The sequence below is a fragment of the Hirundo rustica genome, chromosome 4, assembly GCF_015227805.2.
Source record: "Hirundo rustica isolate bHirRus1 chromosome 4, bHirRus1.pri.v3, whole genome shotgun sequence".
NCBI lineage: Eukaryota > Metazoa > Chordata > Aves > Passeriformes > Hirundinidae > Hirundo > Hirundo rustica.
Window position 1 is genome coordinate 24,860,627 of NC_053453.1, and position 144,179 is coordinate 25,004,805.

Genomic DNA, 144,179 nt, shown 5'->3' on the forward strand with positions numbered 1-144,179 from the left:
GCACCCTAAAGTTTTTGGCAATAACATTTTTCACATCCTAAAGGAGGATATTCAGCTCCTTTGTGCCAGAGAGGGTCTCAATGTGTGCTTGATAATTAGAACCTGGCAAATGTTAATGCATGGTGCTTGTAGAAATGCACAGAGCCTCAGAGGCCGAGTAAGGATGACTTCCCTGTTAAATTTTAATGAATGTAAGAAAACGTTTGGCAGATAGTGATGAACCTCCAAGCAGCACCGGGCTGCATCAAAGTACTTACTGAAACAGAAAAGCACACGGAAACCAGAGGGTCTCCCTGGGCTGAATATGGCACTGAATATTACTTTCTGCTGAGGGTTTCTCCCCAGGCATTGTGTGTAGGGAGGAGGCTGCTGGCCCTTGAAAGGAAAGCACCAAAATTAATAATAACAGCAGCCAGGGAAGCAGATTTTCTTACAAAACAGAAATCTTTTCTCTTCTGTCCCCCAGGAGGTCATGGAGTGGCTACAAGTGCTTAACCTTAATCAGAAAGACTCTTTTGGTATTCTCACGGGAAGTAAATGCACCTGTAGTGTTAGTGGGTGGATGGGGGTCGCAAAAGGAAAATTCAGGTTTAGTGTCAGAGCACAGTTCTGAGGTGAGAGACTGGTTTCCATTGGGTCTGGCAGTTGTTCTGAGATCTCCCTGCTCTCTGTGAGATCACAATTTCTTGTAAATGTTTTTACTAATCGGTTTGGCACAATCCTAAGATTTCATCTGTCTTTCTTTCATGCTCGGAATACTCAGTTCATGACCTGTTTGTTAAAAAGAATGGAAATTGGAATTTTCAGGAATAGATGTTTTGCTTAGTGAGTAAAAAACCTATTATGATTTCTATTTCATTTATCTGCTCTGACCTTTTCCTCTGATATAGTATTATGGCTGAATCCCAGAAATGAAATTTCTGAAGGGAGAGTTTCATCTTTAGGTATAAAATTGAGGCCCTTTTTCAGTTTCTCACCTGTGCTGTTTTTGCTACCACAGCCTCATAATTTATTTACATAAAGCATGTAGGTCTCTTCTCCATGACTGATTTTAACACCAGAGACAGAAAATTAGGAATATGCCAAGCCTTAGCAACCCAGTGGTACTGTGTACCATTTTCCTTTGTTTTGGAAACCTTTAATATTGTTGGATGGAGTAAAAATCTTCTTTAATAGAAACAAGTGACTCTCAATGGATTAAAAACATTCCTAAATAGAGGCAAATGACTCTCAATGGTTTAGTTAATAGTGCACTCAAAAAGTTGGTGTGAAATCAACAGGAAAATTTCTATGGGGTGAGGATATCCCTCTCTATTTTTCAATGTCTTGATTGAAACAAGGCATTCAAGGCACACCCTTTTGTGTAGGGTATCTGTTATGCAATGTTTTGACTATGAGCCCCATCCACTGTTAATATTCCTGCAGTGGGAAGCCTGCCAGTGTAAGTCAGCTGCAGATCTGCAGTGTGTACCTGGTATAATCAAAACTACTAGGATGAAAAACTGAGCATGGGAAGCTTGTGAATCTGTTGACCCTTTCAAAAATGCAATATATAGCATCCCTGAGAAATCATGAGAAGTAATCAGAGGAATGTGTTACAAATCTGGTATTTAAGTTCAGATCATCATTTGACTGTGTGTTATGCTGGTTTAGATTGAAGACCCTGGTATTAATAGCAGATTGTGTTAAAACCTTGGATATTTTTTACTGACTTTACAGAGAAATCCTGAAAATTTATTGGAAAGTAAATTAAATATAAATAACTAGAATTAAAAAAAAAAAAAAAACAGTCTTGTGACCTAGCAGAATATTTTCATTCTTAGCTACTATTTTCAATGCCTTTTTCACAGAATAAAAGAATATTTAGGGTCGGAAGGGACCTCTGGAGATCATCAAGTCTGAACTTCTTCCTGAAATATACTTTGAGGTGAAACTGAGCATATATATTTTTTGTTAAGAAGTAAATGTGTCTGGAGAAAATGTGCTTTGATGTTGGGTTTTCCTGATATTTTGAAATGGCAAGAGCATATAAATGCAGATTTTAATCAGTTGAGATTGCAGAATTAACTAGGTTGGAGATAACTTTGAGTTCATCAAGTCTAACCCATGACCTATCACCACTTTGTCAACCAGACCATGGCACTGCGTGCCATATCCAGTCTTTTCTTAAACACCTCCTGGGACAGCAACTCCACCACCTTCCTGGGCAGCCCATTCCAATGCTCAGTCACCCTTTCTGTGAAGAACTTCTTCCCAATGCCCAGCCTAAACCTCCCTTGGTGCATCTTGAGACTGTGTCCTCTGGTCCTGTCTCTGGCTGCGCTGGAGAAGAGGCGGATCCCCACCTGGCCACAGCCTCCTTTCAGGTGGTTGTAGAGAGCAATAAGGTCTCCCCTGAGCCTTCTCTTCTCCAGGCTAAACAACCCCAGCTCCCTCAGCTGCTCCGCACAGGATTTGTGTTCCAGACCCTTCACCAGCCTTATTGCCCTTCTCTGGACACACTTCAACGTCTCAACATCCTCCCTAAATTGGGGTGTCCAGAATTGGACACAGCACTCAAGGTGTGGCCTCACCAGTGCTGAGTGCAGGAAAGGAATGACTTTCCTGCTGGCCACACTACTTCTGATCCGACCCAGGATGCCATTGGCCTTGGCCACCGGGGCGTGCATTGGCTCATGTTCAGTCTGCTGTCAAACGAGATGATGTGCATTGAAATATTTTTGAGTGGTAAGTATAAAATGAAATAAAGACACTAGAGAAAAAAACTTGTAGATTGGCACGGGACAGTGTGTACTGCAGTGTTTGTGGGGTACACACTTAAAATACTCTTCACAAAAGGAAACCTGTGAATTCAGTGGGAGACATCTCATGTAACTGGGAGGAAATGTGTGGAAGAAGGGTGGGGCTGACTCCTTTTGCTCCAGAAGAACCAAGAGCCCTGTGGATTTTTCTCTTCAGGTGTCACAGATACAAAATACCTTGCAAACATTAAATGCCAGATGGATGACCCTGAGGGATACAGATTCAGGTACTTCAAATTTCTTGTGGGTTGTGACTGAGTAGGGACTTGGATACCAAACACAAGTGCTGGCATTCTTGTTGGGCCATGCAGGTACTCCTTAGGATAATGAAATTCCAAGCTTCAAATGCCACCCCAGCTCTAAGTGCATCAAGAATTGTAAGGCTCTGTATGGGTACAGCCTGTGATTAGGCGAGGGGCTTCCTGTTCAAACAAACTATGCCACAGTTGTTGATGACAAATATTCGGCATGTTTCTCTGATGTATTAACGGGTAGGAGGTTGAAGAACTGTGTATTTGATTTATTGGTGCACTCTGTATTTTTAGGTTTCTGAGTTTTTTCCCCTCTATCCCACAGTTCTGCAGGTTGCTCTTCCTGTGTTACTCAGGAAAAGCATACGGACAGACTTGTCAGTTAAACAGTCAACGTGAACAGTAATAATAGCAATAGGAGCTTAAAGTATTGCAATAATTCACTTTAATAACAGGTTTATTCAGTCATAAGAACAACTATAAACATAAGTACCATTCAGTTCTTTGCAGATATATGAACTTACTAACATCAAATCTTTACCAGAATCACATATTCTTACAGGTGTCCCAGACACAACATTAACTTTATTAAGCAAAAGTTCATAAATAGTAAAAAATGTCCTCTGTTTCACATTGCAGCGTTCCTCAAGCATGTACGTACAAGTTTGGAGTAACTTCTCCAAATCTATGTGTCATAAACTTCCTTAGCTGTTTTAACAACCATAGAGATGATTTTTTTTTGCCTGCAGCAAAGCCTTTTGTCCTTGAGCAATCTAAAATTAGTATCACTCTCAGCAGACATGAAAGTTCATTTCTGAAATGAAAGTGGTGATGAAACACAATACAATATTATCTGCTCATAGCTTACCTACACACTCTGCCCTCGTTATAAATCTTTCAGTTATAACACAGTCTCCCATGAACATTATATCTCCATTATATCAGTTCTTTATCTGCATTACCTGTCTTTGAAGATCTTAAAATGGTTTGCCTGCAGCAATGGAGATATTATACTTACAGTGGAGTGTGTTTACAGTCAGTTCTTTTCCTTTTTAATATTTACACAGTATTTCTTAAGGTTGCTACAGTTTATGAATCATGTACATTGACATACATTTTCTGAAATGTTCACAGTGCTGTATTTTGTGGCCTAACCAAACTTTGTAAATGTCATTAAAAATAAACTTTTTTTTTTTAATATAAAAATAGAATACTTTATGTGTTTACACCAGCAAACCCAGTTCTATCCTATTCTAAACAAACTATACAGTAGTATGCACAGAATTCCACAGGAACAGAAATGACATGTGATGTTTGCCCTAAAGTTATAGTACTCTTCCTTAATGAATAGAAGTTTTATTTACTATCTCTTTTCAAAATTGTTTCTCTGGTCATAACTTAGCATTAAAAGTAGATAATTCACTGGGTTGTGTGATCCAAGAAGAGAGTAAAGAGGGCCTAAAGCCATTTCTTCTTTTGATCAGTCTTCTCTGCTCTTCAGGGCTGGTATGAAGAAGTTACTGATATGCCTGCTACAGTGGTGTGTTTTTAGGTCAGGGCTGCCTGCAACACCTCCGCTCCTTACTCAAGTCAGTAGCTCCACCCAAGGGTAGGTGGCAGAGCTTCAGCTGCTCACCAAGTGACTCACTAGACAGCAGCCTTCAAGTTTTAATTCTCAGAGTGATTAATTGCTTACTGAAAGAAATGGAGGCTTTTCATTTTTCAGCAAGAGATTTGTTGCTACAGACTGTTTGACTCAAAGAGATGGTTGCATGTTGGAATAATGTTGACAGTAGGAATGCTTTAAGCTAGATGTTTTTCCCTTTGCTTTTTGTACCGTCTGACTATACCAGAGAACTAGTAAGACATAGAATCATAGAATGGCCCAGGTTGGAATGGGCCTTGAAGATCATATTGTTCCAGTCCCTCTGCTGTGGGTACATTAAAGAATGTTGAAAATTCCAGGGATGGGGCATCCCTGGAATTCTCTGGACAACCTGTTCCAGTGTCACCACTCTCACACTAAAGAATTTTTCCCTAATATCTAATTTAAACCTCCTGTTTCAGTTTAAACTCATCCCCCCTTGTTCTGTCACTACATGCCTTTGTAAATAGTCTTGTTCCATCTTTCCTGCAAGTTTCCTTCAGGTACTGGAAGGCTGCAATTAGGTCACCTCAAAGCCTTCTCTCTTCCAGGCTGAACAATCCCAATTCTCCCAGCCTTTCCCCGCTGGAGAGGTGCTCCAACTCTCTAATCATCGTGGTTGATGATTGATGTCCTTCCTGGGATGGGGCCCCAGAGCTGGATGCAGCACTCCAGGTGGGGTCTCACCAGAGTGGACCAGTGGGGCAGAATCCCCTCCCTTGAGCAGCTGGCCCTGCTGCTCTTGACACAGCCCAGGATACAACTGGCTGTCTCATCTGGGAGGGCACTTTGCCTGCTCATGTCCAGCCTCTCATGCACCCCAGGTCCTTCTTGGCAGGGCTGCTCTGGATCTGTTCCTTTCCCAGCCTTTGGTTGGTGCAGGGGTTGCCCTGACCCAGCTGCAGCACCTTGCACTTGGACCTGTTAAAACCCATGGCATTCCCACCAGCCCACTCCTTGAGCTTGTCTGGGTTCCTCTGGATGGCATCCCATCCTTCAGGTGTGTCAACTGCACCACTCGGCTTGGTGTCATCTGCAAATTTGCTGAGGGTGCACCTGCACCCTTTGTCTATGTCATTAATGAAGATGTTAAATAACACTGGTCCCAGTGCTGACCCCTGAGGGGCACCACTTGTCACTGATGGCCATTGGGACTCTGAGCCATTGACCACTATCCTCTGGATGTAACTGTCCAAAAAACTTCTTATCCATCTAATGCTCCACCCATCAAATCCATCTCTCTCCAGTTTAGAGAGGACGTTGTGGGGGGCCATGGCAAAAGCTTTACAGAAGCCCAGATAAATTACATCTGCACACTTCCCCCTTTCCACTGGTGAAGTCACTACATCATAGAAGGCCACTAGGCTGGTCAGGAAGGACTTGCCCTTGGAGGAGCTCTGCTGGTGTCTTGAATTCTGGTGAAGGACTGCCCTGTCCTTCATGTGCCTTCTAGGAGGATCTGTTCCATGACCTTCCCAGGCACAGAGCTGAGGCTGACAGGTTGGTGGTTCCCAGGGTTGTTCTTTGTTCTCTTCTTAAAGATAGGTACACTGTTCCCCTTCTTCCAGTCACCTGGGACTTTTCCTGACTGCCATGACTTTTTGAATATCATGGAGAGCATCTTGGCAGCTGCATCAGCCAATTCCTTTAGAACTCTGGGATACATTTCATCAGGTCCCATAGACTTGTGTACATTCAGGTTCCCTGGGTGGTCATGAACCTGGTCTTCGCTTACAGTGGGAGAGGCTTTGCTCTCCCAGTCCTCATCCTGTTGTCCGTCCTTTCAAGAGGAGTGGGAAGAAATGTTGCCATTGAAGACCGAGGAAAGAATGTTAAGTACCTCAGACCTCTCCTCATCCATCAGCATTGTTCAACAGAGGTGGAACACCTTCTTTGGCCTTACTTTTCCAATTAACATACCTGTAGAAGCCCTTTCTGTTATTCTTTGCATCCCTTGCCAGGTTCAGTTCCAGTTTTGTCTTGGCCTTCCTCACCCACTCCTTACTCAATCATACTTTTGTATACTTATTTTACTGCACGCTGTTTCTTGATTTTGATTTCTGTTAAGACACCATGAGGCTGCTATCTTGCCTGCCTAGGTTCTTAGAAACCTTGTTGATGTAGTTCAAAAATCCAAAGTTTTCCCCATGTGGAGTGAAAATGCATTTTAAACTCCTGTAATTTTCATTGCATTTCTTGACCTTTTGTGTGAAAACTGTTTCTGCACTGCTTGCTATCCTAAAGTACATGCACAGTATCAGTCCTTCCAGCCATACTGAGTGATATTCTACTTTCATGGCATTAATGATGAATCTTCATTCTTGGGTCTGAGCACACATTAATGACAGTTTATGGGAACTAGCTCTGGATGGTAGCACACCATATTTCCATTTGGTAAATTGATGGCATTCTCCAAATACTTGGAAATTACTGTGATGGTTTATGGAATCCTGTATCCTTAAACAATATGATATTGTGTCCTTTTACTAGTGCAACTTGGGCAACAACATAAATATGTGCAACAGTGTTCTCACAAAGACCGGGCAGTAAAAATTAGTGGACAAAATGTGTTGCTTTTTGTTCATACAACTTAGAATGGATTTTCCTTAATTTCAGACATACCCATCATGTGTCAACATCCACGTCTGTGTTGTCTTGTGATGATAGAAGAGAAGGATAGGGAGCAATGCACTTCACATTGACATAAGTAGCATTGACATGAACATAGTGTTCCCCAATAAAAGTGGAGAAGATTGTTGATATTTTTGAAACAAGTTCAGAAAATGCTGGACGCATCTCAGGTTTTGGATGCCAGCACTTCAGCATGACTTCGTACCTGCCATTCAAATAAAAGAAGTGTCCAGTTATGAAATCACATAGAAAGAAAAAAAAAAACCCCGCAACTTTCTCTTTCCTCTCACAATTGCTATAGTGCCAGAATCATCAGCATTTTTAGAAGCCTTTGCAAACTATTTACTTACAGTGGATCAGGGCAGTATTCAGGTTGCAGCAGCCTTCTTCCTTGTAGTAAGTAAACAGTTATATCAAAAGAATTTACATCAGGATAAGGTGGTGCTCCTCGTGTCATAAGTTCCCATAACAATACACCAAAGGACCACTAAGAAAACAAATAAATAAATAAAAAGTTAAAGGGTTGGAGGGCTTTACATTCCTGTCTTAGAAGATGGTTTGAGAGATGTAAGCATTCAACTGCATGGATTTTCCCTTTGAAAAGTTGTTTTACTGCATTCAGCTTTCTTTTAAGTGGGCTAATAAATGCTGTAGGGACTTGAGGAGTCACTTAAATAAGAGCCAGAGAATCCCGTCTAAGTAAATGAAAGAAAATAAAAGCCTATAGGCCTGCTACTTTGCTGGTATAAATTGGCAGACCTCTTTTGAGGTTAATGGAGCTTTGCCAGTTTATACGAACTGATGATCTAACTCTGTGTAAATACGTGCTGAAGACAATATACATGGTGAAAATTCTATCCATCACAGGTCTGTCTGAATCTGGATTGAATGGAGAGCTAAAATACAAAGCAATCCAGCCAACTGACTTCATCGTTACTATTTTTTCTTCATAAATTGCCAGGTAATACTTGAGATTGCTGTAGGCAGCCAGTAAGTATTTATAAAGCAAATAAAGTCTTTTAGAGAACTTTTACAAGTCTCCAAGTTAACCTGTTCTGTCAAGCTTTCCAGAGCCCCTCCCATAGCAGCAGGGTTCAGCTCCAACCTGGCTTCTTGGAATGTCCTTAGTTTCCCTTGGAACAGGGTTAAACTCCTAATTCTTTCCTGAGAAGTAAGATATAATCAGGTCAACAACTTCTTGCTTTGTGATTGGAACTTTCTGGATGTAGAAAGACTCTTTTATTCTCATGTGAACAAAAGCTAGATTCAAATATAAGTTTTGATTTGGAGTTTTTCCATTAATTACATACTAGAAAGATGCCTCAGGCAATATAAAAGAAATAAATAGGTGATACAAAAAATATGTTTGTACATTACCACATCTGACTTTGTTGTGAACTTCTGAGTTTGTAAACTTTCTAAAGCCATCCATTTCACTGGCAGTTTAGCTCCTGTTTTATTGTGCACACTGTAGTATTCTTTATCATAGACATCTCTGGCAAGACCAAAATCAGCAACCTTGACAGTGAATTTTTCATCCAACCTAGAGAAATGAGAAAAGGTATTATTTGCAACTGAGCCGGCAAGATTTACCGTGTTGGTGAATTATAATGACTGACTTGCATTTTTGAGACAGTGACTTTGGATAGCAGTACTTTATTTGGGATCTATGAAGTAATGTAACACTGAAACAAGAGTGCAGCAAAGTGTATTTGACACCCATTTAACACAGTGAATGAACTCAGGAAATGACTGATGTTGTTTTGATAATACAATTTGAATTACAGTTATTTTAAAACAATTGCTATGTATAAAAAGATTTTTGCTAATTGCCTGTATATCCTGTTTGAGTTCTACATCATTCCTTCCACAGCTGTTTTCTCTTCTGTATCCTTAAAACCTGCTCATTTTTATTTTCAATTCAATGCATCACCTTTCCTTCTTACTCTCGGTTTTGGTAAGGAAGGATTAGCTGTTCCTTCCTCACCTGAGGAAGAGACAGTAGGCCAAAGGGAATGTCCTGCTGCCACTATTTGGACTTTGATTAGATGAACGAGGTCTTTCATTCAGTAACCATTTCATTCAGTAAGCATTTCTTATTAGAAAATCTAAAAATCTGCTTGTGGCTTTTTTCATCCCATAAAAAAGCCAACACCTCTAAGAAAATGTTCTTTTTCAGAGGCTGTTCAGCTGCACAGGTGTGCGCCCTTGAAAAAAGAATAAGACATCTGATGTCATGGGTTAATGACCTTTTTGCAGCCAGAGTTCCAGTTTCTGATGTGCTAAAAATAAACTTTAATGTTTAAGGCTGTGCCTCATTAATTCACAACATCAGTGATAAATCAGCATAATCATACTGGTAACTCCTGTATCAGTTCATCTTTGTGGGAACTGAACTGTCTGGTTTCCCAGACACTAGTAAGATTCTTTGAATGTTAATTTGTGTGCCTAGTTGAGCCAAAGTAAGCTCATACTCATGTAATGAAAGACTACTGTCAGGAGGTCTCACTGGTGTTTCTTTGTGTTCCTGTTTTTCTCACAAAGTTCCCCTGTGTTCTCCTCCCTCCTGGTTAGGTGTGGCAGCAGAGACATGCTGCTTCTGAAGAGGCTAGGTGGAAGCACAGCAAGTTGAGGCAACAGCAGTTTAACTTCCCTTAGGAGATGCCTTTTAAACTCTAACCAATGATTTTGAGAGGCTACACTTTCACCTCAGCTTTCTTATTTCTCACACTCAAAAAGGCTTATGTGTAAGAAATGAGCCCTTAGCAAGATGAGTAGCTCATCAGTATGCAAGACAAACATCAGTATAATTGCAGAGCAATGAAAAAACCACCATCTTTTGACTAAAAAATAGCAGAATCCGGGACACTTCAGTTTATCTCATCTCACTGTTATACACAGAAGAGTGTGGTAATGTGGCTCAAAGTAGATGTTTGTACTTACATACAGTTTCTTGCTGCCAAATCTCTATGGACAAACTTTTTACTTGCAAGGTATTTCATTCCTTTTGCGACCTGAAGGCCAAATCCAATTAAATCTTTTACTGTTGGATTCTGTAAAATACAAACATTTATGATAAAATGAATGCAGAAGCTTTCATAAAGCAAGCATCAGACTGCTTTATGCTGTAAGTTTTTAGGTTTTACACACCTCTCCTGCCACTAAAATGATCAAGAAAGGTTGGTGCTTCCTGTGAAACTGGTTTAAGTTAAGGTCAACTTCTTGCCCCCAGTGAGAAAACACACTATAAGAAAACAGAAGAGTTGACATTCCCCAGAAGAGTAGAGTTTGCAGCATAAGCAGCATAACCTGGCCTGGGAAGTGGAACAGTATGCTGAAACCTTGGCAATCACCCATGATATACAAAATTCACTTATGTGGACTTAAGAGTAGTAGCATGTAACTCAGGAGAAGATACTAACTATGAACTTAGAGATCAGCAGCTGGAGGTGACCAAGAAAAGAGAAAGGCCTATTTGAGACAAAATAGGTGCATCGGTATGATGTCATGAAAAAGGCATATGAGGCCTTAGCAGTTACCAGAGGAAGAGTTTTGGCAATGATTGATAACTCATTTTACTTGTCTGCATGGTGAGATGATACTCAAAATATTAAAAAACAAAGTAAGTATAAACATATACATGTAAATTTTCATGGGCAATCATAGGACTTGTTATAATCATGTGACTTGTAATAGTAAGGATCCTACAGATTTCTGTGGTTTTGATATTGCTCCTTATAATTTTCTTCTGTGGAACAATCTGATTCAACTGTGGTCATTATTCTATTTATTTCAGAAAGGACCACGGTACTATTTACAGACAAGGGCCCTGGTGCTTGTAGAATGAAAGAAGCTCAAATGGGAGCAGGTCCCAGCCTCAGAAAGCTTAACTCGTCCAAAATTTTGTCGAAATGCTTTTTTTTTCTTTTTAATTGAACTGGCTATTGCTGATTGCCATAAAAGCAAGGACAAAATCCTATTGTTTCTAACACTGTGAAGCAGGTGAAACTACAGTGTAAACTGGGCTTACATTGCCTACAGTAGGATCTGTGGTCTCCTACTTGAGAGAAACAGTGAGGCACACTGAAGAATCTACAGTCTTTCAATGGAAATGGGGAAGAGAGTATTCATAGGTTGCATAACAGTTCCTGATTTTCTTTCTTAAGAAGAAAAAATATTGATAATAAATGGACTGTGACACTAGCTGGACATGGAGTTCCCCTACCTAGGAGTTGTAAGAGCAGATGTTGATGACTGGCACAGCTGTGCTGAAGTCAACAGATATGTACCAGTTGAACCAGCCCACCAGACTGGGCCCCTGGACATAGATCTCATAAACACATTTGTTTATAAAGAGGCTTATGGATGGGAAATAAGAAATACTTATTGCTGATAATTTCTGGGAAACATTCTAGAGAGGAATTTGAGGGGGAGGGGAAGGAGTGGCAGTGCTTTGGCTGGGCTCGATGCCAGACTAAGCAAGTGCTAAAGGTTAAGGTGTAGTAACAGCAGTAAGTTGCAGACGTAATGTAATTATGAGAGCTGGTAACATGTGGTGGTGGAGCAGGGCGTGGCCAGATTTGCATTACTGTTTATACCTCACCAGGTACTTACGTGAGTCTCATTCCTAATGAAATTTCGAAGATCTCCATGTTTCATGTATGGAAGAACGACTAAAGGGGATCCTTCGTTGGGCAAACAGATTCCCAGGAGCGACAGAACATTGGGATGAGTGAAATCTTTCATGATTATTCCTTCTTTCAGAAACTGAGATACTTCTTCCAGGTCTGTAATCCCTGAGAAATCCAGTAATAAAAGGAGTTAATTAAAAGAAACAGAAACAAACTAGGGTTCATTACTCTGTACCATGTCATTGCACAACAAAGTGATAATGAGAGACTACAAACATGCTCTCCACCTTCCACATTACAACCAGGTTATGTACATTGGTTTTCCACCAATAACCAAATACACGCTGTTGGTGATTTTAATTCTGTTTGATTTTAATTCTGTTTCTCTATTTCTTATTTTGAATGATTTAAAATTCAGTAACAACACTTGAGTAAAGTCCTTAATAAATGTTGTTATAGTATCTTACTGTTTTTCCAGCAGCTTTGCCCGCTCTTCAGCAATTTAACTTCCAAACCCAAATCTTCAGTACTCAGTAGAATTAAAAAATGACGCTACCTTTCCCTTATTTTCCAGCAGTCTTTTCTTTGTAGAGGAAATATATGGACATTTCATTTGATGTAAAAATATATGCCAATGAGCTGTGGTAATCTGAAGTAACTGAAATTGCTCAAAAGATAAATCCGATTCAGCTGCAACTAAGAATCTTTGTTTGTGAATGTATACTTCCCTGAAATTTATTGATTCACCCCAGTTATCTTTTGAATTAATAGTAATGTCTCACTATTAAACACGTGACTCACTATTCAGTGACTTCACTGCACAATGAATTTTCCTGCTATCATTATCCAGCAATGTCCCATGGTACACACAGCCAAAATGTCCTGTGTAAAGAAATGAGGAATATTAGCTTGAAGAAGTAAAATTAGCTTTCTGGTATTTTCCATAATTGGGTAGCAATTATACTGTAAGAAAGTGATCACACTCCATTTCTGTCCAATTCCCAACACTTGTAATATATACTTCCTAACTAACATATTAAAATAAATGGAATAGAACCATTACATAAAACCACCATTCATAAAAATCACCATTATATAAAACCACCATTACATAAAATGAAAACTCTATTTGCAGCATAATTGGTATTTCTTGGCCTAAATGGAGAGTATAAATAATGACAAGGCTGGCGCCACAGATATTTCATGTTTTTGTAATGACTGTGCACACAAAACCCATGTCAGCCCATTCCCATCATCTTTTCCTGTGACACAGGCGTCAAAGGAGGACACCTGGAAGGCACAGGGAGCAGTTAGGAGCCAACACGACCACTGGATTGGTGGTTGCCAGTGATCTGCAAGCCCATGCTAAGTGGTCCACTGGACTGAATAAACTTGATGCATCTGGTGTGTCTTATGGAAAGGACAGCCACTCTGGGATTACAGTCACTCAGGTCTTGCTATTCCATGGAAAATGTTGAATGTTAAAAGTGATGTGTCGGCCATGGATGGTTTGGGAGTTGCTCTACTGATCACAGACTGATGACACTACTTGGCAGTTTTTTCTATGGCCTAGTTCCAAGTATAAAATATCACTAAAAGTTGATGAACAAAATTTGCCTTCTTTCTCATGGTCTAAGCAGTGAAATGAACTGCCAGGGACACAAAAATACTATGCTTTCCTGCCAAGCAAATGATGTTGTCTTACTTACCAAAACTTACTATGAGAAGTCAGGTTTACCAGTTTGGGAAACAGTGAAGTTTGAGCACCAGGCTCACGCAATAATTTCTCCAAATCAAATTATGTATGTACAATTTTGGCTTTCTTTCACAGATGAACTATTTACTGGACACTTTAAAAATACTAATATTTGCAGTTAGAAAGCAAATTTTTTTCCTTAAATCTGAGTTCTACAGAGAACAAGACAATCTGATTAATTTTACTGTGTTCCAGTCATAAGCTCTGGTTAGAGCTCAGTTGGCTTTGCTTTTGGCTTGATGTAAAATTAATCCAAAGTTTGTTTTATAAAAGCAACAAAAATCCCATCAGACCACAGATTGCTTGGAGCTGGGCACAAATCCTAAATCTTGGATTGGGTGTGTCTAAAATATTTTGGGGTTTGGCCCATTTCTGGTTAGAAAGGAGAAAATTTTAAACAGTTAATTATCTTGGTGTCATTCCAGATTTTTTTCAACAGTTAAGAAATGGGAAATTACTTGGAGTTTTCCAAAACAAAAAAGAGAAGAAAAAGTCCCACCCTTGCTTTAGGGATGATGAAGTGTAATACAGAGAAGTGAAACACACTGACTGTTTGTTTGATTTGTGGCTCTTGTCCTGCAGAAGAGGCATTCAGAGTATAATTTATAGCAATTTTTTTATTTGAGTATTCTGATACTCAACAAGAGACCTCTCATGAATGATCTGTAGAAATACTGAAAATCCAGTTTGTACTTTGGTTACTAATAGGTACTCAATCATACAGAGTCTAAAAATGTCCCTTACAGAAATACTGGCTTGGACTATGAAAGGTGAAAGGAACTTGCTTAAGAAGATGTAGAGGAATAGGTGTGATGAGAGAAATTTAGAAAAATAGGAGACTTGCTAAATTAGGGACAAAAGTAAGGGGAAGTGAATCAGGAGCTACATATTTCTGCAGCTGGCATGAGAGGAATGAGGTGATATGAAGAGCATTTGCTGGGAGGAAACAGGCGGCAAATTCCTCAGAGCTGGTGGAAACTCGAGAAGGGAAAAGGGGTGTGGGCATTTCACCTAGGCCATGGGGACTTTTACTGTGTACACTAATGGCTGCAGAAGTCTGCTATGTCATGTAGCAATCCTGAGAGATAATAGGCTCTAAGTTTAAGGTCACTTGTGTTCCTGCCTCGGCATCCCCTGCCATTTAGGTGAGTGCCTTAGGTTTCACATAATATCCTGTGACAGATTCACTCTCATACCACAGCCTCATGGATCAGAAGTCCTGGCTGAGCTTTCTGTAGCAGGGAAAAGGGTGAGAGTGGGGCAGTTGGAGGGGGACCAGCAAGTCCATGAATTCAAAAGAGCCTTGTTAGTTGGCAGACCCCTTCCCCCTGATGGCGTCTTCTCCAACTGGTCAAACGCACTGACTTCAAAGGAAAGCCCCTTAATTTCCCCCTTGATTCAATGCATGGCATGCAATGCTATAAAAGCTAAAAAGCTTGAAAAAAATAATCTCTGTATAGACACCTTATTCAGAATGGTTTATAATGAGTGGATGTGCAAAAAGAGGAGCAGTTTACAACATAAGAGTTGCAGCACCTACCTCTTCCTATTACTTCACTGAAGTGCACAATCAGACTGTCGGCACCAATAACCACATGCTGCACTTCTTTGACGAGGTCAGGATTTAAGGCACTGATGTCAATGTGGACATTAGTTTGGAGGAGTGGACTGGCTAAATCTGAGTCTCCACTAGACAGAATCGGGGAGAGGTCAGAGTGAGGATACTGGGCAGGTCTGCACGATCCATTCTGAGACATGCTTGGAAACTGATCTGCAAAATGAACAGAAATTGTTATAATCCTTTCAAACTTCTCCTTGAAAAATGAATAGTTTTATTGCATTGGTAACCAAGGTTTGATTTTATCAGTTTGGAAGTGGCTTGGCTTTACAGAAGTTTTGGTCACAAAGGGAAAATGAAAATATGCATTGGTAATCTGCCAACCTTCAGAAAAACCATATCACTAGAAACTTATGCTTGTCTCAGCTCTACTTTTATGAAGTAAATGGCAAAAATTCCACTTTTCTGAGGGGATGGAATGAAGCCCTGTCACTTCTTGCCAAATAGAGGTTATAGCATTTCTAGCAGGGAGTAACAAGAGTAAAACAGAAAAATTACAGCAGTATTGAGGAGGAGGTAGTGAACAATTAAAAACATGAAGCTTTTCATTATTGTCATGTTCTAATTTGGTAGGAAACTTCAAACTTCATTAAGGTTTCCAAAGTGCTGGTGACTAGGTATATTTATCCAATGGTAAATATTCAACCAGGGAAATGTCTAGAGGTGATTCATATCCTGTAACTGCTGAAGATAATACAGTTGGTGCTACTCATGAAAATAACATGAGCCATCTGATATAGCAGCAACTAAAACATTTCAGTAAATCCAGGAGTATCTGAGATTCTTTTTTTTTTACCAACAGCATGTTGTTCAGGTATTTCAAATTGGTTTTTTTTTAAAACCTTTTTCCTAGCATTTTGTGTGACTGAATGAAAGAACTATGTTCAGTTTGTACCAATTTCAGTCTGGAATTATTTCAGTGGAGTCTATGAGCTGAATTTGGTCCAGGGTCAAAACCAAAAAAAGGGCAGTAAATTTACCGACAGAAATTATCAGGTATTTTATTACAAAAAGTAAAATAAATTGTACAGACATGCTTTATTTATTTCTGCATAAAACTTTTGAAATTTTTATAAAGTGCTTTTATTACTCTGGGTGCTGAGAAATACTCTTATTTTATCTAGGAGCAAAAATACCAACTCCTACAACTTACAAATGAGATTATTTGTAACTAAGGGCAAAAATCTGTTTAATAAACACAATAAAATAATCTAGCCATGGCTGCAAAATAATTTTTGCATCTGCTAAATGTAAACCTGCATTTTTCTAATGTTTATTTTATTTTATTCTTTGATAATATTGACATTGACATTGCTACAGGAGCATTAGATGAACACATGCCTTTCTTGGATGTACTCTCCACTGTGGTTTGCCAGTACACAGTGGTTGAAGGACCACTGTGGATTGACCTTCCAGCAAGGATTTTTGCATAGTATTGTCTCATGAACCACTTTCCCTCTTAACCAGTGACGGGCTTTCCTTTCCCTTTAGAAATTTTTCAATCAAGAAACTTCCTGTACGAGCTGGTGGCAGCAATTAAAGAATAATAGGGGAAGCTGGGAAGATAGCTCTGTGATTGGGCCTTGCAAAGGTGGAGTAAAGCTTTGGAGTTCTTTCTAGTGTATTGTATACAGCAGCACCTGAAATAGTACAAGACTATGTCTATACCAAGACTAACAGGTATCTGTGATATCCCACTGCCCATAATGTAGTAACTCCTAATAGATAAAGGCTCATCACAGAACACAGTCTCTGCATATGTTAAAGAAGCCTATCATGGTGTAAGTGTAGCAGACTGCTCTTCTGAAAAGTACCCACTTTAAAATCATATTATACAGCACAAAAATATATTTGGCATAGGATTATTCTTCCCTGAGACTGGCATAACAGTGCACATGGACCTCCATTCAATTTGTCACAGTCTTAATATCTTTTTATCCTAATGTTTTAAAATTAACATTTCTGCACTATGCAATTTTCCATTTTACAGGAGGGGCATTAACAGACAAAAGAATATCAGTTTACAAAACTCCATGTCCCATGTTGGGCCAACAGAACTGCTTTATTATAACTGTAGGAAGTCACTGAGGCACACTAAAACTATGGCCACTCGATGTTAATCATTAAAATCAGTATTTTCAGAGGTGGTTTGCACATGGTGTGATGGATCTTATGACAACACAGAGTCACTATATACACTAGCTCCTAATAACTTGTGGAGTATACTTACAGAGAGTTTTTTACAAATCATATTTTATTTATTCCTTCAGCCTGAGTAAAAATCCTTTGCACCTTAATCTTGGGAAGCACCTGAGAAGCTCAGTTAAAATAGCAAGCCTCTGAACACATGAGAGTCCCAAAAATGCACACACAGACAAATCAGTTGAGAAACTGAAATTAGGATACTGATCAAAATAGCTATCATCTGAAGACATATGAAAGTCAAGATATGAAAATATCCTCCATATTGATTCCTAATAGAGGCATACCTTCTAGAAAAGTTGATCTGTAGTCTACAGATTCGCTTGAAACCATTTCTGTTGTTGGACTTACACTCCTTGCACTCACCAGCCTGTCCAGGTGAGGAGTGTGCACTCTGCCATCATAACGAACCAGGTCGCTTCCCAGATCTGAAGGGGGATGAGAAAGCAATATTAGAAAACCCTCATGGTTTTAGCATGCCAATATTGATTTAAGTATTTATTTAAATTTAGATATTCTGCTCTGCTGGGTAGAGGGTCAGGTTGTTGCTCTGGCATATGTGCAGGACTCGAAATTGAGCTATTTTTACAGTGCAAGATTTGCTGAAAAAAATCTTGTGTTGAAGACCCACTCTTAGCTCTACTGGAAGATCAAAGACATCTCTGAAGACTCTAGGGCCAGCTTCATGATCTGACTGTGATAGTGCATCCGGACAAAGCTTGGTTATACACTAGCTCCCCCCCTCCTCCCACCTTACATAGTGTGGCAGCTCCCACTGGAAGGAAACCCAGCCACAGGGGCCAGAGAAGAACCAGAGTCTGACCAAGTTCCTGATTTGGGGTAAAAAGAGACCAGGAGACTGCAGCGCTCTGTGTCTTGCACAACTCAGGCACAGCCTGGAGGAATGCAAGGCAAATGGATGAAGTTGAAGTACTCGTGATTCCACACATTTCATTTACTTATCCCCTCTTCCAAAGCTGATTAGGGAAAAGAAATTAGTGAGTTTTCCTAATAGCTCAGAGTTCCTCAGAAATCCTTCTGCTTAAGGCATAATATGGCCCTTCACCCAGCTCAGGCTCTTGCCAAGCAGTGAAATGCAGCTAAACATTCGGACTTGATTGTGAAACCTCTGCTGACAGGTTACAACAGAGCAATGCATGGCAGTTAAGTAAAGCATAAAATTATGTCAGTTTTAAAAATCTAAGGTAATAATGGAATTATTTGATGGGATTGACTATGACCAACCTTTAATTTGTTTCTTCTTTCTTCTCCAGAAGAAAACCACCAAAAAGATAAAAATTAAGATTGATGTTGAAAGAATTCCAGCAATTAGTCCCGTGAAGTTCTGATCTTGCCGGATCAGCACTTTTCCGATAACTGTTGACAAAACTTCTTGCTTCCACTGAAATAACAAAGAAAAGAAACAGTGTAATAATTTCCAAAGACAAGTAAAAACTAGATTATTAGTACTAAAGTATGAGCTGATATGTCCCATATGTATTAAATCTTCATTTTTTTGATGATGTACTGCAGTAAGACACTGTGAGTGGATAAATTGTTATATTGCTGTACATGAAAACAGATCTACATGTTTATGGCTCATTTCTCACCTTCAAGAGCTCTGTGGTGACACAGCTTTGTATCTGATACACCGCACACACAGCATGTACTCAGATGCACTCTGGATAACAGAGTTCCACTGTTACCAGGTGCTAATTCAAAATGTTGAATTCATACTTTTAACTCATATGGTGCACAGAATGGGCCTATGGCTATATAGGCTGAGATATACATAAAAAAAAAATAGCCCAACTGTCTTTAATGTGTGTTCTTCTGGCATAAATATGCTGTAACATCAAACTCACTCTCTTGTTGACAGTGTGCTTGCATTTTAGTTCCCAAGGTCACGTGAGCCTGTCCCTTGCCAGCTTCTAGCTTGCTGACAGTTTAAAGAAACAAAACAAAACAAAAAAACCAACCCCCTAAACCAACAACCAACCAAACACCAAGTCAAATAACAAGGAAAAACTGTTTTAGACCACACAGCACTAGCTCAGTCAGTTGGAATGCATTTGGCCATCTTTTCCTCTTGTGGAATTCATCCCTCTGGGTACTATAATGATTGATTTGCCCGTCAAAAGAGCAAATTTTCTTCTTCACTGGGCACACTACAATTTCTGACTCTCCTTGCCAGTAAACAAGTAGAAACCTTATTTAACCCCTTCATATTTTGTTCTTTTCTGTGCATGAAACATGTCCCACACATCTGTTTCTTAGAGGTTAAGAAAATATTGCATAGTAGAACTAACTGAATGTGATGTTAGTCCTGGTTGCATATGTAAAAATACATCATATTAACTGAAGGCAACCTGTGCACAAATAGTATATGAAACTAGGCACTTAGCAGTCTGGGAGACTTAGACCAAAAGGAGAGCTGCATCTAATTTTATAGTTTGCCTGATGTATCCAAAAAAATGAATAATTACTTTAAAGAATAAATTAATATTAAAATAAATTACTAGTTACCATATTAATAAATCAAATTAGTTATTACATTACTATTTACTTAGATTGCAGTAGCACATAGGAATATCATTCACAGCCCAGGATCCTGTGAGATGAATGCCATAAAGACATAGAAAGAATAGATGTCCCTGCTTCAGAGAGCTTACATAGACTTAGATCCTAACCACACTTACATGACCAGCAAAGTCTCCACTGTTTTCAGTGAATCAGAGTGCAGTTTCATAGTTTAAAGGTAATCCCATTCCAATGTCCTCTTTTTATATATTTTAAAAATACAAATGTATTGAAAGATTTATGTCTTATTCTATAAATCAGTATGTCTACAACTTAAATTTGCAGTAGCATATTGAATAACTCTAATGAGACCACCTTTAAAGCAATGACTCAATCATTTGTCCTAAGTGTCTTCTTCTTACAAAAATAATTGAAATGAAATAATAAAATGCAGACAAAAAAAAAAAAAAAATCTTTCAGGAAAGATTTGATCCTCTTGATTGCACCAGAATGTTTTGTTGAAAAAAGGGGTTGAGTTCCAAACTAAAACTACTCAATTATAGCTTCTCAGTTTTCCCCACATTTCCTTTGTGTTTCCATTAATAACTATAATTTTATTTATGTGCTTAGTTCAGGTCCTACTTTGTGCTTAAGGCTCCAGAAAGTCTCTGTTCAAACAGGTAGTAACAACAATGACAATCATATTTATTTTTAAATAGCAGATATTATTTGAATTTTCATCCCAAACAAACAGGGACAAAGATATCTCTGTAAGCACAGGCTTAGACTTAAATTTTATTTAGGCTTAAAGTTTATTGGCTCAATAGTGACACTGTGAATAATAATAAAAATGGTATTAAAATCTCATGTGTGGTGCAGTTGCCTCACCTCTATATTTAGCTCACTGTTGGATTTCAGGAGATCGCTGGGAACCGTACACAGAATTGATTCTGACTGCAGGAGAAGGTTTTCGCAGCTTTTATTTCCAACTTTTAGCACCTCGCCTTTAACAGCTTCTGAATCAATATAATTTCCCTTGGGAAAAAAAAAAAATCAATTTCATATTACATAACCATCTCATAAAAGTTAAGTAGTTACAAGCTTGGAAAATATTTTTAATGAAAAATAAATTGCAAAATAAAAGACTAATGAGAATTTACACTGTCCTGTCAATATGCATGTATAGGTTTATTTCATATAAATGCGACATTGACAGACAAGGCAGTGTAGGATGTAAAGTGTACAGATAAAATCTGCTGTCACTAACACTCATACAGCTCATACAGACTTTTGAAATTGTAAATGTCTGAGGGATTATTCCTGTTGGTCCTGTTTAGATTTTTGCATGATTTGTGCAAGAAAGGACACATTATGTAACACTTGTTTACACAAAACTGGCATTATATTATCCACAAGCTAAAGGCATCTCAAACATTTTGTTTTGCAAGTGGTTATGGTAGCAGAAGTGAAGCTTTCAAAAAGAAGTAATTAATTATAAAAATACACAACTCTGTAAAAATCATGCTCCACAGACCAAAAAGGAAAAAACCTTGGGAAAGATGAGGCATGAAAAGTACACTTCTTACCCAGAAAACCTGCTCTCACATCCCAGAACTGGATGAAAAAATATTCCTTCTGATATTGTGACAGTAGAATACAAAGGCCAAGTTTAGGATCTTTTGTGCTCAGGAGTGCATCTCTATTTAAGAAGCTACCCTAGCCCATGTACTGCCTAGCTCAAGATGAAAGAAGAGGCATATTAAGTGGGATTAGAAGGGAAGAAGGGAGTATGGGACTGATACAGGCTATTTATATGGTTTGGATCTGGGAGTTTTCCATGAGAAGGGAGGAAAGCATCACAGCTGACACCACTGTGAAGCTTTGTATATTGGAAAGGAAAAAAGAATCCCATTCTGAGGGGCAAAAAATCATCTTATTTTGGCATATGTTTTAGATCTACTTCAGAATGAGAATGAACCCTGGAAAATTTGTAATAAACGTACAGGAGAGCCAGTTTAATGTCCTGTTATAAAGGCAAAGCCACATCCCAGGTAAATGCTTTTTAATTGCTGACCATGAAGGTCCATTTTGCACTCTATCTTCTGTCTAATCAAAGTCATTCTGTTTGGTGTTAAGTAAGAAAATATTCTTATGGGAGCATATGAATGCTTATTGATTATTAGTATGGAGGCTTGTGGCAGATTGTGAGCCATTCATGTTCAAATCTTTCCTCTGAATGATGTACCTCAAAAGACTTGAATTTAATTCTTCCATCTTCAAGATAAATATATTATCCTGGAGAGTGTGGTTGAGTGATCTCTTCTTCTACACCAAAGCCTAGAATTTTTTTCTCCACAAAAGCTGATAGGAAAAAAAGTCATACTGATATTTCCTAAGGTAGTCTTTAGCCAGTTATAAAGATGGTAGCTTTTATTTACTACTATGACCATTATGTTTCCATTAATATATTATAGTTTCAAATATATTCACTATGATATCTAAGTACATTAAGAGTTTCAAAACGCTTTCAGCAGTGGTTTTGCTTTTCTTGGGACAACAGAATTTACCTACAATTTTAAGAAAAGGAGGAAAATGGTTCCTGTGAGAACTGTGAAAAAAATTTCCTCTTTTCAAATGTGTATTACTCCCTTTATGGTGAGCAATGCCCTTGAATGCAAGCTGGAGAAATTAATCTTCAGACTGTAATGTGTAGCTGTTGCAGCCCAGTCTGATAGCACAACCACCTCACAGCTTTAGAGAGATGGGAATAACTTGGTTAAAAGTCGAAAAGCAGTAGAAGAACAGTAAACTAGCAAAGGTGTGAAAATTCTAAGACTGGTGTCAGAAGCATTTTTGAGGCTCCTAAGCAGAGTGAGCAGGGTGACTTGAGGAATTACTGCAGCTGCAGAGGTTTCTCTTCAGCTTGCTCAAAAATACCACCGTTTCCATATTGCTCTCTTTTGGACCAGGTTTTGAGAGTAACAATTTCCTGTGCAATGTGAAAGAAGATTGACAATAGAGTGACCTATAAATAGGCAAGAAGATTTCCTTAATATAGTCTCATAAAGAATGTGTTGCACTGGCTTAAGAATAGAGTAGGAAATTTAGTAAATCATGTCCTACTCTGAGTTTTAAGACAGAAGTGCCAGAGCACAGGCAAGATCTCAGATATGCTGTATAGTATGCCAGTTGTTACACACTGAATTACATCTGTGTTATGTATTTCTCTAGTGGAATATTTATATTTAAACTTTATAATATACTTTAGTTTCTGGTGGCCCATGCCTAGGCCTCCTCTGGAATAACGCACAGAGTCTCTGCACCAGCTTAGTGCACAATCACAACCCCAGAACAGACTAGGCCTCAGGTGTTGGGTTTTTTGGTGTTTTTTTGTTTGTTTGTTTGTTTGTGGTTATTTTATTTTATTTTATTTTATTTTATTTTATTTTATTTTATTTTATTTTATTTTATTTTATTTTATTTCTCCTGCCCTGACAGCTTTCCATGTCGGCAGGAGATGGGAACTGAACTGACACTTCTGACACTTCTGAAGTCTTCTTCTGAACCACTACTTCTGAAGCAGTGTCTTCATGGTGTTGAAGCAGAGAGTTGTCTGGTACCCCTCTATCATGACCTCTCTGACTGGGGCATTGTGGGCACCAAGAGGCTTGAAAGAGCCACGTACTTTTCAGAGGAAGACATTGATGATGTGGGATGTTGAGAGGCTGACACTGAAGACCAGGAGGACTGGCATTTGTGGCACATAGTGCCCTGACTGTGTTTTAAATAGAAAACCTAATGTTTTCTTGTGTATAACATTTTCTTACAAAAACATCTTGTGGTCATCAGGGGAAACCAAACAGAACATTTCAATCGGTACCCACTGTCATCTGATGAAAGCCAAATATGTCACACTAGATTAGTTAGATTGAAAAACTTGTGATAAAAGCTCCCTCTGCCCCTCTGAAACTAATTAAGAAAGAGATAAAAGAACTTTGGTTTGGTAGAACAGACTGTTCACTGAAGCAAGCTGCCATTTAATTTCATGCTGAGCTTGCTTAATTACTGCACAAAATACGATCATGAGGCATGTAAACTTGTGTGTGTTTATTTTTGAATGTGGGTATGGGGCAAGGGAAAAGTGTTGCCAATATGACTTGTAATGTTTTTTTGGCTCCTGCCTATAATTTATGAAAGTTGTCTCACTGTTTTGATAGAAGTACCCCACTATAACTAATACCATTTAGAGGAATATGTTAAAGTGGTGCCTGTTCATGCTTCATTCTAGGAGACCAGTTTTCACTAATGCTGTTCTCCAGCTGGTTGTCAGGAAATAACCAGGACATTAGGCTTAGGGACATCTGCCTTTGTGCCATCACTACAGGTCAATACCACAAAGTTGTGACTTTGGTCACTTGCCACTATGACAATCCTCAGTCAGCCTTTCTCATCTAAATGTTTTTTTTTTTTCCCAGCAATAAACAGTGCCAGAGATTCCTTCAGGGAGAATAAAAGGGTAAACAAAGTAGACAGGTAAAAAACCCAACTAATTTCTGACCCTCAGTGTCTCTGAAGGTTATAGACCAAGTCCTCATGGATGCACCTCCAGGCAGAGGAAGGACAAGAACACGATTGGGAACAGCCAGCACAGGTTTCCCAAGAGAAAGGTTGGCCTGACCAACCTTCTATGGAGACAGGACCGGCTCTCTAGATAAAAGGAGTGCAATGGACAAGTGTACCTTGGTTTTTGCAAGTTTTGCAATACAATCTCTCCTTGCAATTGAGAAGAACTTAGGATGGTATGGAATGGATGGATGGTATATAAAATGAGCAAAAAACAGATTGGAAAGAGATCAAATCCTCATTTGTAAATGGCTGATACTGGGACCAATACAGCTTAAAATCTTTTTCGACAACTTGGACAAAGGGATAGGATGCACTGTCTTTGAGCTTTCAGATATCAGACTCAGGAAAATGACTGATATACTGGATCATAATGTGAAATTAGGCAGCAATATGCCACTTTAGTGATGGAGGCTCAGCACACATTTTAGCAGCAGCAAAGCCAGTAGATTGAAGGTGATTGTTCTGCTCTGGTCAGCACCAGTGGAGCCACACCTTGAGAATTGTGTCAAGTTTTGAACCCTACAGAAAAAGAGAGGTACTGACAAACTGGATGAAGTACAGGAGAGGGTCAATGAGCTAGGAGGAGAGCTCAAGCATAAGACACATAATGCAAAGCTAGTGAGGCTGAATGTTTTAAAGCTAGAATCTCCATTCCTGGAAATTTTCAAAACTCATTTACATAAAGTCATAGGCAGTCTGACCTAATTTTTAATTTAGCCCCTTTTTGAGCAATGAGGTTAGACTGTGAAGACCTCCAGAGGTTCCTTCCAAACTACATTATTCTGATTTTTTTCTGAAATTAGTCCTCTTTCCAACTGGTTGATATGCATGACCTGGAAAATACTGGAAAACACTGCTGTCATTGCACAGAGGCACTGAGCCATGCAGCAGCTATATATTCCCAGATCTCTGCTGACCCGCACAGCAGAACTCTTTCCAGCGTTTCTCCATAACCGAACAAGAGATTTGCTCTGCATTGAGGAAGAAGCGATTGTATGGCTAAGAGCTCCAAGTAGAAAAAACAATGTAAAAAGTAAAAATCAGACCAGTTATTCTTTGGTATTTGCCCAAAACACTTTGCAGAGATGGATTAATATTCAGAGTTTGACTGGAACTCAGCATGGCTGACAGGGACTCTGAAATAACCCTTCTGATGTCTTGCAGCCCAGCAGTTTGGCCACTGGACCATCTTGGAGTCAAGGACCTTAGGGCGTCAAGATTTCTTCATTGTGGTGAGGAAGACGTTTTGGTTTACAGAGCTATGTAGGAGTGACAAAGAGATGACCTAAGCATTAAGACTGATTGTCTTCCATAAAACATTTTTATCAATTATATTTTATATAAAGTATAGATATCTATGTAAATAACATACAAATACCAATAAATTTTCATAAACATTAAAGTAGAAATACCCATGTTTATATCTTTTCTATTTAATACTCAGAAAAAACTAGACTTCAAGAAACTGGACTCTCGCAAAATGGATTAACTTTCTCTGCAGCACTGTAGTAGAGAGCGACCTGTGCTATTGAGGGCCCCAAAGAGATGCTTCTCAGTGCTATGTAGGCTATTCTCAGTGCACTTTGAAGAGGCATTCAGCATCAGCCTTGCATTTTTCATGGATCCATAAATATTTAGGCTACAGCAGTGACTGATCCTCATGAGTGACTTTCAGCCCTGGCCAGAGTTTCCCTCAGCTCAAGAGAACTAAAGAAGCCAGACCATGTTTTGTGAGGAAGGGCACATAACCATGTGACATAAGAGCCAGGGCTTGTGGTGTTGACCACATACTTCAGGTTCTGGGCTGCTGGCCATGTTTAATCCTGAACTGGTGGCACAGCTTACTGTAATCAGAAGCTGATGCAGCATGGTCCTCCCACAAGGACAAGGAAAGCTCCTCTCCCACTTCACCTGGTGGCAACAACCACCTTGGTACATTTATCTTTGTTTTCAGCTCTGTGTATCTTAAATTGTGACAATTGGGCTTGGGTGAATGCAATACTGAACACAGTGCTCCCTCTGCCCTTGCTTCCTTGGGGCTTCCTTTATTTCATCAAAACGTCTGTTCCACGTTGTGCTGCTGATGTGCACTTGCGAATAATTGAAAAACTTATTTCAGCATTTCTTACCTTAATTTCCAGAACATTTTGGTTGCCTCTTGAGATGAACACTGTCTTTTCAAAATGCTTAAATACAGGATTATTTACATAATCAAAATCAAAGTACAGGGAGCTGACACCATCAAAAATAAAGAACACTTTGGTTACAAAGGGTGGTTGGAGATTGAAAGCTTTCAGTGAAGGTGTTGTGCAGCAGATTATCTCTGAGCTAGAGCGGTGGCTACATGCCTACAAGAAAAAAAAAAAAGAGGTAATTGCAATATGTACACGTATAGGAAGTCACCGATTAATGCAGCTTTCTTTAACAATACACATATATTGAAAAAATAAACACCAAGGGTCTTGTTCTTCTTCAACCAAAGCAAAATCCCAATCAGTGCTACACAGCGTTTATGTGGAGCTAGGAGAAAGAGTATAAAAACTTCATGTCAATGGTGTTTGTAGTCTCGTTGAGGAAATGTTCAAGTAAACAAGCTTCCTGGCCTGATTGTTCACAGCACTTTTAAAGTAAATATTTTGCAGATAATTAATGGAAAATGATTTCCAAAGCCAAGGACCATCAGGAGGCTAGCCTGATGTACTGAGCAGCCATAATTCAGTTTACCCAGCCTATCACAGTGACTGCAATATGGATTTCTGTTTCTTTTTCACTACCAAAGCATAGTAAGGTAAAAGCCAACAATGCTAACTGAAACAGTGGGAAACAGAAGTAAAGCGCTGTTTACCCACAGTGTAGCTAAGTTGCTGTGTTTCCAGAAAGGCACTGTGCACCCTATGAGAAAGGGCTTTAGAGCCAAAGCCACTGTGGAATCTGGGCCACAAAAGCTCAGTAGAGTGTATCTTCTTTCAAAAAAGATATATTTAATGCCCAGATGTATGGCATTTAATGCCTAGGTACACAGTCATGCAAGCTCCTGCTGAGTGTTGACTGTGGGACACACTGCATCTCGGACCAGCAGGGATGAGATGTTTGCCCCTCACTGCAGTGCAAGAGTTGCCTGACAATAGGCACGAAACCACATTTGCTCCTCACTCAGCCACTGTTCCTCATGACGGCCTGCACTGGGGGAAGTTGCTGGTGCACCCCATGATTACAAGACCTTCCAGAAGATGCTCTGTGCTAGGGTGATGTGATCCAGAACAAAATGCAGGCCTCGTCTGAACTGCCTTTGCTGCTGACAGAGGGACAACCTCTCATCTAGAGTGGGTTTCACCTAATCCACTTTAGACAACAATCTAATCTTTAATTAGAGAAATGGTGCTCAGGAAGAGTCAACTTTGTCTGGACTGTGAAGGTTTCTACAGGACTACGTTACTTATAATGTCAACAGCACATCTACAAATGCCATTGGGAGGCACACACAGTGCATGCTGGACTGCACCATGCAAACTGCAGAGTGGCTTGTTTGTCACTGCATTGTGAACTCCCTTCCCTGCGCCTGCCTTTCATGCTACCCACCAACGATATGGCTGAAGGACTTCTGGCACAAACAGAGTTGCTTCAGCTCCACAGAAATATTTCTCTTCCAACTCTACAAACCTTCTGTAAGTAGTCCCTTGTGCGCTGTGCCCTGAGGGCAGGTCAAACCTTTTGTTTTTTTAAAAATATAAAAGAGTGTATTTGACCTGTGTCCCAGAAACAACGGGGCTAAGCTCCTCGTCATCATAAATCTTACATTTGTTCTATAAGAGATTTCCTTGGAAGATCAACAATACTCTTGAATACCTTTGTGCATCCAAAGGAGGCCAAAATATATGTTTCTCTTTTGTTTTTCAGAATAAATTTGTTCTCATTATCAAATGCTGCCTGAAGGAGCTTTGAAATTAGTTTAAATTAATGCAATGTAATTTTGCTGTTTCAAATCAGTGACATAACCACTCAGGCTGTATCAGCTATATACCCACATTAGCTTGAAAAACGGGATTAAATTAGCTATCTGCAAATCAGGGCTTTTTGTTATCACCAGAGCAATTCATGTTTCTGTGAATAATATTATGAAATCTTGAATCTGCCAAGGGAAACATTTTCAACATTCTGTGCATTACAGTTTTAGAGCTCCTACATATCTGTGAGTTCAACACTCAGTTAAATAAGTTGGTGGAGCTCTCTGTGATGCTAATGGGACTTGCACCTGTGTATCTGTTGGGTTTAGTTTAGTTTTGTTTTTTTTCTTTCCCTATAGAATTTCCACCCCCCCACTATAGTATGGCAGGTGATGGTCCAAGTATAAGTATGGGGAAGCCTGGCAGATTGACTACATCACCCTTCCCCAAACCCGCCAAGGCAAGCGCTATGTGCTGACCATGGTGGAAGCCACCACTGGATAGTTGGAGACCTACCCTGTGCCCCATGTTACTGCCCAGAACACCATCCTGGGCCTTGAAAAGCAAATCCTGTGGAGACATGGTACCCCTGAGAGGATTGAGTCTGACAACAGGACTAATTTCAAGAACAGCCTTATAAACACCTGGGCTAGAGAACATGGCATTGAGTGGGTGTACCATATTCCTTATCCTGTGCCAGCAGCTGGGAAAGTTGAACGATGCAATGGCCTGCTTAAAACCACCTTAAAGGCACTGTGGGGGGACTTTCAAGAACTGGGAGATTAATTTAGCAAAGGCCACCTGGTTAGTGAACACTCGAGGTTCCACCAACCGAGCAGGCCCCGCCCAATCTGAGCCCCTGGGAACAAGAGATGGAGATAAGGTTCCAGTGGTACCCATGAGACGAATGCTGGGAAAAACTGTTTGGATTAATTCTGCCTCCAGCAAAGACAATCCCGCTCCTGGGGTTGTTTTTGCTCAGGGACCTAGCTGCACATGGTGGGTGAAGCAAAAGGATGGAGAGACCCGCTGCATACCTCAAGGGGACCTTGTTTTTCGGTGAACACTGTGACTGTGCCTGTATCCATATTCACATGTATATATGTATATTATTTAAAAGTTAAATTCAATATAATATGTTGGTATGGGGAAAAAAATCGGGGTGGATAATGTTGGGGGTTAAGTTTAGTTTTGTTTTTTTTCTTTCCCTATAGAATTTCCCCCCATCCCCATAAGTTGCTAAGAGACTAAATACTGATGCTTAAAGGGTACTTGACCCACACAAAAGAAGTGGCGAGGGCGGTAGATCACTTAGTTTGGAGGGGAGGGAAAGGCTCGGGGGCTCCGGGAGCTGAGGGTGGTTGCTTCTGCTCTTAGTTTCAGAGAGGATGGTCAGGCAACTGCTGGCTGCGTGAGGAATCCACGGTTAACGGAGGGTCCGGTCCTGGGAATTCTACCACCATCCATCATCTGCTGGAGTGCCCAGGAATTCAGAGCTCCTCGCCTGCCCTGCTGGAGCTGGGTCAGCCCCTGTCCAGCCGTTGTGGCCTCTTCAGCGCTGCTCACTTTGCCTGCCGGGACACCCCACCGTTTCCAGCCATGAACCCAGAGTGTCCCACTGTTTCGGCTTGGTGCTCTCGGGGTCCCAAGAGATCAGACTGCCTGGGGCTTGTGAGACAAAGCCCCTCGGGGTTCTTGGTTCTGTTTATTATTATTATTGCTGTAGTAGTTGTTGTTTGTTTGTCCTGTTATATTTACTAGTAAAAGACTGTTATTCCTTTCCCCATAGCTCTGACTGAAAAGCCTCTTTAATCTTCTAAATTGTAATAATTTGGAGGGAAGGGATTAGAATTCCCCATTCCTAGAGAGGCCCTGCCTCTCCCTAGCAGATACCTGTCTTTCCAACCAAGACAGTATCTAACAACCCATTTATATTCCTAGCAGAAATTCAGAAGTATTTTTGTAACCCCCATGTCAAAAAGGTAAACTGTGGGACACAAGGCAGATTTTTGCTCCATTTTCTTACAGTATCAGACTGTCCTTTTGAATACCTTGTTATACACCACTGACCATATCTCAGGCTTTGTCCTATCACATAGACCTAGAAATTAATTTGAATTAGTATGGAAATAATAAAATGCATCATTATTATAATGGATGATCAAGCCATACTTTTCCATTATATGACTATTCGTTAAGATATCTATCATATTGCGTGTGTCGATTTTAAAAAGGGTTACTAAAATATATATAATTATAAACACAAGTACATCCCAAGCAATCATTATATTTATTTGATTAATATAAATTCATTAGACTCTTTATCTACTGTAGAGTAGTGATGTCCATTAAATGAATAGCAGTGGTATTCATAACTTTGTTTGTGGCTATCTATTAGAATCAGATACTTTACTTTATCAGGCTGGTGTCTGAAGCAGAAGCTTTCAGAAAATGATAAAAATCTAATAATGCTCTTTGGAGGGGATGCAATGTGACTGATTGGTAAGGTCAAGAAAAATCCTTTTTGCAATGCCCTTATTGGTACATGATTTGACATGACATTTTTACCTTGAAATTGGTTTTAGCAATTGAAGAATATGACGGTTTAGTTTTCAAGAAATATTGGACTGAGGATCTCCAAGAAAACCCCTCTAATTCAATCTATTGCCTTCTCAATTAAGATACTGCCCATCACCTGGCACCTTTAACTTTTATTTAATTAAACTTTAAAGTACATTCACTTTAAAAGCTAAGCCTAAAATTTTTCTTGTGACTATAATCTACATCTGAAGACAAAGAGGAAGAAAAAATATAAAAATTATGGAGCATTTCACAAGCATAAGTAAATGCTATACCCCAAAGGGAATAATAATCCATTGCACAATGCATATGACTCATCACTTAAGGTATGTATTCTTGTTCCATTTGTAAAATATGACCCTTGAGGCAATTAATTCAAACCTGACCTACAGAACCTGAACTTCAGTGCCCGATTCAATTTTTTTTTCATCTGATAGAACAACAGGAAAAGTATGAGGGAGGATCTCTGAGTTCCAGAGGTCTCCCAGCAGCTGACACAGATTAGAGAGGGGCAGTTGGATGTGTATTACAGGATCTGCAGCTGTCAGAAAGGAGAAAAGGGCCAATTTGTTCTTTCATAAAAAGTAAACTTTTGGAGTTTTAGTGAAGAACGAAAGATGAATGAAGTTAAAGACAGACCTGGAAACTCTCCAACCATCTTTGCCAAAGGATGACTTCTTACTTGAAAGAGAAGAAAATACAGGCCCAACATGAAGAGAAGCCCATTCAGAAAACTTTTCTGTGTAAAGCAGTGACACGCAAGCAGCATATCTTGAGGGTTTTTCAGAGAATTCATTGCTTTTTGCTGCCATTTCAGGTGGTATAGTGAATGATCCTGATGGATTGGTAGTTTTTTATTTTAGTTTTCTTCTTGGATGAGGGCATGGGATATGATAATTCTAGTCTATCAGATCATCAGACCAGAAGGCAGAGTAAAACCTTTCTTGTTCTGGCGTCTGAGAGCCAGCCCTTTCCACAACAAGATCAATACTGACTGGGAGTCCAGATTCCTCCCTGGGCTTGGGATGGTCAGTGCACCTTGTAGCACTGCATCCCTGGCACCCTGGTGATTTCACACAATGGCTTTTCCCTCACATCCCCTGCTGTACCTTTTCCTTGGCAAGAGATGTGCGTGAGATACAGATCTGGCACAGAAAGAAAGATTAATTTTCCCCTTTGTGGGGGAACTCTTCACTGGGCTTCTGTGGCAGCTTCTGTGGCAGCTTTTTGCCATGGAGTCAAGAAAGATAGAAGATCCAAGCCTAAGGTGTCTTTGGACAGGGAATCATTAACATCTTCAATAATCACACACTCACTGCCTGCACTTTATAGGGAATTTGTTTTATCATTATTTAATACATCTAAGGTAGACACTCACTGCTGAATTCTTGATGAAAATGAGTATGGATTGCTTACAGAGTTGTAAACATTGAACAAACTTTAGAGTATTTTAAAATTCTCCTGTAAAACAGCAGGAAAGGGCACCTGGCAGGGAGAAATTACGAAACGCTGAAGAACATTCAAAAGACTACTTACTGAAGAGATAATTAAAAGGCTGTGGAAAGAGAAGATCTTGCATAGCTACAGGGTCATTTGTTGAAGGTCATGTATTAAAAAATACTTCTCCTTAGTTTTGCAGCCTTGCATATCTTGGGACATTCATTGTTAGAAGAGATTAGGCAGTGGGAATATATATCCAAATTAGTTATAGATGGAATATTAAAAACGCTACAAGAAAGGATCCCCAAATGACTGCTTGTTCACTTTGGGGGAATCAATGCAAACTACAGGCTTTCAAAGAAAAAAACATTATTCCCAAGTGCTTCAGAAGCAGAAGAATCATCTAGCATGACTTACAGCACAACTTCCTGATCAAACACCATTCCAAACTGTGCCTAGGGGTTTTTACAGGCACAATGAAAGGAGGGAATGAGCTGCTTCTCTGCTCGTGTATCTCACACAGGAACTGGATACGTGAACAGAGGTGAGAAGATTTCTGTATTCTTATGCATTCTCTAGAGCACTTGGGAATTTATGCAGCACTGCTTAAATTCCAACTCTTTTTCCCTAGTCAGAACAAATGATAAAAAGAACTCATGAAATAAAAATTAAAAAGAAACACATTGCAATTATTGAAACATATGGTTCAATACATTTTTTTTCACTCATTGAAATAAATTCAAAGAGGGCAAAATGTTTTATTTTGACAGTGTTAATATAGAATATAATATAAACACAACACAGTACTGCACAATTTTAAGGAAATTTAAATAAATATGAAAATAATACTGTAAAATGGAAACAAGGCATTTTTTGCTCCATAGGACAAAAATTTTCAGAGATACTAAAACACAAACATGAAAGCTGAAAAGCTCAGCTTAAATGTTTCTTCTAGAGGGGGCTGACATATTGCACCTCAAACTTTTCAGTCTCAGTGAAACTGCACTTCTTATAGGAAGCTCTTGCAAAAAAACTTATATATTACTTCTACATCTACCACCAGGGTAGGAAGAGGCACAGAAAAGCAACTGCCCCAGGGCATGTCAGCTGGCACTGCTCTCTGAGACTCTGGGATGCAGAGCATCCCCAACAGCTCCCACTGTTTACAGAAATGACTCTCCACTTACATTGTGACTCCATCAGGACTGTAGGCCACAATTAAACCTGAGGACAGAGACCTGAGAGGAGAAGGTGACACCTGTTTTGAATTGGGCACTGCCAGTTTTAGGCAAATGGAAAAGTATCTGGGAGGTGGGGGAAAGAATGAGAAGAGCTCTAGGAAAGAACATTTATCAGGAGAATTTGGAGTTTGTTGTTTTAACTGGAAAAGAGAAAAGTGGGATCATAATTTAGTGCAAATATGTAAAATTAGCAGGAGAGACTGATAATCTGTTGCTTTTATCCATAGAGGGTTAAACAAGAAGATAGGTAATTTGCCGCAGGATTTGGGTTAATTATTAGAAAGAAGTCTTTCCAAACCACTAGGTAAGCAGGTAGAGCAGCTCTCTCTAAAGCTTGTTTAAGCAAGATTGTGAAATTTCTTTCACAAGGAGCTCTAATAACAGCCTAAACAAGTATCTGTTAGGCAGTGGTCTGGGTACATTTGCTCCTGGCATAGGGAAGTGGGCCATGCCAGGCCGCTGTGGTCCCTCCCAGCTGTACTTTCCTTTGATGCTTTCGGACGTGTTTCAGTGCTGGCTTTGGTTTTCCCAAGAGCCAGAGTTTCTGAATGCTGACAAAAGCAGCTTCTTGGAGGAGGCTAGTGAGAGAAAACTGAAAAGAAAAAGGGCTTAAATAACAATTTACAAAAATTGACTTACTAGCTATCCTCTCTCAAACTAAGGAAGCAAAAAGACTTAAAACCTCAGCAAGAGCACTTCTTGGGCACTTGTTGGCCTGTTCAGGACAGCAACCTGTCTTCTCTTTTATAAACGGGATAGTTGGTCTGGATGTGTGCTAGAAATAGTTCCTCATTGTTTATTTTTTCATTGTAATGACTGAATGAAATGTTGGGGTTTTTTGGTATATCCCTCATGCAGAGAGCCCAGAACTTCCAGTGCAGGATGGGTAAAACTACAGCCATAGGCATACTCAACTGGAAATTTCCTCAGTTACACAGTACAGTCTTGTTTTGACACTTTTAAATCTTCCCTTTCTACCTGAGAATTAACACTCTTCCTTAAGAAATATGCTTGAGGGAGACAATAGGGGCAGAACAAATGGCTGCCCCAGAGGCAGGGAAGGCAACTGAGTGCCAGAAGCCTTTAACTTCAATAGAGCAAAAATATATTGCTTGGGCAACGTGAAGGTGTATCACACTCTGGATTATAATCCATTTGAAGTTATATTCCACCTTTTGTGCAGGGAGAATGAACTTGTGTACAACTACTCATAGACTGGGGTCATTTCTTAGACATCAGCAGTGGCAGGAGATTTGTTTGTTGGCAAATGTCAAACACACTGCAAGGTATGAAAAGAAAAAGAATAAAGGAGATAATTCTGACTGCCTAAGTCTTTTTTCAATAGCAAAACACTGCTCAAAGGCAAGGTTGCTCCCCAATATTTGGGGGAAAGAGTAAATTCTATGATGTTTATTGCCTGGAGTTGCCAGTCACTTTTGGACGGTGGATTTTTTTTTTTTTTTAAACTTCAGAGCTTTCAAATCTGCTCAGATTCTAAGAAGTCCTAAATATTTGACAAGGTATGCAGTATCAGGGCCTGAAGAGAAGCAATATTGCATATTTCCAGAGGGGAAGAGAAAAAACAAATTATCTTTACACAAAGCAAAATCTCAAGATTTCAGCAATGATATTTTTGTTCAAAATCCTTTGTGTTTAGAAATAATTATGCTCATATTATTCAAAATCTAATAAATTTTGAGTTTAGTAGATTTCACTGAAAGGTTTTATTTTCTGACTGATGGGTAAAGTGACTTTTTGATAACACTTAACACTGTTTCATTGGAAAGGAACTGATTCTTAGATTAAAATCTGAACCCATTAAATTACAAGCCACGACTACATGCTGCGGAAATTCAGGTCTTGACACTCATAATATTATACAAAATTAGGATCATGAAGAATATGATGACCTTGAAGCTATAAAAGACTGCAAATTTGCAGACATACCATTTAAAATGCACTGAGCAAACCTAGGTCTAATAGTTAAAATTCAATTCAGGAAACAGTGTATGATGATCATTAGAAATAAGCAGAGAATATGAACAGTAAGTAGCATATCATAAAGAGTGTAGATCAATTTAGCTTCAGACTAAACAAACCTTACAGGATAAGAAAATGTTGGAGATACAACACAAATGTGTAGACAAAAGCTTACAGAAGGCAGTTTCAGTAAAACTAGATGACAAATGCCATCTCTGCCTGATAAGAATTAAAGTAGATCACATGGTCATATCTGTGTTTAGATTTGGACACTGTGTAGTGTCAACTCAGGAACAAAAAAAAAGAAGACACATCTCTGACTGACCTTCTGTTTAAGCAGAGGCACCCAATTGCAAGAGCCCAAGCGCATCTTAAAACTTAGTTGCTGAACTTATCAAAGTTAGGACAGATTCCTCAACAGGGATTTTGGCAAAAACACATTCTTAAAAATAATACTTACTTTTGATTTTATATATTTATTCTTCCTTTTCCTTTGATGCATATCCACAGTCACCACTGGAGTATCACAGTAGTGCTTAAACTTGTCGTATAATCTGACATACCTATATTGCATTGCTCTGTGTTTAGTCACCGAATTTGTATTGTTAAATTGAAATATAAAAATCTTCTCATCAGATACTGTACTAGCCTTATTTCTTTTGAAGAGGTTTCTTGGAAACAGTTGTTTTATCCTCAGCTTAATTTCAAATTTGTTCTGAATTTTGACTATACAGTGAAAATAGTCTTTGCAGAAAACATCAAAATATCACTAGTAGCCCCAAAGTTTCAAGGCAAAAGTCAAAGTATTTTGACTGAAAATTCACAACCATTCACCACACCAAGATGAAAAGATAAAGGATTGTCTTCTCTAAGACTGACTCACCACAGAGAAGTTCATTCCTAGTTTAGGTACAGTAATCACCATCTGAGGAAAGCACACTGAATTCAAGTTGATTCCCTGAGCTGTGATTGTACTTCCACCACTAGGAAAATTTACCAAAAGAAGGGGAAAAAAAAAAAAAAAAAAAAAAAAAAAAAAAGAGAGAGAGAGAGAGAGGAGAGAGAGAGAGAGAGAGCAAGAGAGAAGATAAGTAGTATAAATAACTGCTGTGATAATGTAATGTTAATTACAGATTATATTTTAGAGTAAATGAAAACATAAAACCAGAATTAGGGATATACTGGATAAATGCAAATACATAGCTTTGAGCATTGAGATAATTTTTCTGGGAAACAGATTTTACATTTACTGTAACAACTAATCAAAAAAAGGAAAGAAAAATAATTTTTAAAACTGTGATAAGCCAGGATATAAAAAAACTGTGTACAATTTAAAAGAAGGCCCTTTTTTTTTGTATGTAGCATTTGCTAACTAACTTATTTCACCTATTGCTTTCAGTGGTGCTGAAAAAGGTGTCTGTTTCACTGCTGACATTTTTTTGGCAAAGGCAGATGGCTTGGATTAGAGCTACTGAGACCATAAATAGGTCGCTTGAAAACACACACATACTACCATATATATATATATATATTCATAATATTTATATAGCACTGGATTTAGACTATTTTAAAATCCATTTGCTCTCCTGAGTCTGCTGACTTGTCACATTAAATGATTTTCCTCAGCAATCAGTGTAATGTCCAGACACAGTATAGGAGACACACTTAGCTGTGCAGTGGGTATCTCAGCAGGACATCACAGGTAGGCTCAGCAGCAGCTAGGAGTGAAATCACAAAGAGAAAAGAGGCACCCATCCCCCTTCTCCTTCACCTCTGAAAGGAAATGATTTGCCCTCTGCAACTGCACCATAATAGAAACAATTGGCTTGGAAGAGAGATAAAAATGCAATTTCTTTTGATAGATTGCTGAGCAGCATAGTCGTTCTTTGTTCATTTGTTGCTTTTCTTATTTCTATAAGAAAATTTTACTCACTTAAGAAAAGATTTGGCTGGATGAATTTTTAAAACAACTGGGTCTTCTCTGTATGTGAAATGTCTGCTTGCATCTCGAATAGCCTTATCGATTTCCATTCTCACACGATATTCCTGGGGAATTTGCTGTGCTGGAGTGTAACACTCCACAGTGCTCGCCGATATGCTGGGAGGACTGAAAACAGATTGCTTGTCATCATTATAAAACATGTACTTGGCTTAAAACACTGTCCTTTACGGAGCCCCAACATTGCCTAAGGATCTGTTTGTAAAAAAATGTCATTGATTTTCCCACTAGATAATCAAATTGCAACAAGTGAGCATGACATAAGGTAGAAATTGCAGCAGCATGGCTTAGGCTCAAGATTCATCTTAGTTCAGTTGAGTTGCACCTTGCCTGATGGAAGGTGTTGTCCCGGTACTGGTGGCAACCCCATGAACCCCTGAACCCCACAAAGGCAGCTTCCAGCCTGGAAAACAAGAGCATACTCCAGGCTTAAGGAGAATGACTTGATCTGCTATAACCAAAGGATAATGCCTCTTTCAAATCCACAGGACTTACTCTGTGTTAAAAGCCTCAAGTAAAGGTGCTCATGTGGGATGTACCAGATGCTGAGGGGCAGGCAGAGGGCAAGGAGAAAGAAGACAGAGAAAATTCAAGAAGAGCTGCCTGACTTCAGTACATCAGCAGAGTCTCTGCGATATTCACCCTTCCCTTGCTCAGCTGTGGAAGTCTCTTCCTCCTACAACTGATCTCAGTGGGCGAGTGGGCAGCAGAAGGATCCCGAGGTTTGAAGCACATGAAATGTGGCCATAGGGAACAGGGCACATCAGAGACAAGGGTGGCAACTAACTGGAGAAGCAAATGTAACTATACCAGCTGGTTTCATTGATTTGGGCCCAAGCACATGCATGGGACATCCAAGTGAAGTTGTTCTCATAGAATATAAGAGATGGTCTCCAAATTAGACAAAAGGGACATTTTCTACAACTTACAAAGCTTTCTAGGAAGGTGGGGTTCACCATAAGGAATAGTGATTCATTCATCCATATCTGGGAGCTTTTTAATATCTCTTAAAGTTAAAAAATAAACCTTGCTCTAGCTGCCCTCAGAACTGGGTAAAGCAGCCTGTTTAGCTAGAGAAACACCTGCCTTGAGAAATTGGTTAAGACCTGCATAGAATTCTCCAGACAACTTGGTTAGTGAGAAAGAGGGGTGCTAGAGATGCTTATTGGGTAAGTCTCAGCTATTGTTCAACACCTAGAGGTCCACCTGATCAATATCTGCATCTGAACTGGCTGCTGTCCCATCACCATAAGTCTCAAATTAATCATTCCCAAAAGGTTTATATATTTCTCCATTAGTTGACCAGTTGAGACGAAGACATCAAGAAATGCAACACCAACTATTAATGAACAGAAGTTATGAAGATCTTTTTAGTGATCAGACTTGAATATCTAAATCCTTTTTCTTGATTTAGTCAGACTTGCCTGATTTGATCAAGATCATACAATAAATCATTTAGCAGTAAAGAATAATTTTCATCTCTCATGACTCTGAGTGTCTCATTAACTAATAGGCTACAGCTTCCCCATGGTCTCCCCAAGTGTGAAGTTTTACTACTATGACTTTCCATTATCATTAGATGATGCTCAAATTTCAGATGAATTGCTGGATATCCTGTTTCTGAGACACAGTGGGCCAGATTCTGCCCTTGTCTGCAGAGGCGACAATTCTGGAATCACCCTGCTGTGCCTAAGCACAGAACCAAGTACGATTTGTGCTATGGTTGAATGGCTACCAAATTCAGAACTCTTGTCTGCTCATAGCAGAGAATCTGTGGTTGGTATTTAACATTTATATACAGCTGTGGTTGAAGGCATTTCCACAAGGAGCACATCAAAGATTTGTGACTGAGCTCCTATTGGATCCTCTACAAAGCCACAAGGAATTCCGGCTTAAACATCCGAAACAATTTTCTAAATACCAGGAAAAGTCCCAAACTGATGTTGCCTCTGTTTTGTAGGCTGTTCACTGATGGCAGTGGGATAGACAATGCCACACTGGTCAGGTTTCCACCCAACAAGGCAATAGGCATTGGTAACTTGGGTCCACTGGCTGCTCACTGGCAGCTGCTGCATGAACAGCAGCTCTTGCTAATACAAGAGAGAGGGCTGAGCGTGTGGGAATCAGGGTGACAAAAATGATGGGAAATAAGCAGTTTCTTGTCCATTAGAGGCTAATGTGACACTTCTCTATGCAACCTTTTAATGATGTTAATGAAGACATTACAGAAGAAACAAGACTTCCAGAGAATTGTAGTCCCTTTTAGAAATCTTTCAGGTATCCTAAACTCAGGACAGATACTGCTTATTGTAGAAATTCCCCAATAAGTGACACAAGGAAAGAAAAGCAAGTGTTTGAGTTTGGCTTTTTAGCTCCAAGGCTTTTAATCAAGACTTTTCAGTATTAAAGGCATTGTGTTTTAGTTAGTACATTACCTTTTCAAAATGCATGGTTGCTCACCAACAAAAATCCTCACGGATTTCCCACTGTCTAGGTATTTTCCAGCTACAGTCAGCAATGTTCCTCCAGATTTGGGGCCATAGGTGGGAGATATACTTGTTATTACAGGATTCTGAAAACCCAGTGGATTATGAAATTATTTTCAAATGTAAAGAGAAGGACTTAAAACATTTATTAACATTTTCATGAACTAACAATAAAGACAACATGAATACAGAATTTACCATGCTGGATTGGACTCATGAGGAGTCCCTATCAGTTAATATTTAAGCTAATTTTGACTATAAAGGTTTAATCATAGTGCTTACCACGTATGAAAATGTATTGAACAGTGTTTTGCCATCTCCAACAGAAACACTACTGGATATATTAAAACCTGGACTTTTTGCAGCAGGAACTGTGCATTCCAGCCTTCAGAAAACAAGGAAAAAAAATGGGATTACATTTCTTTTCTGAATGAGGGTTTTGGTTGTTTTTTTTTTTATTATTTATTTTTTTTTTTTTATTACTATAGAACCACTTCAAACTCATAATAATGAGGAATCCATACTAAACAGATCATCAATCTATGCGCACCACAGACATTTCAGAAATAGCAGCTAAAGGAACTGTGGCCCTCTTCCTTAACAATAAATACAAATGCTGTGGTCTTTATAACACTTGGCCACAGAAAATAATTTTCGTGTATCATATACATTTCAGAAAAAAGAAGCATGATAGGAAAAACAAATACCACTACTCAATGGCTGATGGTTTTTTTTGAATTTGCCTTTAGTATCAAATTTTGGCAGACAATAGCATTACAAAAATGAATCATATGCACAAATTTGTTGTAAAAAATGAAATATTACCAAAAATTAAACTTTAACTTCTGCAGCAGCATGTATTCTGTTACTTTCACATAGTCTTATATATAATCTAGTCTCCCTAAATCATCATTTCCATTGAGACTGTTCAGAACAGCAGTTAGGAGAGTGCTCAACACTCCTGGAGCACTTGAGTATCCTCACTGCTGTGTATGTGAATAGGAAAACTGTGCCATGATTTGCACATTGCTTTGGTGGTAGAGAGAGGATATTCATTGAACCTGTATTTCTGCAAGTAGTGACCTCTGTCTTAAACCTAAGCCATTATCCCAGTGTCCCAAATACTTATTTCTGAGGAGGAGGAGGAGGGGAGGTGCAGTTGAGGAGGAGGAGAGGAGCAGCTTCTGGATGACAAAATACCTGCAAATTCTCACACTTCTCTCCAGCAGCTTTACAGATCAGGAAGACAGAGGCGACATAACTTAGCCCAGCAGGATCCTGGCCAAAGGAACCTGCTCCCTTTTCAAACCGTCTAATATATTCATTCTTGCCAGCTTCCACAGATGTTCAACAGCATTTCATAGAAAAATCAGAAAAACTGTTGCAGGAGCTATTGCCATAAACTAGATTTATTTCATCTCCATTTTGAGCGCTGTTTTTCTTTTTATTATTAAACCATGGGAATTTTTCAAAATTGAAATTTCAGAATCAGAGATGATACTTATAGGCTCCATGTCTGTATTTGCAAAAAAAATCCATACCACATAAAGAACTGTATAAATTGAAATTAATATTTTAGGTTTCTTACCTATTTTTGTTGCTAGATTTTGCTTCCAGAGGACAAATTTGTCCGCCAATATGGATGACTGTATTTTTTAATTCAAATCTATTATTTTTGCTGAATCCAAAGTCCCATCCACACAGTGTTAATTTTGTCCCACCTTCTATGGGAGCGCTGCTCGGGAGAATCTGTTAAAAAAATACTGTGTTAGTTGAATCAGGTTTTCTTGAACTTCACTTGGAGCTAAAGAATGGGCAAAGGAATAATTTTAGAAAAGCATTTCTTTTGGTAGACTATGTCCTAGCATTCATCTTAATTGTTCTTCACCTTTCATTTGTCACATTATGAGCTTTCTGTGACAGCAGCAATAAATAACAAAACCTATACTAGAAAGCTTTGAAAGATAGTGTTTAGGGGCACTGAACAAGCTGTGCATTGTAATGGTCTTTTAAATCCTGCCGTTCTTGTCTTTCACATCTTATTTCTGGTGTGTTAAACATACAATATACTTATTTTGTTAGAAGCTGAATGCTGAACACAAAAGAGCCCCCAAATGACCGTTTTTTGTCAACTTGATGAAAGTTGGGTTCAGAGTGAAGTACCTTCAAAGACATCATAATCCAATATTGCGTTGACTGTGATAAAGTTAACATGACTTCTGCTATTCTTTCCTTAAACGTTTTACATTTGGTCACCTCTAATTCCAATTTAAAAATAAAATGTCCCTCAGAAACACAGAGACAATCTACAGAGGAAATACTTTTGGTGTGTGTGTGTGTGTATTGTAAATTGTCCTGTAAAATATAACAATGGTGGGAAAAACGTATGAACACTATAGAAGTCTTACAAAGCTCAGTAAAAGTACTGGTTAGTACCGTCAGTAAAAAAACCCCAAAGCCCACCAAAAAATCAACCAAAAGACATTAGTTCAGGAATTATGAGGACTTTCAACAATACTGCACAATTTGGCAAACATACCAGTACCACTAGACAAACAAAAAAGAATGAAAGGAATGAGAGACTGAATTTATACTTGTGATTATAGTGCCTAAGTATCTTAAACTTAATTCTTTAGTGATAATAATTTTTGCCCCTAAAATGCAATACAGCTGTGTCCTTCAAAGGACTCGGCTAAATTTTCAAGCTGAAAGGAAAGTGTTTGAGTGATTCTTGGCTGTTATTTCATCTGGAAATCCAGTAAGACAGCACATTTCTTTTCAACTTTCTTGTAGCTATACTTCAAGACCCTCACAAATGAACTATTGTAGATAGAAAGGCAGCTGAAGAATACTTCAAAAGAATTATACCATATATTATATATGGGGAAATTTACTGCCCTCATTAGAAACCAGACAAAGAGTCTGATTTAAAATGCACTGAAGACAGGAGGAACCTTTCCTGTTTTAAAGAGCTTTGAATCAGCTCTCAATGAGCAAAGAGGGAACCTATGCAGGAACAGCACTTTTGTACAAATCCGTAAAATCACACAGCCCCCTGACACACAACTGCAGCTATGAGCTTGGAGCCATACTACGCCCATGAAATGTGTGCTATTCCCAAGTTCAACTTTTCCTTATTTCTTTGGAATTTTTTTCTTCAAAATCCAGATTTGACTTCAGATTCTAGTTTTCCACTCTGCTCAATATCTCAGCACATTATCTAGTTTTGAAATAACAAAACCCTAGCAGAAACTGAAATTGCTCTGTAGGGTGACAGGACGTCCTGATGTTCTGTACAATACATTGACACATGGTCTTTGAAGAGTTTGATATGTAATCCACAAGTTAGCAAAATAATGGCTTCACAAAGCTATACAGAATAAAAGGTACTGAACACATTTTTAGTGATTTTACATGGCAAAAGAGACTTGTGATAGCAACCTGCGTGCCTTATTTGAGGGATAACAAGGATTTACTACATTCTGTCAACAAATTTAGGAAGCAAGACCTCTAAGTAGATCACAAAAAATAAACAAACAAAATATTAGTTTTGCTTTTAAGTTCTGCAGAACCCTCCCATTTTTATTCAGGATTTATTTTTGTTCCATTTGTTCTGTATGATGAAATGTCTGAAAATCAAATGTGGTTTTCCAGACTTTTTCTTGGGAGAGTTGACAAGAATGGATAGTGAACCTCCTGGTCTTTGAACTGAGGCATATGTAGGCCTCTTCTGTGTACTTATATTGCACTGGTAGCAACAAAACCATCAAAATGCAAACCAGTTATAAAAGCTATGAAATGCAGTATTCAAAAAAATATTGTATTATCTCCACTGATAACATGGAGCAAAGTCCACTGCAGTGCCTGTCATTCTGCTGCTCTCTGAACTTTTGGTTAAGGGTGAAAGTTAACTTTTTGTTTTTGGGAAAATTTAAAGCATTGTGTTTTTCTTCTATTTATGTTGACAGTTAATATCCACTTATATACTTGATACATTTTTGGAAGGAAACACCTATTTATTAAAGTTTCGGTTTCATTAGCCCATTCACTTTAATTTAAATACAAGAACATGTACCACCACGTGTAATTTCCAGCAAAGCCTCCAACCTAAACAACCAGCAGAAGGCCTGATGTTCTTGATACGTCTGATACAAAAGCCAGCTAGAATGACTCACTTAAAAACAACAACAAACCATGTCAGATTTTCAACCACAACAAAGAATCAGAAGGGAGACCAATTTATTTCTTCTTTTACACCCTTCACCTTTTAGCGTGACCTGAACACCACGCAGATGCCGGCAATTTGTTCCAGTCCCAAGTGATCTCCGAGGAGACTTCCTCCCTGGCTTCCCTCTAGAACTGCTCGTCCAGGCTCATAAAACTCCTCATTGTTGGCAGAGGCAGTGGTTGGGAATGGACTGGGAACTGGGCTGTAGAGGGGATGTATCCCAATATCTGCCCTACTATGCTGTCTCTGGGCAGACTTGACTGCTCCTCTCCAACCCACAGCTCCAAGGCAGAGTGCTTAAAGCAGGGAAAAGAGACAAAGGATCTGCAGGACTACATGGGAAAACACTGGGCTTCTTCTCTGACATCCCTCCTGAGTGGGAAAAAAAAATATATTTTTTTTTTCCATTGTATAATGGAAATATACCATGTGTAATAACCTGGGAAAACATCATTGAAGACTTAGTTAGCTAACATCCACAGGACCAGACAGAGCAATCTGTTCCCTCAGGTTAGAGTGATCATATGACATATCTGAAGCAATCTGCCCCTCTGAAAGATGCAAAATATTAGGGAGAGGTTGGGACTGAATTTCAGATACTATGCAAAGCAGGTCATCCTCTGTTTGTTAGGAACAAAACTAACTTGTTTCTTACATTTTATGCTTGTGAGTTTAAAGACAGATCAGACAGAAGATAATGAATAATCTGTTTTATATTTTTTTCAGTAATCATGTTAAATGTCATGGTCCAGTAGAGCATGAAATTTCTCTTAACAGCTAGCAATGCAATGGATTTAAGTACCCAGCTGCATTTTTTTCTTTACAACCCTTCTGGAAACAACTTCTACCAACACTGGCATGCAGTAATTTGAGATTCACATTAAGATCCATCAGTGTCACAGATCCATATTCTTTACAGGGGTAGACTGGGCTTGTGCTGAGCAGGCTGGGCTGAGCCGCATGAGGAAGGACCATGGACCTTGCCAGCCTCACACCTGTTCCCACTGCCCCACATCCAAGGTGTGCTCCCCTCCCAGCCACTTCACAGGGACTGCAGAGGTGGCTGTGGGGGATACACCTCTTGGTCTAAGTGCCTGTGCATGGGCTCCAGGCTCTCAGTTCTTAAAACTGTTGAGTGAACACATTCAAAATTGAAATTAAAGAAGGCTACATGAGTTCAGCTCCTCTGAAAATCAGAAACCAAGCAGTTAAGAGCCTGAGAAATATTTTTTGCCTTATGGAAATACACAGCGACTGCTGGAAAGTTTGCAAATTAAAAAATGTTAAGGGTGCTTGAGCTCTAGAAAAGATGAAACTGTGCAGGATAGGTGAGTACCTTGGGCTTGCAGAGGTACAAAAAAATGTGAAAGCGCTAATTCTCACTGTATACCTTGGAATTGGTGATTCAGTTTCATACAGACTATGGCTGGAAAGGATTATTTCATTATCTAATATAACCCTTTTGAAATAAATGTGGGTCTTGTATAAAGGAAAAGTAAACTATTCACATTCTGCTTTAGCAATTTTTGTGCATCTTCTTTAGCCTAAGTAAATGGCCATAGAAGATGAGGCACACCACCTCTCCCCCTTCCATTTTCCATCCATTTAGGATTTGATTCCTATAAATCTTCATTGTTTTTTCACTGAATTTTGTCTGTGTTGATCCTAAATTTTGTGTCTGAAAGGTGAAGATGGAAGAAACCTACACCGTAAACATGTGTTTCTATACTTATTTCTAGATTAATTGCAGTTTTGCCTAAACTTTAAAACTTAAAAATATTGTTCTACACTAAATCAGTCATATGCCTGGATGGCAGAAATACATTATTTATTTAAAACCCACTTTTTACCTCCCTTTCTCTCTAAGAGTTTAGCATATCAAACTTTCATCTCTGTTTGTAAGTTGTATTCTAATAAAGGAAAATGTATTTTTAATTACACAATGTAGTTTAAAGACACTAACACAAGTGAATGTGTATAAATGCTATCAGAAAGTTTTACGCTTGTCCCTCCCATAGATTTCCAGTCCATCAACTGCCCTACAAACCTCAGCCTCCACACTTATGTCACACTTCACATGGGAAGATTTGGTCCCACGTATAGTACAAATCCCGCATTAACCATAGCTAAATTAAAACTGGACCGTGCCAGTGCAGCTCTCCGCTCATCTGTGCATTTTTGTTCTCTCACACCCTCGATGAGCTTTTGGCTGGCTGGCAGCAGCCCCTGGCTGCCCCTGTACCAGGCGTGCAGCTCCAGGCTTCTTACTCTTTGGTGCCAAGTAGACCCATGGGAACAAGGAGCCAGGGAGGGACATAATGGAACAACTTCCCCAGGAGCTTGGGTAGGGAAAAGAGGGGATTTTTTCCACAGAGAAACACCAGGCTTTCCTCCAACACTGGAGCCAGCACAGGGATGGATAAAGAGTGGGAGCCAGAGTCCTCCTGAGCTGGGTCAGGCTGTGGTGGCCCTGGGCAGGAAGTGCAGTCCTCCAATTTTGTCTCTGAGAGAGGACTAAGAGGATAGGTGCTTCTTTCTGTGACTGGCTTTCCTGTCAGACCCCTGCCAGGCTGGCTCGGACCCATCTTGTTTCCTCATCAGAAGTGCTTTGTAGGGCCAGACTGGTAAGGATGATCAGACAAACCTGTCCATCCATGAGCATCTCTGCCCACAGTACTCAGGGAGAACATGTGCATCCAGTCAGAGGACTTATGGACATCAAGGCTGGGGGGAAGTGGAGGCAAGCTGACAGTTTATCATAATTACATGAAGAGAAAATGTCTACAGAGTGCAGACTGTTCTTCCCTCAAGAGATAAATGTGAGAAATTCTCCACTTTACCTCATAAACTCTAGGCAGGCAGGTGTCCTGTGTCCAGGCATTGCTGGGGCATTCAGAAGACCTGAGGCACTGCTGGCTGCACCAGCCACACTGCATGAAGGCTGGTGCCAGCAGGCACTGGCTGCAGGACCTGAAGTGAAGGCAGCCTGGCCCCTTCAGCGGGATCTTTGTTATCTGTCGATGGAGAGACATGATGCACACATCCTTTTAATACATGCACTAAGTGGCAAGGAGAATCTCTATTTATGCATACCATGCTGGTGCTACTCAGATTTCAGATGTGCAAGCCACAGTTCGACTTCTCTTTAGCTCAGTAATTATAGGATCTTATAAGTAATTTAACTGACATGATTTTAAATTCCCTTGGGAGAAACCCTAAAGGCATCTTAATGTTATATACAGTTACTACCAGCATCTGGTGTTTACAGCAAGATAACATTTTTTGCTGATGGAGAAGGAAAAAAGGAGTGTGCTCCTCCCAGTTCTGTATCTCAGTATGCCTTGCTTTATTCATTTGTAAAAATAGGCATGATGGCTATTTCAACTTTGGTGAGGCTGTATTAGTATCTGTGGCACACTTACAGCATGTGACTGCCCATGTACTTGTTTTTTAACACCTATCATCAAAAAATCTATACTTTACCGAAAATACAAGTTTAAATTTCTATTACTTAAAATATCAGGATAGTTATGAAATAGTAACTCTAAACATGTAAGAATTATTTTTGGTCAAAATATTAAAATCAATGTATAATTATATTACTATATAAGTGCCTCATATTTCTTTTTACTTCAGGAACTTCCTTAAATTCATTTTGTACATTTTCAGAAGATTACTCTTATAAATATCTCATACATTTCTACTAAATGATTAATAACAATCTTTATGGCTGATGTATTTCTGTAAGTCCTAATAGAATGCAAGGGGTCAAGTTATTGCTTACGATCATGGTTTAGGATTATCTGTAATATTATCTGCTGATGTTTTAAACCTATTCTTCAATGCATATCTACTTACGACAACAGCATATTTATGATAGTTCTTCATCTTTTATTAACTCTTTGTAGACTACATGCTAAAGTAATTTTCAAGCCTTACTGACTTACAGTTTTAAAGACATCCATGTAACTCTTGCACGCACAACCCTCCTTAAAAAGGTATAGTGCTATGACACAAACCAACAAAAGCCAGGAAACTGAGCACCATTCTTTTTCTTAAGCCATTGTGTGTTTTGTCTTTGCAAGCACTTGAATTAGGGACAGGGTTTCAGATTAAAATTTGAATTTCCTGGCTTTTGTTGGTTTATGTCACCAGCTCTTATGTTATTTAAACATTTCTCAATATTAGGCTGCCAGTTTGTTTAGTAAGGGAAAAAACATATCTTGGAGGAAACTTTCACTCCCAGCGTTCCAAGGGAACGGCAGGGCTATGAGGATGCTGTGCATAAAGCAGCAGTGTGAACAGCTGCTTTTACTGATAGCTGCTGTTCTGAAGGCAGGTTTACACAGTGCACAGGAGGATTAGATTATGAACCACTCACCTTTCTCCCAGTCACTACCAGGGTATAGCCATCATCTGCTAATGAATTCTTCACAACAACCTGGGGAGAGACGGGGTGGGAGTCTAGCTGAAAGCTGACATGTGGAGCTGTGGGTTCTGAACGGGAAACCACTATCTAAGAAAGAAAGAAATTTTGAAAATCGGCAGGCAGTATGTAACACAAATGCATGCTGCTCAGCTGTCTCATGTTCTCTGCTTGCATTAATTACTTTGCATTACACTGCATAATATTTTGCATAATGTTCCATCATAATCTGATTAAAGTGCTATAAAATCTACTTTATTTAATACAGCAAAATCATGGCTGTTGGAGGATCCTCAAAATACACCATATTTATTAAAATATGCAGGAGTCACTGCATGTTTCCTAGTCCTTCAATTTCAGGTATTTATAAATCACCATAAAAATGAACATAGGTCATTTAGTCAGTCCTATACATTTAAGAATGAAGAATTTTATCTACCATGTCTATTTAAAAGAATCTTAAAACTACAGGTCTTCAGAAGTGAAAAACATTTCCTTTTATTTTCATTTTGGTCCTTCAGTTTGAAAAGCAAACTTTACTCTGTGTCAACAGTCTCTGGTCTTGCTGCACGTGGGGCAATTAGATTGCAAAGCTATGTCAGGCACTGCAGGTGGCTGCTGTGGGCAGCCCTCAGAGCCACAAGTACACAGAGCTCAACACCCAGGGCTGCCGAGATGGCCATTGCTCTGACAAGATTTGGCTGGGCACCCTGAGCTCTGGCTCCTGACGATTTCTGTGTGAGCCGGGTGTCCAGGATTGAGCATTCAAAGCGCTTCTTAAATTACAGGGAATGGTGGAGGCTCCTTTAGGAGACGCTCCGACACAGAAGCCTGATTTAGTCGTCCCGAAACCCCTTTTCAAAAACCTTCCCTCTCTCCCTCTCCCTCTCTCTCTCTCGATTTTAGGGGATCTTAGAGGATTAGTCACACCAGTATGAAATTCCCCCACTACTCATCTTTCTGCATCTTGAGTTACCTAAATCCTTCTGAGAATCTGGGCCTATTCCTGCAAACACACGCCTAACTTTACTACTGTAACTTTGTTGACTTTAACGGGATGCGTCATGGCTGTTAAGCAGAGGCATAAAGCATCTGCAGATCGGGGTGGATATTTGATAGCAAGATTTTATAGGCTTGGGCCTGCAATCCAGAAGGATGTGCGCCCAAATGTGATAGCATCAGGCAACAAAGGCAGAGGATTGTTTACATGAGGGAAGATCATGTTCATGTTTCAAAAGCTGTATCACGTGTAGTTTACTTAAGGAATTTAGATAATCAACATTTGCTGAGAAGTTAGGATTCAATGGGGTTCATTATTTAAAAAGGTTGAAGCCATTCTGGAAATGACTTGTATGTCAAACGTTTCATTTTTTACTATAATGAAGCTTTTCTTCTGACTCCGAAGGCAAAATCAGAACAGCCAGGACATTGACTTACACGATTTCACTGGCTTTTCACACTGCCAAGGCCTTTCAACAAGATGGCTGACTCCAAAACTAGACTTAGAGATGCCGTAATTATCGCTGATATTTTGATGTAATTCAAGACTTAAATAAAATATATGAGCAGTTAATTCATACCCATAACTGCTTCACATCCCAGAAGTATTTCTAGTTTGGGGTTGCAGGAGGCTTTTTTTCCTTTGAAAATGAAACTGGCTTTGTTACAGACTTTGCTATGGATTTATTTCACAGCACAGAAAGTACAGATTTTAGAAATCAATAAGGTATGATCGTTTTTGGTGACACAGAAGTATGGTCTCTGACTCAGTGTAATAGGGCATGAGTTCTGTTTTTCTGTTCAGGACAATGAAAAATAGAATGGACTGGAAAGCTGCATGAAAAAGCTTGATTAATGTTGGCATTATGGGGAGAGGTAGCACCACAGCTGCAAATACCTTTTTAGTTGATCATTAGCCGTGTCTCATCTCGAATACCCACTGCTATAAAATGCTAAGAATTCTTTTCCATCATTAATCCAGGCTTCCTCTTATTGCCAAGCATTCTTTCTGATTGAGCCACAGTGTTAACTCTTTAAATACATCTACATTCCAGACTCAGAGCAATACGTGAAAATTTGGATTCCATCTCTACAGTCCTGGAAAAATTATTCGGTACTTTAAACACTGACTGACATTTATTTTACTGAGGTTGAAAGTGAAATTACCTGCTCAAAGCCCAAGTGACTAGACTTTGACCTCATGACATATAGGGAGCTTGGATTACACTTCCTAGCTCATGGAATAAAAGTTTGGATTTTGCTTAGAACTAATCTACCAGCCTACTATAGGGCTGCTATAGCAGATACTAGATGCAAAAATCTTCTTTATGGTCTATACAACTGTGTGATTTTTGCACAATCAGTCCAGTCCTTGAAATTCTATCTTACCCTTATCCAACATAATCCTGAAAAAAAAAGCAATTTGAAGACCGCTTCTACAGCAGGAGGAAGAGGCTACTTAGGACTCCAGTGTCATTTTCATAAAGCTCTGATTTTTATGGCCTGGGACTGAGCTGGTATGTGTGCAGCATAAATTTCATCTGCCGTGGACACACCAACATACAAGAAAATCATTCAGTACTACAGGAGGATTTCCCTCCACAAAGACTGTAAAATCCTGGGGGCTTTGAGGGTGTCTTTTTTGGCAGGGGGAGAGTGAGTGTTGGATTTTTTGTTGTTTTATTTACATTTTAGTAATTAATTTATTAATCAAAATTTTCTCTGGAGCATAAGAGAAATGAAAGCTTATTTCCATGCCTGCACTTGAGCAATTAAGAGTGAGGGAAGGTCTAGTACAGATAATTAACCAAAGGAGAACAGACAGACATTAGTAGGAAATGGTCAGTGACTGCAATAGTAAGTCACCAGAGGTGCTCTACAAGATGTCTGTGCTGGGGTCCATACTGTTCAATACACCCATAAAAGAGTTAGAAAAGTGTTTGAGCAGTCCAGTGATAAAGTTTTGTGATGATCTGAAAGTATTCAAGATGACTAGGAAGACAACAGACTATGAAGGAGGGCAGAAGGACTTTACAAGACAGCCTATCAAGGCAATAAAATGGCAGGTGAACTGCAACAAAGAAAATTAATTTAAAGCAGTGTATGATACCTTACAAAAACTTAGAAATTATTAGAAAAGGATTAGAGAACAAACCAGAAAACACCCTGATATCATATAAATCATGGCTTGCCTGAAACTTGAAATCTCAGTGTAGTTCTACTTGCCTCCTTGCAAAAAGAGCATGTTAAAAAGGGGAAAAGCTGAGAGAAGGGTAACAAAGATGATCAAAAGGCTGTAATCAACAATGATTGGGTATGGTACATTTGGAATCTCTAGAAAAAAGGAATAGAGAATCATGAGTGGCTAGAGACCAACTACATATTCTCTTCTACAACTACCCAAAAGAGGGTTGTAGCCAGCTTGGGGTTGGTCTCTTATTCCACATAACAAGTAATAGGAAAAGAAGAAATGGCCTCTAGTTGCACCAGGGGAGGTTTAGATTATATTTTAGGGAATGTTTCTTCACCAAAAGGGCTGTGAAGCAGTGGAACAGGCTGTTGAGTCACCATCCCCAGAGGCATCTAAAAGACATGTACAAGTGGCACTTAAGGGCATTGTTTAGTCCTGGACTTGACAGTGTTAGGTTAATGGTTGGACTCAATGATACTACAGGTATTTTCAGTTCTAAATGATTTTATCATTCCATGATTTAACTCTAATAAAAATTCTAAACACCACCAAAAGACAGAAACAAGACTTGGGTTGAAGAAAAACAAAAGAATATTATATCCTAGCAATATGAGGTGACCCTGCCAAATCATGTGGATGCAAGGGAAATGCACATTCAAAGGAAAACTCCACAGGTACATGGAAAGAGCTGAACAGGCAAAAATCAATAGCTCAGGAAATGCCCAGAGAGGAAAATAGTTGGAGACTTGAAGCAGAAGGTATATGTGTCTGGGTCACTAGGCATCCACTTGTCAATACCACTGGAGACACAGCACTGAACTAGATGGGCCCTTCATTTAAATCCGTGCGGCCCTTCTGATAACTTTTGAGATTCATATTCAATATCAGTAACTATGACAAAGAAAATATTTATGTCTATTTAGAGAAAAACAAACAATTTTCTTCCAGCATAGCTCAGACTACTTCTATGAAATACTTCCATGGAGATAACAGCCAACAGTTAATTAATTAATTGATATATTAATGTAGACTTTATATTGGAAGTCAGCAATCACTTAGGTCCATGAACACAAAATTATGGATTTAAATATTATTAATATTAATATTAGCATTAAGATATTAATATTCATACTAGCCATCAGCTAGTATTAATGTTAAATGTGAAGACTTGAGTTTAGGTTTGTTTGTGCATAATATGGCAAGTTAGGACTGTAATAACTTGAGTTGAAAACCAGCATGCAACAGCTTACTTTAAAAATCATTGTGATGCTCAGTTCTGCTAGTCAGCAGGATTGAATTACAAATGTTACTGTCTACATGTTGAAATATCTTCTGCAAAAATGAGAGGCCTTCTAAAAGGAATCCAATCTAAGTATCATATTGTTATTTTTTCCCTAGATGTCTGGCAGGTGTGTGCCATAATCCAGTAGAGATAGGCTCAGGGTTAACTTTATTGTGCAATGCCTCAAATGCCCTGGGATATGCAGCATAGCCTTGCAAAGGGCACATATGTAGCTCTCTAAATGCTGTATATCATTCTAATCCATGAAGAATATAATGGATCTCTTCTGAAGAGTGTAAGCTTTTCTACTCAAACTGAATATTAAAACATATGTGCTCTCAAGCCAGTTATTCAGCACCAGGTGTTAATTTTAATTTGGCTATATGGATTTTGCATTATGCAGTGTTTGATACCTTTTTTTTTTTCCTGGGAGAATCAAGACACATTCTTTACCACAGAAAGAACTGCTATCATAAATGTCAAAAGTTGAGCTACCAATATGAAATTTTCAAGAATTTGCCACAGTTTTTTCTGTTGGCTTAAAAATGAAAGATGGAAGGATTTCAGCTATTCACATTCCTACAAATGCTTGTGTGCACAGTTTGCATTTAGCCTTAAATAGGTCAGATTGCCAGTATTGAAAAACCAGATGAACAGCTGGGCCACCGAGACAGGACAGCAGTGAGGGCTGAAGATAACCTTTGCAATGACTTCATGGGCATCCACGATTCTTTTCCTCCTCCAGGCTCTGTAGAGTTTAAAGTCCATGCTCATATATTTCTTAACCTTCTTGCACTTGCTTCAAACATGGCTTGCCAATTGCATGGGTGGGTTTTATCACAGCTACATTTGTCTAGAGGGACAGGAACTGGATCAAGAGAAGTTTGGTAAATTCAAAGGTGAATACGGCTTCTAGTATGTTACAGTACAAACTGGATTTGACTCAGCACAGTGAAAGACACAAAGCTCTGTATTTCTTTGCTCTGTGTCAACTCATTTTGCTGACAGGCACCATGGCTCTGAGTCTTGATTCCTAGAGTGGTGAGGTCTTGCTGCTTTGCTGGTTTGCAAGAGAAGAGCAATGTTGAAGACTTGGCTCTCTTGCTGAATTCTCGGACAAGTTTTCCCAATCCTTGAATGCAGTTACAAATAAAAAGCAGATGTGATGTTCCCTGCTACACTGATTTCTGTAGCATGCATTATGTTCCCTGGCATGCAGTCTATGAAACAGCTACAACACATGCTAAGTTCTCTCTTTTTGGGGAAACGAGATGTGTGTTAAAGTTTGGTTGTGGTGTTTGTTTTCAATCATAAGTATTCCTGGGAAATGAGTGTGATTATCAAGTATTCTGTCTACTTGGATGCGAAAGACAACAGATTTATGCTCAGTGTGTGAGAATTTCCCAAACCATTGATTTGTGAGTCCCCATTCCTATTCCTGATCAGACAGAATGGCAACAAATGAAATGATAAGGCAGCAGGTTAAGGAAATCCCAAAAAATTCTTTATCATTGAAAGCAGAATGAAATTATGAAAGTCATTGTCACAGCATACTACAGAGAAAACAAAAATAAATTTAAAAAACAGTAAGCAAAACTGAGGAGAAAGGAGTCCATAAATGACTATTAAGTGCCAAATATGGGTGCAATTTACAGCTCAGAGTATCTCTGGGTCACTAAGTGCCAGAAGCTGGAGGATACTGAGAAAGGTATGGCTGTCTGCTTTTACTTGCCTTATACCTCTCCCTTAGCCATCTTAGCCCCTGCCAGAGCACTGCTCCTTGAACCTTTATTATAACTCCACATAACCTTTCTTAGCAAAAAGTCTGGTTAAAAATATTGGGACATAATGGTTCTCTAGGATAAGGCTTACATTAATCTGTACTGCTGCATGCCTAACAAGTGCAGAGAGCCTCCTGGGAGGATGAGTGGCCTGTTGCCTGACGTACAGTACTTCAGCAAGGCCTATCTGTACCATCACACTTTGGTTTTTGTGCCCAAAGCCATTTTCTGTCCAGAATCTGTTCAGACATGACAGTGCATTACCCTGTTTTGCTAATGCTTGGCTTTCCAGCTAGAGCTGGCTCATGTTCAGCCAGATGGGACAGGACTGCAGCCAGCGTGTGGCTGATGGCACCTCAGCGCCCACGTATGCCCATGGGAAGACCCTTTCCTCACCTCCAGAAGCAGCAGGATGGATGTCTCACTGAACCATGAAGATGAGAGGGCCCATGGTGGGGTCCCTCATTCTGCACTACTGCTGCCCCGCTGTGCACTGAGTTTCACTGGCATAGTCAGAAGGATGAGGTGGCCCTGCTGCCAAAATTGCATCTATAGAGAGTGGTTGCCCGTTGTAGCTGTAAAACATACAGTGAGAACTTCTCTAGTCCCTCTTTTTTAAGGTCACCAAAAAGGAGTTGTGGTTCTTTTGCTGGGGTGCTATGTTGCTAAGGCCAGCTTCAAGTGTAGGGGACACATGCACTATTCTGCTTCCAAATACAATCTTAGGCTGAAATCCAGCCTCTGCTACATCAAAGGCATTGATCTCTTGTTCATTGTTACGGCCAGACCAAGTGTGAGCTTTTAAGAATAAATCTTGTTAGACGATCCCATATTCCACACTTCCCAGGGCTACCACAAAGATTCCCCCTTCCTGAAGAACCCATTTCATCATCACTCTAAAAATACTCTCTGAAATAACGCCAACTTTAGGCAGAAAAAACCCCAAAATGCCTTGACACAAAGCAAAAAAAAAAAAATATATATATATATATATTGTATCTCAATATGTCATGGAGTGGAGTTTCTTTGACAAACTGTAATTTCCCAAAATAGTGGCTGGTAATATAAGTGTCTTTTCCACTTGTGAGTTGTATTCTCAGCTTGGTTTGAGCAGAATAAGGCAGTTTTATACCAGCTGAAAATCTGGTTCCTCAGCTATAGCAGTGTGACTGGGTGCTGTTTGCTAATCAAATAACCACTATGAAATACCTGATTCACTTTGCACCCAACAGCTGTAGTTACAGTCTGTGTTCCCACTCACAGTCTGAAAACAAGCACAATAAGAAAGGCTGAAACAGCTGCAAATTCTCAGCAGAAAAAAAAAAGAGAAGGAAAAAAAAAAAAAAAGTTTGTTGTCAGGCTCCAGCTTAGGAAGGAAGTAAAACCATTTTTCTTTTCTGTCTCATGCATGTCAGCTGTCTTAGAAAAATTATTGCTGGTCTGTTTTGTAACAGAAACTCCACAATATTTAGTAAACTACAAACTCCAATCTATTCATGGCCAAATACAGATTTGACATTTCTGAGGCAGCCAAAACATGTTCAGTATGTGAATGGGCTGCAGTACTTTTCAGGAGAGATCTGGAATTCACCTCATGGCCCTAATTATCCTCCTTAGAAGAACACATGCATTTTCTGTATTTGGACCATACAGATTGATTTCATTTTAGTTCCAGATTTTGGCTGAAAAAATTAAATATTTAGTGAAGAAGGCTATATTTGCTTTCCAGTATTAGTGTTTTCTGTAGCTGTTCAAGTGAATAATTCTATCAAACTAAAAGCAGAAAGCAACAGGTAAGTATTCCTTGGTTGGATAAAACATACTTGTTTTATTCTGATTATTACTGGTTCTATAGAAAGCTTTTTTAAAATAAGTAAAATGTGGGCTATGTTCTGAGTTGAGTCACTAACAATTCGGATGGGTAATGCTATAACTTTTGGTGGAATCACTTGTAAAGTTAGGAACTATTCATTGTGATACATCCATAAATACATCAAAACCCCAGAATCTGGTAGCTATCTCTTACAGAAGGAAAAATGTACACGTTAAATCTGTTGAATTTTGAAGCAGTGCTGTGCTATAGCCATGAGGTAAAGAGAGAAAAATGGAGATAGAGTTGGAGACAAGACAAATGTAGGACTGTAGAAAGTGAGGAGCAGAAGAAAAGTGAGATGGAAAGATGACAAGAGAGAGGAAAGAAAAAAAAGAATCAAGTGTTTGGTTGCTGATCAAGTATAAGCAAGTATAATGGGGGTATATGAGAAACATTTACAAATAAATATCTCTCAGGTTCAATAGCTTGCTGCTGCACCTACTGGCTTCCACAGCGCAGGCTTGGAGCTTCAACTCAATTTAGATGACGAGATCACTACGTTTTCAAGAGGCCTCCCCTTCCCCCTCTCCCCAAATGTTTCATAACAACTAAAAGAAACCCTAAATTACTACAGCAAAAATGTGATTCAGATGTTCATTGCTTTCACCAAACTGCACCATGTCTGGACACTTCAGGGTGCTGTTGTCAAAGACAGATACTGCACTACTACTTCTTTTAATCTCATGGATGGCTGCTTGTACTGAAATTTATGTCAGAAACTAAATTACCTAAATATAGTAAGGTTTGGTATTTCAAAGAAGATACAAGATGAACTGGGTGCATTTGAAGGGCTGAGCTGATTTTCTAAATATAGAAAGCTATACATTAATATTTTTTTTTGTTTTGCTTTTAAATAGTTGGCATGTTCTCAAAATATTAACAATGCAACCAGTTTTAAAACAGGTTCCCTGATAGGTAGAATTTTGTAACTAATTTTCTCTGAAAGCATGCCTGTGTCTGAAGTCAGCTTTGAATAGCTACAAGGAGATTGCACGGGAAAATTCAATATTTAGGCCTTGTACAAAGGCCTAAAAATATCAGTGCAAGTGACTGTGTAAAAGAGATGCATAAGTGAAGAGCTGAGGATTCTTTGTGATACGTTCCAACAGATTTGTGCATGAAATGAAAAAAAACCCATTATATTTCTTTGCTAAAAATGTGTGGAAGTCTTTGGGGATATTTTTCTGATGAATTAAGCCGCTGTTAGATTATCCTGAATTTTTACCCATTTTACTTCAGTAATGGTCAGATAATAGCTTAATTTTTAATGATCTAAATCTCATTGCAGTTAATAGCTATATTTCCATAGAAACACTACAAATCTGCTTTAGCTGGGCATTTCCTAATGAACATGTTTGAAAGCACTTCCTAGATTACTGTTAAAGAAAAAAAAAAAGTAAAATAACATTAAATTCTGCAAAAATCTGTGTCTGCTGTATCCTACAGATCTGGTATCCCTTCCAAAATCATTTAAAGACAAAACAAATACTAACCTTTTATTTGGAGGTAGTATCATAAAAGGTAGTATCATTAAAGGTAGTAAGTAGTCTCCTGCAAGTTGCACCCAACTCTCAAAGAAAGAGCTCCTGTTTAGTACAATATGAGCTCAATGCTGACTTCCCCCTGTAGCTGAAGCCAGTCTGATTCAATGATGAGAATATTTCTGCTAATGGCCATGTGCAGTTTACACAATGGCCTTTTCTTTTGATCTGTAACTGAACCTGGAATGGGAAATGTATTCTGGAAATATTTAATTGTTCCTTGAGTTGAGCAAACATTTGAATGAAGTGTGTGCTGCAGGATTTGAATGAATAATTTAAAGAACATTATAAATAAAAATAATGCTCCCTTGTGCTTTCTACCAAACCTCCCTAAAAGCTTTGTGACAGCCCAGAAGTAATGCTGAGAGTAAGAGAGTAGTTGTTATTAATTGTACTTTGTAGATAAGGAAATTACTTCAGAAAGGTTAAACAAATTGCTCATTTTGCTGCGTGAATCAGTATCTGCTTTCAAGAGCAGAGTGCAGTTTGGGCCCACGCTCAGTGTGCAGCTCTTAGCACTTGCCTTTCCTGCATAGAAGACAAACTGCAGCTTAAATTTACCAAGGTCATCATGGGAAGTTAAGGTAAAACTGCAGGGTTGTCATTGAAAGTTTTGTTAATTTTTTTGGGGGGGATGGGGAAAGAGAAACATGATTTTTCCTGCTTTTTCATCTATCCTTTGTGGCAAATCACTTTGAACTCCTTGCCTGTAGGAGCATTACAGAATTTGCATTATGCAGCTGGTTCTGTGTCCTGTCTGTGCTTAAGACTGGAGGTATAGGATTCCCTTTATCCAGACAGAGTGCATATACTGAGGACCATATATAACCCTATGCACTGCACATGGCAAGAAACTGTAGGGAAGGGAGAGAAGAAAGTAAAGGCTTAGTTCCATTAAAGGCTACGTGTGCCCAAGTATTTTCTAATGGAACGTTATGGGAAATGGGAAAACTGGAATGGCAGAGCAACTGATGGCTTTCTCATTAACCTTGATGACTCTTTATAGCCTACAGAACAAGCAGGGCAGAAGACTGTCAATACTTCAGGAAGTTTTCTAGAAGACAAATAGTATTGGCAAATTGAAATAACACAGGTCCTTGGGTACAAGAAGGATCCAGGCTGAGATGCACATCCAGGCTGGACTCTGTGGCAGCTGGAGGATCCAAGCTCTCTAAGGAAGTTACTACAGGATGATAGTGTTTGAAATAAGATGGTTGAAATCAAAGTGTTTTGTCTTTGTCTTCTGGTGTTTGATTTTGACTGCCAAGATTATTTTAAAAGACTGCTGCTTGAATGTGTTATATTTATTTCATTAGTCACCTACAAAGAAGTCATGTAGTATAATCTACCTGTCTAGATTAGTTATGTACTTAGTGGAGGGAGACAGAGTGCTCAGGACGGTGATTTATCACTTTTTTATGAAAGACTTGTTTTAGGACAGGAAGAACTGTAATCCAAGAGAACAGAGTGAGATAGGAGTGAGCAAGAGCTTGAAAATCTAATACACATGTAGAGAAACTTGAAAGGTGGAGAAGGAGCTAATATCAATTCTACAGCTGTGACTCATAGGCTGTGGGCACACTAGCAAGGAATTTGGTGCCAGAGGAGTGGATCAGTATATAGAAACAACTGATGCAAAGGCTCCTGCCTCTACAGTATAAACTGTCTTGGCATTTTACATTGAATAGATTTAATCTGATCCTCTACAGCAAATGACCATACAAAGTGTATTTTTGAAGCTGTTTGAATAATCAGTCACTGGTTTAGATCTTCCTGCCCCAGATGGGGTTGAGGCATACTTGATGTCTAACCAAGACAGTGCTGTCAGTTTAGTCTTCTTTGAAAGAACTCTCGTTTGTATGGACCAAAATTATTCTGTGAACTAAGACAGCTGGAGATCACGGTAGAATTTGCTCCCCAACCACTGCTCCAAACCACAGACTCCAGGTAAACACTTAAAATACTTAATGCTCTATTAGGCACTTAATTTATATTCCAGAAGCCATATTTTATTTGGTAATTTCAATTTTCTACTGCCCTTTTAAACTGGGGTAATAATGCTCCTCCCTTTTCACCATCCTGCTAAACTCTAGTATGTTTTTTTATTGTGAAGTTATTGTAGTAATATGGTAATGTTTACCTGCATGAAGCGGCCCTCTGAAGTTCCCAGATTAGCAATGGTAAGGTTCCCTTTGGTGAAGACGGATATTGAAGTTAACAGGACACTGTTGAACTGGCCCATGAACAAGTCAACCCTCTGCAGAGGAGTCGTAACTTCTAAGCGATATTCATCATCTTGTGTTCTGCAGTATGAAGCATTTCTTGAAAAAGCCTGTTTGAAAATGAAGTACAGATGAGTACTTTCTTTATGAGTAGTACTAGATCTTTGTCAGAATGAAGTCATTTAGCACAAATGCATTCGACCAAAAGTATTTTAAGATGTTTCAAACTTAATTGCTTCATCAGTTATGATGTTCCATGAGGCAGGCAAAAACTTCTTAATGTTATGGGAATGTTTCTATTAACTTTTAAAATCCCGTCTGCAAGAATCAGACATAGGGTCTTCATTTAACTAGATGATAGGTGTATAAGCACATATATCAAGGTATTCTTTCTCATAGTGACTTCCTTAAAGCTGCTTGTCCAAGAGCCTGAGAATTCTTGTACTGCAGAGCCCACCTAGTGACGCACCTTCTTCTAAAATAGTTTCCTAGAAAAAGATTCTCTAACAATTTTTTGTGATTTTTTTACATTAAAATAACAATTTCCAGTATTCTTCTCCCTCTATTTTCACCATTTTCTTCAGGGATGAGACACTAAAGTGGAGAAGAAGCCAGAGAAAGAAAAGGGAGATAAGTTAGGAAAAACAGGTTTCTGATTGTATGTTTAAATGAAACTATGGGGAAGACAGAGTTTGGTAATTAGTCAGATTATTGAATTGATCATCTATGGTTCGTACACTATTTCATCTGATCTCTATATGTTTTGAATGTACTAAAAATAATAGCAGCATTTGCAGGACTGTCTCTTTCATTTTGGGAATAGAGATTGCATGCTTTTAATTTTCATTGGAAAAAGTCTTGAACAATACAATTTAAGTTATCTCTGAAGAATAATATAACATCCTAACAATTCAATAGTAATAGATTAACTGATAATTTCATTATTATTGATATAACATCATCTGTTTTGGGGACATTGTTTAAAGACAATAACCAGGAATCCTTTAAAGGATCTTTAAACAGTTTAAATTTGGAAGACGTGTAGTGTGTTATCACTGTGACATACTTTATGAATAAACATTTAAGAAGATTATAAAGGCTCTTATAGTGGTTCCCTCTGTTGAAATCAATGATGAGCTTAATTTCTCCTATTTTTTTAACTGATTTGGTTTTTGTCACAAACATGTTTTAAAAAATCTTTTAAGAAGTTTGAATGAAACCATTTCAAGACAGTCAGGACTCTTTTTACTAAGTCAAATAGATTTCCATCATACCCTTAAAGAGCATGTAGGACTAAAATTTTATTGTCTTCTTTTCTAGATGCAGATGTCTTTCCTCAAAGCAATGAATGAAAAAGAAAGCAATGAATGAAGAATTTCTTGTTGGCCTAACTCTGGTGAATTCTGGACTGAAACCTGAGGCATTGAAAATACTATCAACAAAATGTTCAACCTAATAGCTCAGCCCTTTGCTGTTGAATTGTGATATTTCTGAGCTGAGCCCAGAAACAGCACAAGCCGATGAGGTTTTCTGTGGTCCTGCAGAGCTGCAGTCAGCACTGGTGCCAGCTTTTCTAAAGGTGCCCTGTCAATTTACTGTATTATTTAGGTGAAAGCCTACATCAGACCAAATGAGCTGTTGAAATCTCTGTGCAGTGTCTTAAGGATACAGAAAAAGGGCTTCTAAATTAGATCTGGTACAGCAGTGATGTAACAGTTTGGTTATCCACATACTAAAGGTTTTACTGCATTAGTTTTCTTATTAACTGTTAATATACAGTGTATTTTGTTCAGCGGGAACTGAACTAATATTTTGAACTAGGAACACTGAACACACTTTAAGTACTTTTTAACCAAGTGTTTGACTAGCTTAAATCATCAGTGGGCAAGTTTAGCTTTTCTTTGTTTTGGCCACCAAACAAGCTAAAAGCTGTATTATTTTGCACTCATATCCTACCCAGTCTAAAAGTATTTCTGAAACATCTGTGCAGATTACTCATACAATGAGTATGAATAGTTCAAGTGCAGAAAGATGTACAGTTTTCATGCTTTTTGAAATAAGGCAGATTTCTGATTTTATCCTCTCCCAACATGGGATCTTTGCTCTTTCCTGTAACTGCTTTTTTCCATAAGCAAAGACTTTGGAGAGAGAGTTTTCTGTGCTAAGCTTAAAGTACTTCCTCCTACATAGTCATTTTAGCACAATTCAAACATCCTAACATGCTGCCTCATGAAAACCTGTTCAAGTTCTTTGGAAAACGTGGCTAGATTTTCCTGCTTGCCCTGACACCTTTCCTAGCTTCTCCAAAGTCAGCTCAGCCACAAAGTCAGCTCAGCCTTCCTCGGAGGTGCCATAATTTTGTCTATCTGCTGAAGAACCTGCAGATTGCTACACATATGGTTCTTAAAAACCCTGGCGCTTCATGGATTAACCATAATGTAGGGTTGGCTGTTCAAGAAATAGGAAGGCTTTGATCTTTGAGTAGAAATGCAGAGATTAAAAGGCTACTTGGAAAACTATAGGAAGATTGATAACAGGGAAAACTTGGTCAAAGATGCTGTTTTAAATCAACACTTTTAAGCTTGGTTCTCTCTCTCTCTCTCTCTCTCTCTCTCTCTCTCTCTCTCTCTCTCTCTCTCTCTCTCTCTCTCTCTCCCTCCCTCCCTCCCTCCCTCGCTCCCTCTGTCCCAGCATACACATAACTATCCATTTGGCTGTCAATGTGGAAAAATAACTGATGTCAGATGATGCACTCTGGATATTATGCCAAGTTCCACTGAGAAATCACACAACTATTGAAATGGACGATTAGAGCATGGGTAAGTGCTTGGGTTCAGCTATATTGCTTCTCTTGCAGGACAAGAGGTGCCAATTGTGCATGTGATTCATAGAGAGGGCTTTGTTGCTGTTAAGTTGGCACAGGTGTGCTGCTGGAATGTAGTGAGGTGTGAGCAAGCCCTGCCTTACAGCTGTGTCCAGAAGGCTAGAAGATAATTAATTTTATCTTATTTGTTCATACGGGAAGTTGTAGTGTTTGGAATTTACCCTTGATTTGGTCCACAGAAGACAAACATGCCAAAAAAGTCTCTGAACATTGCTGAGCTGAGCTATCAGGAGCTGTCACTGTTTTGTGGCTAACTGAGGGTTTATATGTCATATTCAGTGGGCATAAAAATAAAATATTTCAGATGGAGTTGCACATTTGAAACCTAAAGTGCAAAGTGGGGAAGGAATTCTTACAGAAACTAACGAAAATCTCAGAAAAATACCCAATTAGGTCAGTGTCAGAAAAATGATCCAAAAGTCTAGTCTCTAGTCTGAATACTATATCCAGGGGGAAAAAAAAAATCCAAATTTATTTTTATGAGCTTTTCTCTAATTTGCACTGACTGAAATTGGAGAAACACTCCTCCAGGCTCATTCTTCTAGAGCTGGTCAAAACCTGCTCTTAGTTAAGGGCATTGCTCATATAGAGAGTGATTTTATGTATAATGTCTTGATATTATGTTTAATGTCTTCAATAAACTGGAAATCAATGACTTAATCACTGCAGAACATTTCATACTGTCTTGTGAGCCACTTGAAGGACATCATTAAAATTAAAATTTAATTTGACAGATTGGAGAAATGGTCTGAAAGTGACTAGGTGATATTTCCTAGTGTCAATCATAAAATATTGCAGTTATGATGTAAAGTTCAAATGAAAGTAGGAATATGCATGAGTTTTATTTCCTGCTGGTTTGTTTATATGACTTGTTGGCTGTCAAGAATCAAAATTCTAAGTATCAACATATTTTTTTCTGCTATTTTTTTCTGCTTGGATTCTCTCTCAAGAGAAGCCGTCATCTACAAGAGCCAACAGCATTTCTCCTTTCATAGAATCAAAGAATCCCTTAGGTTGGAAAAGACCCGTAAGATCCATGGCATAACATGGGGTAGTGAGAAATAAGCTGTTGTTAGATGATCTGGATCCAGGTGTCAGCAAATGGCAAAAATTTTTTTCCAAAGAAACTACTGTAGATCTTCTGAATGAATCAGTGATTCTACATAACAAATTGGTTACCAAGACCATTAAAACCTAAACGAGTGTATAAGTTCCTTATCTCTTCTCTTGTGGAAGTCAGTGAATTAAGATGAATTATCAAACTATGGTTTTTAGAGTGGGTCCTATTGGAGTCAAACACATATTGGTGAAGAATTTACGCGTACAGCAGACTCTGAGCAGGAACAGTAACCATGAGGAACACAGAAGAACCTTATCATATTTTTCTCTCTAAATATTTCCATGTATTTTCAGCCAATATAGCTTTGCTGTCCTTGATACACCTTAATTTTCTGGGTCATCTGCATTATTTCTCCTCAGGCAAGAAGTGCATTTGATCACTGCTCCTCTCCATTGAAAATACAAGAATGTATCTGGCACAAATAATTCAGTGAAGCCAGGTAGTTGTCTGAGGATGAGAGTGACTTGATCATCATCATGGTAATGATGATTCTTGTAATCCTAAGGAAGGGAAAAATGAATCATATTGAAGGGCTCCATTTTGCCAGTGGAAGCCAATTCATGTGCTAAACAGTTCCCATAGAAGCAGAGCCACAGTGCTTCTGGTTTCTTCCTGACTGGTGAACAACACCTTGAGGGTGTGTGGGTGCTGTGAACTCAGTCCAGTGTTCATGCAGGACAGAACATGTCTGGGACAGGGGACTGGGTTCTCTGTTCCTAAGAACTTCTGCTGAGGCAATGAAGCTTTACTCTAAAAGGTAGAAGAATTTCTTCCTCTTTTTGTTTTAAACAAAGAATTGTTACCCTCTTCTTCCTTCTTCCTCCTCCCAATACTCCTCATGTATTTGAAAGCAAATTTAAAAGATTTTTATATGGAATACAGAGAAAGCATGTCCATTTCTGAGAATAAATTTTTTAGAAGAACTCCATCAGTGTAAAATTTTACACAGTATCATTTCAGTAACTCTTAATACTTGTTGCTTTGATCTACTCCTAAAATGAGACAGGGGAAGGAAGTCACTGTACTGATGCTCCACTTAAAGTAATAGGTAAAAAAAAAATCCATGTTAAATGTAATTAGTTAATACAAATTAAGATGATTTCATGTTCTTTTGTCAAGATCATTCAAAGAGTTATTTGCTTTTGTCATTGAACAGTACTGCATTAGTTCTCATAATCTGGTTAGTGCATTAGCACTAAGTAAATCCTATTGATTCAGCAGACGAAATGGACCTAAGTAATCTTTGTATTTTGCTGATTTCCTTTATATTAATTTAGCATTTAACTGAGTATACAGATTATCAAAGAAGAGGTGTTGACTAATTACACATTTTTAAGAAATAAAGTAATGCAATGGAGGTATTGTGCTGATGAAAGCAGTTTTGCTCCACATTTGTAGTGCCTATTAGGTGCATTTTTTCTTAGAAGTCCTTATAAACATGGAAGCTGTGATAAAATAGAAAAGCTGAGAATTCCATCTAGAGCAGTTATCCAAAGATAAGCTGAGTGTGGAAAACTTAATTCCAACAAAACATTGCACAAGAACTGCAACTCTAGCCCAAACAGTGGTGCAACATGTGTGGGACAGAAAGAAGTCAAGAAACTAGAAGAAAATAATGCAATTTGCCCTGATTTCCACAGGCTTTGTATAAAAGCAGGTGACATCTGCCTTAAGAAAATTAAGCTGCCATTATCACTTCCTGCAAGATCACTACTCAAGCATTTCTTCGTTTTCACACACCCTCTTGACAGTGCAAGTAATAATTTCATGTGGCTTACACTTGCTTTCTGAATCATTTATGCCATGGATCTTCTTCCTCGGCATTATTATTCTTTTTTTTTTTAATTTACTGTGGGATTTGATTCTGGTTTTACTGGTATGTTTGGAAATGAGGAGTAATTTCACCCTGATGCAAAAGCTGTCTGAGATCAGAAACTCACATGCCACCTAGAAAGTTTGAGTAACAGCTCTCTCCTGGATAATAATTACCTACTGTTGCTTTGGTGAGCAATAATGATGGCCAGATGTGGTCCTGAGTCAGAATAAGTAGAGTAAGTAGAAAACTGCTGAGGTAAGGTGGGTGCTGAGTGAGCTGAAAGGCAGATGTCTGCTTTGTCAGGACTTATGTGTCTCTCCACTGTTTGGCAGCAGAACACGAGGAAACTTCGTTGCTTGCTCAGATGTGTCAACCACCTACCAAGGCCAGGTGGGATGAATCCAGGACTTAGATCTGCACACAGCGCACTGCATAATCAGCATCTCTTTCTCTGGAACTTGGAATTGTGCTTCAAGAAATCCAAGCAGATCTTTCAGAATGGGCTGAGATGGTCTAATTGCAGAAGAGTCATTAGCAGACCTGATGTGAACTTAATCTGGGATTAAGGAGTCTTGGAATTTGGTCTGAATCCAGGAAAAGAGGCTCAGATCTGAATATTATACATCTTCAGGGAGTGTCCTTCGTATTATATAACTACTAGTATACATTTTGGACATCTCTCTTTGTGGGACTCTAAGATTTTTCTAATTTGCAGGGCTACACAGGATAACAAAGTTATACTTTGTCCAGTTCTAGTCTTTAGATTTATTTAAAGGCCTTCAGAAACTGAGACATAAAAACCACACAAACAGATATCCATGTTAACAAAATAAAAATTACTTTCTGCCTGAAATGATTTCTGTGCAATTCCAGAGAAAAGCAGCCGAGTCACTTTTCCACAGTAATAACCAATAGGGAACCCTGCCTTCAGTGGAAGAATTTGATTAAAAAGTCTGGAAACGGAACATTATTAGTAACTCTGGCTGATAAAGCTGTGCCCTTTGCAGAAAACGGTAGTTTAATGGATACTACTTTTTCACAGAGAAATCCAGCTTTCATCAAGAAGATGATAAAATGCCAAGCAGCTGCACTGGGAAGCAAGGAAAGACAGGTCCCCAACTGGACACCAAGAGAAGGAAAATGGTAGTTTTTGCAGCCATAAGATGTTAGTCCCCAAAGTCCATAGCTCTCGGAGCTCAGAAGAGTCTGCAAAGATATCTACCACTAGGGGTTGTGGGGTACTTTCCAGAAAACTCCCTGACCTGCCTTTTTCCTTGTCTTTTTCTCAGGAACTCCCTCATGAAGGTGTCCTTGTGGCCAGTCCCAGTGGTGGAACAGCTCTTACCTCTGTAGCCAAGTGTTTGCTAAATCTGGTTCAGCCTGAGATAACCTTACCAGACCTACAACCATGCTCATACCTCACCCCTACACGCTCATACCCATCTCCCTCCATGCAGTTTAACTGGAGACCAGACTCTCTCTGCAATCCCTTGTGCCAGGCTGTTTGCCCCAGTCAGGTCTTCCCTGGCCATGTACCGAATGGTGGAGGGGAGCTGGCTGGTGAGCACACCCTGCCTTGCCCTCCACTGGTACAGGCATAGCAGAGACCCTCAGTACTGCCAGGTCGTAGGGCAGAGAGGCAGTGAGGGCAGAATAGGAACATGGGTGCAGCCCATCCCCTTATTACTAGGGTTTAAGTATGTCTTAAAGGGCTCCCTTTAAGACATACCCTCTGCCCTCCTCATTTATTGTTCTGAGATGTCAGAATCCCAGAGAGGAGCTTGCAAACGAACAGGAACAGACTTCGTGCTCAGGCAGATTGCTGTATGCCATCTGATATAGAATTTACAGAGGAATAAATGAGTGGACTAATCTAATGGATTCTGGTGCCTGACTTTTAGGGAAAATATTCAGCCACATTCTACTCACAATATAAAAACATCTCCATGCTGTGAGATTATGTAAGTAATTTACAACAACCTGTTTTAATCAGAGATATGTGGTGTTATTTTTAAACCTGCCAAAATTTTATGCTAAATGATGTGGGATATTACAGTTACAGGGCCTCAAAAGAGTTATTTGTCTCTGTTTATTTTATTAAATATTCTTAGATGCAGTCTTAAGATGAGGGATCAATAAGTGCCTTTGCGGTTTCCTGATAGAAGGCAGCAATTATTTTCTTCCATTACAATATAAGCATAACCTAATTTTACTCATCAATCATGTGTGTAATGGTAATAAGGAAGCATCACCATGTGTTTATTTTACCCTCACTTTATTTTTTCTTTTGGTGATCTTCTGTTTTCCTTTCATGTTTTCCAACTGTTTATGCCTTTCATTTAACAGGAATCTTGACCAGTTTGTCTTGCTTTATGACACTTTCTAGGAGCATGGTGGCAAAAGCCTGTCAGTGGTTTCTCTTTTCCTGTAAGGTCTAAGTATTTTAGGCCTTCACCTGAACTTACCTGTAGAAAAGAACAAAGACAAAAGAACTTTACAGAGCTGAATTTGGATTTCACTTTTAGAGGCAGTTTATCATGTAAGTCCACGATGATTAAAGTCAGGTAATTTAGCTTATAATTGTTTAGCACAGAAGAGATGCAGAAAGGACAAAAAAAAGCCTGTACGATCTTGATCTATCTAATGACAACTGAAATGTATAGTTGAGATTGTCAAGGCTAAAATCAACTCATCTTCCTCACTTGAAAAATCCCATTTAATCTATGGTAAAGATACACACTACTGGACTATGCCTGCAAACGGATTAAGCAGAATTTGTCTTCTCATCTAAGCACACCTCTGCTTTGAGGATACCACACTGGGGCTGATAATGACTAACTGACCAAATAAACTCTGTCTAAAGACTACATCCAGTTTTCTCTTTGTTGTGGGAGATTCCTGAACAGTGATTCAAAAACCACCAGCAACTATCTCTCAGATATCTTTGTCCTGACTCAAGAAATAAAACCTCCTTTTATTGCTCCCAACAATTACTCCAAATTTTTCTTTTCATTCAAAGACAGTTCTGTTTCCATCTTGCTGTCATTTAAGTGTCAGCCAGCTCTTCACTGAAGTAAATTATTATGCAGTACTAACTGGTCACAGTTCTGCTGAAGTGCATCTGACATCAATCAGATGCTCCAGTGGATTCACTTTTCCTAAGTTCAGTGAGCCCAGGTTTTGGCTTAATATGCATTACACTTAAACACAACTGGAAATGTTTTATTTTGATTTTATGAAGTTTTCCATGAGCACTGGAATAAGTGAAGCACAGTTGTGTCTGAATTTATGTCATGTGGTTGGTTGACTTTGCTCTTCAACTAAGCTCTAATGGAGACTTTTCCCGTGGCTGAGCAATACCTTCTTCTGCCCTTGTGAGTCCTTCTCATGTTTAGAAAGGTACTCCTGAAATTTCATCAGTTTCCATAGCCTGAGCCTCTGGATTCACACTTGAATTCACATCTTTATGATTTCTTACTGCTGAGGCTGTAAGGATAACTAACAGAAAGACCACAAAGAGCATGACCACATAAATGTCACTCCTTTAGAAAACAAGGCCAGAATGGAACAAATTTTGCCAATCACATAAAGATGAGTGGAACTTTTTCTTATTTTTGTTTTAAATATTAGATGAACAAGTTGAGGAAGTGTTTCAGATGTATCTTTCAGGTTTATTTTGGTCTAATTCCACCTTTAGTGGCCTCAGTTTAAACAGTCCCAAGGGACAGCCAGTCCATAAAAAGATGGACTACCCCAAGTCCAACAAAATTATGTACAATTGTCTTATGGGACTTTTTTTGATAACATAAAATGGCTTTCATCCATCAGAATCTAACTGTAAATTATCAGAAAGCATTTCCTTGCAAAGAGTGCTAGAGGCTCATTTTTCTTTTTGATGTTGAAGTTAGTAGTATACCATATTCACTGCTGGAGTGCTTTCACTGTCCTATGACTTAATCTTGCAGTGGTCAGTGCCTTTCACTTGCATGAGTGGTCTGTGGTTTTATTCTCTCAACATCAAAGAGAAAGATCATCTTGGCTACATTACAAAAACAAGTTTTGAACTTCGCAAAAATTAACTGTGACAAACCCTCAGATTTTATAAAAGTCTTCTATGTTGATGGTGACTTACAAAAAGGGGAAAAATATTTATGCCCTCATGTACACTTTTACAATGTACAAAGAAGGGCCCAAGAAGAGTTGAGGGGTTTTGAGACTCTTTTTTTTATTAATTATTATTTAATCTCCAGCAAAATCAGGAAAGACCAGATCTGACATTTTTGGGACAAGCATAAGAAATAATGTGCTTTACTTCTGCCTGCTCCTTCCCTTCCTTCACATTTAAACCCTTCAGGTCTACTTTACACACCAGAGAAAAACAGATATATAAAGGATGGCTGGTGAATTCTTGCCAGTCTTTTTGGCTAGCTGAAATCTGAAAAACCCCAAAGGACACTTTTCACTGGAGCCTTAATAAGTCCTCTGGAATAAGGCAAAGGAAATGGAATAGCAAAGCTTGACAGTCTTAATATTTCAGTGTTAAGCAAACAATCAGGACAAAAATTTCTGACTCCCTTTATGCCATTTAAAAGAACCACAAGAAATCATAGAAACACTTCTCCCTTTATCAATTTAATGTGGCAGAAATAAGAGCTATGATGACATTTCTTGAAAATAGGCAACTATAATAAACATGTCGGCAGTACAAGAGATTCATTCTGATATGCAAAGCAGCAGCAGACTCTGGAAAAGCTTTTGAAACACAAAAGTACCTCCCAGCATGTGAAAAGCAGCAAATTATTCTGTCAATATTTTAATGGTATACTTTGCTTTGAAGAGATCACCTTATGAAATGGGTGTATAGGCAAGTGCAGAATGAGATAAGTTAAAGGGCATGAGCTTTAAAGACAGTCATTCACAAATCGTATACCCCAGGAATATAGAATAAAAGTACTTTCAGAGAAGGACAATGATTCTTCTTAAAAATGAACTGAAAAATGGGAAAAAAAAAAAAGAAAATAAAAGAAAGAGGATATTACTACCTGAAATGAAAAATTAGGACAGCAATAACACAGTGAAGAGAGATAAGCTACTGTGCTGAATGTTTGCTAACTTGTTTCTAGTTCCTAAAAATTGCCTGTTGCCCTCCCACAAAAAAGGGAATGAAATGCTATGTCTGTTGGGGCTGCTGTATCAGTCTACTGGCAATGCCTACATCTGTGTTGAACACCTGGAGCCTGCTATAAGCAGTCATCCCTCAAATGCCAAGGCTGCTGTGGTTATGCTCAGACCGCTTCAGACCCCTCTGAGCACATTTCTGCTACTGGGGAGAAGCCACGGGGTCTTTGTTATGGGTTCTTCTCCACAGACTGCCCTGTCTCCCCTCTGGCAGGGGGGAGCAGCCTTTCTCTTTGACGAAACAGACTCCCACCTCCAACCATTGTGTCAACATCCTAACCTGATGCCCTGCACTGAGCAACTGTGCTGAAGAGGACACTGGTGATACTTGGGATGAAAAAGGCCTGTGGCTCACACTCTCACTCTGAGCTGTCCCAACAATGAGATACGACAGATACCATCCACCTCTAAATGCAGGTTGAGCTGCTGATCTGTCCTGACACAGGCCTCATACTGGCTGAGCAGAGCCTCCCCACAGAGGCTCTGGCCCTCTGGTAGAAGACAGCATGCCACCTCTAGCTCCAAATTTCTTGTATTGGAGGAAAGGTTCCCCAGGTAGGCTATTTAAGGGCCTACTTCATAAGCAGGTGATCGAAAGTTCTAATGTTTCATGTTCCACCGTAGCTGTTCAAAGTGCCTGATCCCCAGATTCTGTATTTCTTTTACAAGACCTGAAACCAGCACAGACACTGGCCAGAAAGGAAAGGGAAAATTTCTGTGCTTCCTCTGCTCATAGTATTTAATACAGTTGGAGAGTAGCAACGTCCTGAAGTCATGGTGTACAGAAATGCAACCTGCCCATCTGTGACCACCTGAACCCTCATTTAGATACAGATTTCACTGACGCGTCTTTCATGTTGAAAACTGATGTCAGTCGGACTGTTTCTGTACCAAGCATGAGTAACTCCATTACAATCTAGCTCTTCGTGGCATATCCCAAAACAGCTCTTTCATTTTTTTCTGAGAAGGGCAGTGATTCAGCATTAACATACTTTTAAGTACGTGATGTTTTTCAGGGACTCTTTAGTGCACATGAATACAAATGTTTATGAATACTTTTTTTAAATATTAAAAAAAAAAAAGCCAAAATGTTCCATTTATCCGCATCATAGTTTCTCAAGCAAAAAATCTGGTTTTTAGTCCCATAAAGTGCTCAGTGATTTTTATACTCAATTTACAGGAACTAATCCTTTTAGAGATAATCAACAGCAATGCTAAGCAATCTGCAGGGACTTACATTTTATAACTGAAACTGAAGGGATGGATACCTGGAAATGGAATAGGCAAAGAGAGAACAAAAGTCCCAAAATATAACGAATCAATTATCACTTACCCTGTTCAAGCAGTATTTGCTCTCTTTCCCATAGAAGTGTTGGAGACATTTCATGTTCTGCTTGTCAACAATCTTGTTGAAGAACTCATTGATGGTTCGCACAGAGACAGCGCAGACAGCAGATCGGTTGGTTGGTTCAGAAGAGTCTGGTTTGCTTTGTGCAAAAACACCATAGAGGATATCATCGTTGAGCCCAAGGCCCATTTCGTGTGCTAGAGCTGCACCAGGCTTGCTTACGTAGGCAGCTTGCAAAATGTTGAATACCTCCTTTCGGATGGACCTCTTTCTTCTCTTTTCAGTAAAAATGCACTCAAGAGGCATTTCCATGTAGGAACGCATCTCTGAGTCTAAAGTGCAGAAGCGGATAATTCTAGTGTGAAAAGATTGTGAGTCAAGAGTTTCTCTCTGTACAGTCAAAAAGTAGACAAAGTGATCATTTTCAAAGGCATGGACATATCTAATGGGATACGAATCACGGAACTGAGGGAGGATATCTATATAAGATTGATCTGTGAGAAATTCAAAACCGTCCTGTGTTTCTTTTAATCTTCTAACTGATATTGAATGCAGCACATGGGGAGGTTGAAATGTAGATGTCACAGTATTTCCAACAAAGAAGTTGACAAACCTGTCCTTTTCAGTCACCAAAACTTTGGTTCCTAAAGTGCTAACAACACAGTCAGGACAGTTATCTGCTTCTCCATCTGCCGGGGGTGAGTACATGCAGTGCACCTCGCTTTCAATATCAGCAGGGTTGTCAAGGTGAAGGATGTGACGGTGGCAGATGCCTCCGGACACACTACCACAGCTAATGAGCTGATCATCGTAATAAGTTTCTAAAAGCAGTGCCATGTTGACGTTATCCTTCCATACACTGTTAGATAAATTGGCTTTATCTCGGCAGTCTTCACATGGTGCACAGTCAGGGTTCTCCAAAACAGGCCCAGTCTTGTACACAGAAATGTTCAGGAGAGCTTCGTTTAGTACATAAATCTTATTGACTGCTCCAATGTAAACATGATGCTTATATAAAACTACATTCTGAATTGGTGTGTCTGCAATGAAGTTAGGAAGATCATATTTTACAGCAAGATTCATTTCTGATTTTTTAGCTGCTTCTTTGCATTGTCCATGGCTCCTCTGCAGCAAGGCAAACAGGAATACAATAAACCCAGAAGGATATGCAGTAAAAGGCTTCATTGTCAGAGATCTAATCTGTCAAAATATATTTAATGGAAAAAATGGTTATATTTCATATAATAAACCGTCAGTTTATCAGACAACAGAAATCCGTTTCTAGGCTGCATGTAGTAGCTGAACTATTTCAGTTTAAGAAGTGTTGCAATCTTGCTTAGTGTCATAATAGTTGTGATAGAAATGGCTACAATCCCTGTTCTTTGCGGGCACCCATTTCTCTGCCTTTAGGGCAATTCACAGAAGGATTTTCTTATGATGAATTTCTCAAGACCCATCAGCATGTTGTAGAGCAGCAAAAGAGAGGACTACTTCCACAATAGCATTAAACCAGATGACTGATATGGCTTAGAACAAGAGGCTGTACCCATAGCTGAAAGCAAAACTGCCCAGGACACTTAGGGCACAACGGCACACAAAGCAGCTGGAGCACTTCATTGTGTGGATATAAGATATTTGTCCAATTCTCAAGGGGCTGAACGGGTTCCTAGAACAGCTGATCAAAAGTAAGAAATAGAAAAGACATGAAATAAAGTGAAGATTTGAGCTGGAGTGGACATATATTCTGTTGATATTTTTGATTAACCAAGGTCAAGACACTTCACCACCAGACCAAAAGAAGAAAACCCTCCCTGTCTCTCTCTCCCTCCAGCTCCCCAAATCACTGTCTTTCATAAAGGCCTAGTTTGGAAAAAAGAATGTCTTTTCAGCCAACCCTACTTCTTGGAATAGTCATTCTCCCTAGTGTTGACAAGGCTTTGTAATGTATTATTAGAATATTTTATGCCTCATGTGGTGCTTGGCATGTGCAAGCTTTATTTTAGGCCCTGTACCACAGCAGTAAGTCACTCTGCTGAGCCTTACAAGATACAGGCGTATCGCTGTATTGTAAACAAAGGGCTATCGAGTGACCTACAGCCATTAACTGATGAAATCAAACCACCTAGCACTTCTCTCTTTTTTTTACATATCCACGCAGTTGTTTGATGTGGCTTGAAAAACCAAAGGCAGATGACTTGTGTGATATTTCACCCTCTTGAAAGATCAATGAAATGAACTGCGGTTATGAGCGTTTTAGTGCAGTATCCTTGTCACACCAGATATTTTCTATCAACATCATGACACAGTTGCTAAGCCAAATTTAGCTTCTTCATGGCGAAAACAATTATGCATTCTAACAGCAATATGATCACATACTTTGGGAAAATCCCTCTAGTTTGACTATAGTTAGGCAATTGTTGCTAATCAAGAAGTGCTTGTGACCACTGAGAGAACTTAAAATAGATGACCTAGAAAATTACAAATTGGATAATAGGAATCTGTACCAACTTTTTATTTCGTTAGGACTTTATGCAAAATGAAAATATGACTATAGAAAAGAGCTGTTTCAGCTGTGTATAAATCTAGTGTTGTCACTAGATTGGTTAAAACAATCCATCAATAATTCTCGTGGTACTTTATTTCAGCATCCACTGAATTCCTTTTGTGGTTTAACTCTTTAATTACAAAAAATAATACGTTTTGGAAACTAATTGTTCTTCCTCCTTGTTACCTGATAAGAATCATGATTGAGAGTTGGGGATAAAAATCAGAAACACAGGCTATTCACAAGTGTTAGCTGGTAAAAGCAAGTCACACTTCTAGTATTAAAACATAAAGATCTTCCTTCAAATCAGTAACATTTTTCTGACATTAATTAGTGATAACAGAATCCTGGAAAAAAATCTAGCCTGGATTTGAAAGAAAAATAAATAAGAGCAAGGATATTGCTATAGTTAGAAAATAGTCCCAGTATACAAACTGCTGACCTCCACAATCGCAAAAGGCAATAGGAAACTGTCTTTTCATCCTCTGTAACATCTTGCTATCATGAAAATTTTTCTGCTCTGTGCTGGGATGAAACGAAGAGCTTTCTAAGTTTGTGTAAAACAAAGCCACCCAGAAGTCACACATGATCCAAGAACAATTGTGTTCACATCCTGCCTGGCCAGTGCCAAGTGAAGGTCCCAGCACTGGGAGAAGTAGGACCCTGGTTTGACTCTGCCTCTTTTCAACCATCACTTCCACCCACGAAACTGCTGAAACTGATGCATTCCTGCAGATTCACTTCTGATAAGTCAACATGTTCTGACAAATATGAGATTAAGCAGAAAATTCCAAAACTGCTCTATTTCTGACACCAGGCAGAGGTAGGTATATTGTTTACTGCAATAAATTTAAACCCACTTAACAGAGGCATACCTGCAGTGGAGAGAGAAAGCAATGAGTGGATAAAGAGTTGTGTGAGGATGAGGTTGATTAACCACCAACACAGGAAAAAAGGATAGAAGGAAGTTTACTTGACAGGCATCTTATTTGTTGCAGTACACTCTGTGCTATGTTCTTATAATGTTCCCAAATAGACTTCCCACCAATATGTTCCTCAGTTTTCAGCTTATAATCCTCCCTATTATTCCAGTGTCTGAAAAAGAGGATCCCTACTTCTCCAACAACCAGTACTGGTGTGCACTGCAGGGGTATTTAGAGCCATAAATACTGTCTGACTTATTCTTTCACTCCAACCATATTTTGGGATGTGAGGCCAGTATCCTCAGAGATAGTCTGCTCTGCCTACACTCAGTAAAACACCACTGATTTCAGTCTATGCTCTTGGAGACCAAAAATTCCACCTTTGACTCCTTTAGCAAGTGAGACTGGAATGGAAAATTTAACAGTAAGAACAAAGGTGGGATTCAGTGTGATGCAAAGGATGCCAGGAATAATAGGTACTTTATTTTACCACTACAGGAAGGGAAATATGAGCAATAAATGAAAACCAAGTCATTTTTTCTCTTCTATTTGAGTGTCCTCATAGTGCTTTCCTCTCTATACTTTTGAGGTGTTTCAAGCATCCTCCTGGACAGAAATCTGCTGATTCCAACCTAAGGGAAGCTCTGGCTCAGATTTATGGGCAGCTCTCTAGGGAAGATGGTTCTCAACAGCCCAGGTCCCCAGCATACTGCAAATCTTCCCTCAAGGTGTCTGATATCAGGAACATGCCCTGTGGTGAGACATTTATAGCTTAGGGAGAACACAGGAATCATGTGAAGAGTACTGTGTACTTCAAAGTCCTTGCATCATATAAACTCTGCTGCTTCTTACTCAGAGGCATTTGGTGTGCCTCTTTTCATCTGCATCTGACCCAGGTTCTTTCTGTATTCCAACACTGCAACCTCCAGCACAGAGCTGCTCTTCTGTAATCTCCAGACCAGGTCACTGCAAATACACTTCACCTGATAACACCCTGAAGAAGCAGAGAAATTTTGGTGAATTAAAAATTCAGTCTTTCCTCTTTTCAAAGGTCCAACAGCTTTTCTTAGCATACACTCAAATGTAATTTGTTGAACTTAAAATGTTTTGATGAATTAGAACCAAAATACTTGTGCTATAGATATGGGTCAATGAACTAACTGCTGTTTACCAGTTGCAGAAGGAAAATAAAAAAACTTCTTTTTTTCTCCACCTGGTTTGAATGATGGATGCTTTTCAATCTTTTGTGACCTTCCTGTGACACGTGTGTGTGTGTGTCCTTCATATGTCTACAGATGACTTGTAAGATTTGGCCTGCAATAGCTATCAGTGAGCAATAGCTGTGCATGGATTATTCCTTTTGTAAGAGATATTTTCAAAGCCACGCTCATGATGTGCTCATTTTTCCAGCCTTCATCAGATGGTAGCCAGTAAAACTGATGAGAAAATAGATTTTGGTTAACCATTGTAAATGGATGGTAATGATGTGTCATATTAGTGTGATTGGCAGCCTCCAGTGCTATGGCTGGTGCTTCAATTGTTTTTGTACAATGAACAGTATCCCAATGGCAATCCTCTTCCTACAAGTTTCATTCACTCTAACTATGATTTGGATGATAATTTGCAAATATTGAACATCATGTCTCTCCTTTGCACTGTTTGCGACTGTACTGACAAGTCAGGCCTGGCCTTATTGTGGAATAACGTTCAAGCTGGCATATGCAAGGAAGCCAGAAAACACAGCCATGCTTGTTTTCCTTTCCCTCATTTCAGAAAGTTGGGTCCCATTTAGCTCTAATCACAAGCGCTCCATGGATCTGCACAAGCTCAGACAACATGCTGACATGAAAGCATTTTGTAGGTTGTTTGGTGCATCTCATTTTCCCTTGCTTTATTACAGAAAAGGAAATGACAGGGTCCTCTATCCCAGAGAGTGTGTTTGCACAAGAACATATTTAGTCCTCAGATAGGTCATTTCAGGTTAGGTAACAGCAGAGCCATGTTAATTCAAGTTTCAAGAACTCTATTGTCAGCAAACAGTACCCTTTCCCTCTCTTTAAAGTTGATAGTATGGTTTTATACTTTTTCCAGTGGGATAGGACGTCTTGTTACTTTGGTCTCTGACAGAGTTGAGGTGGCAAATTTATATAGGATAACCCTAGCGACTACTCCTCCTGAGATTTCAGTTTTTTGCTATTTTAGACTTAAATCTGTGCCAGTCCAGGACCTGATTCCCTGTGGTTGAGAGGCTGCGCCGTGGAGAGAGCATCATCATTCAAAAGGATAGGGAAAATGAGAGGGGGTGATGATAACAGCTCCATCCATGCAACTTTAATCAGTTGTTGCAAATCTGTCACAGCACTGGCATCAGCTTCAGCAGATTAAACTCACAATGGATGCACCTTCATCAGACTTTTCAATTAATGAATTGCATCTCTACACAAGGTTGATTATATGTAAAACACTTAGTGAGGATAACCTGTTTTCTAAGTTCAGAGGTAAAAAAAAAGTTTTTAGATCTGAACTTAGTTACCTTAAGACAACAAAGAGAACAAGGAAATTGAGTGAGTCAGCAGCAAACATACAAAGTAACCCTGAGTTGAATTCAAATGGCTAATCAGAGTTAAAATTCATGTTCCCTTCAGAGCTATTTCAGCTCTAGGTTAGGTCACTCATCCTGACTAGGGTGGCAACAAAATTTTTCCTACTGCATGGTATGCACTCAAGCACAATGCAGCTTTCTAGTGTATAGAGTCAAAGAACTTATTAGCAGTGATTTAGGTCATAAATTCATTCATAGCAGAGCTGGGAGGTTTCTTTGCTGTTCCAAGAGGTGTGTGTGCATGTAGATGGCTGATGGGGAAGAACTGTTGGGCAGGGCACAGTCTAGGCAATTGCTGGAGGATCTACCATTAACTAAATCCGCTACATACACAGTGCAGTCATGTGAGTCAGAAGAAATTGCTTTCATTAGCAGGTTCAACTGATCTGTAAGCCTTTTCTTACAATATTCAAACACATAAAAAAAGAATTAAAATTATCCCTGCGTAAAACACACTCTTTAATATACATGGTCCATTACTGGGTCCAATATACCATTATAATTCACAGCAGCTATCAAAAGAAGCATTTTTGTTGTCTAGCACATTTATTTTTAACAGGATTTAAACCACAAGAACACTAATCTAGTCTTCACAGTGGAGAAAATGCTATTCTTACACTCATTTGGCATTTTTGGAGGTGTCCTGCAGTGCAGTAGATCATTTTATTTGAAACTTGCTTCAGAATTTAACACCCCAAAGCCAACTCATGTCATGGGTCTCTAGCACAACTGGATTTATTTAATCATTTTTTTGTTGTGATGGGCTACAATGACACTACTGGTTCTTTTGTAATGAACCTCAGCAAACACTCACTGACATTACAAATGAGTGGAACAGATCAAGAACTATATATTGCTCAAAAAGATTAATTTAATCGACAGTATACAGCACTTCTTGCAATTGAGAGGAATTTCTCATCTGAGGAAGTAGTACTCATTTTAAAGGCTGAAGAATCAATTCCACAAAGAACATGGACTAGAAGTTCAAAATATACATAGAATAACTGAAAACCAGGCAGGAAATACCCCAAATAAGGGAGGACCTTTACTGCTTCTTCATTCTTATATTTGCAGATGGATTTGGATCTTTAAATAAAGAGGACAGCTTTCCACATCTGGATGATAAGGATGGAAGGATTTTTAAAAAAAAAACAATTGTATTGTTTAGCAATAATAGAAAATGGAAAGCAAACTTTGAACAACACAATTGTTCCATCCTGTTCATCTGAAATAAGGCAAGTAAGCCTTTGTGGAACTTCAGTAAGAAAATAACTGTGATGTCATTGTGGCTTTTCACTACTACAACTGAAGTAAAAGAAACTCATTTCTAGCATAGACTTAAGCTTGGTATCTGCAGCAAATAATTCAGCCTGATGAAGCCATATGAACATCTTACTCAGTTCAGAGGTTCAGTACAAGTAGAAAAAGAGCTGTGTGTGTGTGAGTAGAGTAACATGCTATGCTTGATATAGTACATGTCATGACTAATAACATAAGGCAATGGTGGTCCTCTGGTTCAGTTTAGTGCATATGGAGATATTTGGTGGGTCACTTCAAATTTTTCATGTTTGAAAAGAGTAATTCATCTCATATCTATTTTCACCATTCATGCAAAACAAAGGCCTTTATCAACTTCTAGTGAGTTGAGATAAATGCAGACATGCTCTGGTGGACTGAGGAAATCACACAAGCTTAGGTAAAGATCCAAGCCTTTGTTTATGATGTGATAAAAACACCTTATAGTAGGAGAAAGCAACTTACTTGTATTTCTAAGTTGATCCTGTTGATCAACTTTTCTGCATGAGTCTGAGCATTTTGTGGTTGTCAGTACTGAGTGGGGACAGTGTCATTTCCTTGGAATGTAGTTCCTCCTTCTGTAAAGAGCCAAGTTGGCAAACCTGGCTGCAAGCACAGTTTTGGCTCAATTCCCTCAACTAGCCTCACCGCTCAGATTTGCTACATTATGTTTTATGGATATAACATCTATCTACCTGAACTCTTGTATTGAAATGCAGAGCATATTTTGGAAGCCTTTCTTGTCTTGTAAAGCTAACAGCCTTCCATACTGTGATAATTAAAGGAACGACATGGGTCATAAAAATGAAAAAGATTAAAAGGCAGATAGTCATGAGTAACCAAGATAGCATACAGATTTGATCTAAATGTTCTAACAGCAATTATGAATGATCTTGATGCAGGACATTTCCTGCAGTTTAATTGTCATTTGCTGCTAATGGTTCTTAGGAGTCCCTGAGATAATAACTCTTCACAGCTGAACATTAATCTCTTAAAAAAAAAAAAAAAAAAAAAAAAAAAAAAAAAAAAAAAAAAAGAAAGTTGCATATGACAACAGATACAGATGGTAAAGTATATTGTATGATATATGACAACTGTACCAAAATAGTGTGATAAGGTATATTTTATTAGACTGGTATCAATGGATCTACAAACCCACCAAATAACAAAATTTCCTTTTAATGTCATAGTAAATATAATATTATCAGCAACTAAAACCCAAGAAGTCCCTGAATTCTTCCAAGGTGTGGCGCAAATACCTAGAATACCAAGCAAAAGAAATTCTGCTGGCTCTGTTCTTTCCTCTGAAAAAGCTGGCAGGACAGTGTCAGGCAGCGACTTTCTGGTTAGCGGGCACACATAAAGCATGCCACTGTGTGTCATGACTTCACCCTTCTTAGGGGTGTCTCCAAGAGCCACAAGGCAAATTAGCAACAAAATTTAGGGTCAAAGATTTCCAAAAGGTTGCTGATGTCTTGCTTGATACACAGCTTGTCAAGCTGAGATATCATGGTCAAACTGTGCAGGGTCCCAGCAAGATCAGCACATTTGTCTGAGTGAGCTGGGATCACAGATTTGGAGAACTGGCCCAAAGGCTGGAATGAGATCCTCAGCTCTCATTTACTCAGCCTGCTGGGGGTGGCTTATCCAGGAAAAAGAAAAACCAAGAAAAAGCTCTGCTTGTGGACCTGTGTCAGCACTGTACAGAGGACTTTAAGTTGCCTCCAACTCATCTCCTTGCACCTAGGAACTTTTGTGGGGCTGCTGAACTAGTCTGGCCTGGCACAGTCCATTGGGCTGACACTGTGTCAGCCTGATACTGTGCTTTGTCTGCATGTATACTTAGTGCTGCAAAGCAGACTGCACTCCTTCCATGCTCAAGCTGGCTCCACAATGTATAACCATGATTGTGTAATGCTGTGTTTGAGATAATCAGCCCTGCCAAACACAAACCACCTCTGTGCAAAGCTTTGGTGGTCTTTGCCCCAAGAGAAAATGTGGTGCAAACACTCAAAACAGCTACAAGCAAAACTGAATTGGTTGTGTTTGTAAGTTTACTAGTGAAAGCAGTGGGGTCTTTATTTATACCTCAGCTTCATACATTAACCGATACCAAAGTTAATAACCTGATGGTCTATTTAGCTTCATAGCGGCTTTTTGATAATCAAACAGGAACAATGTCAAGGATAGTGATCATTTCCCATCTGTGTTTGGTTAGGAGGTTATGACCTTTTCTTTTTAATGCTGACCTCTCTTTTGTCACTGTAAGTTTATGTTATTGCAGTGCACTTTAACTGATGCCCTACTTTCACTCGGTTTAGAAACGGAGTTAATGACGACTCATTGGCATGACTGCTGCCTTGCTGCGAACCTGTGATTCATGATCGCCTTCCAAGGACTTTACGGCATTGGCGTTCATAAATCCCGAAATGGCCTGGGACCAGCCTATCTGACATCCTGGCTCCCACCAGAGGCAACAGTGTCACAGCTGCAGTCAGAAGAGGGGCTGATCTGTAGCAGCCTCAGCTCCCTTTTTTTTGGCAGATGTCCCTCAGCAAGGGTCCATCAGACACAGTGTTTTTACTTTGAAATATTGCGTTGACCTTCAGAAGACGCTGAAAAGCTCAATAGTTTGAAGAAGGAGTTCAGGGATGGCTGAGCAGCCTGAGTTTTTTTATGCTAATGGGATCTTTTTGTGTGTGTTTGTTTCTGAAAGGATGTTTCAGCTGGTTCATTTCCTTTCTTTCACCCTGTCCTCTCCCCTCATTTGGAGAGACCTGGGAAGCTTAAATGTGCAACTGTTGCTCTTCAGAGGTCCTCATTTATACTTAGCTTGTTCAGACCCTGGAATGCTTTCTTTGGAAATCTGGAGCCAGATTCAAGGAGTCTGTGAGATAAGCAAAGAGGCTGTTTCCATACTTCAGAGGGTATTTACCTGTCTCATAGGGGTGAAATGAGGATAATTAATCAATTCTTACAAAACACCGCCAAAACACAAAAGGCTTAGTGCTGGTGTTTGCTACAGGCATAGCACAGAAAGGCCGAGCTGTAGGATGGTGCCTGCTGTAAAGGGGCTGATTTAAAACCATGGTCCTCATCCCTGCATGAAAAGGCTGGCCAAAGATCTAAATCTGGGAACTAGGGCTTGGCTCTGCTGCTTTTGCCCCCTGCCCTCTGTCTGCAGCCCCTGCCTGTACTCTCCTGCCCTTTTGCCATGAGATCCAGTAATCCACCACCCCATGGCCATTCCTCACTCTCCTCCTCCCTCCTGTCCCACTGAGAGGATGCAGACAGTGGAATGGGAGTCCTCCTAGGCAAAGCTGTCCTGATGCTTTGGAGCCACGCCAGCTGGGAGGAAGAGAGGGGATGGCGTGTGGTGCTGGAGGCTGCCTGTCAGCAGCAGGACCCGTGCCTGGCTCCATCCTATCTGGGCACTGCAAAGGAGCTTGGCTGGGAGCTGTAACCCACCCAGGACTGAGAGTTTCTTAGTGCTCTGACTTCTCTTCCAGAGCTCCAGGTCAGGTGAGATCCAGGGAATATTCAGCACCAAGCGCAGACACTGGTTAATCTAAGCACCTGAGAGCTTTGTGGCCAGTGAGTGTTAGCTTTTTAGATCCCTTTATTGGACTTGTGCCCTGAACTCACTCTAAACCCCATTTTAGATGCCAAAGCAGCCTCTCTGGATCTTCCCCATATTATTAAGCTTGGGCTGTTTATCCAAAAGGAAAATAAAATGGCAGTGGTAAAATTGGAAATTGGTCCGTTAACGTATGTTTTTAATTTAGGACTTTATAGTGAAACAATTGGTCCTGAGCATGATGTTTTACTAAACAGCTGATATTTAGTTCAATATTTTGGGCACTGTCATTTAGAAGGAACATTTTCTTTTACATCCTTGCTCCTACTAAAAATATTCAAATTATATCGTATTACTTATTAGGACCATGTATGTTGTGTTCAGACAAAAATATGGACTACTTGTGATTAATAATTACCCAAGCATTTTAAATTTGAACAAGATACAGACGTTTGGGGTGAGGATGGACAGATCTCAACTCTTACACACTTGGCTTTCACACAAAAGCCTGGCTTTGGACCTAAGCTAGGTCAGAATAAGCTACATTCCTTCACTGCGAAGCCATCATCTTTTCCAAGACTTGACTCCACAGTCTCTATGCAAACATTACTCTCATTGATTCCTGCAATCGTTGAGCTGACTAAGGACTAGAGAACAAGGTGCTTAAAACAGGCTGAAAGACAGAAGATCTGTGGCAATGACAGAATCTCAATACTACCTCATTTAAAATGAGCAATAGATGATACAGGGTAAATAGTGAGATGTAGAAGATGTAACAGGAATGAGAGGTGCAGAAGAGTAAATCTTTGAAATCTTATATATTGTTAATGAAGATAATAATTACTCTTTACAGAAAGGCTGAATTAACCAATGCTGCATTTCTAAGTAACTAGCTAATGGACACAGGCATTATCTTTCCATAAGTCTTTGAAATCCCTATAAACCATGTGTAGTCAAATATTAGACTGATGGGCTTTTACCCCTGTTAATAGCACATGATGGTGGTCTTGGTAAATACCATAACTTTAGATTTCCCTCTTGCAGCTGGGGAAGGGGTACTGTCTTATTTTTAAGCCACCTCTTATTGCTCCTTGCTGCTTCCTGAAAGGCTTTTTGTACTGTGAAAACAATTCACTGGTTGTTACCTTATTTTTGTGTCCTGCAGGAGATTTTTAGGCGCACATACTCTGCTCAGATAAGCAGAGACCTCTCCCACTGCAGTCAGAGGAACTTTTAAGCCATTCCTGCTTATCGGCAGACAGAGGTTGGCCCAGCTTGTGTTTCACTTCCAAGAGAATTGTAGCATTATTTGCATAAAAGGAGTTCTTTCAAAGCACGTTGTATGAAAACTTGTCAATTTGAAAACAAAAAAAAATGCAACTCAGCCATCTTCAGGAAGCAGCAAAGTTGTCTCTGAGCTCTACCCCAGCTGATTTTATCATGGCAGCTTACATCTGAAGAAGAACAAATACATACTTATTTTGTAAAATGTGGTTTCAGAAGGAAGGAAAGAAAACTCCACAAAACTGGAAAACTGGCCTTCTAACTGAAAGCGACCACACAAGGTGTTTTCCCTCTTTTTAGCCCTGTATGAAAATCATGAGCTTCAGTTTTGCAATTAGGAGGTCATTAATGATTTCTGTGATTTCATGTTCGCTTGTGCTGACTTAGCTTACCTTCTGGCTGGCTCTCACCTCTCTCAACTTCTATCAGTATGTTCTGCATTCAGAACACCTCCTCTCATGTAGCCTTCCATAGTCAACCAGGAAAAAAAAAAAAAAAAAAAGATGACTGTTGTTGGTTAGGGCTTTTTGACTATAACCAGGAGATGGAGAGAACCATCCCTTTCTCACAAATGGACATGCCTTGCAATCCCTCTCTTATGTATACATAAGGTCAGGATAAAAAAAGACAAAAATCAAATGGAATCTGATACAAATAATAACTGAATTCTATGGGATTTAATGGAAGATAAAATGTAATGAGATTTTAACATGCAGTTCTGAAGCACAAACAGATTGAATATTAAATTTCATAGGATGATTCAGAAATTTATAGTAAGGTTCCCATACTAGATTCAAAAGGATTTTCCCATTGTGGAAACTTATGGTGGAGAGCTGACAAGATCCCGAAAATGTCACAGGAGAGGACATTCCCAGAAAAGGAGCTAATTAATCCTCTGAGAAGGGAAAAGGACACAGTGAAATGTTGCCACCATGTCATGTACTCTGGTAACTTGTTTGTAAGGCCAGTATTTGTTTTTAAGGCCAGTGTTTGCAATACCAGGAAAAACAGGCATTTGGGAATTTCACATTCTGACTACAATAGGCTTAATAAACCCTAAATACTAGGAAATGAAGAAATCAAAGTAAAGCATAAAGACACAGTGCACATCTGGGTCCTCTGTTTTCAACTCAGGCACAGTTTCCACTGAAGGTGATTGAATTTACACTCTGAGTTTAACTAAAGGCACCTACATGCTGGCTGGGGAAACATCCCCCTTTATTATTTGAAAGTGCTGCAAACACACACAGTGATAAAACTCATTATCATGCCACACTCCATCCTTGAGCATGTATAGGAAGGCCAAAGCAAAATGTTCAAAGTTTTCTTTCATCAAAATTTGCCTTCATCAGAAGAGTTAAACAACAGTTAAGATAGTTTTCAATCATCTGCGGCAAGCTAAATTGCAACTTCAAACATGAACAACATTTCCCACTTATCTAAATGGATGGTAAATACATTTTTTCAGGGTGAAATCTGGATTATTTTCTCTGATGCTGAAGTGCTTTATCACAGAGGGAGCTCCACATTTGCTCACTGCTTACTATGTTTGCATTCTACCTACTCTTTAAAAGATTATTAATACTGCAACTGTATTTTTTTTTTTTTGCTTCAGCTTTGGGCATTTGTAAGAATGGTATAGAATACTGAGTATTAACAAGAAACATTTTCCCTCAGTAAAAATATTGGCCTCTAATCCAAAGAGCAAAAGCAATAAACCTAAAGAGTTTAAGGAAAGGTTTTACAGGACAGTAATTTATAACACGTAAAATTATTACCCCTTCTCTAGAAGTAGACAGAAAAACTGAATGTAACTAAAGTTATTCATTTAACATTTTCAATTACATCAGGAAAGGGTAATTAATCAACTTTTAACATTAATTCAACTATTAACATCTTTCATTGCCTTCAGTAAAGCTGCCTCGCTCCCTTTTATCCTGCTTTCTCAGACCTAACAGAATCTGATAAATTTGGATGAGAAGACACGTGAAAGTATATATAATAGTACTGATATAACAACACCCATAACTGATATTGGGATATATAATAGCAATAGATAAAGGGATATGTAATTCCCATAACAGAAATCCTAATACAATTTTGAATGTAGAACAGTCTCAAAGATAGAGAGTTATCTAAACCGGAGTTACCCCAACATATATCTAAGACAAATGAAGCTTGTGGAGTAATTTCAGTTTGTTCTTTTCTAGTCATGCTTTGGAACAATCCACAGATTTGGGACCTTTCTCTGGGCCTACTTGGAATGTTGAGCTTACTTGGAAACTTGCTACTTTTATCCTCACAGGTTCATCCACGACACAGATGTGTAGTGGGGGAGAAGCAAACCCCAACATCTTAATAAATATCTCTGAAGGTTCTAAAATTCAGGTGATTTAGTTTGTGTCAATCAATCCAAAATGCACTCTCATTCATGATACAGCTAAAGACAAAATAATAAGTCATGTATATCTCTAGGCATTCACATGGCAAAACAGACCTCTATCAAGCTTGAAATCTCACTAGCTACATTAGTTTCAAAACAAAGTAAAAGAAAGGTGAAGTTCAGCATCCAGCTCAAACAAACTAAAAAAAAAAAAAAAAAAACCCCAAAGAAACAAAAGAAATATTAAGTTAAGAAACATTAAATAAGTAAGTTTGGAATTCTAACTGTAGATGATAATTGTTTTCATCTAACTCATTAAACACGCTCAGAAAGGATTTGTTTCCACAAAATTTACATGAAAATAGATAGTTCCTGCAGGACCTAACAATTTGTACAACTATTAATGGGAAAAATTTTATGTCCAAAAACACATATCAACCTTCTGTTAAAGTCAAAGAAGAGGAAGTCCATTTTTCAAATATGGTGCAGACACACAAAAAAGCAGAGTTAAATCCAGTGCCCATGAAGAGTCAGTGGCAAAGCTCCCGGGGACAACCACGAGGCCACAGTCTTGCTCGGTGTTCTTACCAGAAAAGTAGCACAACCACAAAAACAGGTTAAAAAAGCCAGTTTCCTACGACCCACTTGTGCTGTTGTAGGCCCGAGTGTTTGCGGTGGGTGATAAAGGGACTGGAATTCAGCTGAGGGCATGTTCTGCCAGATGTGGGCAGAGGCAGCAGCCAGCAAAGCTGGGGCTGGGTGTGGATATCCCACACCAGGGCCATGTGGCTCTCAGCCCTAATAAATGCTCGGTGTAATCAGCCCATTAGTCCAGGTTTCTTCCAGTCTCAAGACAGTTGTTTAAAATGAGCATTATTTGAAGCAAACCAGAAACCTTAACACCGTATTTCATAAATAACTGCAACTTTACTGCCTAAATTCTTGGTGGTCCAAGCTTGTTACTATTGTAGGCAAAATGCCTTTCTGAGTCTCATCACCTCTCCTCTCTGAAGTAGGTTCAGCTATGGCAGGTAGGGTACAAGGGCATGCCACAAGGTCACAAATCTACAGACCCCAGATACCAAGAGGCAAGAGTATTATGTATGCTATATTTTTTGTCACCTGCCCATGTCTAAACAGCTGAAAACCCTTCAGGTATTACATGCCATCCTCCTGCAGTAGGGCTACCACCTGGAGGCCACCTGCTGGCCTGCTCTTTCTAAAGAGAAGCAGAAAATTTCACCCGACTCTTCAGCTACAGCCAAAGCTATGATTCTAGATATTTTATAAAAGAAATTATACATTTGGCAAATTTCATATCCTTATGGTGAAAGAAAATCTGGCTGAAGCAAAAAAATTCCTGTGTGGGAAGTGAACAACTTACATCGTATAAAATTGTCAATAAAAATTAATTACTTATTGCTTAAATCTAACTGTCCTCATAAGTGTGCCTCCTCAATTAACTGAGTCTGCTTGTAGTAGTGTAACTGAGAGGCCCCTGTGCTACATCATCAACTCCTGAGCCATGCTATTTTGAAAATAAAAGACCTGTATCCTGTCCAAAAAATAAACTCTGGAGGTGATTTGCCATGTTGCCATTTTGGAATACAAAAAAATACTCAGCCAACACACAGGGGAAGGCTTAATTCCAGCAAACACACACATAAACAGGAAACCTCTCTCCAGTCCTAAGGTATTTTTCCTTCGTACAATGGGGTTCAAAGATGTGTCATCATATAGTTTAAAACAATTACTAAGGAACCTTACCATTTCCAATAGCTTAGGAACAGAGTTGGCTTCCACAGTTGAAAGCCTGTCAGAACTTGCATGGGAAGCACACAAACACTAACAAATATATGCTGGCTTAGGCCAGTGCAGAATTTTTAATCAATAAGCATGTCAAGCTGGGGGACAGGGAGGGGAGGGAATCAATTTTCAGAAGGCAAATGGTAACAACTGTAGATTTAATCAAATTGCAGATGCAATTCCTTACTATTCTCAATATTTTTGAAAGAAAGTAGCTCCATGGCAAAGAATGAATTTCAATAAATGTCACATATTTAGGTTCATGACTGAACTTTTAAATTTATCAAGCTGGGTCACTGATCCTTCACAGAAATGATAACCATACATGCCAAAAAGATTCTGGCACTGTTTAGGTGGATAAACATCAAAATGAAGGAACTGCAGTAAAGGAAAACAACTTACATAAAAAAATCTTATTTCTTTATGGCTACAGGAAAAAAAGATAAGCCAGTGTTACTCTTCAGTGTGAGGCTAAAGCTGCAACGTACACAAGAAAGTGGATAGCCATCAAATACCATGGTGATGGCCATGGCGTGAACACTTGGGCAAAATGAAAATCTTCTGAAAGCATCTGGCAATTTTCCACATGCATTTGCAACCAAATTTATCATGAATTCAAACAAGAACCTTTTGCTGCCTTCCATAAAAAAGGACAATTCCATGTTCATTTTCTTGGAACAAACAGAAGAAACTATCAGAGCTGCAGGATGTACCAAAAACAAAGAAAAAAAAACCAAACAAAAAACCACACACAAACAAAAAAACCCCCCACACAAAAAAAAAAAACCACCCCCAAAACCCAAAACATTTTGTTTAAGAATTTTGAGCTTATTAAACTCCTCAGCATTGCAGAAACTCTTCTGATATTGACAACTACTTGAAAAATTAAATGTTCTGGAACACATGCATCCCTGGAGACTGGCATGCTGGGAGGAGAGGCAGAGGAGAGATTTCTGACCATTCACTGCTTCTGTTGCACCACATGCACCCTAGCACCTGGCTTATGTACACAGCCTCTCCTTAACATACAAGCATTATAAAACTCTTAAAATTTGAGGGTTACAAGCCTCTCAAATTATTTATCTCCACTTCTATTTTCCATGCTCATATTTGGTATACTCAATTGCAACTAATTTAATGAAAGTCCATCTGAGCCAAGGGGACTCATTCACCATCCAGCCACATCAAGTGACTGAAAAAGATCACAGCGTGACTAAAAAGTCCCAGAACAGATCAAAACCCATGGCAATCTACTTGGGAACACTGTGTGCTTCAAAGGAGTTATATCCTGGACTAATGTGGTCTGATAAACATTAGAAAAAGAAAAGAGAGGTAAAGTTAAAATTGGAGGGAAAAAATACTTTATCGTCTTCTTGTACAACATCATAGTTTTCCTCAAGGCAAATAGCTTGGCAATTTGCTAGATTTGTTAATGCTAGAGGAAACAAGTTAGCACACATACCATGTGTTTGAATGCCTTTGGAAATTAGATTGAAACACTGATTTGATTTCCTAAAAGGTATCTTAAACAAGGCAAGGTTAGAGATTTGGAGAGTAATGAGAATTTGTGCGACTTCAAACAGCTCTACATAAAACAGACCTGATATTCTGGGGGGAAAAAGGTCACCTAATTATTCGTTTCCTGAAGGCCCTGTCTATACTACATTTCCCCTGGGTAAGGAAACTGATTTAAAAATGGCTTCTGCTAACACGTTTGCATCAGTTGCTATGTATGAGACAGAGATTATTAAAGCCACTGCTGAGAAAAACACAAGACTTTTGTGAGAGAACAACAGAAACCTCTTCCTCTTAGCGGCAGCAAAAAGATGCCATCCTCAGAGTCCTGCATGGAGCTGTGGCCTTGACTCCTCGGTGATAGCATGCTGCTTGGGGCAATGTGGCGTGACCAGCAGTGGTGTGTTGCACAGGTTTAATTATCAAATACAAGCTTTGCATAGAAAGCAAAATCACCAGCTCTGGCCATAGCAGACAAGATGCACCAGTTGATGTCTCACCTGAGGGCAACAGCCTAATGAAACATAAAGTTGTGCCATCAGCTCAAAGGACAGACAGCAAGGTAGCATCAGGGAGGTAGAAAACCTGGACATAAGGGTTTCACAGGAGCCCACCACAAAGGTGGTGTTGCCACCCAAAATCTTAGGAAGATGTGTTTGAAGTTTCACACACTGCATGCACTCCTGCTTTGGACCAAACAGTTCCTTGTAACCCTCCACTGAATTTTGTGTTTCTGTAGTTTTAGAGAACGCTGTTCAGCTACCCTATCCCTTTCTTGTTCAAGAAATGATGTGTAGTGCTGAGGGAGCCCAAGCAGGATTTCCCTTACACTAGATATTTCACAAACACAGATGGAGATGCAGGACCTCTCCTTGCTTTCTGCCTGAAGCAAATATAGTCTAGACACATCCCCACCACAAAGCAATCGTGGCACAAAGCAGATCTCCCAGTGCTCTGTGACTCCCACTGCTGCAGCTCTGGCTCTCTGGCTACCCCAGCCCAGCATGCTGCCGGCATCAGGTTCCCTTTGTGGCTGCGAAGGCAGGACTGCTGCTCTTGCACTGCAGCCAGCTGTGCCAGTTAGTCTCTGGAGTTCTGGAAGCCAGATTTGGGAGGCAGCAGGCTTTGAATTTCTCATCTGAGTTGAAAAATATAGAGCAGGCATTTGCAGATCATAAAAGAATAAGAGTAGGTGGGTTGCCCCCTTTGCATTGGACAAGCAAGAAGAGGTTACAACTGAGGTAACAGAAAACCATAAACGCAGGAGAATCAGGATGGGAAAGGCAGTCCTGGGAAGACAGCACTTGCTACTTAGTTTTGCATTCATGAGCTCTTAATTGAACCTCTGCTGAATTTTGGCTTTCTGGCCGCCTTGCCCTGACTCAGTGAGCTCCCATCCATCTATGGCTGCACTGTCATCTACACTTGAGCAAATAACATGTCTAGGAACCCCTTTCTAGCCACAGCATGTGCACTTTAGCTTACCAATAAAGAACTGCTATGCAGTGGTTAACCTCTGAAGGAAAAAAAAAAAAAAAAAAAAAAAAAAAAAAAAAAGAGGAAAAAGGGGTGAAAAAAGAAAAAAATCCCTATAGGATAATAAAGACAATTCATTCCCTCCCCGCCAAAAAGGCACAGAAGTTGACGCTCTCTTCTGTAAATAGTGAGATGAATGTTTTACAAAATATTCCAGTTTCCAAATGATTCAGTTTGTATTAGAGGACAGAAAAAGAACCATACAGTGCTGAAGAAGGATTAGGACACAAAGAACAAGCAATACAGTCATTCTCCAAGTTACTTTGTTTTCAACATGCAGCTTCTGCCAAAGGCTAGCTTTTCGCTCTGGCAGTGTATGATCTGTAAACATTTAACCAGCTCTCTGAGAAACATGTGAGACACTTTATCTTTCCTGATTATGAATCCAAACCTCTTAGATCTAAAATAAAAAGACAACAAAAAAGAGACACCATCCTCTTTTTGCAGTTGGACAATGAAAAAAGCACCTGTGGGATGAAAGCAAATGAACACAGGGCATAGGTTCTTCGGGAAACGCATGCACTGCAGCTTGAATAAACCTCCTACAGGTTACAAACGCACAGTTTGTTAAACAACACCGGTATTTGATTATTAATACCTATTGATGTATGTACAAAACTTCCAATTTCTAAGGAATGCTTTCCGTACTTATAAAGCCCGAGACCACATAATTTAATGCTGACATGGAAACAGTGGTGGAATGCCATTATATGAGCCTTTTGCGATTTGTTTGCCGTTCGAAGCAAATTCTGCTTTTAAAAATGGGAAAAAAACCCAAACCCCGACAACAACAACAAAAGCCATACCGCAAGGAAAACTGTGAACGCCGCGCAACCATAAAGTACACATCCCCAACTTGGGGAATCCCGCAGGCTCACCCTGCGCCGCACGGAAGGCGGTCGGACCGGCCACCACAAACGCGGAGCCGCCGTCTCCGAGTTGGAACTTCCAGGCTGCACCGCCGGACGCTGCCCCGCGGCGCGCTCCTGCCGCGCCCGCTGAGCGGGAAGGGGCGGGAGGGGCAGCGGCTGAGGCTGCGGCCAAGGGGCCGCTGCCGGCAGCATCCCGGGAAGCGCAGCCCGCCCTGCCCGCGGAGCGCTGCCCGCCCTGCGCTACCCCGCCCGCGGCAGCGGCGTGGCGGCCGTACCCGGCTCCCGGCGCCCCGCGGAGCCCGGCCGGGGCCGGGGCGAGCCGGCAGCCCCGCACCGCTATCACCTGCCCCGCGGGGCTCGGCCCGCCCCGGGAGAGCGGCGGCGGCGGCCGCGGGCGGTGCCGCGCTCCCGCGAAGTTCCCGGGCGGGGCGCAGCGCGGCACCGTGCCGCTGCCCGCGCTCCCGGCTGGTCTCGCTCCCCGCGTCCCCCCAAGGGCGCCGGTCCTTACCGGAGCGGAGCGGGCTGCGCGCCGGCACCACCGCCGGAGGGGCGAGCGCTGCGCCCCGGCGGGCTGGGCTGGCTCCGCGGTCCCGGCCCGGCGGCCGGCCCAGCCCGGGCGGGCGGGGCGGAGCGGGGCGCAGCCCGACGCACCTCCACGGCCCCGCGCCGCTCTGCCGCTCCCCTCCACCCCGCAGGCTCGGGCTCCCCCCGGCCCCGGCCCCGCGCTGCCGACCCTACCTGGGGGCGGCAGGGGCTGCGCGCCCCGGCGGGCAGGAGCGTCCCTCCCGCACGGCACCTGGGCTGCGGAGCGGCTCTCCGCGCCCTTCCCTCAGGCGCCTCCGCCGCGCTGGTGGCGGCTCCCAGCGGTAAATCAGCCGGTCCCCGCGCTCCCTCCGCCCCTCCGGCGCGGTCCTGACCTGCCTGTGACTCACCACATCGCAGGAGGCCGGGTGCGCCGTGGGGGGGGGGAAAGGAGGGAGGGGGGGGGGCTCCTTCTCTCCCTCCCCCTCCCCTCCTTTCTTCCCCTCGTCCCTCCCGGCCAGGTGCCCCCAGCCCGGGGGCAGGAGGGATGGCTGTCCCTCCCCACACGGGGAAGGCCAGGAGGGGAACCTTGGCGGACCCTATCCTGCACCTCGGCGTTTTGAGGCCAAGTGAGTACCAGCAGTGTGCCGGCACAGCCTCTCTCCTCAGTCCCAACAGCTGGGCACCCACCATCAGGTGTCAGTGCCTGACTGATGCTAAAGCCTAACCTGAGAGGTCAACCCTAGGGCATCCCTAGGCTTGTCCCGAGACACTCCCCAGGTTGTGTAGCAGTGAACAAATTTAGCCCATATTGCACTATCATGGTGTCAGTGCTGACTGTGCTTTAAATGTCTATCCACACGTAATTCAAGTAAATGACCTCAATTTATATAGACTGTCAAGTAGCTCTCCCCCCCCCCCCCCCCCCCGGTATGTGCTTCCTACAGAGTACTAAACTGCGCAGGTTGGGGTTTCTCCCTCACAGGGTTTGTGAAGCAGATGATGACCTCATCTTTCAGAGGTGCTGAGAAACTGAGTCACTCAGCAATACTGCCTGTGCAATGTACACTTGTGGAGCTGCCGAGAGACTGCAAGTCTCAACACTGGGGCATGCAGCAAAGGATCCATCTTTTTTTTCTCGTAACAAGTTTCAGCAGCTACTGATTTAAACCAGATTTTAAGTGAAAGATTCCATATTCCAATAGAAGTTACTGCAGACATCTATTTTCCCTTTGCTTGCTTCCTTTTTTGGCCCCAACTCTTCTCCCCTTAATCATACCATGTAAACCAATGAATGTTTTTCATGAGTGAAGTACAGGGAACTGTAAGAAACACTGCCCAGTTTCATGATTAACCATGAGAAAAATGTCAGACCTTACATCAAAACATTCTGTAAGGAAAATTCAATATTGTGTGTATTTGTTTTATGCCTTGGATGTCACCGTGATGTGTACAAAGACAAAGCTGTACATTAGAACAAAATGTTTTAAAAAAGCAGTTAGCCAGTCTTCTGCTAATCTTCAGCAGTTTCACAATTTATCTGTCTCCTCTTTCCTATGGACTTGCCGGCAGTAGTGATAAAGATATCCAACCTAGCTATAAGCTGATTCTGTGCAAAAACAGATGTGTGGTTGAGGGCAGCCTTACCCCCGGCTTCCCCTTGAGAGGAAGTTGTAACTGCAGTGAGGTGTCTCCTCATTCTCCTCTTTTCCAAGCTGAACAGACCAACTGATCTCAGCCACTCCTCAAATGGCTTCCCCACATAAGGCCCTTCATAAGAGCCCCTCATAAGGCTCTTCACCCTCTTCATTGCCTTTGGATGCTCTCTAGCAGCTTTATAACTTTCTTATATTGTGTCACCCAAAACAGCCCCCAGCACTGGAGGTGAGGCTGCCCCAGTGCAGAGCAGAGCAGGACAATCCCCTCCCTTGCCCAGCTGGCATGTTGTGCCTGATGCCCCCAGGACATGGGTGATCCTCCTGGCTGCCAGGGCACTGCTGACTCAAATTCAGCTTGACATCAACCAGGACCCCCAGGTCCCTTTCCACAGCGCTGATCTCCAACTTCTCGTTCTTCAGTCTGTCCATACATCCAGTGTTGTCCTATCCCAGGTGCAGAATTCAGCACTTGTCTCTGTTAAACTTCATGACCGATGTGATCTCATTTCTTTGAAGTGTCTGGAAATCTGTCCATTTACTTCCATGACCTTTATTGCAATTAATACTTAGTAGTAATTAGAAAAGGAAGAAACAGTGCCAGCCCCACTGGGGAAGAGCAGGGCTACAATTCGACCATGCTGCTCGCTGGGCTTCAGTTAGTGTTAGTCAGTCATTGTGCACATGTACAGCCACACCAGATTTGGAAGAATCTGCCTTAAGGATTTGGAAAGAAAATGATAAAGAAAAAGATTTAAATCCAGAGTTCATCCTAAGAACAGCCCCTCATGTTATCTGTTCTTAGTTCGCTCCTGAGCTCGCTGTGCACCTGCTTGGGCTGAACAGCCAGCGCCCGGGCTGTTATCAGTGGGACAGCCTGTGCTATTCTAAAGCTAACAAATGAATTGTCACTAACATAAAAACGAGAAACAGATGTTTCCTTTCCATTTTCTCCATGCTGATGCCATGTTATTTTAGGTCAGTTTTATGAGACAGTGACACTGCACTGAGACTTTGATGATCATCTGGTACTCCTTTCAGCATGCTTGCAATGATATATGTCCACCATGAACAGTTTCTCAGAGGCCTGAAGCACCTTTAAGGTGCAGTTATGGGAGAAAAAGAACCTATGGCCTTCTTATTCATCATCCTGTTTCTTTATAGGTTTTCCTAACTTCTCCCTCCTGAGTCCAAAAGGAGCTGGTCCTCTTCAGTCTGGCATAGGACAGTATGACACATTTTAGAAAGCTGATGACACTGGAAAAAACAATTCAAAAGGGTGAAGGAGAGTCTGTGAGGGTGATCTATTCAGTAAGAGAACTGGAACGCACCAGGGAGGGTATTGGCACATGCTTTCCAGCCCTGACGTGTTTTGAGATAGGAAGCTGATGAGAAAACCCTATCGCATTTCCAAGAATACAAATAGAGAGTTAGAAAAATGAATTGCAAGGCTATGTTGAAGTTAAACTTTCAAGTGTAAACATGAGGAATGAAAACACAGGATGATTTATATTTCTGTGCATTGGCAGTAGTGCATCTCAACACACTACACTTCAGTTTTATGGGTTTCATTGTGACTTCTGTTCAGAACCTAAGAAGTTATTTATCATAACTACAGGTAGGAAAATGAAGACTTACGTAGACTTATGTATCCAATTTATACTTAATTTCAATAAGAAAAAAATATATTTAAATACTTCTGAAAATCTGGATCTAACCACATTTTCTAAAAGTGCAGAATCAAACACAATCGATTCTGCATTGCTGCAGAACCACACTCTACTATATGGCACCACAGCTATATGGTATCATCAGGGGATTTACTCTGTCCTCTGCTGCAGTCATTCACACCTTTGGGAGCAGATATAAAATGCAAATATCGTGAGACTCCAGGAACTTCTGGCTTAGCAGAGCTTACTCATGAGTAAATGATTTCAGAAGGAGCAAGACAGCGGAAAAGAATTAATTTAATGCTTAAGAACACACAAGACAAAGATCTCTAGAGCTGAGCTTCATAGTGGTGGGTATCAGATACCCTCCTGTCACAGAACCCTGCAACAGGAACTCAAAATAGCTGAGTCTGATTCTCCCTGGAGGTTGATAAACAAAATTCTTATTTTGCCTTAGGGGAACCCACCCATCTGCCTCACAAACTGGTGATCCAAGGGGAAAATTATACTTTAACAGCCTGTTGGGGTGATGTGTAGCTGTATTTCCAGTAGACCCTTATTCACTGGAAGGCAGCCTGGCTGCAAATGCCAGGAGCAGCTCAGGGAAGGGGTTGTGCCTGAGGCACATTTTCCTGTTACTACTTTATCCCTTCAAGTCACTCTGACACAATCTGTCTTTCACTGTCTTTCCTGGGCTCAAAAAGCATGCAGTGAGCAGGGAGACAGTGTTGAGTGGGGATTGGGCTTCCAAGAAAAAATGCCCACGGTGTTGTTTGCCTCTCTGGAAACCAGGCTAAATATCAGAATTGCTACTTAGATCTCTAGATTCCAAAGATTTGATCATCACTGCATTTTATTATCTAGCCATTTATTAACTAAGCCCATAGATTCTGAAAACTAAATAAGTACATTCTGTTTGTTTGTAAGAAGATCAACAATGTCACTGGAAGAAATTTCAGCCTGTGACTGGTGGTTGCAAAAGTCACTTGCAAAGCCAGGGACTTTTATATGGGAATAGAAGTCTCCAGTTAGAAGTCCTAATCTCTACCCACTGAGCTACCCTGGGCAGTTCTCCATTTGTATGGAAACACAGATCATAACCAAAGGTGTTTCCACCTATTGCACTGTGGATGATAGGTTATTTCTGAGCAAAGAGAAGACTTTTGTTTAACTTGATGATGTTTTCCTCCTTGTTTGTCTTTCTGCTTGTAAATGAGCACCACAACTAGGCCATTCTAAAATCCAAATGGTGAATGCATCAAGTGTAATTCTTGAAAATGGAGGAACAAATTTATGTGGTTAGTGCATCTGAAGTCCGGATTGCTATGCCTCTGTGCCCTTTTTGTGCCATTCCCAGAGCCTTGGTGATCACATGGGAAACTGGTACATGAAGTTCAGGAATCCAGCAAAAATTAATCACTCAAAAGAACAAAGATTAGTTTACAGATAGATTAGCTCTTCAAATCCATCTGCTATGCAATAATGTGAGTGCAAGTGCTGCAAAAGGACGAGGTCAAAAACCAAGGAGGAGGGTGGGCTCTTAGCATCCAAGATTTACATCAGCTTAACTGGAGGGGGCACCTCACCCCCCAGAAGGAAGGGGAGGAGATGGTATGGATCTCACTGCTCCCTACCTGAACCTTGCCTCCTTTCCTGGTGGTGTTGAAATACATTAAAACCCTGAATACATTAAAACCTCTGAACATACAAACCCAAGAAATAATTTCAGGGATGGCAAGCTGAATAGTCTTTGTGTTCTGAAAACGACAGAAGTGCAGTAGTCCTTGGTGCATGCACTGAACTCAAACTGCAGCAGAAAAGGCTTTCCAGCACATGCTGTAGTGAACTTTTCTAGCATAGCTAAGCATGAACTGCTTCAGGCAAAAGCACAGTGGCAATATCCAAACCCAGTACCATATATGTACCACTTTGGAATAGTAGATTTGTTTGCATAACAGAAAACAAACCTGATGATACTCAAAATTAAAATATTTACAAAGTGAAGAAATCACTATGTATAATATTCATATGTTGCACACTTAGTTAAAATCCATAACTCTTTCTTGTCGTGTTTTTAGTACATTTTAAATGAATTCCAGCACCACCACCCCCTTAATTTCAACTGCAGATGTGTTGCTTTTGTTTAGTAGTGAAATCACTCAGATTTTTATATTTCCAGGATTATTTTTGGACTAGCTGCTAGAAAGTTTCCTATAGTCTCTTTTAAGTCTGATTCCTGTAATGCAGGGGCAGCCTTTCTCACACACCACCACCCCCCCACCCCCCCCCCCCCCCAGGTTGTTATTTGTATTTACAAAGGGCATAGCATCCAGACCATTGAAAACCAAAAATCTGCCTGTTTAAGAGCACAGGAACAAATCCTGCCTCCAGCTATGTGTGCACCTGGTGAACAGGGGAAGGGTGTGACTATGCTAACATGTGTGTGAGCATGCATGAGCAAACATTTCTGATTCAGCCTACTTTTGGAGGACATAAGCTTCACCAGAGATAATCAGATGCCTAAAATTAAGCAATTGCCTAAGTTAGGTGATGCTGAGTGCCAGGGGCATTTGCAGCCTGGCTTTTGCAGTTGTGCTCATCCTTGCAGGTCATGACACAGCTCTGCAGTTGCCATTCGTACAAGTAATACTGTTGGTGAGCTCCTGTGCACTGAAAGAGAGCCATCTCCTTCAGATTTCTCCTTTGTCTTGAAAGCATCTCAGAATGCTACTGCTTAAGGTAATGCTGCTGTAAGGACTACCTCCAAGGAATGGAACAGAGATTTTGAGGAGAAAAAGCCCTTTATTTTCTGCTTACCTACTTCTCGCATTTATAGCACTTTGTTTTCAAATTAACTCAAAGATTTTTTCCTCAATATTTTTTTTTTTTTTCCAATGTGTGTGAGGGAGGAAAGAACTTGAAAACCAGAAACCATCTTCATAAAACTTCCATAAAATGCCAGAGAATACAGAAAAAAATGAGATCCCATATCAATCTATATTTTCTTGGCATAACATTAGCATGTGTCAAGAGGAAAGAAAGGAGAGGCATTTCAGAAAGGTTTGGTAATTAAATCAATTGCATACACAAGTGTTTGCAGACTTGGGAACTTGTGTCCTAGCTCTCTGTAACTACCAAAGTGGAGGTCTTTGGCAAAACCTCAGATTGATGTCGTTTAAAGTGGCAATTTGCCTGACATGCTTAGTCTTGAAGAGCTGTGTCTAGACGTCATCATTGTATTTTCCCCACATTGTATTTTCTGTGTTTAGGGGCTTAAACACAGAAATATTTGTCAATTTGTAAAACCTGGTCACTTTACCTTGAGCATGAAAAATCTATCTTTTACATCTCTTTGAATAATTAAAGCACCGTTCTAAAATCTCATAGTGGCTTTCTACTTAATATCATTAAATATGAGATGTTTCTCAGATGAACTTTAGATTGTGTTGCATTTTATATTCAATACCTATTCTGATACATTTTTAAAGATAAAGTGTATTCTGTTACCAAGCCAAATTATTGTAAGTCGGGCTTGGATTTGACTCATTATCATTAAAGGATCTGCATTTTAAAGTTAACTTTAGAATAACACAGTTGATTCTGTAATGATGTAAGCATGTGTTATTTGCCAAAAGCTCTATATCATAAGGCTGATTTAGGATACAGCCCAACTCATGAGGATCTTGATAGGAGATTATTCCTTTCAATAACTTTCATTATTTAATTAGACACATGTGCTGATTATGAATGTAATACTATGGAAAATGAAGTCAACGTTGAAATCCCATAATTTTAAATTAGGCAGGAGCACACCCATAATGTGTAGCCAGGAAATATTTGTGTCCTTAACAACATTTATACTGATAGCATTAGGTTTCTTCATTAAAAAAAAAAAAAAAAGAAAAAAAGAAAGGAAAAAATTCAGAGTGTCCTTATACTATTATTACAATTTTATTGTTTGTACTCCTTTGGGAGCTAATAGCACTGTTGTGTAACATACAGAGAGAAAGCATGTTTAAACATACCAGCAAGTACTCAGGTGAGCTTAAAGTTTAACTTTGAGTTTGGGAACATTTTCAAATCAAATGAAACAAGGAATTTAAAGGAAATACTGAGCCAAACCAAAAGGGATTACTTCAGCTTGGTAATTTTATGTTTCACTTCCCTCTGTCTGCAGAGAGATTTTTAACAAAGGCAAAATTCAAAGTTAAAATGTGGGTTTTGTAAGAACACCTTACTGATTTTGGTCACTTTCATAGATTTAATTTTATCTCTAAGAAGGAACAAAAGCACCCCACCAAGAAGTGGGCAGCAGGAAAGAGGGGACCAGTAGGACAAAACCTATCCAGTTCGGGAGATTTAGCTATATAATGAGTACATCAGAAGGGAGAGACTAGAAGTTGATGCTTTTTTTCAAATTAAATCATGGTACTCGCTCTGAACACTTGCCCAGCCTGTGGTGGAGGGCTGCGGAAGGCGTTGTGCTCTGGTGTTCACCGAGCCCAGTGGTAGCTGTGAATCTGTGCCAGTCCCTCATAGATATGGTGACAGTGTCTGCCCTCACTTTGGCAGGGGTGTTTTTAATAGCATGCTCATTATACAGAAATATTTTCATTTGACAGACAATTTAAATGATCGTATAAAAGCTGCAATTACCATCAGGACAAATCCAGCTCTGATTGACTCCTACATTTGCTCCAAAAGTTTGACTCTGATCTAAGAAACTAGAAAGATTTTTACCCTTCTTTTCTTCATTTTTTACATAGGCTCTTCCCTCTTATTGATGTCTCCCATGCTAACACACTGAAAAACATCTCAGCCTCCTGCTGTCTTAGTTTTCCCCAAAGTCACTATTCGGAAGTACTACTAACTTCATTTTACTGATGGGGGCTGAGGAACAGATAAAACCACTGCCTTGACTAAGTTAAGACAAGAAGGAAACCTCTAGAGAAGCTGAGGGATGAAAGTAGGTATAATGTAGAATTATCGTTCTGACTGTCCAGAAAACCTAAAGGAAATATTTTGTTGTTTTTTTTATGCCTAAATAGGTCAGAGAGGTAAGCCTCACGTGAAAATAAAATTAAGATCACAGCTTTGAAATTGGGACCCTGAGCTGTGATGCTAATTCTGAAGATATTCCTTTTGCCAATGTTGCACTGTTAATCTATACATTAGTAACTTATTTGTTTATCTGTCTGCACACATAGCTGCTTTTTTGTGAAATCCAGTGATTTTTGTCTGAAACCATTTCATGAGAAACAGGGAAGAAGGTCATCTGCCTCGAGCATCCTGGTCACCATGGGAAGGTCACCTGGGTCACCTTGGTCAAGCTAGCTTGTGAGGTCAGCTGGCTGCTTCAAAGCATCCAGGTCATTTCAGCCTGTCCTCTCAGTCCCCAGAGAAACAGAGGAACAGGGCTGAGAAACTCTCAGAAGTTGCACTGAGGGCAGTGTGGGAATGGCTGTTTGTTGGGGGTTTTCAATTTCCTCTTAATGTGAAAGTTAGACAGACCTTTTACATCTTAAAATAGCTTTTAATTCTTTTGTGAGAGCTAAAATGTATTGCAAACATTTTGCTGGTATGTGTTAGTGCTCTTTAATGACAATTATGATGTAATAGCAGTTAACATTATCTTAGAAGGCTGCTATGTGTCTCATTGCACACATCCTATTGGCATTAATCAGGAGACAAGCTTAATCTCAACCCTAACATGTCAGGGGAGTGGCTGGGGTGGAGGTGTGACTGGAGATAAAAAGGAAATGCTGCCGCTTTCTAGGAAGGAAAGGAGGATCTCCAGCCCCATCACCCCACTGTGAGGTGGCCCCTGTGTCAGAGTTGGGCTCTCAGCCATCCTCTCATGTGCCTTGTGAGATGCCCAAGGATGTCAGTCTGGTCTCCTTTTACAGTAAACAGCAACAGAGAGAAAAACCTCTGAGAATTTAAATCAATGCATCCAAAATATGAATCACTTTATTTTTCATCATACACTTGATTCAAAATGTAGGACTTCTTCCTATCCAGTCTCAGTTATATACAGGTAGTCAGACAAGAAGAACCCAGCTTTTTTTTTTTTTTTTTTTGCCTGTGGTGCTATGAGGGAAGTACCTAGGAAAATGCAAAAGATGGAACTTTCAAAACAAATTAATTTAGATCAACTCTCAATGGAAATATCCTTGCTGAGTTATCTTGCTGAGTTGTCCAAGAGATTTTGGAGCAGGCCACTTTGCTTTTGAGGAAGAAAGCAAACAAAATCCACAGATAACAACATAAACCCAACACTTACACAGCTCCTAAATTTATCCTAAATTTTTTGACTCCAGACTTCTGTGTTTTTTTCTCATTATGAAAGGTAGCATTAGACCACACAGTAGAATTATGTCTTTTTGTTAAGTTTAAAAGTCCAGCAAAATATACAAGGAAAATTTCACTAGTTGTGATAATTAGCAGTTTGATTAAAATTTCATTTAATATATGGCTAGTGAGATACCAGATCTAGGTGTCCTCCTGATCTACTTCTGTCACACTAGTTTTGAAGATAGTTCTTAAATGGACATAAAGAGGTTGCAGACATTTTGGATCATTGAACACTCTGTTTCTCTTCTACTGTTCATATCCAGGTAATTCCAATAGCCTATAAACTTTTACTTTGTGTGGAGCTTCCTAATCACACCTTGATGTATTTTTCGCCAACTCGAGTGTAAACCTTGCATACCTCTGTCGTGGATGGGAAGCTGCCTCTGTGCTTTTTGAAGGGATTCAGAACTGGTTCTGCCTGATCCCCCTGCCCAGTATTAGAGCTGAGTGCCACTGCTCTGAATGGCTATGGGTGGGTTTGAAATGCTGCAGAGATCTCCCTCAGACAGAACCTGTGATTTAGAGACTGGCCAGGTGTGGGCATCTGCAGGAAGGTCTGAGGTGGCAGCAGGACTTGGGCTTGCGGCAGGACATGGGTGACAGAGCTTTGAGGAAGGCTGAAAGCTCTGTCTTGACCAGGTTTGGCCTGAGCTGCTGGAGATGGAAGATGTTCAGAGAAGATGAAAGACTGACTCAGGTAGAAGGGTAAAGTGTGTCTTGTGTATGCTGGGACTCACTATAGATATCTGCCTGTTTCCTGACCTGGCTGCTGGTATAAATTACACGTCCACACAGTGTGACCTGAGCAGCCAGCTCACACAGGGACACCTGTAAGTGGGCACCTCCAGGTGGTTGTCTCCATTACACAAGTTAGTATGGAATGGCAAAAGAGCTGGGGCCACAGCTGAGATGTTATACATGGCCAAGATTATCCTAAGAGGGAGAAAAAAATGAAAGGGAGTAAGAGTCAGAGTCATGTAGAGAGTTGGAGAAGGAGAGGGGAGGATCACATGGAGGAGCGTTCAGGAGGTTAGAAAGCAGTAGCCACAGACATGGATCTTTAAGAAGAGCACTACAGCTGGCACAGAGCCTAACCAGTTGTTTTGGAAGGTGGTGACAGGTTGAGTTAGCCAACTGTGCAACTCTTGCTCTAAGAGGCAGCTAGAAATCCCAGCAGCTAGGAAATCCCAGCACTAGCTCTGCTGATAACAGCTCTGTGTATTCATGGCCCCACACGGCCTGGTGTTTATTGAAGGGCTCACTAGAATAAGGGAGGAAAGCTCATATCGGATGTAGAAAAGATTGAAATTGACATACTGAGTTTAAATAAGATTACACTAATTAATCATCCTCCTGGGAATCTGACGGACCCTGACGGATGTGATCTGTCCAATCACATTAATCTTCTCGAAGTGCCGGCAACTCCGCGTGGGCCACCCGGCTCCACTGGGCACAGAGCCAGTGGCGGGGAGATGGCCACAGCCCCAGCCCTTGGGACCGGGCAAAGCAGCCTGCAAACAGCCTCGCAGCGGGTGCAAAGGCAGTGGTAGCCAGGGAATTCAAAGGAAGCCACTTGCTAAATTCTTCATGACCTTTTCCTTCATTTACAATGGGGATGTGGTGTTTCCTGGGGAAGAGTAGAATAGGACAAGGGTATTTCTCCCTTAAGATATTCTTAGCGGTTCTGCAGTCTTATTATTTTAAAAAAAAAAACCATAATGCAGATATATTTACATGTACATAGGGACATATTTTGTGTTTTCCAGATAAGGAGCTTTTTGTTAAGGAGATCTGATGTGAGCAAAAATAGCCCTAACATATAATATTTTTGCTAAATAACAAAGTCAGTGTTTTCTAAATAAAAATGAAATCAGGAGACATTGCTTTTTTTTTTTTTTTTTCACTTATACCACTGTACATGAAAGTTGATTTGGAGGACCGGCTGATTTTTGGATGTGATGTTCTGGTTGCAGGATATGATCACATCTGAGTTCAGAATCTTTCACAAGCTTCTGTAGACACCCCAGCACTGAGCATCCAAGACCATGACAGATGCCTCACAGGAAGCCAGCTCCATGTCTATCTTTATACAACAGTTTCTGCCTTTTCTTAGGAAAATAGTTTTTCCTTGACAGGCTTTAGAAATGAAGGAGATGTGTCAAATAATTCCCCAAATTTTTCAACCTGAGGTGATAAATATTATAATGATATGTAATATCATAAAATATAATTTTTTAAAGATTATTAATGTTTTACTATGCAATACTAAGAAAACTATGACACTGCCACCTCGTGGATTCTGAGATAATATCTAGATCATATTTTATCATCCCTATTTACATAGTAGCATAAGTGTGTGTTGCACTTCATGGCCAAAACTAGCTCATTTCTTACCTCAGAATTTTTGTTAACATTTAAACTTCTATTGATATAGACATGATCTTACTATGATTTATATAAGCAACTCCATAAGTTCCTAAGACTTCCTTTCTGTTTGAAAGTTAGGAGACATTCTCTCATAAGCAGTGTAGTAGTCTAAACTTGACAATTCTTCCTCTGTAGCATCCACAAAAGCTAATGCTGAATTGAGATATAGTGATACTTGCAAATTATGCCTGGAATTTAATTCTTAAATGGTTGAAGGCTGCTATTGCAAGGAATGAAAAACTCCTCCATGTGTAATTGTTCATTGTGATATAAACTGAATTTTGTGATTCACCTTTGAGAAAGTCTGGGTATGTGCATCAGGGGAGTCTTTTAACTTGTGTTCTTCTGAATGTGGGCTCTGAAGTGCTCTATTCTACTGGACGAAATGAATCCAGGAAAAGTGAAAAAAGCCGAAGACTCTTTTTTCCTGATAGATCTGAATCATTCCTTCAGCACATCATCGCTGACTCCCTAATGAGTCAAGGCAAGAGAAAAACCCTCAAACATATTATGGCAACTTCAGAGATGTCTTTGCTTTTTGAGTCACCAAGAACAGCACCAGGACCCCAAATCCCATACATGTGGGAACCAATATTTGAAGCAGAACTCCAGTAAAACATTGCTGCAGCTTGATGTGCAGCATGAATCCATTTTGAGAGAAACTGTTGGCAGCTGTAATAACCAGTGATATCAATATTTGTGTCAAGGCAGCTCTTCCCCCTCGGAGAATTAAAAATAGCACTTCTGCCTATTTAAACTCAGGTATGAACACATTTGTGAAAGACGAGTTGTTGTGCTGTATAGAAGCTAGGGAAAGGGCCTTAAACCCCCCCAAATAAACAATGCTTGAGGACTGCTGTAGCAGAAAAATCAGAAAACAGACACCATCACCGAAATAAACTCCATTATGGTTCATATTTAAGGCTAGACAGTGATTCATACTGTTTCACTAAACTCAGCATGCTGCAAAAGGCACTTGAAATAATTAACACTTAGAATTAAACTACTTAGATTTCACATCATCAAACATTTAACTTTCTGTAATTCCCTCTGCAGCTGTGATTTATTTGCATTTATTATTTTCTCTATTTACCACTTCTCAGTTTCTTTTTAAGTTGCTCATACTTTCTTCATCTGTAAGTCTGAACACTGACTTATTGTTCTGGCTTTAGCTCTTGCATCTTTCTCATTCTCACACTTCTGGCTAGTTAAAAAATATATTCCATCAAATATGGTTTTAAAATTGCTAAAAGGAATTTTCTGTTTAATTTTAATAATTACTTTCACCATACTTGTTATTCACAAAATGCATGCTCATTACTGTCGTTTGATTGTTTGATATTGGAAGAATGTCACTAGATACATTTTTTGTATTTGTTAAAAAAATACAAAATACAAAATAGAAAATATTTGTTTTGATAGTGTTTAAGGAAAAAAGCACATGTGAAGGGGAAGTTTTCTTATAAGCAAATCTTTTATCAGGAAACATGTATCAGAGTTCTCAATACGACCAAGTTGGAGAATTCAGGGAGACAAAGGCCGGATAGATAACTTGAGAAGAATGGACCTGGACCATATAAAATTCACCAGCTTTGACAAAATGCACTTGGAAGCTATGGTTTCACTGGGAAACTTTAGAAAATGTTTGTATTCACAGGAATGAAGGAGATCCAGGGAGAGACACTGACTACATAAGTGTATAAAGATTGCTACACTGGACTTGTAGAGAAGTCCAAGAAACCCATCAAAATCCTGAGTCACCCACAACATATGTTTGGGGGAAAAGCACAAGAACAAGGCAAACATACAAAGACCTTTTTCCCTGTTTTCCTAATCGATTTCCAACAGTCTGCACCTAGAAGTCTTCCTGAGCCAGTTCCTGATACCTCAGAGTTTTGTTTCATTGTTCTTGATGGAGATTTCTTCCATCTGCTTTTCCTGTTGTCTTTTGTACTTGCATATACATATGGCCTCCTCTGCCAATGAGTTCCACTATTTAACTATAATCTGCATGGAAAAAAACCCTTCAACACTTCCTCCTGTACATTTTAACCTCTCCGCCTTGTCATTTCTTTGGTTTTTTTTCTCCCATATTTTAAGAAATATTGAGTATTCTTTTCACTACTTTTTTTTCTCTGTAATACTTTGATTTCTTTGTAAGCCTTACGTTTTCCCCTGGTTGTCACTTTTTCAAGCTGGCAAATCCTAATCAATTTGGTCTCCTTTTTGAACATCATCCTTGTTAGTATATTCAAAATATTTGTGTAGTTCCACTGTGTCTTAATGTCGGTCCCAGAAGCCCATAAAAACAAATCTTTTCAAAACTAATTAATTTTTCTTTAAACTAATATAATATTTCAGGTTTTGAGTATGTACAAATTTCTTTTGGAGTTTGTTTTTGTTCAAAGCTAGCCTGAGAGTTGGTCACTCAGGTCTCAGAAGCCAAATTAATTCAAGCTGGTTGTGAACTGCACACCCACATGAGCACAGTGGTTTCTCCAGAGCTTTTTAAAATTTATTGTATGTATTTGACTGTGAAGTTCCTAACTCTTGTACTTTCCCAGTCAATTTTGGGAAAAAAAAAAATCTGTTTATCCCTCAAGGGAAATTATGGGAAAATAGTAGCAGACGATCAGATTTTGACTGAGTTAGTCAGCATCCTCACTGCTAAATACCAAGTTAAGGAAAACAAAACAGGTTTAACTGCAGTCTTCAGTTGGATAATTTACTTGCTCTCAAGGTACTTCCAAAGGAAGGTAATTTTTTTTGTTGGTTTGTGTAGGTGGACCTGAGGGTTAAAATTTGAATAAGAGCTTTGGTTTATACCACTGTGGTTTCATAGGATATTCTGGTAAACATTTTTACTAACCTTCTGAAAATTCTGCTATTATTACCCTTCATGTGTTTAGTATTTATTGAAACATTTATTAGCAAGAAGATTGCCCAGTACACGCTTAAATTAAAACCTGGAATAATGACAGAAGCTGCTGGTCAATGCCTCTGAACAGAACAGAGGGCTCAGAAGAAACTAAGGACTGGGATCTGTCCCCTGTGGATACCCACCAGAGTTTTTAAGCTGACATAAGCCCCCAAATTTTATTGATAAGCTGCTTTTCATAGAGCTCATCACCTCAGAATTCAAAACATATAGCTCAAGCTCTTATAATTAATGAAAATGAATTTACCTCACCTAATTTTGAGAGTGCAAAAGCCTGGTGTGTAATATAAACTAGCCAAATCCTCTCTGTAGTCAATGAAGTGAGATGGGGCCTTTGGGAGAGCAACCATTCTGCCTTCTTCAGACTCCACGTTTTAGCATGCTCTCAGCAGAAATTTAACATTCTTGCTAGCTGAATCCCATCCTGAGAGCCACATGGACTGATACTCAAGTGGAAAACAGACTTGCATATAAAAGGAACAGCAGGTAAGGAACCCAAGGTGAAGCCTGCCCGACAACATGACTGGTCCCATTATTTTCCTCAAGGCAGCTGGAATCAGCTTGTGCCTGCACTCCTTGCTCAAAGCGCAAAGTCTAGCAGCGTAAGGATGGTCATTACTCAAAGTCCTAAAAAAGGTACCTCCCACAAAGGTGTTAATTGAAGAGATCAAGTCAGCAGTAATCCTTTGAGAGCAGATATCAAACATTGCTCAAATCACTGTTGTCTTGCAGCTACAGCTTTCCCCTGGCATTTTTTAGAACCGGCATGTATTTGCGTCCCAGCAGTTCTGTGGGTGGATGCACGGACCTGTGCTCTGGTGGGGCTGACTTCACAGGCAGGAAGAAGTGAGGTGCCAATAACAGCACCCTCAGAAGGTTCCACCGTTTTCATTACCTTCCCCCAGGAGCACCCCTTACCTGTCAAGGAGCAGCTTTGCTCCAAGGCACTTAGAGGCTGCGTGGCTGTGCTGCAAGGCGAGGTGTCACAACATGGGGAATGGTCTGTGTGGGGCCAACTTCTCTCTTGACCCTGCATTTCAAGGCTGGCTGCTCCCATCTCAAGGCTGGCTGCTCCCAGCACTGCAAAATAGAAATATGCTGGTTAATGCAATACTCAAATAAACTGAAGAAAATATCACAATACTTTGTTTCACAGAGAGTGTTGTAAACCACAGCATGGGACTAAGGAATTGTCATCAGCACATCAACAAGACAGTATTTTGTTGTTTGAAATTACCTTTATGCTTAGTTCTTCAAACACTCACATACACATATATACATACACCATTCTTCCCTGATGAAGGGGAGGGATTTTGCTAGATCACTGCTTAAGTAGTCTGGCTTTGAATGTGAAGACTAGAGAACCTCTTATGTTATATAGCTACATAATCTACCCCTGCCATTAGTATTTCTTGGCTTTTTGTATAGTTAAAATTCTGATTAAGTTTCAGCTGCAACGATGCATTTAAGTTCATGGATAAGACTTTTTCTGATTCCCTATTCTGTCTTGCTTTTTACAGAAGCATTTTTCTTTTTACTCCAAGAAAGACAGGATGTGAAACGTGAATTATTTCAGTCACAGCATAAGAAGTGTGGAAATTTTATTTATTTGTAATCTTCATTCAAGGAGGGGTAGTTTTAATTTTTTCTCCCTGAAGTAATGTCACTCTAAGTATGAACTTATCTTAATGAAGAATTACTTTCTTCCTAACACTGTTCCACCAATAAACTGAGATGCTGTGACAGAGAAATTTCTCCTAGCAAAAGGATGATCCTTCTGGAACTGGCCAAGGGAGATATGAGAAGGTACAAGGTGTGACTGTTTCTGTGGTCTGAACATGTTCATTGAAAACTGGGCTAAGACTCTTGAAATGGTTTCAGAAGAGAGCAGTTGATGAATTGTTCCAGTACTGAACATCTTCATGTTTTCCACCAAACAAGTAAATTATCAGCGTTCTTGGCAATAAGGAACTGCCCTTCTTGTAATAAGCTTCATTATGAATTTAAGATTGCCAAGAACATTAAGTATTTTGACCTGTTATAGTCCATGCCTCCTTAGCTCTGTTGTCAGTACTCAGCATAACTAAGTCTAGCTTGGAAACACCTCTCAGGACTGGAAACACAGTGAAAACACTGGAGGCAAATCCTAGGATTATAACATTCCCAAGACATTCTGAATTTAAATATTCTTCTTTCTCAGGCTGTGGGGTTTTTTTTGTTGTTGTTGTTGTGGTTTTTTTTTTTTTTTTTTTTTTTTTTTCTTGACCAAATGCATATACAAAGAGTTTTAGGAGGACAATAAAATTCAGACCTGTATTGTGACAGTTAAAACATTCATTTCTGTGACACAGAATGATAGAATAATTTATGTTGGAAAAGACCTTCAAGATCATTGAGTCCAACCATTAACCCAGCATGACCAAGTACACCAGTAAGCCATATCACTTTCCTGGGATCATATCCATCATAATGTGATCCTTTGTTTTTTTCTGGTTATAGGTCTGCTTTATATAATTCTCAAAAAAAACCCATAAGAAAATAATCAATTGTATCAAGAGGAGACAGACTGCAGGGAATCCTCCAGACCTGTGGTGCCGTATTTGACAAAGACCTAGCCAGTATCTGAGGACACTTTGCAGATTGTCCTGTCCCTGGCTGCCAGGCTTCTTGCTTTCTCCTCTGAACTTCTACAATGCAGCCAAGACTGAGTTACAAACCATGCATATTCACTGCTTCCCTACTTTCTGGGAGTAGGGAATGGAGTGTGGACATGGCCAGAACATCACACTCCCTTTTCAGAAGTGGCCAGAACACTTCATTAGGGGTGTTGCACACTGCTGGTGCATCCTGTGTAGAGGGGAGGCAAAAGCCAGTTGATTACATACATTGAGATGTTTTGCCTTATTCTACTGTAATTTCTACCTACAATATATTTATATAAATGGTAGCATTTTCTTTTTAACAGGATGTGCATCATACCCAAGAGGTAGTTGTTTGATTTCAGACTGAATATAACTGCAAATTGTACTGCTGTGGATCTTACTGTTTATGTGATTATAACAAAGCCACAAGTGCTGAGATGAAGGGAAGGTACAGATCTCCAACAATGTGAAGACAAATGATAGAGTACCTGGAGTTCACATTCTGAAGCTGGAAGTCAACCTGAAAATGAATAAAACAATACCAAGGCATATTCCTGTTGTTTCCAGTCAAGATGATTTCCTCTGCTTATCCGTAGCCTACTTTAAAATGTACCTTTATTTTTTTCTCTACTACCGGCTTTATTCAAATGTAAATCTATTGACTTTAGCAGAGGTCTGATATTTATCTCATTTCCTCAGTGTATTTAGCAAGACTTTTCTCTTCTAAAAAGCTCAAGGAAAAAGACATGCCAAGGTTTATTTGTTATATGCAAACTGAAGCTCAGCATCTGTAAAATGTTGGAGGCTGAAGGGGTATTACTAGGTGCTGACCCTATTCCAACATCCTTTCACAGGCCTCTGAAGTTAGCTTGTTATCAGATATAGTACTGGGCTGAGAGTCTTTACTGTACCCTTGTGTTTGCAACTCTGTTGTTAAATTATTTGAATACTCCCTTAGGAAGCCTAATCCAGTTAAGCTAACTTTTAGAGTTTGAAAATACCAGCATGAGTAACAAAATCCAGCATGATTAACAATTATGCCTTTTTTCACAGTAAAAGGTTACTGATCAGAATAATAATAATAAAAAACCCCAAAAAATCCATTACAAACTCCTTTCCTCCTGTATAGCTAAACACAAGAAAGGGAAATGGTCAGTCTTTTTACACATGAAAAGCAAGTTCCTACTGGATTTATCACAGCAATACTTATGTGATGAGCCAGAAATCCTGGAGGCATCCTATGGAAGATTTTTTGTTTCTAGAGAGAATGGTTAAGGTCACTGGGCAAGCAAAGAAGAAGGCTTGTATTCATTGTGCTCCAACTAGAGCCTCAGATTAACATTTGGAGCTTTAATTTGAACAATGTCAAATACCACAGTGCTTAGAAGCAGCAGTACAAATATTTGTTCTTAGAATCAAAGCTTGTATTTTTTCACCAAAGCTTATGTGCTGCTACATTTTAAAATATAGAATCACATATGTGATCAACGTGGCAGCATAGGATGCTAGAAGATAGGAAGATACCATGTCCAGGATACTTCAAACCCTGTGGGCTGGAAGTCTGGAACCCTTAGCTATGCTAAGAGCTAGACTCCCAGCATCTCTCTTCTTGTAACCAATCTGGAGATCTTTCCTTCTTTCTTTTGTTTGACAGCTTAGCAGTCCAGGGGCTTACCTGAGGGTGTGGGTCAACACTTAGATCCTTCCACTTGCCTGGTGGGGTGGCATTAAGATCTCCCATTTCCACAGTGTTTCTGCCTATTTTCTTATTGTGCTTTTGCTTCCGTTTGGCATCAAATAGATATTTATCACTGTAGGAGCAGCATTTTGAGCTTTCATGTAGGCTGCAGGAGAGGCAGCCTCTCTCTTCTCTGAATGATTCATGCATGTGATCAGAAGCATCCTCAGATGGGAAGAACTGAGAGCGCCTTTATGTAGATGACCCAGCAGGCCGGCTGATAACGTTGGAAGGTCAGAGGCTGCTGCTGCTGGGGAGGAGACTGATGGAACTGGACCATTCATCTGGATGCATATGGCTTTCTTGCAGTTTTAGTTCTGCTGACAGGAAAGCACTCCTGCCATCCCAAATAGGTACAAAATGGATACTTAATTAGAACATTAATTAGAATAGCAACATCTCCATCACAGCATGGTTTTTAGGATTAAATGCATTTTGATTACCAGGTTAGCTCTCAAAGGACGGGCAAAGACCACATTATTGTGGTGCTAGGTACGGAGCATTTAAATCTTAGTAGATTTAAATGAAAGATGTGTGCTCAAACAGTTCAGTGCTGCCAAGATGCAGATGGTTTTGGAATACTCATATACAGAAATGTAGAAACCATGAAGATTCTTTGTGTCTATCCCTAGCATTAAATGGAGGTTTTAAGAATGTTAATTTGGGACTTCAGGAGTCAGCTCAAAAACTTAGTTCCTGTTGTGAAAGTGGTAATTGGAGGCAAAGAGGTTTTTCACATGTATTGAGTGCTCAGTTACTAGGATTTCACATAATGTGTATTTCACATAATATAAAGAGCCTCACAATTGTACCTGTGCAATTGTGGACATCAAATTGTAAAGATTAGCTGTCTGACAACCTGCTTGGCCCTTAGCTGTTTTTCTAAGCCTACAAGGCAAATTTGGCCAGCATAGCGGGAGAGTAGCTGCATCCAAGTAAACAGTCTAATTCATTTTCTTTCCTTTGCCTAAATTAAACATGCATAGGGGGGACAGCAATCTGCAGTTTGCAGAACACAGTATTCACCACCAGCAGCTTACTGTAGAAATACACTGTGTTGTTGAGGAAGGAGATTTCTTTCTTTTTTCATCCAAGACATAATGATCTTTCCCAAAGCGTGATGCTTGTTCGTGCTTTCCAGGCTGGCAATGCTCTAACTCCTAGTTTCCAAAAGTGTTCTGTTATAAATAAAATCGACCAAATTTAAAGTATCAAAATTTAGAATTTTATTGTGAGACAAAATATCAGTCTCGGAAAGCCACGATTTAAAAGGACAGCGCCGAGCCCAGGATCGGTGCCGGGTGAACACGGATAACAAGCTCTGTCAGCCTGGTATCCCCCCCAAGTTCACCATTTCTGGTCTCCGGCTGTCCCTTTTTATACACAAGATCGCGGAGTGAAGTCCGAAATTCTGACGTTATCCTCTCCGAGGCGTCTTCATTAATTATTCAAGTCCCGGTATCGGGAGTCTGAATGGACCGGTAGGGTGGAACAATGCTGTTGATGACTGGGCCCGGGTGTGTCGTGTATATGTTAATTTCGGCGGAGACGAGTAGAGATATCCATCTGAAGTGATTATCTTGGTCTCCGGACTTGTATCTTCTTCTTCCGTGGTTCTTTGTTTCCTTTCAGGGATTCCCGGCAGCAATAGTTTCAAGGCCCCCTCCCTGGTAATTCCAATCATACTTTCCTCGTGTCCCTCCTGTGCTTCCCAAGCCAGGAAATTTTCTAATTTTTAGTTTCTACATTTTACCTTCACTTATGTACATTTGAGCACATTTCTAACATTCATATTTTATACAGTTCAACATTTACCTCTTATAATTTGATAACACGAATTAACTTTAGCACATTTATCACATGTTCCAAGGAATAGCTCTCTCATTGCCCTGATGGCTGTGACTTGTCCCAAACCCCTTGGATTATCCAGGGAATGAAACACTGCAGGGTCTTCCAGGGAACACAGGGCAAAGTCCTGCAAACTTCCCTGGGCTGAGGGTGCTTCTGCAGAACAACAGGCTGAGCTGTATTTCACTGTCAGCACGGTGACAAATGGTGGCCCACTGAGCCCCTGAGCCGTATGTAACTTGGCTGGCAGTCAGTGGCAAAGGTCATGAATTGTCATCTTACATTTTAAAGCTCAGTGAGACGGTTTTGTGCCCTATTAGTCTCTGTGTATTAAGTTTCAGCAAAGAGGGGGCAGGGGAGGAGGAAAGAGATTTTTATCTGGAGTTGTTTTATCTGGTGATGTTAAATATTCTCAATAATGAGATAAGATTGTGCGTGTCAAACTCTGTAAAGAACAGGTTATGTTAATAAAATTTCTTTGACTCCCTCTGCCACCTTGCCTGCCCAGTACGTACATGTATACACACACATAAACACACACATACACACACACATACACATGCGCTTTTTAAGTGGTTTCGGTGCTTTCTAAAGAAGCCAGGCCCATGTTCTTTTCCACCCCCTTATTCTTTCTGCACATTTTTTGAAGTCTCAAAAAGTAGCCTAAAAAAGGTGAAAATTCACTTCCCATCGCTGATCATTTTACGCTCAGCATGGAGCTTTAAAAGCCTGACTAAACCTCCATTGCCAGTGTCCCAGAGCTTGCACCACAACGACTGCTGATGCTTCACCTCCCATTGCATTTCAAAAAAAGGTATACAAACCTTACCAGAAACAGGTGTATAAGGAAACCCACAATGTAATCCTGGCTCCATTTAAAAAGAACCTTGACCAAATTGAGCTATGCAAAAACCTGATGTGATGATGTGATTATACAGATGTGTCCCCATGAGCTGCAGCTCCTTCTGACAAGAGAAGTGAAGCCAAGAAGAGGACCAGCCTTACTCCTTCTGTCCAAAGCCAAACACACCTTCACCCCAAACATTCTCCTAATGAAAAGAAATAATTTTCCTGAGTAAAGTGGTATTTTGAACATTTCTGGTTTTCATATCCTCTCCCATCCCTAGCTGCTGCCACATCAATGTTACTGAATTGGGATCTATGACAGTTTGTCAGGCAGAGTGCCTGAAAGCTCTGGTAAACAAAGGTATTATAGAGGTAGAAACACCAGAGAAATCACAAGAAAATCATTAAGATGAAGAATGATTTAAAGACAGTGCCACCACTCCAGAGGTCTGCTGGTCACGAGGACCATTACTCACATTTTTTAGTTCATTGCAATCCAGTAAATCTGGTGTCAAGGGAAAGTATATCTAGGGATGGAATTGCAGTCACTCTTTACAGATAGATGTCTTCTACATCTGAATAAATTTGTCTTCTGCACCCCACTTCCTGCAGAGGAAAATGGGGTGCACCCAGAGGAGCTGTCATGTGGAGTGATAACCTGAGCATCCTTCTTCCCCTGCATGGGTGGTAGGACCATATAAGCAGACTGTGTGCTGCTTTCCTGCAGAGGTGTTGGCTGATGGCTCCCATGTGCAATGGGGTTACCGTCTCTAAAGTGGTTTTATTGCATTTTGTTCCTCACATATCTGCTTAGCAATAGTTTTCCTTGCTCTGGGTCCTAGCAGCCATCACTATTCCCTTCCACATTTGTTTTTCCAGTGCAAATACTTTATGAGCACAAATTCAGGAATGTTAGGCATGACACTCTATTGATTCCTTCAAGCTCACACTTGTTTCTGAATCACCAGACTATTAGATGAAGAGCGATGTATGCTGAACAAATCCAGCACCTGACTGATATGAATGGGTGTGCAAGGCCCCAGGTCAGGGCAGGACTCTGCAGAGCCTGTGGAATAGACTGTGAGATGGCACTCACACGTAAGCAGTCCTTGTAGGAGATGTTGAACAAGAATAACATCAAACACTGCTCTTTCTGACGAGAATTTTGCACTGTGTATTGATGTACCCCTGAGGAATTAAATAACATTTGAAAATATCCATACAAACACACTTAGTGCTGCTCAGGGAGCAGAGGTAGAGGATGCAGAGATGAGCGGGCACTCTCTCCTCCCCTGGCTGCTGTGCAAGGAGATGATGCAAGTGAACAAAGCCAGTGATCACAGCTGTACCCAAGGATACTTTAAAACAACGAGAAAGATAATACTTTTGAAACCAGGGCCATAATTACTATTTATTTCAACAGCAATTTACCTTATTATGGTGCACAGCATTTGTTACCTAGGTAACAGATTTCTGCAGAGGCTTGGATCAAATGAAAGTAAATCAGGCAAGATCTAACACCAACATCAATAATATGTTTTAAAAACAAAAGGCTAGAGAGTCAGCAATTTCACCTAAGAGTTGTTTTTTTTATTGTTGCCATTGGCAGATACAAACAACAGTTTGCATCTAGGTAATACCTTTCTCTACTGTGCCTGACTGACATTTTTCATACACATTTACAAATAAAGAGAATTTTACAGAGTTTTGCTCTTGTAATTGTATGCATGAATGAGTAACATGCAAGACGCTTCTGCAACCATGTGTAGAAGAAGCACTGTTGACATGTCTAACCCAGTATTTTAAAGTCAAGTCCTTACTCAAGCCCAGCCTCCAAGTTGTTTATGAGCTGGTATGTGCTTTGCCGTGGGCTCAGACAGGTGTTTGGTGTACACCTGGGGAGGAAAGTCTGGGTCCAGTCACTGTCATGGCACCTGCTCTCTACTGGGTTACTTGAATAGATGAGTGTGGGGCAGGTTGGGCTCCAGTCAGAACTTATTTATGGGTTGCCCAAAGCTCAGGTGCTTTGAGTGAAACTTTTAGGCAGGGATATGTATGGAAAGCTCTATCCATGGACGGAGAGCATGATAGGATGTTTAAAGTCCTTGTGCTTGTTCACAAGCCTGTCTTAATCTCACAGCATAAGCAGAGGCCAAATACCATTTTATGAATTCATACATAGTGTGCAGTTTGATGATTTTCCTATCCATTGGCAAATAACTAAATTAAAGGACTGATAATTTACAAAACAGATTTAGGGAACAGTATGCAGATATACTTTTGAATGTAGCTTTTGGGAGATAAACTGTTGTATTTCAGGAGCTGTTTTTATTTGAAGAAACACTGGAAATGTAGGTCAGTGAAGATTAAAGTTTTTAGGAAAGGAGTCTGCCTCCAACAGATATTTTAGAGTCCAGAATGAATATAGAAAGACAGAGCTAAGCACTGTAAACTACAAATACATTAATATCTTTCTGAATTCTGCTTAAAAAATGCTAGTCGGGAAACACTAGACAGCTTGTAATGAACCACTGATCATTCTAATGGTTTTCCTTTGCACCTTTTCTTGTTTGATTTTTTTTCCTTTTTCTTTTTTGTAAGTACAGAACAAAACCCCAAAAATGGGAACAAAAGATGTGGTCTTGAGAATTAATATGAACCTAGAAAAAGCAATATGAAGTTTGTAGCAAAGAACAATGTAGGAAGGCTCAAATATTCCCCTTTTCTAGGCAGCTCTTCCACTGCAATCTTAATGGGGGATTTCCCCTGAAGATTTTTGACCCACTATATAGACTTCACTAGCTATTGTAGGCTTTCCTTTTCAGATTGGGCTCTTCTACTCTTGGCAAGGCACTGTCTTTATTGTCCAAGCTTTCCTTAATCTACTTCAATCAGCCTTCCCTCATCCTAGGGCTGCTGAAGCACTAGGACAGTTGTAGGACTTATGGATGAACTCTGCCTGTGCATCGTGGTTGCCTTTCCTTCGCCCCTCTCTGCAAAGGCAGCACTGGGGTAGGGTGCCAGCCCTACCTGCAGGGCTGGAGCTCACTGCTGAGAGTCACACATCTTCTAGTGATGCTCTTCATAGCTGTGCCATTGCTTTCATCCTGCCTCTCACATAGTCTCTGAGAGCACCGAAAAATCACTGAGAGAAAAGAAAGGTCCTGACTGTTAGAGCCATCGGACAGAAAATATTTTGCTCAGAAAACTCCTTAAGATGCTGCAATATGACCCTAAGGTAGTGCCCACTTTCTGAGAGCCTTTATAAGTTTACAGCTGCCAATAAATCCCACAGTGGTAAACAAGGCCAGCTGCCCGACATTGAGAAAACAAGAGCTAGTTGGTTATCTGAAAGAACCTGGACTTGCCGTGCCACACTTGGGTTATCGAACACGCACTTCGGGGATTTGCATCAGTTTGTGCTGAAAATGTTGGAGGCTTTTCTTGGTAATATGCATCCTGTCTGTAGATTTGGTATTTCTAATAATACTAGCAATCAAATACAGGAAAGACCATTCCATTTTAATACAGTTGGAGAAAGAGGTACACATGTTGATTCATTCACTTGTTGGCAAAAGAAATTGTTGGCAAAGTTGAGTTTTACTCAACTTTGGCAAAAGTAGGCATTTATTAGTTGCTAAATTCTCCCAAATCCTTCCTGATTATTTCCTTCCCAGAGTCTTAGGGAGGTACAGGACTTTGGAGGTAACAGGTTTTGGAAAATGTGTTTTCACTGGCATTCGTGACTGTTAATAATTTGCAAAGGTCTCCTGGTTCTTTTTTTTTCCAAGAATATCCTGGCTGTGCCTCAATTTTACAACATGCAAATTCCCCACTTTGGCTTTAATAGGCCATTGAACTGTGTATGCCACTGGACTGTTGTTTTTGGAGCCGCTCAGAAATTATTTTTCTTAATGAAAATTATGCTTTATGATGAAAAATGAAGCTCATGTTTTCAACTGAAAATGGTTTTGTTTTGATACCTCAAGGGTCTCATGGGAGCAGTAGTCTGCATGCTTCATATTCCAAAGCCTTCAGCTGTGGGGGCTTCTTAAACAAACTGCTCCTCCCTTGACCTGCCGTGTGAGTTCCCGGCTGTAGGACTTGTCATAGGATACCTAATCCAGCTAGAAAACCTGGGCAACAGAGGGGAATGAGAACAGCTACAGCTTTCATGAACTACCACAGGGACAATCCTGAAATGTTTGGGGTTTTTAAAGAAAAAAGCCAACACAATGACAACAACAAAAAACCCCAAACTAAAAGCCAGGGGGAGAGAAAAAAAAAGAAAATCAGATTATTTAGATTTCTGGCAATCTGTTGTGAAGGTTTGGCCTTGGCTGGATGCCAGGTTTTCACTAAAGCCTCTTTATCACTCCCCTCCTCAGCTGGACAGAGGAGAGGAAATACAATGAAAAGCTCATGGGTTGAGGCAAGGACAGGGAGAGATCACTCAACATTACTGTCACGGGCAAAACAGACTTGACTTTGGGAAATTAATTGAATTTTTCACCAAGCAAGTCAGAGCAGGGTAATGAGAAATAAATCCAAATCTTATAAAAAACCTTCCCCCCACCCATCTCTTCCTGGACTCAAACTGACTCCTGCTTTTTTTTTTTTCCTCCCCGCCCCAGTGGTGCAGGGGGACAGGGAGAGGGGTGCGGTCAGTTCATCACGCTTCTCTTGCTCCTTCCTCCTCAGGAAGAGGATTCCTCATGCCCTTCCCGTGCCCCCATCTGTGTCCCTCCCATGGGAAGCAATGCTCCATGAACTTTGCCAGCGTGAGCCTCTCCCGCAGGCTGCAGCTCTTTATGAGCCGCTGCAGTGTGGGTCTGTTCCCTGGGGCGCAGTCCTTCAGGAGCAGGCTGCTCCAGCGTGGGTCCCCCACGGGGTCCGAGTCCTGCCAGGAGCCTGCTCTAGCACGCTCTCTGCACATGGCCAGAGGTCCTGCCGGGAGCCTGCTCCTGTGTGGGCTTCCCACAGGATCACAGCTTCCTACAGGCATCCACCTGCCCTGGGGTGAGGTCCTCCATGGGCTGCAGGTGGATCTCTGCCCCAGGGCCTGAGTGTCTGCAGAGCTGGTGCTCTCACATATTCTCCCTCCTCACTCTGGCTGGTCAATTTCTTTTTCCTCTTCTTAAATACATGATCCTGGAGGTGCTGCCACCATCACTGATGAACTTAGCCTTGACCAGTGGAGGCTCCATCTTAGACCTGGCTGGTGTTGGCTTCATCAGCTGCAGGGGAAGCTTCTGGCAGCTTCTCAAAGAAGCCGCTCCTGTAGCCCCCTCGCTACCAAAACCTGGTCATGAAAACCTAATACACCTGTTTTTTTGAAAAAAGATGAAACTGTCTGGTAAATGGCTAGTTCTCACCAAGAATTTAATCTAGCTGAAAACTTGTTAGAAAACAGTGTGACAAAAAGAATTTGCGTATCATTAACTGTTTTCGCTTTTTAAAGAATAATGCTGTTTCTGCCAGAGAGCAGTTCTGTGCTGCACCAGAGGAAGGTTTATAAGACATACGTCTGATGAAATTACAAATGGCTGCACTTGAAATATGAAAGCACTGAACGCAAAGGAAACCAGGAAATATAACTGACCATCTGTGCTTGAGGGTTAAACTCTCCTGCTGCATAACAAACCTGTAGCACCTAAAAATACTGAGCATTCTACATTACCTACAACTGCTTTCAAATTATTGCAGGCTGATTATCAAGGTATTTGGACCAGAAGGTCTTACAGAGGAGGTTTTTTAAATTTCTTGAGTACTGAGTTGTTAAGGTTTGGCATGACTGCCTCTTGAATATCGTCTGTTTTCCTGTCTGTGTTCTCATTTTTACTATATGGTCTTAGATATTTTGTAAAGTAAATATATTGTCTTTTAAAGCCAGAACTTGGCTTTTTGTTTTGGCTGTCCTATGGCAGCAGAAGGTCTTGTCATTATGTTCTCAGACCCTCTCCTCTCCCTATTTCAGCCATCTCTTCCGTCCCCTCATACTGGTGTTTGCACAACTGGGCCTTTCTCATGCTTTCTTGCTCTTTGTCCTGGGTCTCAGAGTTGCCTGAGTTCATCTCTGAAGATTTTCTTTCTCTTTTTAGTGCAATGGGGTGCCTCAGACAGGTTTTGCGGCACTAAATGAAGTTGGGGAGAAGTTTTCTTCTATCCAAAATGTGGCTATAAATCCACTAGTTTATGGCATACTCAGTGTCAAGTTTGCTTTCTTTGTGAGAATTGACAATTTTCCACCTCCAATAGAATTAATTATTTGCTGGTCCTCATGGCTTTGTCTCAAATGCTTTTGGCATTTATGATTTATATTAAACTTGTGTTTTTCCTATCAGTGAACTGCTTGGTGAGATGTTCTCATTTTCTAGCTTCTCTGTGTTCAATTCTTTCTATGTCCATTCTCCTGACACCTTTTTAACCACACAGCAGCTAAACAATTGTTCTTTGGGTACTGGGAGTCAAGCAAAAAAATTTCACTCTTCCAGGCCAATTAAAAAAAAATTGTGCTCTTTCAAAAGTACCAAGCACTGAAGAACAGTGGATTCACAGAAGATTGGTGTTATTATTGGCACATTAGTTGATTATTATCCTAAAAACAAACTACTGTGTCTACCAAGATGCCTTATGTCTTTTTTCTCTCCCTCTCCTGCTCCTGTGAGACTGGTGGAGCAGACATGATTCATTGACTGACTCCTTTGATGTCAATGAGATGAAAGTCACAGTCAAATAGGGCTATGAGCTTTCAAGATTTCTTGGTGTATTATTTTCTGATTGCTTTAATAAAGCTACTGTAGCAAATCTACAGCTACCAAGATAATTTTCATACAACAACGGTCTTTCTCATAATGGTATTCGGTAATTATATTGTGCCCGGGAAAAACAATGTTTTCAGGATATTTCTGGAGGCTGCCCTTCTACAATATTAATTTTGATTGATAATCTGACAGAAAAACATGTTTACCTATCATGCAATCAGTTTGCTTCCTTTGTTAAACATGACTGTATCATGTAAGATCTACCTTTCATTCAAAGAGCTGGAATTGGCAGAGAGGAAGTAACCAAACTGGCAGTTTGACTCCAGAATGTCAGCACCTGAACTGCAGCATTAGCTCCCATGTTGGCAAACTCTTTGGGATGTGGCCAAATCTCAAATTCAGAGATGTTATTTTTTAAGGGCCCAGAGGTGTTTCATCTGCATGGGCAAGTCAAGTTTGCTTCTCCCTGACTCCTATCAGCTGTGTGGATTCTGCCTGTGTAACCTGTCTGACCGCGCTGCGGCACTTGGGTGTCCCTGGAAGTGCCTGTAATGGTTCTGCAGAACCACATGAGTTAAGAGCAGTAAATGCATACTGTGACTAGGAAATAAGCAGGTATCCATCTACTAAAGGACCACAGCACCTTCTGCATACAAAGCCTCGGTTGCTGTGCAGTCACAGTTTGGAGAGCAAATGAACCCTTAAGATGGTTTTAATTTATTAACTTGTTCTGTCCAACATAGATACGAATGTTGATTTTTTGCTTCCCAGAACAGAGGACTGCAGTGATTGCAAAGGTCTAGATATTTTACATGTTTAGTTAATATTTTACAACCAACTACCTAAAGCTTCATGAACATTAAAATTAATCCATTTAGGTTTAATTGAACTGTGTTTCAAATCACAACATATATCTTTGCTCCTAAGTAAATTTAAAAATAACCAGAAAACATAACAGCTGAGATTATAATTAAACAGTATTTATCTCTTTAATCACTTGTTGGTTATGTTCCAGGCTTAGCATCTACAACTGAATATTCAACAAAATATCAGCAAGGTTTTCTTTCTAGACTGCTACTTCAGTGCTCGAGGCATACATTAATTCTTACTTTCAACTGTTAGTAATCTAGCTAATACTCAGTATTTAGTACGCTAGATCTGTGACAGAAACATTCCCCCACACAGGCAAGTGTCTTTGACTTCAGTACAGTATTAAAAAACTAACTTTTAGAAATGTCATCATTCCTGCTTGTCAAATGAATCTTCAGCACATTTACAAACCAGCTGATAGTAACCTGGCTTGTTAGGTCAGCATAAGTAGTGGTTTCAAAGTATAGCTTCATTTACAGATCAGAAGAGATTTTAAGTTTCTGTCAAGGTGATTTTACAAACCATTAAACAAGCTGCGAGGCACAGGGATGCTCTCAGAAAAACGAGGAGGAGCAGTGGATGCCATGCAATTCCCCCACTGCAGCCCCTCCATGCCCCTGCCATGAGTGACAGTACTCTACTGAGCTCCTGCTCAGAGAGGGCTTCTTCCAGTGAGGGAAGTACATTGGCATCCACACACTCTGCCTCTTACTATTTATTAAAAAAATAATGATCTGAAAAGCCTTTCCTATCTGTGTTGTTGTGCAGCAGTGAAATGATATAACTGCCCTGTGGCTCTGATGTATATTCAGATTCCAGATGCTATGGATTGGGCAGTAGATTACCACCAGCTCACTCCCATTTAAGCTCAGGTGACTATTCTTTTCCATTAATATGTTGATTTTTTTTTTTTTTTTTTTTTTTTTTTAATACAAACAACAGAAGATGGAATATGGGAAGAAATAAAGAGGTGGATACGGAACAGAATTTTCTTTTTATCACTAATTCGCCTTTTAAAACCTATCTACAATCTACAGTGGCTCTGAATATGGACTTACAGCATCGTGATGCCTGCCACATACTTTGTCTGTTTGAATGTATTTATATTTAATCAGGGTATTGTGTATTTTTCCAGATCCTACCTTGCCTGCAGCTATGGCAGCCGCCTTTTAGAAGAGTCTTTTAAATTGTAATTAAATAAAATAAATAGAAACAGAAAAAGTGCAGAAACTGTTAATGGAAGATAAGTGCATTCAGGATGCAAGAGGTGCTATTTTTCTGTGTTGACCTCTAATAATTTGCATAAACCACCTGTCTTAGTTTATCCAACTGTTAAATTGTTATAAGAGCACATATTCCCCCCCAAGGGTTATGGACAGAACTCATTAATGTTTCATAAACACTTTCAAACGCTTATCTAAGATCATCCTATTCTTAGTGGGTCACACTAATGAGATCTAGTAATGAAAGTAAAACCCAAGTATTATCATAATATTATTTATTCACTTACAAACACAAATATTTTGACAGAGTATAACCGTCATGGCATCTTTACAATAAGAAATTTATCATAATTTTTAATTTAAGGGTTACTTCTAATTAAAACCACATTAATTCTATAGCACTAATGTTATTTTTTTCCATTGACAAGCCAATAAAAATTCTGACTCTGACAGAGATTCTGTAATTACATTTTTTACAACACAACTTTTCCTCTGATTTTTATCCATCTCCTTGCACAGGCTGCCGGTAGCTTCCCACCACGCCTTGATGATTTGTGAGTGACCAGCCATCTTCTTCTCTCCCCAGCCTCGAGGAAGAAGGTTATCACCCATTTCCAGTGACTCCTGAAGTGGGCCACGTGCATCTGCGTGAGACAGGTGTTGGCCAGAGTGTTTAACATCACGCCTTATTCTCGTGTGCCATGGCCTCTTCTGGAGCCGTGTCCCGGCCGGGCAGGAGCATGGGGTGCCATGGCCTCTCCTGGAGCCGTGTCCCAGCCGGGCAGGAGCGTGGGGCACCATGGCCTCTCCTGGAGCCGTGTCCCGGCTGGGCAGGAGCATGGGGTGCCATGGCCTCTCCTGGAGCCGTGTCCCGGCTGGGCAGGAGCGTGGGGCGCCATGGCCTCTCCTGGAGCCGTGTCCCGGCTGGGCAGGAGCGTGGGGCGCCATGGCCTCTCCTGGAGTCGTGTCCCAGCCGGGCAGGAGCGTGGGGCGCCGGGCAGGAGCGTGGGGTGCCATGGCCTCTTCTGGAGCCATGTCCTGGCCGGGCAGGAGCGTGGGGCGCCATGGCCTCTCCTGGAGCTGTGTCCCGGCCGGGCAGGAGCATGGGGCACCGGGCAGCCTGTGCCTCTGGTGAAGGTGGAAGGGCAGGAGCAGCAGGGCAGGAGCAGCAGGGCAGGGGCTGGGCTACACAACCTCCCTCACCAAGCAGGGGAAAGCCGCTAGAGTTACTAATGCACAGACACACGCAGGACCTGGAGTTTGTCCACTTCAGAATCGTGGAGATTTTAGAGATTTCCTAAATTACTTAAGTTTTCCAGAGACCTATTCACATATTCAAAGGCGAGGTCTCTTCCAGACAGATTCAAATATTTTTTGTAGGATACTCTCAACTTTCATTGAAAATGATCCCTGAAGGGTAGTGCTTAGTGCCTTGTGGAGGAATTCTCAGTCCTCCAAATCTGGGCGTGAGGTGCAGACTGAATCTGCTCAGATAAAGTTTAAGGCTATTCTGGTCAAATTATGGCAACCAGAACTTCATAAATGCATGAAAAATATTATATATTGCTTTTCAGGTTTTTTTTTGTTTGTTTGTTTGCAGTCCTAGGACTGCCTAACAGATGTGAGTGTTGTTTACACAAGATTCCCCAAAGAAGTGCCTTACAGACACAGGGATCTGTGCAAAGATTTCCTTTCAATTCCACACATATTTAAAGCCAGCACTAGAGCAGTCTAGGAAAGGGAAGTCCTGCTCTTTAGGAATTCATATACTCTTAATTTACTGATCCTAGTGAAACATTTGAGAATGCATGTTACATGAGACAGAAAAGCTGAAATGATAACAGTGAATTGTTTCAACATTGTAGAAACTTGTTTGCAACAAGATTTTTAATTTAAAAATCCAATGAAATTAATAAGTTGCTGCTGAATATTTTGATTTATCTGAAACTCTGCTTCCAACTGGAAAAATACAATAACAATTGAAATACTGATTCCAGCTGTTGATTTTTGAGGCTATTTGATTTTGAACCACTTTTCTTAAAAATACCTTTTTCAAGGAGGCTTTTTGGGTGTAGGTAATACACAGAGCAGTGCAGAAGGACAGTTCAGCTTGGGTGCATAGCACTGTCCTCCAGCTGAGCCCTTCTGCCCCTGGCAGGGTGCCTAGGGAAGACAGCCTGTAAATTCAAGCACCCGATTTAGAGGCTGTAAGGCTCCTCTTTACATGTAAATAAAACACTTCTCCATGGATTTTTCTCAGCTTCACATAATCAGTTTTTGCAAAAGGAAGGAGATGATAAGCAAAGCAGCAGAGGATATCATGCGGCAGAAAGAACGTTGTGATTACTCAGTAATGTTTCCTTCATTAATTGCTTGGAAAAAAAAATCTTCTGTTTACAAAGGTAAACAGGATTTACTGGGCTACCATGTAGCCACAGGGTATAAATACTTGAAAGACAAAAAATAAACTTTAATTGTAGATACTTGATGTGCACTGGAAGCAAGCAAATAAAGTCCAGAATGAAAACTTCATTTGCCAGGAATCTATATGTGAAGCACTGCTGAAAAGCTATAGTTTATCCAACTTGATTTACAAATCTGTTACTTGTTAACCTGAAATAGCTTTTGAGGGTTCTGAAGGTAATAAGTAACATGGATTTTGCTACTTTATGAAAATTATTTAGGTCCTAGGGGTCTATGTGCTTTGCTACTGACCTACAGAATTCTATGAAATTAAAAACGTGGGCCAGAGCTGGCCCCTTTTTTCTTTCCTAAATGACCAGAAGAAAATAACTGAACATAAGGGCCATTTACATACTTACAGACTGTGGAATATTAAAGGTCAAATCAAACTATCCACTTCTTCCTAGTCAGCGATGGTGATTCAGGTGATAAGTAACTTAGAGAGGTCCTTTCTTTCAAAACTTCTCCTTCTCTTGTCTCTAAAGTACATTTGGCTTTTCTCATCTACATGGATGACTTTCTGAATGCTTATCTTTTAATGAAACACAGAAGCAAAATGTTCCTTCTCATGGAAAGAAGCACTTCTTGCAAGTTTTCCATTTTGCCCAACATGCTTAGAAGGTCTGCCAGTTGTATCAACATCAAAACAACACCAGATTGTGTTTAACAGAAGTTAAAATATGATCTGCCTGTCCCAGAAACTATGATGACATTGTTGATCTTCCTAACAGAGCTGTGGCACAATTGCAATGAAAAATATTTCCTTTGGCTGTAGAAAGCCCACAGTTCCCACTGACACCGGGGAATGGAAGTACCCTTAAGAGTATGCAGACATTGATCTAGATGCAGGGAAATATCCACCAGAGCAATTGAACCCTGCTCTAATGAAGAGATGGGATGAGACAGTGGAGGGCCTTGACTTTGCCCACGGCACCCACAGAGCCTGAGCTCCCCAGTGAGCTGGAAGCTGCTGACCTGACAAAGCACCGTCAACCAAAAGTGACAGCCTCTCCTGTCACATCTCATCTTTGCAGCTCGAGGACCAAGAGTAAAAAGCTCCCTGGAGAGAAGATCTAGAGAGGATGTCTTCTTGAGTGCTTGACAGAGCCTGGCCATTTCATTGCTATTCTACCAATATGCTATAGAGAATAATAATAATGCCTTTGTATCATTGAAGCAAGAATTTGGAGCTCAGTTCTTAAAAAAAATTGGAGCCATACAGGCAAGATTTTGGTTTTACTCTACACATTGTACTCCCATTGTACCAGAGTAGCACCAATGGATGTAGCTGTGTGTGGGAATATGGGACTGTGAGGCTTCAGCATTGCTCACTGCTATTGTACGCTGCTGGCTACACTGGTGAGCAGCCACCTGAACTGCAGGCCCTGAAACCTGGATGTGCTGGAGGAAGTTTGGCCCAGGTCTATGCCTACTCCTTCCCTCCTCAACATCCACATACTGTGTAAGTTCTTCTGAGATGATTATATCTTATTACCCTAAGCCCTCGTTTCTGCTTAGTTGCAAAGAGTCGCTACACACCTGATGATTTGGAAGCTTCACTGTGACCCTTCCAAATCCCACTCCTAATTAACAAAGGAGCAAACCCAGCACAGAACTACTTACTATGTCACCTTTTGCTGCCAGCGCGTCCAAACTGAGTCTTATCCGAAGCTTACAGACATAGCTTTGGACTTAGGACTGGCCTTAAAATTAATCAGAAAAAAAAAAAAAAAAGGAAGAAGAAGACATTAAAACTGATATCTAGCCCCATGTGAGAATACTGATACTAATTCACACACACCTAGAAATGTGTGGGCTGAGTGTACAGTGTTTGCACTGAACACATCCCTGGTTGTGTAACTGAATTAAATTAAAACAGAAAGTGTTTTCTCCCTGTGGCAACCATTTTGCAAATCTTTTTTAGAATCACCAGGCTCTTAAAGCACCTGCAGAGTCTTCGGGGCCCCAGGCTGCTGGTGCTTCAAGCAGACCTCTTACAGCCAACATCATTGAAAAGCCTCTAAGCATGAACCCATCCTGAAAACTACAATTCACATGGAACTGTTTCAGTTCTGATAGAGCATCTTATACCTTGGGAAGGCGAGGACACTATGAACGAAAGGGCTAGTCCCAAGCTGCAGGCTGCATCATGAATCACTGATGACAACTATTTGTCAAATGTGTTTTACGCCTAACAAAAACAACATATCATCCAAAACTGTTTGTTCATACCTCACTGGTCTGAATTTATTTAGCTAAATGTTTCCTATGGTTTCTTTCAACATGGGAATCATGGCCTTCAGTGCAGCTCTTATCAAAGGAATCAGGCTCTTATTTCTCCCTAGCACACTGAGTTCTCTGCTGTGTTAACTAGCAGATCTCTCCATTACCTTGTATTAATACCTCCAAAATACTGTCAGTGTGGTTACCAAAATCCAGTAAATGTGTACTAAATAGCAATGCTAACAATTTAACAATCTAGTTACAAGCAGTAAGTTACAAAAGAAATAGTCTCTGCCTTTCATTAATTTTCCCCTAAATGGTCTCATTAGTTTTTGTAGCTGGGCACAGCAGTTAATGGCCTCAACAATAAATCCTGCAAAGTGAGATTTTAAAACTTCAAGGTAGATCTGTGCTACTGGTTTGTCTTGTTATTTTCTATGTTGACCTCCGCTACCTTTATTTAGGTCATTCTCCCTTAACTTTTAACTGTTTCAGAGTCTAACAAGTGACATCTAATTCTGAGATATTAAATCTGGACCCCACATATGTCAAATGAGTGCTCCAAGCTCTACAAAATGATGTAGCAAAACCTTCCAGGATTACAGTAGCTTAAAATCAGAAGTATGTGAAAACAGTGGCAGTAAAAACATAGTTCTTTTTTATTTGTGTCTTGAACTTCTGAACTTTATCATTCAGGTCCTTCCAGCAGCCTTGTGAGGGTCAAGAAGCCCCTTTTAAAAAATAATAACACGAAGCCAACAGTTTTTATTTAATCATATGACTTGAGCACATGGGTGCTTAAGGAAGAACAACAAGGAAAGCAAAAGTCACAATCAGAGCTCAAGGCTGGTAGCAATGTGCCGGACACAAAGACCCTTCTCGCGGCTTTGGGGTCAGTGTACCACGATAATAACCAGATTAGTGATAAAGATCATTGCATTCTGTATTTCCTTTCTCTTGACAGCTTTCATATCTGATTCACTAGGGTGCTTAGGAGTCCAGGGGTGTTCAGCCAGTGTACAACTGGAGTAAAACAGCCATGAATCATGCCCTCAAAGTGCTCTTTACCACAGCCACTAACACTTTATAATGTTGTCTAGTAATCCAAAAGAATGATTTAGTCAAACCACGGCTTCTATTTCATTTTTATTAAACCTGGCTCTCTGCCTAAACTCTTGGCATTTTGAACAGTGAATATATTGTTTTATCCATAACATTTGTAACCTTCATTGATCGGCTCAGGTAAAAGCACCGAGTAAAAGTCCTTTATTATTGATATGGAAAATATTACTTCTCCATTGCTTTTTGTCCACAAACATCTGTCACTTTTGCCTGACAAATCTCCTTAAGTCTTCTTTGTTCTGGGCCTAGAAATCCCATCCATGGTTATTTTGTGGGTTGCAGTTGTTTTTCCATATAAATCATAGCATACTTTGGTTTGAAAGGGACTGTCCAAGGTCATCTGGTCTAACCCTGAGCAGGGGCATCTGCAAGTTCCACCTGACCTTGAATGCTTCCCAGGATGGGACACATATCGCCTCTCTGAGCAACCTGTCCCAGTGTTAACTGAACTTCAAATGGTTGAATTAACACTGGTTCACAGCACTTTCTCCACACCTCAGCTTTGAGTACAATAATTTTGCACAAGAACAGCTTACTGTGATCTCTCATCTTCTCAGAACAAAGTGGTGTTTTCCCACAGATTTGGGGACCCTTTGCCAGGGGCTCCATTGCATTCACTGCAGCAGCACTACCCTAGGGTGAGCATCCTTGAGAGCACTGCAGGTCTGCAGCCTGCTCCTCCCACTGTGTGCATATTTTCCAGAGCAAAGTAAATTGTCAGCATAGCTTGCTGAGCACAGCTTTGTTTTCTGATTTTATCACCCTGTTTTTATTGCCCCCTGGCCCTCCTCTCGTAGTGCCACAGGAGCCCCCAGCAGTGGGGAGCCTAACACATGCACCTGTCCCAAAAGCTTGGGTGTGATATCATGCCTAATGGCTTTTTGATTTTTTTTTTCTGCATGATGTCTCTAGTCCCTTTATCTGACAGTTCCAGCAGTGTAAGCAATTATTTTCCTACCTGTCATGACCCATGACCCAGCTGCAGCCTGGGGAAGGTCGCTCTGTGCCTCTGCCCTGCCAGGGCTGCTATTCCAGCACCCTTTTTGCTCTTACGCCTTCTGAGGCAGAAGGAGCCTCCCAAGGTTTTCGGTCAGTGCATGGCTGTCATATTTCATTTTGCCTAATACACATCAAAGTGATACCTTTGACAAGTGCATTTTCCTATGCCATTTGTTGATTCCTCCTCTGTAATTCCACCTGCTGGAACCCAAAGTGTCACCACATCAGTCACCAGGGCACAGAAAATTTCACTGGCTATTTTCTGTCTGTGTACATTTTTTTTTTTTTTTTTTACTTACTAACATTTAAGATTATTATAGCATATTATGTATGTATGTGTCTTTGGTGTGTATGAGTATGCAGTTGAAATTTTTATTATTTGTTCATTCCCATCTGGGCCACATGTTAACTTTGTGTATATTGGTTTGCATATTGAGGGTGATGCCATTCATCCCTGTACAAGCACAGTGTGTGGGTCTGTCTGCATGCAAGCAGCTTATCGTATTCATCTCTTCATGTATGTGCAGCATGCTGCTGTCTGTGTTACACAAAGATGAGCCAATATTGTGGTTTGTTTTTCTGCACGCAGCACATCTCTGTCTGCATGTTAATATTTCTCTGTACCCTGATGATTTAATCATTTATTAGGTAAGGAAGTCAGCACTGCTTCCCAGTGGAGAATATTTATTTTAGGTTTCCATTTTCAGAAATTATTTCAGGATGATGCTCCACCATTATGAAAAGGAAAAAAAAAAACCAACAAAATAGTCCACTTGACTAAGCTATTTACTCATATTGGGAGCAGTATTATGCTCCTGCTGTACTAAAGAACATCTCTGGATCCAGTGGGGGTGGATCCACCTCACCTGTTGATGGCCATTGCAAAGTCAGGCTACGCCAAGCTCATAATCATGGCTCCTTCTGTAGTCAGTGAAAAAAATACACAGATGTATAGACTCCCTCTGTAGACAACCCATCCCATGACAGATGTCTAAAGCAGTGAGAGGACCACTGTGTCAGTTTTTCTCTTCACGTGTTTCAATACCACAGTTTTTCTCGCAAGCAGGTTTTTCAAGTCTAGGCATGACCCACGCTGGATGAAAGGCATTAAAGGGAGTGGACTAGAATATGTAACCTATAAACAGCAAAGGCATTTAATAGCATAGATCCTGGAGGGAAGTTTCAGCAGAGGAACTGTGGATGCAAGACTAACCCCAAAGCCAATGAAAACCATACGCTTTGAATTTATGAGCTGGAATATCATCCCACAGGTGAATTATGATTATCTTGCAAATGTAGAAATCATCTGAATTTTAGTGAAGGGCAAAAAAACCAGCAAATGTTTGTATTACACTGTAACTGCTGGTCAGACAGGTCTACAGTACAGTGCTACAGCAACCCTGGTGAGCCTGACATGGGATCTGTAGTAGCTATCCCCAAAAAAGCTTGAAGATGCTGAGTAAAAGCAGTACGATCCGGGCAATGATCAATTAATAACCAGTTTTGAATGACTTCTCCCAGAGGACTGGGGAAAGATAAAAAATCCAAGGTAAACCTCCTGCATTTTGTAGCTATTAGAACATAAAATAGAAACAGATTTGAACTTAACAAAACTGCGAGATGTCTCTTATGCAGTGGAACTGAAACATCAAAAGGGCCTTGGAAGTCTAATAACATACTCAAATTTGAACAAAAGGGAAAGATACGAGCTTTCTTGTTTTTGGCTTTGATACTCTTGAGACAATCAGTAATTTGATGGATCTAGGGAAGCACATTTATTTATAGAACAGAAAGGGTTTTTATGAGTATCAAGTTGCTGGTATACATAATTTTTTTTTTTAAACCCACTCTTTTTAAGTGGGTTTTTTAATGTGTGATCCATTTACAGCTTATCTCTGTGCAGGGTCCCAGAATGATACAATTTGAGGAAAAATAACTGCCAACACCTAATTTAAAGGGCTGAGAATTTATTAATCTTTTTTTTTTTAGAATGTCACTGGATTTGGGTGGAGATGAATCCAACTGTTTTAATAAGACTATATTGGATTTCACTGTTTTTACTGTCTTAAATGTAGAAATGCTTCAGATTATTACTTTTTTCCAGGGCAGTAATGGTTGATTGGTATTAGGCATGCCTTATAGCTGTAGCTTTTTATTATGTTCTTTGTTCCTCCCCTCCTCCAACATCCCATGACCTGTGATTCCCCAGTGTCCCTGTCCCCAAGATCTATAGCATTGTATTTCCTTCCTACCAAGTAGCAAGTTCTTTTGCTCTTAGATTTGGACCTGAGAGTGTAAAACGAAGTGAAGAAACATAACCTAACAATTCTTTTTCTTCTGTTCTTCAGCGTCAGCAGTATCTCTGCTCTCTCTTCTATATCTTATCTTTAATGCTGTCATGCCTCACTAAGAGGGCTTGACTCACAGGTTGGACACTACTGCCTTTGGTGATGACTTGTTACTTTTTTTTTTCCTTCTGTTTATCATGTCTGAGTGAACTTGATAGCATTCAGTCACTGCCAGATTGTCAACACTGGACCCACACATTCCCTGTGTTCAGAACAAATGTGGTCATATCTTTCCAAGTACAGCATCTAAAAGCCTACTTCTCTCTGCTTCTTTCCTCTTCACACCAAATATGCCTCAGTTTTTTCCTGGAGAGATGACACTGGCACTGGGGAGGGGGGATTTGGCTTCTTTACTCACTTGCCACGCTGTCTTTCAGTTGAGATGCCAGCCTGGGAGTCTGCAGTGATGCTGGTGTTGGGATGTGGCTTACAGCAGAACTGGAATGGCTGTTTCCCATCTGGTTCAGAGCAGCTGTCAGAGGCAATGAGTGCCAGTATCCGACAGCAGGAGCCTGTTTTTGTTGTGTGTACGTGTAACTTCTGAACCGCCGCTGTGCTGGGAAGCAGCTCTTCTCTTTGCTAATGGCTGCTCATGTAAAGGTACATATAACCCTGTGCTCTGGTCTGCACACCATAGTTTGCATTGCTCTGGCTCACTAGCTAAAAGACCAAGTTAATGTGTAAGTCTCAAAGTAATTTAATGAACTATTAACTGGAAATACACATTATTTATATTCTGCAAAGGGATCTGGGAGAGAAGGAAACTTGACTAAGACATATTAACTAAGAATCAAAAAGGCCTGTGATAAGTCCTTGGTTTAACATATAACATAACCCAATGGCTAAAACATTAGCTATGATGTGTATAGATGGTGTTTACAGAGGAAGCATGCAAGGGAAGCAGGCTACCTGCAGGGTAGACTTTCTGCAAGGATACCACTTTTTCGAGCATCGTAGAAACATTCTAAAGCCTGTAGCAAACCCACAAAATGGAAACAGGTTTAAAACTTTCCCTAGAAGGACATTTTCAAATAAAAAGTGTATGTCTTCTGCCAGCAGGTCAGTTTGGATCACTGCCTAAGGAAAAATGGGGACTATTTCAAAACTGATTACAGGGGAGCATAAAAAAAATGAAATAGGCGAGTCATGTTAAAAACTAGGGCTGCTTGTCTGGAATTCTGGACAAGTCTTCTGTTAAGTTTTAGTTATCTCAAGTATCGACTGGGTAACAGGACCAACCTTCCAGCAGTTGTCCTTGCCCATCTGGCTTTGGCACTCTGTGCTTGGCCAGAACCTGAAAGCTTTCAGGACTGCTGGTGTGTGGCATTTAACCAAGGGGAGCAGCTGCTCCTTCTTGGAGAGCCAAATTCTTGCCCAGTCCCCAACTGAGAGCTTGTCATATAACATAGTCCAATAATGGAGATAATAATGCTTGCCCTTCTTTAGAAATTACTTTGAGATCTGCCAAAGAAAAGGGCCTATTCAAATGCAAAGCCTGATGCTTTTATTTATTAATAGGTATTGTGCCAGAGTCACCAATCTGCTCCTGGTGCCTAGTGTGGCTTTAAAAACAGAGGATCGCTTGCTTGACTGAACCCAGCCGGTGAGTTGAGGCCTAGGGTTGTTTTATGATATTGGAAGGAGATTGAAACAGCCAGATGTTAACCAGAAACTACTCAAGCTTTGTGTTTTTCTGCCTGTTATTCCTCTAAAACTAGAGCAAACATGGGTGTGCCTAGGCTGACCCACCACTGCTTGTGATGCAGAGGACCAGGCTGCTCAGAACACTGTTGTTTCCTTAAAGGATCTCAAATGCTTGCAAAAAGCAGCAGTTTAAATAGGTAAAACTATTATCTCCCCTGGGAAATATATTTTTCCTACTCCACAGGGTCCCATGGGAATCCTGTGCTGTAGCAGGCTCATTCCTGGCAGGACCTGTGGCTCTGTGGAGAGAGGAGCCCGTGCTGGAGAAGGGGAAGAGTGTGAGGAGTCCTCTCAGCAGAGGAGGAAGGAGCTGCAGGGACAACATATCATGACCTGACCACAGCTCTCATTCCCCATTTGCCTGTGCTGCTTGGGGATGGAAGGTAGAGGATTCAGGAATTAAGTTGTGCCCAAGAATGGGAAAGGGGTGGGAGGAATGTGTTTTAAAAGTTAGTTTTATTTCTTATATTCCTGCTCTGATTTGACTGGTAAGAAATTCAGGTAGTTTCCTCAAGCTGTTTGTCTGCCCATGACAGTAATGGGTGATCTCTTCCTGTCCTTACCCTGACCCATGAGCCTTTGTTGTATTTTCTTTCTCTGCTCTAGAAGAGGAGGGGAGAGGTAGAGAGGCTTTGGTGGGTACCTGGTATCCAGCCAGGTTTAACCCCCTATAGACTTAGAAGCACAGCACAGTATTAAAGGGTTCACCTGATGCATTATCTTTATGACAGCATTACCTGGCATCTCTGGAGCCTCTAGCTCAGTTCAATCCCAACAAGGAAAGAGAGAGGAAAAAAAAAGGAAAAAAAAAAAAAAGAAAAAAAAAAAAGAAAAAAAAAGAAAAAAGAAAAAAAATAAGCTTTTTTCAGACTTGGTCTAGCTTTATCTCTCTGCTGTGGATGATTAACAGGTGGGAGGTCTGCTTGTCTAAATTTGTCCCTTCCCTATTTTGTTTTTGCTGCACTTGCCTGGTGTGGAAAGCCTGGCACTGATTTCAGTCAATCCATGGTTCACACTGCTTGATTCATTTTTGCTCTCCTTAAGGGAGTCTTTCCATAGAATCATAGAATCACAGAATATCTTGAGTCAGAAGAGACCTTAAAGATAATATAGTTCCAACTCCCCTGCCAAGGATAGGGACAATTTCCATTAGACAAGGTTGCTCAAAGTCTCATCCAATGAACACTGCCAGGGATGGGACATCCACAAGCTCTCTGGGGAACATGTTTCACTGTCTCACCACCCTCACAGTAAAGAATTTCTTCCTAATATCTAATCTAAACCTCCCCTCTTTCACTTTAAAGCATTCTCCCATGTCCTGTCACTACATGACCTTGTAAAAAGTCCCTCTCCAGTTCTTTTGTAGGCCCCCATCATGTCCAGGAAGGCTGCTCTAATGTCTCCATGGAGCCTTCTCTTCCCAGGGCAGAACATCTGTGAGTCTCTTGTTCTGTCTTCATAGGAAAGGTGCTCCAGCCCTCTGATTATCTTCATGGCACTCCTCAGGACTTGCATCAAAAGGTCCACGTGTTTCTTATGTTGGGGTTTTCTTTCAAATTCTTTCCCCTCTACACTTGCAGTAACAGGTGACTTTTTGAAACAGTCCAATTAAAATGAAGCAGAGGGTATGTTTCTACCCACAAAGTGGTTGACAAACTTTATTTTAATCAGATGAAATATAAATGGAATTAACTTCACTTAATGTGCTTTTACCAAGATGTCTCCTTAAGCTGACACATTATAGTCCGTTTATTTGGATTTCTCATATTTAGAACTGGTTTCTGACATTAGGATTTTTCCTGTAGCCACCGAAGCATTTTTATCGGAGACATATTGTGAAGCGATGGATAATTTTAAGTGCTTCCTTACCGCCTCGTAAGTTCGAGAGAGCACAGCGGAGCACTGCTGCTAGATGATGTCCACCGGGGTATTTTGATAAATAAAGGAAGGCTTCGGCAGGACCAAATAATGCCGCCTGGGAGCTCCGAGGGCGGGTGTCCGGCCGTGCTGCGGGCCGGGGAGAGCCGGGAGGTGGCAGCCTCGGCTCGGCAGAGCCGCCCCGGCCCCGGGCCGCTCCCGGCTGCGGCGGACATTCCCCCTGCTTAGACACAAAAATAAAACGCCGCGTTGCCATGGATTTAAAGGGAAACCGAAGGGGCATTGTCAGAGAAAGGCTTTGCCTTGCTGCCCGGCGGTTCCCGCGGCCGCTTTCAGGGAGAACCGCGGGGCCGTGAGGAAAGGGGGATGACGGCGAGGGGACAGCAAGCGCGCCAGGCTTGGGGAGCTCGCCGTGACAGATGAGGGGCTAACTTTCATCTGGTCTAGGTCAGTGCCATTCATAAATGCAAGAAGAAGAGGGTCACGGGAGCAAATCAGGAGAGGAAAAGAGCAAGCATTAATATCAGTCCTGTTTGCTTTGCTCTCTGATTGCTAACACCTTTTAGTGATGTTCTCTCTTACTGTGGTGTGGATTTTCATTGGCTTACTTCTGTTTCCATTGAAGTAACTCGGAAAATTCCAACAGCTTTGGTGGAAACAAATTCCCGTAATCTGTGATTCTCTGAAGCATCCTTCCTTTCCAAGAAACGTAATCCTTCTGTGATAGAGAGAGCTCTACCATTTGCAGAACCTTAATGCACACTTTTAATGCTGAAAATGTACCGCATCAGAAATAATGCCCAATGCAAATGCAATTATACACCGAACCCCCCACTCAGATTAAATTGCACACCATTTTAAATATATTGCATATTATTATTTGGTCCTTAATTTCATTTCTTTGCCTGACATTTGAATTTTATTGAACAGTCCAAGTTACACTCAATTTAATTCACTGTCTTCAGTGAATTGACATATAGTGATTTTAGTCGGCTGTCCTTAAACGGAGATTTCCGCTTCTTATTGGCAAATTCCTGGACCTGTAAATGCTTTTCTTGATTTTCTTACCTCCGCAGTGCTGCTGTGAACTGATAGAATCACTCAGAAAGCAAAGCTATTTTCGGGTGTCTCCCTGGTCAATAAGGAAAAATGTTCCTCTTGCAAAAGAAAACTGTTTCTCCTCTGCATGAGTCATGACTCTGCTTGTATGCACAGAGCAAAAGATTTCCAGCTTTTCAGGCCTCACTGGCATTCAGGGTAGGATTCAGCCGGCCAAGATTCACATGTGGAAACTAAATATGGTCATAGGGTTACACTCCCATTTTTTGCCCATTACTCAGGCTTCTGCATGGTGTATTTCAGTGCCTACTCCCTTTCTGCCGCTGTGTATTTCCCTCTGCAGTGACAGTTTACTCTGTGGATACTGCTAGCAAGACCTTAGCACCAGTTACAAATAAGTGGTGTCTTTTATCTCCCTGGAGTGTTACATAAAGAGAACCTGTAGGAATCCTGGGAGGAAAGCTAAAAGCTCAATACCTTTATAAAACTTCAGGCTAGAGGGTGTAATCTCAAGTCTTACTTGAGCTTTTAGCTGTAATGATCACCACAGTTTTCATGGTAGAACCTGCCAAAAATAGACAAACAAGAGGGAAAGAATATGTTGTTTTTTTGAAAACAAAACAGCCCATGTATTTTCAGCAACAAGAAGTCAGAGAGACATTTTTATAATTATATACAACATCAGAAGGGTTCTGATGTCATGGAAGTCAGGAAAATACATCCTAAATTATACCACGTTTCATTGTGGAGGTTAATCAGCGTGGCAATGCCATTTTTAGGTTTCAGTAAGGACGTTCAGCCCCTGCTTGGGACTGGTCAACAAGTGTGGCTGCGGAGGCACAGTGAACACAAGTTACTGGGCTGTCTCAGCTGTGCGCTGCTCTGACCTGGAGACAGAGCTCTCAGCAAAGCACTGGCTCCCCTCCCATCAGCTCTCCCAGGGACCCTCAGACCCACCCCCCAGGTGCTTTATAGATTTGCGCTGGAGCAGCAAGGGGTTTGATCTTAGACTCTGGGCTGTTTTGACGTCCTTAAGAGCTCTATGTTCTCCTTTCATCTTCTAAGCTGTTCTGTGCTGCTTGGAGACATCAGCTGCGATGCACCCGCAGTGGAGAGCTGATGTCTGTGTGGGTCCCACTTTCCACCTTCAACATTCAGAATTCAGTACAGAATAGTAACAGCACCATTGTGGAGGTGGATGGTTTCTATGAATTAGGCCCGTTTTCAGTAAAGCTTTTACGTTGTGTCAAATTTATAAATTCTCCCAGGAAATTATATGAGAGCAGACTTGCTTAAAACAGAATTATGATCAGGCTGGATTACCATTTGGTTAGGAGATATTTTGTTACCTGATTAATTACCTTTACCTTGTATAACCTCTATTGGACTTCATGACTTGCTGCAATATTTCTGCTAGAAACAATACCCAATAATGTTTTATAATAGCTGTGGTGACTACATGGATTAGAACCATTGAATTAGGAGTATCTTATATAATTTTTTTTCTGCCAAACATTTTAAATTACACTTAAGCTTTTCTGAATTCTGTTGTGTTTAACTACAAAATAGTTACCAGTAGAAGAAATGAAAAATAAATTATTCTAACTTCAATTAAATAAAGAGAGCCCATTTCCACAAGAAATAACACACACTAGAGAACCACAAAGTTTATTTTCACATCTGGCTAAGCAAAAAAATTTCCTGCATCTTATTTCTTTACCATGACAGTCAGCCCTTTGAAGAGGCACAGGCTAGACAATGCTGCAGGGCAATATGAAAGTGTTTCTACTTCTGTCATGTGTACCAATATTTGTTCTGGAAACAGACAACTCTTTTGTGAGAACTATTCCATTTCATGCCCCTTTCCAAGGTTATTGAACTGGCTTTAGAAATATTCAGACGTGCCTTATGCCAAGTATTTGCACCTGTTACATTCTTTATGCAAAATTAAGTCACTGACTGTAAATGTCCTAAGGGACTTATGTTCTGCCTCAGAAAATCATTTGGCATTTATACATATGAAATTTGATAGTGTGTGCCATGAAAATCATTCAGCATGACTGCTCATCTGGTCCTCAACTACCCATCTATCTGACTTGATTGTCAGATAAGATGGTGTTTATATATTCCTATAAGATAAAAATCCTATTTTTAAACAGATTTTCATAAATAGCAGTGTTTGTTAACCCAGGACAGCTTAGTTTTGAGAAGCAATTTAAAATTTGCATTGGATGTGTCTCTTGGAGCCATGGCAAGCAGCACCATATACTGAATAAACTGGATCTAATACGGTGTTATCTGATCACACAGTCATTACCTGATTGGAATTTAGAAAAATAGTCCCAGAACTCAACGCAGAGCACTAGAATAGTTATCTGTTACTTTTTTCAGTCTGGCTTCCTTAGAGAAATAAAGGCTTTTTGCTTCTAGTTGGTATATGTAAATGGAGACAAAAAAGAATGCAAGCTCCACCTATGAGAAGCTTAGGAAGTATTGAACAGGGAGGGTTCAATACAAAGGGCTTTTAATACCCCTGTACTTGGCACTGGTGAGGCAGCACCTCGAGTGAGCCTTCAATTCTGGGCCTCTCATCACAAGAAAGATATTGAGGTGCTAGAAAAGAAAGGCAACGGAGCTGGCAAAGGGTCTAGAGAGTGAGTCATATGAGAAATGGCTGAAAGAGCTGGGGTTCTTTAGCCCAGAGAAGAGAAGGCTCAGGAGAGACCTTATTGCTCCCTACAATCACCTGAAAGAAGATTGTAGCCAGCTGGGATCAGCCTCTTCCCCCAGGCAACCCGAGATGGAATAAGAGGAAATGGCCTCAAGCTGGGCCAGGGGAGGGTCAGGTTTGGAATTAGAGGTCTTTCTTCCCTAAAAGGGTGGTCAAGCACTGGAACAGATTGCCCAAGGAGGTGGATTCATCCTCCCTAGAAGAGTTTAAGTAATGACTGAATGTGGTTTGGTTGATATAGTGATGTGTGGTCAAATGTTGGACTCGGTGATGCTTGAGGTTGTTTCCAGCCTAATTGATTCTATGATTCTATTTGCATGAGCTTTCTATCCAGAATCACCTTAGTAACTGCCGGAAGCTCAAGCTGAAATGGAGGCTGACTAGAACAGAGATTAGGACAGAAATGGAGCAAGGATGTTTTTAAGATTACTGCAAATTGTAGACCTCCTTCAAGATTGTGATGAGCAAATATGGAGGTGACTTTGGAGGGAAAGAAACACCTTGAGCTGAAGCTGCTGAACAGAGCAGCATAATGTCGTGAAACAAGTGGGGTAAGGCTGAGCATTTCTATCAGCCAGCAACATGTCTGTGTGAATGAAGGAATTCCCAGATGCTGGGGTGATGTAACACTGATGGTGAAATAGGGAGAAGGGCTAGCTGGAATGACAGTAGTGACCAAAAAATGGCAATAGTTGAAGGAAATACCATTGTTGTGATGGCTGTGAAGCTAAGTAAAACGTTTAGTGCAAAGAAATAAAGATAGAGCCTTTAATTGTTGTTGATACAAATATTAATTGATCTTTGTTAGTTCTTCCCTAGTTTGTTTTACTTTTCTTTGTGTCTACACAGGCTTAGTGTTCTAAATGAGAAATTCTGCTTATCGACAGAGTCAGGGTTCAGCATCCCTACAATTCAAATGGAGGAAGGCTTTTGCTATCACTAAGAGGAATCCCTCTACATTTTACCTAGTTCTTGTTGCTATCAGCAGCAAGGTTTCTTTGAGTTTCAGTTCTCAGCAATCCATAATGCAACAGATCATTGACAATGAAGTTTGGGGTGGTGGTTGTTTATTTATTTATTTACTTACTTCTTCTTATTATTATTATTAATTTTGGACGAGTATCCACCAGCATAGTTTCAACTGCAAATTCTTCAGTCTCTCAGCCAGGAAGGAGTAAACTGACACATGGAGAAGTCCAAGGTCTTTTGAGAACTCTGCAACAGAAAGGCTTTCCTCACTATACTGAATAGCTGGGCAGTGCTGGCTTTAACCTCTCTCTGCTGAATACTGGTGTTTGCTAAGACAACTCTGCAACCTAGAGGAGTAAAAAAATCTGTATTTTCAGTAGCCACCTCAAAGGATATTTGTTAGACACATAAAAAGGAATTTTTATAACTATAGAGATTTTGCTCTAAAGACACTCAGGTTCAGACCAAAATCCTGCTAAAATATGACAAAAACTGTTCCAGTTTTTTGTCTTTAAGCATCTTCATTTCACGGGTTTCTTTGGACAGTTTCAGAACAAATGAAACAAAACTGACAGAATTCTAGCTGCTTCCAAATCTAGTTGAATCATTAATCATTGTCTATCAGAGAGTAAGAACACCTGCTTTTGTTAAGACAGATGAATTGACAAATGTCTGTACCACTTGAATGGCAGTATACAAATCATGAAATAAGGTGATAAAATACTGTACATGCCAGAATATTAAAAGTCAGGAGTCGGCAAAGTATGAACAAATATCACAGGCACTTGTCTAAACCTTCAAGAACTCATATGTTCTATTCAGTTTCCAGATCCTAATTTTGGGATATTTACTGACCTGCAAAGAATTGAGATTACAACAGAAGATTTCTGTCTCAGTGAGTAGTCTGGAAAGGCAGCACACACTTATCTTAGGAAACACACAGTAGGCATCGCCCATCAACACATTTGGATTGGACTTTGGGGTTGCATGTAGAGGGTTTTCATACATGAGTCTGCTTCTGACAGCTCAGGGGACCCTAGCTTGCTTCCCAGCTGATGCTTTCCCAAGGATGGAAAGCTGCCCCCAGGCCTGCCCAGCCAGGCTCCTGTTGTGGGAATCCGATCATACATACCGCTTGCAAGGTAAGTTCTGATCTTACTTATCAATGCATTAAACATAAATCTACCTGGCCACAGGTGATCCACCTGGCCTATCATGATTCCCCCTCAAGGCAACTCACACTTAAGTGGGAGTTTGTACATCCTGATGATACAATAAAGCCTTGGTTATTGCTGCCTCTTAGTGCCTGATACTGCACTGTTCCCATTTGCTCTTCTGTATGGTTCTATTTTGGTTTAGAATTTATCTGCAAAAAGTTAGAGGTAGGAACTGGGAAAAGTATGAAAAGTCATCCCATTCCTTTTTTCCCTTTCAGAAATCTCCATCCATCCCTTTCAGATGGAAGTGTGTCTGCTGTGCACAGCTTTGCGTCATTTCTTGAATATGAAAGGCAGATCTGAGATCTCTCATCCACTTGGTCTTTGAATAGAATATACCTGCTCCTTTTGATGAGATTTTTTTTTTTCCATTGCACCAACTAGTTTGTT

At 40.2% G+C, this 144,179-nt stretch overlaps 1 protein-coding gene across 1 annotated transcript; it reads right to left on the minus strand.

Moving 5' to 3' along the window:
• Positions 1-7,317: 7,317 nt before the first annotated feature.
• On the minus strand, positions 7,318-94,412 carry MET (MET proto-oncogene, receptor tyrosine kinase). Its single transcript, XM_040063181.2, has 21 exons — positions 94,318-94,412; positions 73,226-74,440; positions 60,813-61,004; positions 48,961-49,095; positions 47,420-47,593; positions 41,940-42,100; positions 40,634-40,736; positions 40,301-40,437; positions 37,800-37,973; positions 36,750-36,849; positions 26,811-27,029; positions 20,944-21,090; positions 18,781-18,937; positions 17,823-17,963; positions 15,256-15,486; positions 12,761-12,841; positions 11,943-12,124; positions 10,272-10,381; positions 8,706-8,871; positions 7,679-7,815; positions 7,318-7,533 (listed from the first exon to the last, which is right to left on the minus strand). Exons 2-21 carry the CDS (start codon positions 74,423-74,425, stop codon positions 7,323-7,325), a joined length of 4,158 nt encoding a protein of 1,385 aa, XP_039919115.1. The 5' UTR covers positions 74,426-74,440; positions 94,318-94,412; the 3' UTR covers positions 7,318-7,322.
• Positions 94,413-144,179: the final 49,767 nt, after the last annotated feature.

Excerpts from the sequence above, each read along its gene's own strand:
- MET (XM_040063181.2), bottom strand. The coding sequence starts at position 74,425 with ATGAAGCCTTTTACTGCATATCCTTCTGGGTTTATTGTATTCCTGTTT. Across the intron at positions 47,594-48,960 it reads TGGTAGTGACTGGGAGAAAG|ATAACAAAGATCCCGCTGAA; the intron begins GTGAGTGGTTCA and ends CTCCATCGACAG. Across the intron at positions 18,938-20,943 it reads ACAGTGAGCTAAATATAGAG|TGGAAGCAAGAAGTTTTGTC; the intron begins GTGAGGCAACTG and ends TTGTTATTTCAG.